Genomic DNA, 144,179 nt, shown 5'->3' on the forward strand with positions numbered 1-144,179 from the left:
TCAACATTTATATCGCAAAATCTTGATTAGGGCCAATTTGAAACTGTACCATAGATGTTGAATCAAGCTGTGAAATATTCTGGGCATTGTGATTCCCAGTTAAGCCAAAGTCACCTGGGATGTCTAAGAGGATGTATATATTTCACCATTGATTTGAGTAACGAAGGGTGAAACAATTGTTTTCAAAGAGCACTTACACTTATAAATAATTGTTACACAACTTGGTAATGACAGTTGCCAAGTAATTGGCAACTACCAGTGCTCTCCTAATGATTTTGTGTGGGTTTTACATATGCCCTGTGGAAGTAGCTACACTGGAAACCAGGCAGTCATCCGAATCCCGCCTTTAACCGATAAATAGGTTGACGCCAGTGCTTTTATTTGGACTAAGGAAAGACCTGGATATACGCAACAGTGCTTGCAAAACAGCAGTTACCACTGCCTGAGGCCACCGATGACGGGCGTCGCTTCCGCAGTCTCGGGGAGCCCGGAGAGCGTGCGAGGAAACGCAGCAGGCTCGCCCCATCGGCCTGCGCGGACATGTCGACGTACCACCAGCCTAGTGCCTCCCAGGCCGAGGCAGCGGCCCCGGCCATGTGCCTCCGCTTGGGTTGGGTACCTACCTGTTCGGGAGGCGTTAAGAACAACGGCATTCTTTAAAGGAAGAGGGTAAAAAAAAAGGCTGTTTGGCGCTGTTGTTACTTCCACTGTCAGAGCCTCGGCGGCGGCAGCCGTCGCGATCGGGGCCCTGCGCTGCCCTGCGGGCTGTAAAAACAGCGCGCAGCTGGCCGCCGCCGGCAGCCCAGCGCTCGCGCTGCCTCAGCTCCTGCCGCCGCCCCTAGTCACAGCCGCGGCGCCTCACCCAGCCCCGGGACCGGTGAGCGACCCGGCAGAGGTGAGCGGGCAGCGCCGCCTCCCCGACATGGTATCACCCGAAACCCGCATCCCGCTACGGCGTGGTATATCCCAGCGCGGGAGGCGCTTCCCCCGCCGCCCCCAGCCCCTCTCTTCTCTCACGGCGACCGCAGCCAGGGCGCGCCCGCCGCTCCCTCTCTTTGTGTGCGAGCGAGGGAGCGCGCGCGGGCGGGCCCGACACACAGCGCGGCCGAGGGCGCCGGTGCAGCGTGAGAGCAGGGCGGGCGGCGGTTTGCAGCGGCACCGCTGAGGGGCGGGCGGAAGGTGGAGTGAGGAGTGCGGGGCGGGAGTGAGGGAAGGAAGGAGGGCGGCTGGCGGCGGATAGTGATGGCGTGGTGTGCGCGGCCGCTGGGCGGCCGGCAGCGCTGAGGGGAAGGAGCTGGCGGGACCCCCGCCCCCAGGTAGGCTGGCTTGGAAAGTTTGGGGCGAGGTGCCGCGGCGGCCCCCGGCGCACAGGCGCCGCCACGGGGAAGCCCCAACTTGGGGCCGAAACTTGCTGCTTCCCCCTTCTGGGCAGCACGGGCCGCCAGGGCCCCTCCGCCCCGCTGAGCCGCGGGTCCGGCCCGGGCCCGGCCTCCCCCGGGCGGCAGGAAGGGCCGGGCGCTGCCCCCTCCCCCGCCTCCCGGCCCGGCTCGGCTCGGCTCGGCCCGGCCCGGCTCGGCCGTTGTCGGGAGCGGCGGGGGTGCCGCTTGCCGCCGCATCCCCCGCTGGAAGCGCCAGGTCGGTGCCCGGGCGGGCGGGAGTCGCCGGGTCCGCGCGTCCCGGCTGACACAATGGGCTTTATCCCGCCGGGAGCTCTCGGGCGGCGTTTCCCAGCCCGAGTTTCGTTCGGATTCGTGTCACACAACGGCCGGGCGCCGCGTTAATGCCAAGTGTCTGTCTCTCTGCAGATGGCTCTCCGGATACCGCGGTCCGCGCTGGGAATAATACCCGATGTGGCGATTTACGCGCTTTGATTTCCTTCTCCCCACGTATACTCCCCTGCGCTCCATTTCCATGCGGGCGGGGAGGGCGGCCCAGTGAAAAGCTGCTTTTCAGATCTTCTGCTCTGCCTGGTGTTGGAGGGTGGAAGCTTTGTGCCTGGGAGCCGGCCTTCCCATTCTTCTTGAGGAGTCGAGGGAGCTTTCTCTCTGACAATGATGAAAACCGAAGGCAAAGGGGAGAGGACTTTAAGAAGTGCTTCCCCACACCGAAATGCCTATAAATCTGATTTCCATGCTATCAAATGCTCTTTTGATGGCATAAACAATCCCGAAAACGCTTCCAACAAAACAGGCTTGCATCAGAAGCTGAGCACCTCTTCCAATGGAGGGGGAAATGACCCACACAGTCGAGGCAGAGCTGCCACTTATGGCAATAGGGTACACAAGATCAAAAGTATGTTTCTGCAAATGGGAGGCTCTTCTGCACCCTCTTGTGAAAGCAGTCCACCTGCTGAGACCAAATTAATCAGCCGGGCCACAGCAGCAGAGTATGGACCTTCTCCAGGTAGCCCATCTTTCCTCATTGTCCAAAAAAATAATCTTCTTAATACAAGTACCAGCCCCTGCATCAGCCCTGTGGATTCATTATCTGTGCCTTCTGCTGCCGACAAGGTTATCCGTAGCAATGATGAATCAGACCTGGACAAAGTTGCCCTGGCAGAAAAGTTTTCGGAGACTAGGAAGCTATTTGAGAGAAACATAAAACAGCGGAGCTCAGTGGACAGATATTCCCCCAGCAAATGTGAAAGAATTGAGGATAAGAAAAGGCGCAGTTCAGCTTCTGATTGCAGCAATGTGGTGGACCGCAGTTTTAATACAGAAGCAAGTCCTGCGGTTGCACTGGAGAAAGTTGAAAATCAAGGTAATGATGAGTTGAAGCAGCAGCTTCCCAATAGTGGTTCCAAATCCTCGTTCCTGAATGCAGGGCCCATTTCTAGGAGGCTGGAAAGCTTTCTGGGTGACAGCGATTCTGACGAATCCAAGGAAATTTCCAGAAATGCTAGTCTTCCGAATCAGGACCCTTTGAGAGATCACCACAGTTTGGATTCATCTGCTGTTGCTGAAGGATGTCAGGAGAAGGCTGTGCCCACCAAAGTGCCTGTGATCCTCAGAGGCGAGCTGAGCGAGGCACTTGGAAAAGACAAAAGAGAGCTACTGGTACTTGAGAGAAGCCTGTGGGGTATGGGCAGTGCATCTGCTCAGGAAGTTCAGCAGAGATCAGATGGTTTTCCCTCCAGGGTTTCCCCCATGGAGGGGACTTGCGCAGAGCTGGTTACACAAGATGAAACCTCAGGGCATGAAAAAGACGGTTTGGAGAAAGATCACGTTGTTCAAGAGGATCAGCTGCTCATATGTCAAGTACAGGAAGGGAAGAGGAGCAACTACTCCTTGGAAGTGGTAGAAGAGTTTACAGAAAGTATTGAGACCCATCAGGAAGAAGAAAGGGATGGGATGTCTGTGAGAGATGGTTCAGTTACACGAGTTCGAGATGTTCTAGAGCAGGAAGGCGGTACTGAAGAAGAGGAGCAAGTGTTGGAAAAGCAAAACGAGGACTTCAGTGCTTTTGGAATAGAGAATGTGGCTTTTGATGATGACAGGGACACCGAGCCAGAAAACCAAGGGCCTGAAGGCAGAGAAAGTTTGGAGGGAGAAGAGGAGGAGTGTATGTATGACAGTGAGTATGAGGAGTTTCCTGGACTTTCTGAAGAGGAAGATCCTCAGCCAGACCGAAAAGTCAAGTTCTCAACAGCTCCCATCAAGGTAAGTACATCTGAATTTTCTATATATTTTTTCTTCATTATTTTGCACTCAGAATGACCCAGGGAATACATTTTTTTTTGGTGTTCTTTTTGCAAAGCTCTAAAAACCCTTTAAAAGTTTATGGCTTTTATTCAAAACTAACTTACCTTGCTCAGAATATTCATGAATTAGTCACAAGTGATTTCTGAATCACAGCAGCTTCACAGGATACTCAGTGTAGAGAAACATGAGATTTTATTTGATGTTTTAAGGAATGCTAAGCTTTTAGGAATAGATACAAAAACATGACCTTTAATACGTGCCTTAATTTGATTAAAATTGAGGCATTGCATAGGAAGGATTTTGTCAGTTTTACTTTTTGTACAAAAATTTTAAAACCCAAACAAAACAGCAAAACCGCCATAGCAAACCTTCGGATTCAAGTTCAGACTTGTCAGAATTAACTGTGAGAAAATATCACATCTAGTTCCTGTTATTTAAGGTTGTGGAATTCTTTCTAATAATAACCATATATATGTTGTTTGGGTTTTTTTATCCTGCCTTGGTGAGCAAGCTTTAGGAGTGTTACCACTAGCATTTTGGAGTTAGGAAGTTGCAGAAATTACAAGGGCAAAGAAGTTACAAAAAGGGCAAGCCAGATAATGAGGAGTAGTGTAAGTTACACTGCTAACAAAAAGATTAGGTGTCTGATCTTCCCTCATCAAAAATACCTATAAAATAAGTCAGTCCACAACTCAAACCATATTTACCCATAGTCTTGTTGCAGACTTCAGTTATTCTAGTCCCTCTTGAAGTCTGGGAGGAGAATTGGGAGATGCGGAGCAGGATGGAATGGGAAACAGTCCAGGCTTTGTCAAGCTTAATTCTTCTATTATTACATGAATGAAAAATGTCATCTTTAATAAACAATTTTTACACTTTGTTCATATAGAGTCAGGGCTTGCTTTCAATGATCAGAGGGATGTAAAAATTCTGTTGACTCCTGTACTTCTTGCAGTGGAGAGCTGTGATTTCGCAGTTTACTAACACATGCCAGTGCTGTACCTCAGAAAATGGGTTGGGTGTGTCAAAATGAGAGTTTTGTTGCATGTGGGTTTTTTATAGTCTCTCCATAGACAGGCTGACTTTACATGGCTTTCTTATAGTTGATGCTGCTTTAGTGGTGACCTGGAGCACTGAAGGGGAGACTGCCACTGTTGGAAACTGCATAATGAGTCTGATGAGGGCTGTGGGAGAGCCTGAGGGGCATCAGTCCATTTCCCCTTGCAATTGTGCCCTGACTATCTGAGGAAAGTGCCATGTAGAGTCTACTGTAAGTGAATGTTCATTGACCCTGCTTGCTCTAGGCAGGGTTTTACTGGAAATTCTACTGAAGCAGTGGCTGTAACAGACTTTTCCTGCCTTCTCTGTTATGTCTATGTCAGATTTATTTGAAAGCACTAGCAGAAATCTCTGTGCCAACTGTGGTGGGAGTTCTTGTGTGGATAAAACTCAGGGTTTTTTTGGTAACTAGCACTGTCCAGTTATAGATGCTTTTCTGAAAGCCACAAGGACCAACCTGTACCAGATTATCAATTACACAACCCAGAGATGAATGGTTGGTAGCAACTGTTCCATTAAAAGTAACATAGTTTTCCATTAAAAATAACATGGTTCTTGCCATAGTGCCACACTTGGATTGGCAGAATACACTGTACTTTATAGCAGTACGGTCAGTGAACTTTCTTTTTAAGGCCCTAAAATCGAAGCTTGTGATACTTGCGTTCCTTTATCCCTTTTCAGTGAAACTTGACTGTTATCTTCCCTGTACTCAGTATAGGGATCTATTTCTGTATGTCATTTTCAATAGCTTTTTCCCCTTTGTTCCTCATAACTAAGTAATGATTTCTTTCCCCTTGTCTGCATTTTTGTTTCATATTTTCCAAGATTCTTAGTGGGAATGAGTCCTGGTATATGGTTTTCGGCTTTTGTACTCTGTAAAATAAAGAATTCTCCAACTTTTTTTTTTCTACTTCCTGCAAATGTTTTTTAGTAATGTATCTTTAATACCTCAGTAAATTTGTAGGAAATCCCACTTTCACCTCCCAAAAGAAAATCTCTCTTATTTGACTTTATGCATAGATTTTAGTTTATCTTCAATTCAAAGAGGGGAAAAAAAAAAAGAAAATCCTGAGTCGCAGCAAGAGATTGTTCCTGGTCCAAGATGTATTTTAGTAGCTTCTTTTTGTTTTCAGCATTATTTAGACTAAGAAGTTTGACTGAAATGTGAGTGCCATTACACACATTTGGAGCCACTAGAGGAGACAGTCTGTGATTTTATTCCTTTGACACTCCTGTGAGAGGCCAGGTTGGCCTTGGCATTCTTGCTGCTTTCCTTCTGCACCTCTCTAGTGATTATGAAGAAACCATCTCTGGCTTTTGCAGTTGCTGTTTAGCAGGTGTCTGATGGAGCTGGAGGACTCAAAACATTCAGAACATGTTTGAGCAAGAAAAAGCACATTCTCAGATCATCAGGGTTCTGCAGTGATGGAGCTCTGACCATTGTACTTGATACACCCAAAAAAGAAGTTGGATATGTATGTAGGCAATGGATATAACTTGCACACGGGCACCCTAAAAAAGAGTATTTATGCTGCAGCAACAAAGAGAACTTGATCGATATCTCTGTTTTGGAAGTTTCTAGTCAGTTGTAAAATTGTCAAGGCTTTTTGAGTGAAAGGAGACTGTGAAGGTCCCAGGGGACGTGTATGGTAGCTAACAATGTTAGCACTACTTCTGACCCATGCTAGAGATCCATAATTGTTGACATCTGTAGCAGGGTTTAAGAATATAATTTGATAATTTCAGGAAAGATGGGAGATAATTACACAACTACTCCATTGCTCCCTGTGCCTGTGAAAATAAGCATAGATGAGACTTCTTAACATAAAAATTTCAATTCTGTAGAAGCTGGTGATAAATTAGGTGTGGGAAGATTTCTTATTTATTGTGGGTGACCTGACTCTTAAGTCCTGCTGCTGTTTGATCTCTGTAGACCTTAAGGAACATTATGCCTTGGTTGCTTGTTTTTCCTACAGTAGTAAAGAGAACGATACTGCACAGTTATTAGCAGAACTTCACTGACTGGGATTGTGTTATGGTACATGAGCTATTTATAGTATCTTGTTGCCACATATGAAGCCAGTAAGGAATGTAAAGCACACTCAGCTGTCCAAGGTATTTGCAAAGGAACTGAATTTGTCTTTGTCTTGAAGTTTTCGGAATAAACTATGTAAACAATCACCATTACAGACAGTGCAAATAATAGTCAGGTAACTGTGCTATCATCCCTTTATATTTCATTCTGCTTTTGTAATGTAGAGATTAAACTTGCTTTCAGTTATATTGTTACCTTGGGAAGCTTTAATTAACATAAATGTAATGACTGAGTGCTGTTTGGCATTTGTAATTTTGAAACATTCCGTTGGGAAAGCAAATGCCTGTTTCCAAATTGACTTCTTGAGATGTTTTTACCTCTGACTGCGTCAAACTTTGTCCTGGAAACCTTTAATAGCACTGTGACTAACTCTTGCAATGATTTATGGTCCATAGAAACCCTGTAGCTCAGGTAAACTGAAAAGATAGTACAGGTGAAATTTGCTTCCATAATTCTTTTTAATTAGCAGTGCTATCCAGTTTATGTTACATGGGAGTGTCAATTCCCAGCTCTTTGTGAATAATACTTTAAGATCACTAAGTCAAGAGCACAGTTTAAAAAAAACCCAAAACAAGAAACCAAACCTTCATAAAGGCTTTACTTTTATATTTGTCACAGTTAAGCAGATGCTCAAGCTTACTTCTTAAATAAAGAAACTGAAAGCGGTTTCATAGCTTGTGTGTTATTCTAACTAGCCAAGTATCAGCTGCTTCTGGGAGAACATGGAAATCCTTCATAAAATTGCCATTTGTCTTGCATTGGAATAGAGCTGCTTTATGTATAGCTGGGGCACAAACAGTAATCTTGTCCAGGCTGGCATTCTCTTTAATGTTTTTGGTATAGAACTGCTTACTGTGGATGTTAATGAAGCAGTAAATGAAGATAACTTGAATTAGGTTTCCTGTATAACAGCATTATTTGTAAATGCTTACCACTTCTAGGAGATGCAGTTTTTCTGCATCAATGTGTAGTCTCCTGAACACTGTTAAAGTTGCAGAGTAGTGCTTCAGCTTAATACATCCTCTGATTTTTTAACTGTAACTTCTACGCTTATGACATCATACACAGGAAAAGATACAAAATACACTAAAACTAGTAGAAGATACCAAAACCCTGGAGTTTCTTCAGTAATTAGAGAATTGTTGACTGCATAAATGGTCAATTATTTGTTGGCCATTGGTCAAGCACTTTGGTAAAATACTTCTGTATTGTAAGGAACAAGTATGTGACATGGATGTAGGTTGTTCTAGAAAAACAGATTTGAATTGAAAGTAGATTTTAACAGAACTGATTTGTAGGTGAGAAGTGAGGTAATTTGCTTTTTTTTTTTGTCTTGACACAAATAGTGTATTTTCACTGTGCTTTGGGATCTTTTGCAATGAGAATTTGTGTGTTGCAACTCAGATTTTAATTGCTTTGAAGCTCTGTTTATCATTTGCATCAACATTACAACGTTTGTGACTTTACCTCAAAATTTTTCTTCGTATTTTTATCTCAAACTCTTCATGGTATTTTTCAGTGACTTTTCACAAAAAGTAACCCTGTTGTGTTCTGCTTGTGTCTAAGAGTGTGGCATTTCCTGGTGGCTAAACTTAACAGTAAGAAAAAAACATGGATATTAACTGGAGGAATATTCACATGTGTGTGAAAATTTTGTTAGTTGGGTTTTTTTTTTTGTTTTGTTTGTTTTGAGGGAAGATAATCGTTAAACTCTTACTTCAGTTAAGAAGTTATTTTTTTATTAAGCTGAAATGCATTTAATTCTGTGTGTAGATTTATCTGGCTTTAGAAAGTTCTATATCAAATATTTCTGATGTCTTTCTGCTTTGATTCCATGACCTTTGTTCATCTCCCCACAAAGAAGCACTTTCAACTGAAGCTTTCTTTGGAATATTTGTTTTTAATAATATGTTTTCCGTTTTGATATTTAGGAAATGTTTGATATGTAACATTCACAATAGTAGATTGATTTGGCATTTCAAGAATCTTTGGATGAGAGTCCAGGGTATAGGGCTGTAGAGCAGAAATCTAAACCAGAACAGGAAAAGCAAATATCTTTTTATATCTTGCCTCGCTGCTGGAGCAGATTAACTCTTTACATTAATATCTCAATGTATTTTTAACTGAATTATTCCCTGGATGTGGTTACACGACATCCTAGCTGCCCTATTTGATGTACTTGATGGTGCTACAAGAACTACAGACAAGCAAGAGAACACTGAGGTTATGGATGTCAGATGAAGTGGCAGTAAGCTTGACAGGTTATCGTCACCTGTTTGTCCTCACTCCTTTTTCAAACCCTCTAGCTTCTAAACTCCTAGCAGTTTCACCCAGATTTGACGGGAAGAGAGAGATGTTCTTAAAGTTATTTTAAAAACACTGCTTGGTTTGGGAAAAAATATCACTTGTATCAGAGTTGAAGATTGTGCCCTTGCTGATGGCAGGGCTGCAGCTTTAGTTTAAGTTACTTGGTTTTTTACTTAATGTTAGCTGGTGACTATACAAGTCCAGCCTGTGCTCTGTTTTGCTTTGAAGAATAGCTGTGGAGAAGAGGGAGGAAAGGTGGTGAACAGGAGGCAATTGGGGGTTTCATGGGAGATGTAGTCTGAAGAAATGCTGAGGAGTTGATGAAGGTCAGCAAAGAGAAGCAATTTTGCAGGAGACTAGTTCATTATCTCAGCAATTAAGCTCTGAAATACTCATCTTTTTGGTTAGGATTGCCATTATTAGCAGCTGAGAATACTTAACCTAGACCGATAAAGAATGAACAGGCAGTAGCTGAAACTTGTTTGTTGTTTACCTTTTGACGGAAAAAAACCATTATCCCTTGTCATGTAATTCTAACATAACAGAGGTGAACACTTGGGAGGACATCAGTAAAAAGTGTGCCTCTGTTATCTGACTAGACATTTTGTAATCTTGAGATCATGAAGGTGCAGTGTAGCAGTTTTTTGCAGGGTTCTTACATTTTTATTAATATTTTATTAATATATACATATATTAATATATACATATATACATTTTATATATACATTAATATACATTAATGAAGTATTATTCCAAAAGGAAACATGCAAATTCTTTACATGTATTTCTCAATCATTTACCACCATCACCTTCCAGTTTGTCTCCTTTTCATGATCCTCCTTTTCAGACCCACGGTATTGATCATTGCTAGTGACAGTATTACTAGAGATCAGTTAATTCAGGTATGGCAGGGTTATTTTGTTGTTGTTTCCTCTTCTGGCCTTTAGAAAACAGGTAGGCTATTTCTGTGTTCACTGTTATTCTTTTGAAGTTGCTTTTACCAGTTTTCTTGCTATTCGGATTTGGTCAAGTCAATCTTGACCAATTGTTTTGGTGAATAGTAAATTAACACATGTATCTAATTCTTCTTGATAATCGAGCTTAAACTGGTGGTAACAAGATACCTGTGAAGCTTGTGGGTGCTCATAACCGAATCACTTTCTGTATATACAAAGCCTTTCAGAAGCTAAGATTTTTTTGGGTGCCCCCCTTCATGTGGTATTGTAAGTAGTTTTTGCCTCTTCTGGTCATATCCTATTTGGAATTTTTCATTCCCTCTGTCAGTCAGAGAGCAATGCCACCTCATCTGAGATGGCGGTGGAGTACAACCATGTTACAGCAGAGCTCTGCTTCCACACAGGGAGAATGTGGATCATCTCTTAATGCCTGCTCTGAATGTTTGAAAAAGAAAAGAAATACGTCAATTCACTGAATCTTCATGGATGCTTTTCTCTGTCTTCAGTATTTCTTTTACTGGGATTTAAAAGCAAAATACCTGAGAGTGTTTCTCCTTCTGGACTAGTAGCATAACCGGACTGAAACAGTTATCATGTTGCTTTTCTTGCTAACTCCAGTGCCTTTGCTACTGCAGTGAAATGCAGAACTAGAGAATATATTTTACTGGGTTTATTGAGAATTAAGTGGAGAATAGTAATACTGGTAAAATCCTGGTTAATTTATGATGAAATTGTCTGTATGGTAGATCTGAAGCAAGGTTGTCTTTTTATAAACTGACATGGTTGGTGTTTTTGATTGTCACGCAGAGCTACAAGATAAGCGTGCAAGTGCATGCAACCTGCCTCTCCACCTGTTTGGTAACAGAATGTGCTACATCAAGTGTGATGGCTTATAATGTTAACCTGTTTAACAGTTACTAACCATTCTGAATACTCTTTGAAGAAGAGTCAAAGTGTGGGTTTGTTGTTTTTTGTTTGGTTTTATTTATTTATTTTTCTTTTAAAGCAAAATATTTCTGTTTGCTGGTTAAAGGATTTGATAGCATGAGTTGACTAAGATCAGATATAGTCACTTTCCACTTAAAATAGAACAAGTAGTGGTAATGAAATACTAACCATGTAGCTTTCAGAAACAGAGGGAAGAGTGGGTAGCAGCAATAAGATGTCTACTTTAACTGAAGAGGGAGATTGTAAAAGTGAACTGTAAAGTGTACATTATACTTCAGTGCTACTGTTTCAAAAGATAATTTGTATTTGCCTGGGCACTTCACACTTTGCCAGGCATATCAATGTGGAAAGATGAAACTGTTCACTAATAGATAATATTACCTGAGGCAACCACTTGTGTTTTGAATGCTTGGCTTTACTGAGTGTCAGTGAACTCTTACGTTAAAAGTAAGAAAAGCCTTTCAGAAGAAATATGAACCAACTGGTGTAGTCATTGCTAGGTGTGGCATGCAGGTGTCAGTTACTCTCAAGTGCCTCTCTCAGCTGTGAAGTGTTACTTTAACTGCCTGTGCAGGTGCTGTCACGCTTTCCAGCAAACACTGCTGTATGACTTGAGAGCATTAAAGAAATGTTGACAGTGCTTCCGTTCCAGTTAGCTGGGAGCCTTTCTGGGCAGTCACTGGCTTCTTCATACGTAAGTTTTATTACTTTGTAGTGTTCTGCTTTTGATCAGGCACCAGCTAATCTACCTGCTAGAAATTAATATGGGAGTGGAGGTCTTTGGGCTGTATTTTATGGCTCGGTAGCAATTTCATACAAACATGTGGTGAATTAGTGTTAACCCTCTAACAAGATTAACGTTCTGCTAAAAACTAACATAGTTCTGAAGCAGAGCTTTTTCTTTTTAAGTGCTGCTGAGGGTTTGAATTAAGTGAGGTCATTCCTGTTCTTCTGTGGTAATACTGTTTCTGTGATAGCAGTAAGATGATAAAATGCAGATTTGTAGTTGTGTATGATAACAGGAACTGAGTGGTAGGGTCTTTTAGTCAGTAGGCTGTGTTGGGATTTTGTGGGGGTTTTCTTGAGAGCTTACCTTAGTATTAGCCTCTTCATAGAAAGATACAAACTGAGTTTTGAATTCAAGAAGTTATGAATTTTCCTGGTATGAAAAATGCAGTTTGTTCTATCTCCAAATAAATATATTTACTGTGCAAGTACTAAGTACATATTTGAAAAATTCTGGTTATGTATCTTAGCAATTTAAGGGAAATAACCCTTAAAAATTCAGCCCTCTTTCAGAATTTTTTTTGATTGAAGTTATTTTTATTCATTCTGAAGAAAAGAGGTCTTGAATGTAAAGACTTTTATTCCCTCCCCCCCCCTTCTCCCCAGATAACAGGGTTTTCATCGCTTATTACCTTGACAGGATCCAGAAGTTATTAATGTTAGGTTAACCTTCTGGATATATAACCTCCTATATATATAGGCTTCTAACCAGAATATGTAACAAGTTAAAGGCTTGTAAAATTCACCTGGTCACCACAATAAATTTCATCTGGTTTCTCCCATGTTGAGACAATAACTTGTGTCTGCTAAAGCAACTTTTAAAAATATCACTTGCACACTAATAATTTATAATCTCTGGCTAGCAGTAGCTTCAAAATAGTAAGATTAGAATTTCTTTTGTCCCTAGTGCATTCGGTGACTAAACTCTGTCAGACACAGCACAGGGATGAACTGTGTTTAGCTTTCTCATCAGTCTTCCAGACTGTGTAACTTGTGTTATATATTATCCACATTTTAACTGTGTTTAGTGTTAGTTTTGCTACTTGGAAAGAGCAACTTGCTGTGCAGTTATTTTCTATATTAGGATCAACAATTTTACTGTTTCCGTCTTATAAAAGATGAATATCATGTTGTGTTTCCACAAGTACACAATAAAAATGTCTGTGTTTTGCCCTTCACTCTTTGGCCATAACTTTTTAGTGTGTTCTTGCTTTTCTTCTTGTTATTGAAGTGCTTGGCTTCTGGTTATGTATAAGCTTTTCCTCTATTTTTTGTAAATTCATGTTTTTCCTCAAAATTATTTTTCTGAAGATGAGAGGGGTGAGGGAGGGGGAATGTCTTACTGTTTTGAAGTGGGTATGTCTTGTCTTAATTGTGAGGTTATGTTTTGAGAATATTATCTAAACTTTCTCACACACTTGCCATCTGTTACCTTAAGAGGGAAGCCTGAATTCTTTCTCTTAGTGGATTAGTCAGAATTGATTTCAGATAGGTTTTTCTTTAAAAGCTATTGTGTATAAATATTAGTAATCATCATTTGCATATATCTATGTTTGTGCTGCTATTCTGTGAATAACAATTATAAACATCACTGGAATCTAAGCCACCACTAGTTTTAAATTCTGTGATCCTCTCCACACAGATGATCAATTCCTATAGTCAATTTTGTGTCAAAATGGGCTAATTCCATGAGACTCGCAAGTACAATGCTGTTATTTCCAGGTTGGAAAAATACTCAGTAATTCTTAGAAGTTCCAGAGATAGTCAGCCTAGGACTTGCAGCATATGTAGTGCTGTTACAGTGATGCAACTTTGCTTCCCTGACATTTCCAGCTCTTTAGAAAGGCTTGTGTAAGGAACTGATCATCCCTTTGCTAATGTAATTCTTCGGTAGATAGTGACTACTTGTATGATCTGCTTTGTGAGTTAGACCCCTGAGTTATAAAAAGTCAGGAAAATAAGCTGTCAGTGTCTCCAAAATGAACTGCTACCAATCTCCCCATTTTGCTCATTCAGCTTTTTGGTAGTTAGTGATCTTTCATATTTTAGTTATATTACTAATACTAGATCATGTGTGTGCTTACAAATAAGCAGACTTTATTTTTTTTTTAATGCCCCAGTATTTGATTTGTTCTCAAAAACTCAAATATTCTCATTAACAGATTAGCATTTGTCCACTCATTAACTTCTTTTTTTATTATTAGTTTAAAATTTGTCTTATAACTTGACTATGTTTTGATTTTTTGGTTTTGTTTTTTGGTGGGGGGGGGGGTTGTGGGGGTTTTTTGTTTGTTTTTTTTACTGGGTTGGAAAGGAACCAAGCTAGGCTGGTCTTGTTCCAAAGGGAGAATAGTGCCTCTTGAAATGCTTCTGCTCCATATCCTATTTACTGATTTGGGGGTGGGGAGAAAGATTAAATGTCTCTTTCTGTGTCCAGTTGTTGCCCAGTGGTGTCTGTATGATAGTCCAAAGGAGTTTATTACATTATGTACCTGTAAGCAAGACTTAGGAAGAACAACTTTTCACAAAGGTTCTTTTATTGGGGGAAGCATAAGGCTTCCAAGAGTGGGTTTCTTCCTTCCCTTTCAGCCAAGTGCATTTAATCTTGCGTATTTACTGGACTGCTATATGGCCATGCTATGTTTGTGGAGTAGCTGTTTTGCAGGATGTGGTGAAGAGTTTGTGAAACTGTCCTCCAGCTGTAGTCAGGAGGTGAAGCAGTGAGTTCCCCATGGGAAATACTGAGTTCTATTAGGTGCTTTTAGGTAGTCCGTTTCAATAACTGCTTTCCTGTGTCTGAGGTTACTGCCATGCAGAGCTAACACCATATACTAGCAGATGTGAATTCACTTGGACAACATTAATTACAGTTAATTGCCTGATTTACATAGTTGCAGTTACTTGTCTAGGTAGTTTTAGTGGGAAAATGCAAAAATTACAGAAACATAGTAAGCCAGTGTACATCAACTTCGTATTCTTGATCAGGGGTAGCTGCTGCAGTCCATAATTGTGTTTTAATCTTACAGTGATGTTGAGTAAAACACTCAGTGACTTAAGCAGATAAACCTTGATTTTCAGCTAAATTGGGGTTCTGTATTTTTTTCTTTTGTTCTTTTTCACTAGCTTATGACTTTAAATACAATTAATAAACATGCTGGTAAGTAAAATTCACCCTGTTACAAGTAACTTGTTCTTCCTTCCTAGATTTCTGTCTTAATTTGTGTTGTTTATCTTGTATTTTTAACGATTCAGAAATTCAGCTGGAGTGATTCCTAAAAATAGTGATATGTGTAACAAGGCATTTCCTTTTCCTGGGAAACTGCATGATTCCCTTGAAAAATCAGAAAACTGCATCTGTTTGAAGCACTGCAATTGGCAGATGGTGCAGGGGGAGGGAAGAAGAGAGGAAGGATTTGGGGGAATGTAGTTCTAGAAAAAAGAGTCACACTATATCAAAGAGGAGATTATTGATTTACTTGAGTGATTTTAATTTTTTTTTAACTATTTGGTGCATTTGCAACACACAAAGTATTTAATGTTTTGTTTTGAAATGTGAAACGTGACTTCTGTGCAAGTTGGAAACTGTCTTGACAGGAGCAGATTTATTAAAAATTTATGAAATTGATGATTGTTTAGAAAATTTGATCTTTAAAAATACCCCTTCAATTTCCTTACTGATTTTTTTCTGATTGTATCATGTTTGGAATGGGATGGGAAAGCACTAAAACCAGTTTTGTTACCTTTCTTAGGTTTTCAGTACTTACTCAAATGAAGACTATGATAGACGTAATGAAGAAGTTGACCCTGTGGCAGCCTCAGCTGAGTATGAACTTGAGAAAAGAGTGGAAAAAATGGAAGTGTTTCCTGTGGAAATTGAAAAAGGTGCAAATCAAACCTTGAACTTTTGCGAGAGATACTGTGTGCACAAAAGATAAAAACAATTTTCAACTCTGTTTTCTCTGAATTTAGGTCTTGGATTTTTGCATGTGTGTTCAGGCTTTCATTTGTGGCTAATTGCATAGAATTTAGTAAACATTAACTGGACAGGCATCTACCAAGTGCAAATTGTCATACTTAATTGAAGTTAGGAAGGCTACATTACTGAGTGACAGATCTGCACTGAATATATACAATTTATAGATCCTGCTTTCTCGTGAAGCTTTGAATCTAATAGGGAGTTGTAACTACAGAACAAAAAGGCTTTAAGTAGCACATAGATTGAAAACATGTCTTTTTTTTTAAGTAAATTTTCATATCTTTTGTGAGGATGGACTTGGAACATGTCGAAGCAGCTCACTGCTTCTTGTGTTATGTGGCTAATACTAGATTTTTTTAATCCCTTAGGTGACAGTGGTCTGGGCATCAGTATTATTGGAATGGGAGTTGGTGCTGATCAGGGACTGGAAAAACTAGGTATTTTTGTAAAAACAATAACAGATGGTGGCGCTGCTCAGAGAGATGGACGGTGAGTTTTAGATTGAATTGATTATGCTTTTTACAACTTTTTAACTGAGCACGGTTTTTTTCATTGGATATGCTAAATACTGTGAATGTAAGTATAAAAGCTGAGTGTAACTGAATAAATATTGCATTCCTGCTTTATGTCATAGGGTTTTTTTTAAACAGGAATATTTTTGCAAAATAAGCATAGACCTGCTTACAGCATATATAAGAACAAATTAGAATGTGCCCGTGTGCAAAAGTGCCACAAAATTACGTTGACCCTGCAAATCACCAATTGCTATGTAAATAGTAGAAAAAAATAGAAAGACAAATAGTGTGTTAATTTTAATTGGTGATCTGCACAGAAGCTGAGGATCAAGAGATTGTTTTTAAGCAGTTAATTTTTTGAGACTCATAATTCCTCATTATAAATACTAGTGAGTTTTCAGTGAAACTTGTCAAAAAATTGTTAAGCCAAAATATTTTTGTTGAACTGATAGCTAATAATTTATTTTGCAGAATTCAAGTAAATGATCAGATTGTTGAGGTTGATGGCATAAGTCTAGTAGGAGTGACTCAGTTCTTTGCAGCCACTGTACTAAAAAACACCAAAGGCACAGTGAGGTACGTATATTTTCTATGAAATATTACTTTGATTTTGTCATTTTGATTTTGTCATTTTTCATTAATGGAGAGTACAAAACTAATCTGAAAGTTTTACAAAGACATTGTTGAAGGCAACAGTAAGGCAAACTAATTTCTTACGCATATCTTGAGCTTTTTGCTGCAATAATTTATTTGTCTTCTGCAGGTTTCTCATTGGCAGAGAGAAGCCAGGAACTCAGAGTGAAGTAGCACGTCTCATTAGTGAGACCTTAGAGCAGGAGAGATGTCTGTATGAGCAGCACTATGCTCATGATGATACAGAGCAGGTAAAAAAAATAATCATGCATACCTACATATTTTTAAAAGTACATTAGCACTACATGGAATAACTTCAGAAAATGGAGTAGATGTTTTTTGAATCAAATGGCAGCAAAAAAACCAAAAAGATAAAACAAGTAATTTGTTAAAACCAGAAATTACAAACTTCATACATTATTATTACAAGGCACATGATTATCACTACTTGCTATCCTTCCAATTTATCAACAATCCAAAAGGTATTTTGAAGTATCAGCTGTATACGATTGCTTCATGTGTGGTTTACTCAGCTCTCTTTAGTGGAACATTGATGAAGCTGTTTGCAAGTCATCTTCAAAGCTTATCCTAGGTGTAAGAAACTAAAAAGGAATAGTAACGAGTTGAGAAAAATTTTGCAACTGATTGTATTTCCTATGTTTTTGTTATTGCTGCTACCATAATGCAAAGTGTGTGTGTTATGATTTTCCCATTTTGTCAGGATGATGACTATGATGATGATGACGATACATATGAGTCCCATTTACATGGAAAATCTGTAGAAGTTTTTGATCTTCCTGACAATGAAGATATTGGTTTACCACTGGATATGGATTCGGCACAGTCTCTTCTTAAATTTAAAGAGGTGTGGTGGCAATTTCTGAAATATTCTTGTGATGGATCAGGATGCATCTGAATCTTGTAAAATTTGGATATAATCTCCTATATGTCCCCCTCATTGTGCTTTTGGGCTTGTTTTCCCAACATTACCATAAATATCTGGTAAATGTCCCCTGAAATGTAGGTCTTCTGCAGTTTTCTGATCTCTGCTTCCTTGTGCATATTTATATTATCTTAAATGATCCTTTGATTTAAATGAAATTTAAAAAAGCCCTAGAAAACAAGCAGTAGAACCCAACATCACTTCCTTCCTTGTGATGTCTGAACATTGCATTATATAGGTATGATGCTTCTCTTAGTTCTCCTTTGGCTCATTGGACTTTTTATTTATTTGCTGCATAGTAGAATGGCTTTTACAGTTGGGGGGAGCATGGTGGGGTAGATATGCCCATTCTGAATGATCTTGAGTGATTGTTAGATGCCCTTCAGAAAGACAAGAAATATACATCTGATCTCTTACTGTAGTCCCTGGGGTCTGCACTTTATTCTGTAGATGTACATTTTTTTTTGGTTTGGAGGGTTTTTTCAGGTGATGCCTTCTGGGTTTTCTTTATGGTGTATTTTTTGGAGGTAATGAGTTTGTAAACCCAATAGGGCATTCCAGACTATGAATCCCAACTTAACGTAATTGGAAAATTGGGTTCCATTTTCCCAAGGTTTTTATAAATGGGCACATTTGCTTTATTCAGGTCTGCGGAATTTAGGTGGGGATGTAAGTGGTGTAGTCTTTGGCATTTAGGGGTCTGGGCTACTTCGGTAGGTGTAAGTCCCTGTCATTTCACTCTGGAGGGAAAAAATATACTGTAAAGAAACTTTTGTCAGATGCTATTGTGCATACAAGAGCTTATTTTAGTAAAGGATCAATATTTTGGAGACCTTAAGTCTGATCTCTTGATAAAGTTGATTATATTGAGGAAGTTGACATTTCAGGCTAATGATCACTAGAGAACATTTACAGTTTTCATAGGTTGGGAAGCATAGCAGCAGGCTACAGCACCTTTTCATAATTGCTATATTTACATGGGATACAGTTAAAATTCTCAGCTACAGTTGTTACTGTGCTGTTATTAACAATCTAAATGAAGGCTAGTCATGGATTCATTTGTTTGAATGTATGTTTGATGCACTGTTTTGTCACAAAACAAAACAACGCAACAACAAAAAGCCCCACAAACCAGAAGCACAAAAAACAGCCGAACAAAAACGGCCACCCCAGGGTTACAGATGGACTGGGAGATATAAGAATTAGCTAATAGTTGACAAAAAAAATGTTCTTTTGCACTTGCGCTGTTTTCTTAAGACATGTTAAGGATAATCTTTACATTTGGCTTAGGTGTAGTGTTTATTTTGAATAATCCTATAAAGATTTGTTGTGTAAAATACAAGGCTTAATTTTAGAACAAAGCCAGCATGTTTATTTGTAAGTGCTGATAAGTAAAAATAGTACTGGTAAAATTTTACTTGATTCTGTGTACTGGTTGTCATCATGAGCACATTGCTGCCTTTTCATTGTTTTGGCATATTAAAATATTATATTAACCTATCCACTTTTCTTATTGTCTATACGGCAATGTAAGATTTTTAGCTGTAGGTGGTCATTAATTGATTTTTGTAGCAAATAGAATATACCATGGAACTTTTTGGTTTTAATTTGAGTTCATCTTTTTAATGAAAGCTCATTATAGGTTCTGTAATTGACAATATGAGTTGACTTTCTTCCTCAAACCATTTTTATTGTAGCATAAGGAAATCATGGACAAATAATTGAAACTAGTATTTCAAATGCCATCTTGTGTGCGTCCATATGATTTGTTTGTTTGTTTTTCAGCTACAATTGAAACATGCAGTAACAATAGCTGAAGTGAATCAGCTGAAGGAGAGAGTAAGTTTTCAGAGAATGTTATTCTTGGGAGGGGGTAGAGGGTGTTGGTTGGTTTGGGTTTTCTTATTTCAACTTCCAAATTTTACCAAGAATAGGCTGAATGCAGAAGGCAGCAATCTGTTTAGGCCTCGGGCTCTATGTACTGTGTGTTATGCTAGACAGGCATTTCTAAACTGAAAAGCTGTGTTCAAATTAAAAGTAAAACCCAGCAACACCATGAAAAAAAAAACCACCAAAAATCACCCAACCTCAAGATTTCCCCTGTGCTATTATAAAATGAATGCTTCAGCATTACTGCTTAGAGTAGAACTGAATATAATGGAGTACTGTATGAAACAAGCTCCCAAACAAATACAAGAATGTTTCCAGTGCATAGAACTTGTCTTATTTAGTATAGACTTGGCACTTAACAGACAATGGTTCATGGCCAACTTTCTGTTACCAGAAAGTTACCTTGTTTCCCTTTTTTCCCTTCTCAAATTTCTGACCTGCTTTGGGGAGAGAGCCTTTTCCAGCTTTTTTTGGATTTTTTTTTTTTTTTCTTCCCCCTTTGTGAGGGTTGGTTCAACACTTCAGCTTTCTCTGGGAAAGGGTTTATTGTTCTTTTTTCTGCTTTTTCCACTGGTGGAGATCTGTGCCTTTTTCTGGAAATACTTGTTGGTGAGCTGATGCTTTTATTCCATTGCCCTTCAGTGGATGAGTTGCAGCACATGGCTGGGGTCAGGCAGCAAGTGGGGAGGGAACAGTGCTGCAGATTGTGATGATTTTGTATAATTTATAATATATATATATATTATAATATATAATAACTGTATCTGTTGGGGGTTTTCTTGCATTCTGCAGATGTTCAGAGCTCCAAGTGTAGAGAGGCAAGCAACCAAAACTTCTTTGTGTTCTTATGATAGTTCTGATTTTGGTTTCTGACAGTGCTCCTTGTCCTTGCAGTATTCTTAAAATTTGGCCCATCTGGATTATTAAAAAGCATTTAAAATGTTAGTGTTAGTACAACTCACTCTGCCATTTTTAATTCAAGGAATTCTTGGTCCTTTCAAGATCTCTGTTACACCAGCAGTGATCTTAACTGGCATCAAAAGCAGTTATTTCCTCTGTAAATGGTGTCCCCAAAGGAGGCGTGGACATACTAAGTGATACCCCGTCTGCTCACTCCAAGGCCTGGAGAACTTCACATGTTACCATTCCCTTATAATGTGGCTGCTATCAAGCTGAAGGGGCTCCGTCCCTTTCTTTTGTTATGGTAATGTTTGATGTGGAAGACCAATGTCTTGAAGAGTACCAGGGAAGATCAGCTGGCCTCATTAGTTTTGTTCAAAAAGCTGTTGGTAACAATGTAGTAGGACAAGGAGCTTGTCTTATACATTAAGATGCTGTATCTCTAGTTCCCAGGTAACCAAAATAGGCCTCTCCAGAGGCAGAAAGAGGTATTGAGGTCTTGAATAAGTCAATACAAGCTAACAATAAAGGTCTTATTAATTTTTTCTCTTTAAAAGGAAGCAATACTAATAAGGAAGCAGTAGAAAACTTGGGTTTGAGTTCTAAACTCACTTGGATTGGCAACGGTTGGAAGAGTTGATAAGAGTTCTTTAAAAGTTCAGTGTCTTGTTTTAATATTACTGATAAGTATTTCATGGTTATTAGCTATTCTCTACTTGAATGTGTATAAACAAGTGGTTTTAATTTCATCTTTTAGTTTAGGTTAATTCCTTAAGTATCAATTTTTTTCAGTTAAAAATTGTTGAAGCCGAAAAAAATGAATGGAAACTGAGTCGAGCCCAACTTCAGCAAAACTTAGATGAAAGCAAAGAGAAAATTAAAAAATTAGAGACCTACTGGTTAGAGGCACAGAGTTTATGCAAAACAGTAAATGAGCATCTTAAAGAAACTCAAGAACAATGTGATGCCCTTGAAAAGAAATACAGCAAGGCCAAGAAACTTCTCAAAGATTATCAACAAAAGTAAGTACCTCAATATCCCAGCTTCTGTTTCTTGCTTGTGTATTTTGTATATTATGGGGAAAATTGACAGCAATACCTGGGGTTAGGATTTGCTTAGCATACTTTCTTTGTATTTTGTCAGAGTTCAGGGAAGCAGTGGGCTATAGATGCTGAATTCTTACATACCTTAAGTCACCAGCTTCTGGAAAGGTTCTTCAAAAATTTTGCTGCCACTTTTGATTCTAAGCTTAGGAAAAATGATTTACTATTTCCATAACAATTTTTAAAAACAACTTAGTTGAGAAACTGTAATACATCTATACTTTTGGAAGAACTACTTGAAATCTAGTATGAGGTACTTGGCAATACCTTTTGCTGTTTGTGGAAAAACCCTCTAGTTTTAACGAACTTAAGTGCTCCAGATAGAGTAGACATCAAAGGATATATAATAAGAGCCAGATACATGTGTTTCAGTCTGAGTTAGGAGTTGTAGGGGGTGTAGAAGGAATTCTGAGAATTAAGGTTTTGGGGTTTGTACCTAGCCCATCAAAATGCAGCATGAAAACAGTATGTTTGGTCTGTTAACATGTTTGGGATTTTTAGTACGGGTAATATTGCTTATCCAGTATGCCTGTTGTCATACAGGTGTCAGTTCTACCTTTTTCCCTCTTAGCTAAACAGGAGCTAAACGCAAAATACTTGTAGAAGTATCTTGATAATACAGAACACAACCATTGATCTTGGTGGTTCGTATCTTAAGTATCTCCACTTGCTACTTACTTTTAAAGGTAGATTGCATTATCTTTAGCTCTGTAATCCACATTGGGAAATGTTACTTTTCCAAGTACTTTTTGGTGAGCTTTTTAAAGGTCTCCTTTCCCCTCTTCTCCCAAGCTTATCCACATGGAAGCTCAAAAGTACGTTAAAATGACTGCTCACAGGCTAGTTTCCATTTCCTTGCTGTATTGCAAATGCCCATTAGTCCTTTGACTGTCCCTTAAGCTTTTGCATTTTGTGTAGATGTTCTATGCTTATTTGCTGTGTTTGTATGTTATTCCATCTGACTTGCAGGAAAAAAGCAGCTTTTATTTTTGGTTTGTTCTTGCAATCATTGTTTCTTTTTTGTAAAGCCAGCCACTGCAATTTCTGAAGGATTAACCAAGTAAAAACTTGAAATTCAACTTATTCTCATATAAAGAAGTTTAGCATAGCTTTTGGAAGGAAAATACTATGTGTGCATGTATCTTTGTGGAAAAGAGATATATCTTTGTCTAAGATGTAATGATTGGAGTCATGCATATATTTCATGCTTTAAATGTGTATGCAACTTGCCACTTTTAAAGGTAGAGAGATGGTTGTAACTTTGTAGAAAAAGTGTTGCAACACATCCTTTTTCAGCCCAGAGTAAATTGTCATGTCACATATGTTTTCTTTTGAAGACAGTAAGAGCAAACAAATACATAGGTCATTTTATGACCGTACAAGATTAATGAATCCATTGTACTTTAGAGACTTGATTTTTTTCAATGATTACTTACAGTGGTTTTTAGTAAATGCAACTGTATGTATTTCTATGTATTTTTTTTACATTTCTGTATGTTACTGTTTCATACATATGTCTACATTTTTTTCACCAGAGAAACAGAATTTATGAAAAAAGAAGAGGATCATTCAAGGCTACTAGAAGAGAGAGACCAGAAATATGCAGAACAGCTGAGAGTATATCAAGAAAAAGTAAAGGAGTATTATATTTTGAAATAAACTTCTGCATTCTCAGAGAGTTGTATCTCACTTCTGAATTTTAATTCTTGCAGATTTCAGAGCTTGAAAGTAAATTAAAAGTATATGAGAGAATGCCATATATGTTTGGAGGAGGCAGTTTATTGGAAGATGTCTGTCAAAGTCCAGGTCAATATAATGAAGATTTGAAGACTAAAGAAGAAAATGAAAAAGAAACCGAATCAATAGAAGACAGACTAAATTCTTCCGATATGTTAATTTCTGGTATGTTATAGGATCTTTGATTTGCAATTAATAAAAATTAGTAGTTATATGTGTAGTAGTTGTTAGAAGAAGTTGTTTGCTATTTCCTACAGACTGGGTAAATGTTTGACCTGAACAAGTGTGGATATTTTTGTTTAGGTCCCCCAACATTTTCCATATTTGTAGTAATGTATTTCTTAAATGCTGTGGGAAAGAGGAGATAGGTGGAGAGAGTTCCATCTTTAATGATCCTCAGGTTCTCTGTTGTTGAAACTGATAGCATTAGTGGGACTAAACCACCGAGATTTGTCAGTTAAAATCCCACTGATTTTAAGATATGATTTACACCAAAACTTGCTGGTTTTTAATTTGTCTTGTAATTTTATGTCTAGAATGTTATAAAATATCCAATGGTGGTTTAAAGGAGGACATTTTTAAAAGATGTGGTAGATGCTTATGTACTTTAAAGAGCCTTAAAGAACAAGGACAGGAAAGTACATTTTGGGCACAAATTCTCACCTATTTGAGAGTAAAATTCCATTTTCAAGCCATAATACAATTATAGCCTGATCTGATGGATTTTTTTTCTTTTAATTGAAGAAATTGAATAGAAATATATTAAAAAAAAAATAAAATTGCTATCACAATGTTCAAATATTATAGTATTATATAAAATGGTATTTTCCCATAGTGAAATGGTAGCAATGATTAACAGGTAAAGTAATTGTGATTTAACTTCTGAATATTCTTCTGGCCAGTGGGTTGGAGAATTTGCTACCAGTTCTTTTGGACTTTTTTTTTAAAGTAATACATATTTGTTGCAGATTTTGATGCTTTTGTTGGGGATACTCCCAGATTAGACACCAGCGCACACAAAGCAAAAGCTCAGCTTGCTTTGAAAGTAAAACGCCAGCCACCTTCTCGATCAAAGCTGAAAGAATCACTTGGGGCTGGACAGCAGACTGCAGATCTGCAGGTACTGATATTGGTAGATAATTAAGCATTCAGGATCCTGAACGTATGTTCAGTTTTATCTGTATTTGCAATTTTAAGTGTTGTCCATGCTTCATTCAGACTGTGACCAAGCATCATATTTTTATGTTGTAAATGAAAAACCCTATTTGGGTTCATACCACATGTCATCTCTGGTATGTTCTTTCTGGCACAGTTGATTTGAAGTTAGCAAAGAAATACACAAGCTTGTTGTGTTCTCCTTCTACTTACTGAAAGATTTTGGTATAGTGACAGTGGTATGTTGTGAAATATGCTTATCATGTAATTCTCTCAGCTAAAACAAGTTAGTTAACAAATTTCTTCAAAAAGTAAGCACTCTGAAATTCTTCATTATTCTATAAATAATCATTTAAGCCCACAAAAAGTATACAAGTAAAATAGCATGTTTCTGGAAAGCAGGTTAATTAGGGTGTATGTAGTTAGTATATGAAATAGCCTGTCATAGAAGGAGAAGACTGAGCTACTTCACTTAGTCTAAAAAGTGGTTGCATTGAATTAGAATGGCCAAGATATACCAGAACATTTGTGGCTTGGCTGGGGAAAGATGGTTTGGGATGTGCAGAAAGGCCTGTGTATACAACTTAAAATTTTCTGAACTGAGTAAATTTGTGTGTAGTACAGCATATCCTTACATCTAGTGGAAGACCAGATAATAAATTATTATATGTTGTGTTTTTCATAAAATAACTTTTGTATTTGTTGAAGGATGAGGATTCGGAAGATGCTGTTCTCAACAGAGAACTTTCCCCTGTGTACCTAACCAAGACCTTAGAAACAAGTGAAAAATTAACTCTCCCACACCTGGATGACATAGATCGAAAGAGTGAAAAGCTTGAACGAACAGAAAGCACAGAAAGTCCTCTAGAGTCAAGTCCTTCTGCTTCAACACACTCTTCTCCAGTACACAAACCGAACAATGAAAATAGCACAACCACCACACGTTCACCCCCTCCTGAAGAGATGGCTCCAAATTCTCCTCAAGGGTATTCCAAGAATGTTAAGCAAAGAGAAGCAAAAGGGAAAGGCAAAGAAGCCAAGGGTAAAACTTAAGGGTTTATTATTATTTTAGTCTTTCAGGTTAAAGAGTATTATGGATTTTGGATAGAAGTTATTATTGAACAGTAAATTACTTTGAGGGAAAGTAATTGACTGCAGAACTAATTACCTGTTCTAAAACCAGTTCTTAACTCCTCAAGAAAGTTTAAAGTTATCAAAATGTATGAAAGTTCATTGTATTCTATTTTTACTTATTGAAAGTAAGTCGTAGTAGTAGTAGTATGTTCTGAAAATAAGCTTATCCTTTTAATTCCTCCATCTGCAACAAGTTCACTACCAAATTTCTACAAAAGCTCAACATTTCTGAAATAATTTACAGCACCAAGAATCTAAAAGATGCCTCCAAAATAAATGCTGTTTCAATAAAAATTATAGAAAGGAATAAGTCTAAATCAGTTTAGTAAAAGCTCAGACCTATAAATCTAGAAAGTCTAAATGGTTGCCTTGATATAAGCTAAAGGGGAGCTAAGTAATTGACTGTGGATAACCAGTAAAGGTCCTAAGGCATTTTTGCAGAACACTAGCCTCTTAAGTGGCAGTATATTGGAGAGTAAGTCTTGACTGATTTCCTGATTCCCAGTGTTGACTTTGTGCTTCCAGATGCTATACAGGTGTTTAAACAAGATACGGATTCTGAATATTATGGGAATTACTGCATTATTCATCTTGCCCTCTTAGGATATTTCTCACTAGGAAAAGGTTGAAGGTATTATAATCAGCTTAGTCACTACTAATCATCATTTGATTGAAATAGTTGGCTTTTTTTCTTAAGTATAATTGAAAAAGGGATCAGATAAAATGTTTTAAATGCTTGATATATCCTCTAGTCAGCTAGCACAATATATAAAAGCAGATTATATTTGCTGTCTTTTCTGTACTGCTCAGACAAAACCTTTCTTTTAATACCCTGAAAACAGGATTTGTTTTATACTCTCCTCATTCTATGTGTTTCTATAGTCTTAAACAGAACTAGTCTGTACCCTAGTTTCTGTTAGTAAAAAAAAAAAAAAAAAACCAAAACCCCCACAATTTACCAAAGCAGCTACTTCATATATAAGTGATTTTTTTCTTTCTTTTTCTACATTTTTTTTGGTGATGGATAAAGCATTGTAAACATATTCCTAAAACTGGCAGTCACTGGAAGAGCTAATTAATGCAGTACATCAAAGATGAGGATTAGTATTGAAAGCTTGCTCTCTGTAGGCAGAATGGCACTAAATGCTAGCTTGTTGCATTCTAACCATATTTAAATGTCTACCTATTATTTCATTGAAATAATCCTTTCTATTACCTTCCCATCCATTCATGTATCAGTCTGTACTTTAACCTATTGGACTGCATTTTAGAAATTACTCCTTTTCTTAGAATACTTGTTCTGGAGAGAGATGTGGAAACAAATGTCAGTGTTAAAATTAATTCTTCTGGTTTTGTATTTAAGCCGACAGAAAAAATAATCGGTTTAACTGGTAGTTATAATTTATTGGATGTTACCTGTTTAGAAGTAGTGGTTAACTAATTAGAGAAGGTTCTGATATTGATCAGAAACTACTGAGTTAAGAAAGGGGGGAGGGAAGGAAACCCCCCCTGACTGTCCAGCAGGTAAAATTCAAGATAACCATTTATGTGTTTCAGGAAAGGTGATGGGTGATGATAGTTGCCCTCAGTTTTGTGTAGTGAACATGATTTTTGTTCTTTCTGATCCTGGAAGGCATCTGTGTACATTACTTCATGTCAGTTGTCATCTTGAAGACAGAGCTTAAAAACCTACTTTGTCTCACAAAAAGCAGGCTTCATCTCTTTCATAGGCAGCTTAGTTATGCAGCAGTCTTGGAGGAGCTTCAAAGTCCCAATTATTTCTTCAGAATAGTCACGTTTTGTATACTGTTTCCAAGAAACTTGGTTTGTTAGGATCTGTCTGTTCTCCAGGTACTGGTTATCACGTTGTTTCGGCATGTTTTCTGGAGCTAGCACCTTGCATTCATAGCCCATGTTACAATTAGCTAGCTGGACTAGCTACTGAACCAGAAAAAAATTAAAAAGGAACATCTTATAATACTTGAAGAATAATAAAGGACAATTGAATGCTGTGTTTGCTCAGCTGTTCCTTTGAAACTGAGTTTCTTTAAAGCATCTTATTTATCCTGGTTATCTAGTTGGTGTGTTTTAAGGTTGACATTTTGCAAAAGAAAGAGGTACTTTTTCATAAACCTATCTTAAACTATGTTTTGGTTTAATTTACTGAAGCAAAATGCTGTGGTATGTTTTCTCTTTCTGTAAACAGTATAGAATTACTGTTTATCAAAAGCAGTATTTTTGATCAGTCATAAGCAACTGTTGCGTTGCCATTTTTCAGTGGTACAGCACAGCCAGAATGATGGGAAGATGCCCTGAGAACAACTTACATTGATATGGCTGTAGTATTGTCAGCTAGTATCTGCATGTGTGAATGTGAATTTAAGTTACTCATATTTTAGTATCTTACTTGCTTACAAGCATCATCAGAATTACTTGAAACTTGCAAATCTTTTTAGAATAACATTTTTATTTTTCACCCCACTATGAAAAGCAGAAGAAAAGAAGAATGAAGATAGGACAGTAGAAACAAATGAAGGAACATCATCAGGGAAGTCCAAAAGGAGATTTCCGGATTTTGGGTGAGATTTTGTTTGTGTTAATTTGGAAACAAATAGGTTTCAGTTGTTACTTTTGGAGAGTATCATGTTTTCCCTCAAAGAATTTCCTGAGATTCTTTGTTTTTTATCTGAATATGCAATAGCTCTTGGGCATTTTCAGTGTTTATTTTGATTATACGTGGTCCTTGAAAGTACTTGCATAATTCTGTCATGGTTCTTGAGTAAAAGACGAGTGACAGTACTTTTTTTAATTACATGCGTAATCTGCAAAATCATGCTTTGTATAACAACCTAAATGTGGCCTTTTGTAACAGCTGGAATCAATGTAGAAACTAGATTATTGATTAAAAAAAGGTTACACTGTGTAAATGTGAATGCTTTATGAAAATTGTGGGTTTTTTTTACTTCAGTGGACTACGTAAATCTGGAGGCAAGGGCAAGAAACACGAAAAAGAAAACCTAAGAGGTTCTCTGGATAGCAGGTAGTTGTTTTGTTTGTTTAATACGTACATGATGTATCCCTAAAGATTTTAACCTAAATATCTGTTTTAAAATTATCATGACTATTTGACTTTAAAGTTACATTCAAGTATAAAAGTGGTAGAAAATGACAATTAATAAGATGATAGGGAGGTGAGCTTCTAATCTCCTGAATAAAGAAAAATACATAGAATAGTATAGAGGAAACAATAAAACAGGGTTACGTTTTAAAGTGGCTCAAGATTAACACCTTGTGCCCTATCTTAAATATAAAAGTTGTATCTTGCTTAGGAAGATTAATGTTGAGTAAGTTAAATTAGCAAATTATTTGAAGTTGTTAAATTGTGTGAAATATCTGCAAAAACACTTAAATTTGTGTTGTTCAATAATTCTAATTATTTTGGATGGCAATTTAAAGGCAAGTATTGTTTTCTTTGTAATTATGAATTGTGCTATGAAAAGGATAAGAATTACCGGTGTGTGTTTCAAGTTTGTTGTTGTATTGTGTGTGGGTTATGTGTCTGGAGACAGGGTGAGGTGGTTTGTTGTTTAAACACAATTTAATCTACTTATTTCAGAGGTTCCCGAGAACTGTTGGATGACTCGGGCAACAATCTGTCTGCATCTGATTCAGATTCCCCTGTTCCTACTTGCATGCCTTTCTCTTGGTTTGGAGACAGCCACAAGGAGCCTCAGATTTCTAGTAGCAGCTCGCACTTTGCTCAGAGTGGGCAGGACAGTTGTGAACACGGTCAAGAGAAGAATAAGAGCAAGGTAAAGATGACTAATTTGTGCTTTGAATGTTTAAGCATTACATCTTGAAAAAGTAAAAATATCAGTCTTTAGTATGTGGAAGAAGCTTGCTGACTTAGTCCTTGACCACATCCCCTCTTCCAAATGGTGCTGCAGGAGGCTGAGGCTTCACAGCCCTCACAAGCAGAAACTGTGTGAGTGTTCCCATTCCCTCCTGTTCACTTGAAGCATCAGTGGAGGCTATTCAGGCTGAAATAGCATCTAGGGAACAGTCACAGGGTATGTTACTTCACTGGTTTATAATGCTAAAGGTAATGCTAGCTTTAGGACAGCATAATTTTAAAAGCCAAATCTTTTTCCCTGTGTGATACAGTCTAATACTTGGAGGAAGTGTACATAAATAGAGGTCAGCTTCCCAGGCAGTTTGCCAACCACCTCTTACCGTACTGATATGTAGGGGTGACGTGCCAAACAGGTGGATGGTTTTCATTAACAAATTTAGTATTGAAAGCCAAAAGATGTATCTTCTAGGAAATTGCTTCTGAGTAACGAATAGCCTTCTAATAATTTAAAGCCTTTTAACCAGGTCTTAAGAGGGAGACTACACACTTCAGTCTATAATCATAAAGTTACCATCTTCACAGTTTAAATTATTGGAAAGTAATGGCTGTAAAGAAGAAGTGTAGTGTGTGCTGTCTAAATAGTTTGTTAAAACCCATTTCAATGTAAGGCTGTTACTAACAATCTTACTAACCTACCTCCATTCTTGTTTCCTTTGGATTTTGTCAAATTCAAAATTATAGCTATTTGAGTAACCTTGAAAGCTATTTTTGAGTTTCACACTTTTCTGTTTTGTTTTTTTTTTTCACTTTGGTTGTCTAAAATACCCTTTCACTTTTTCCTTTTTCTCCATGCTGTTAAAGAGAAGTGAGTCACAAGTCTAGAAAAGAAACTCTCCAGGTTGTAGCTCATGAAGTCACTGACAATTTGCAAAGGCAGTTTCTTCAATTACGTTTTGTTTTCTTAGTGTGAATTTACAGTCCCTGTGACAGGAGTAAGCTATCTGCACACAAAGTTTATAAAGTGGTTTTAGAACCACTTACCATAGCACAGGAATTTAAGAAGAGTACAAATTTTTAATCTCTGAAGTACACTAACACTTTACAGAATACTGTCCACTATGTGTCAGTCTTACGTACTTACAGCTCCTGCCTTGTTTGCTTATGTTGAAGCGCGCAGTGGCCAAAAGATGTTTCTTGGGTAAATAACCCAAGGATCTTGGGAGTTCAAGATCCATGTTGAAGAGGGTATGCATACAAGTTGGTACAATTTTTGATTAAATGGGAGTGCATGACTGATGTCCTAATAGGCTATAGCAAAGTTACCAAGAGATGTTTTCTGTATAGATAAACATTCAGTGGTTTAGCTTTCAAAGTCTTTGGTTCAGGGGAGCCTATTCGTCCCCACTTCATTCATCCTTTGTATGATTCAAATGATTTTTTGAGCATAGTAGAAGTCCCACTTGCATTTCTACTATAAGCTTCCGTAATGTGCTTAAGCACCCCTTAATGATGCTTATATAGATGCTTTTCTTGGTAGTCAAAAAGGTATAGATCTTACCAGATTCGGTGCTCTTCCTTTCCATGTTGCCTTGAAATAATAGCCTTTTCTTCTCATCGTTGTATATTTAAGTTGATTATCACTTTAACCTTCCAGCTGGTGTCTTGCCTACTGTTTTATTTTTTGTTTCCATCTCATGCTCCAGTATGTAATTGCAGTTCACTGCTCTTTTCTTTAGTGCCAGTTGCAAACCAGCAGCTGGAAGAATATACAAGTCTTCAACTATCTTCCTGCTTTATAAAATGGTAGAAAGCTGACCCTGTTAAACAGCACATTCTCATACATTAATTAATCCTAAAATCATACTCAAGCTTTCTGAAGTCAGGCTGGTTTTACTTTGCAACATTTGGGGTCTTTTACAAAGACAGTAATGAGACAGTAGCTACTGCTTGGAATGATTAATCTTTGTAGATCTTAACCTGCAGTTGATCATTAAGTTTGCACTACAATAACAAGACTTTGGCAGGTAAACCTCACTATGAAAAGACATTAAAACTGCAAAAGAACTGTGCTTGACCACTCAACAGTGAGTCTTGTTACTAAAAGAAAATAACAGCAGACAAAATTATCTTCCCAGAAATTAAAGAAAGAATACTCCTTTTTGTTGACTTTAACTCCATAGTATTTATTGCTTTTATGTCTGTAGTATCCCATATGATCAGGTGAAAATGTGTCTTAAAGAGCAAGTGAAAGTAGAAGCCCTAACGTAAGAACTTTGTCATGTAAAAATCTCTAACTTTTGTACTGAGTCTTTTGCATTGTCTGTAATTTCTGTAGTTGAGTTTTAATTTTGACAGTGTAAGGAATTAAATTAAATTTAAAGTGGGTTCTGTTTCTGCAAGATTTGCCTTTTAAAATTATGATACCTAGAAGGTTTTTATTTTCTTAAAATGATACTGAAGTTAGTCTTAAACTTCTAATTTGGCAAACTAATGAATCAACTTCTTGTTCCTTGTGAAAGCTGGAAACACAAGAACTAAAATCTTGTGATCTGAGTTTTGCAGACTGTTCAGCCTTATGAGATTTCTAAATTACAGTTTGTAAATTAGGCCCTTTACGTAATCTGCTGCTTGATTTGGTCCCATTGATACAATGCAAACACATACATACCATTCGTATTTAGGTGTATGCAGTGTTTAATTTTAGCTGCAAGGAAGAACACTGGGGTGTAAACTGTTTATATCCTAGTACCTTAGGAAGCATACCTATAAAACCTCTTCTGTCTGAATTCTGTGCTCTTCCAGAATAAAAAAATCTATGCAACTGGCTTTTAATCCTTAAAAGGAAGCTACTACTTCTTTAAACCAAATAGGAGCAGGGGGAGGAGAAACCATTACAGCTGGTGCTGACATGCTTTATTTTTGGTTATGTTTTCTTCATATTTTTTTCTAAAGTCTCATTAAATATTTTTCTCTAATATCATCCTGTCTTTTTTATTCTTTTTTGTTGTTGTTGTTTGCTTGGTTATGTATTTTTTTGTACTGCTTTGTTTCTGAACTGCCCTTGATTGCTCTGCAAAGGTAGAAGGAGTGAACTGAGGGTAGCTAAAAGATAAGCTCCTAAATAGAGTTTCATCTTGGGATGAAATTAATTGGAGAATAGGTTGGTGGACAAAGTATTCTGTTGTTTCTGGTAATACCTTTTACGTCTAAAAAACTGAATAAGTACCTCAAATATAATGTAATTTATAAAATAATCTACATGGGTAATTAGAACTCCATTTTTCAGTTATGTACAGTACCACCCTATGAAAGGTAGCAGAAAAACTTAAGTTGTGCTTTGGGTTGTGGTTGTTAGGGTTTTTTTGTTTGTTGGTTTGTGGTGGATTTTTCCTTGGGTATTGTTTTGTTTTGTTACTTTGGGATTTTTTTTTGGTTTTATGGTTTTGGTTTGGTTTGTTTTTTTCTTGTTAAGACTGGAAATGTGTAGCAATAATTTAGGGGGAAAAGGGAGTGCAAAGATCAAGTATCCACCCTAAAGCCAAGACCAGAACAAAATTTAGAGTTGAGTTTAAACTGAAATCAAGTTTAAACAAGTTAAACATCAAGTTTAAATCAAGGACACAAATACAGAAGCACTCAATGAAAACAACTGCAAAAACATAGTTCTAAGTTCAGCAACTTATAGGAGCATCAGTTACTGAAGAAAAATGTCTGTAACATCAGTTTAATTTAGGATCTCAATTTATTTATGCATATACAGATATAGTATGGCATCCTTATAAAGTATAGTTACTTAATTAGATACGTAGAGAAAATTTTGGTAAATAATTGCTTACTGTTTGTAGACAGCACAGGGTAGTGCTGAGAAATAAATTTTAGAAAGGCAAAACTAGGAGGCATGATTTTGGCAGAGTTATTTTTTGCTCGCTGAAGAAAAATAATGTAGAGGTCAGGATCTGAGTTGGAAATAGAGGTAATCAAACTAGAAAATATTCTGTGAAACACGTACATTGGTATTCTTTAGGAGGATTTTCTTATCAAACTTGCTGTGAAGTTTTCAGGTGTAGCATCTGGGGGGTTTTTGTACTCTTCAGCTTCAGTCATAAGCTGCTCAGGTAATCTGCCTGAAGTTGTACATGTAGTGGCTGCTAAGTAAGTTTGAACCTAGTTTCTGCTGCTTTTAGATGCAAAGGCAGGCATACAGATCCAAAAGCTTCCTTTAAACACAGACTAAGTGTAATAACTAAATGTAGACAGTACATGCTATGAAGATTTTACGTTCTTTCAATATGATAGTTCTTACATTAGTCATATTTCTAACCTGAACTTTAATTTCTTAGGTTTTTTTTTAATATAATAGTAGTTTATTAAAAGAATATTTTTTTAATCTTTCATAAGAGCTCCATTTTGAAAATAATTTGTTCAGGGTGTCAAACTACATAATTTCTGTAGATTTACAGTGTTAAACCATTTTTTGTAAAGAAAGACATAGAAATAATTGCTGAATTTCTAAGACGTTCAGCTTTGTTGTAGTTTTTTTACACTATTTGGTACTTTAGCTATAAAGATTTTATATAGCTTGATACAGTCCATTTATTATAAAATTTCTTCTAAAGGTATTTTACATCTATGTGGTATTTTTTATATCAAGGTAATTTTCAGATCACATGATTCTGTGCCTCAAATGCAGCCACCTAAAAACTGAATCACAGAATAATCTGGATTGGACCTGTAAAGGTCTTCTAGTCCAGTGCCCCTGCAGCGAGCAGGGACATCTTCAACCAAATCGGGTTGCCAAGAGCCGCGTCCAGCTTGGCCTTGAATATTGCTGGGGTGGGGCATCTACCACCTCCATAGCAACCTGTTCCAGTGCTTCACCACCCTCATCAAAGCTGTTAAAATGAACAGCAGTACAAAATCTTAACTCAGTATTTAAAGTTTTGGAAAGCTTGTCCTTTGGCAAGCTCTGTATTCTCTGTTCAGGGACTAATTTGAACCCTGATCTGCAAGCTGCTGAAAGCTCCTTGCTGTTCCAAATCTCAGTGTATGTTAGGCAGAGACAGCCCATTCAATTTCACTGTTGACTGCAGTGGTTTGATAATGGGCCACTATGAAGTCTAAACCTAGCTCTTGTTTTCAGAAACTTTGGAATTTATGGGGGCACTTCTGTGCTGGGAATCTTAATGACAGTAAACAATTAGGACTGATCTTTATCTCACCAACAGAACAGCACCTTCTGAAGCACATAGTACTTGTGTAAGTTTGAGTGGAATACAAACTCAGTATGAATAATTCTAGCAAATAAGTCTTAAATTGCTTCTCCTTGAATGTGGTATGCCTGCTGAAAAAGTAACCACATGTGTTTCCTTGTGTATTAAATGGCATTTGGGGTTATGACCGATTCTCCGCACAAGGTGCTTTTATTGGGGATTTTGCTTTAAATCTTTTACTATGTTCTTGAATTCATTAATTTAACAAGAACAAGTCAGATGCTTGATATCATGAGTGCATTTCATATGTAATCTAAAGATAACTAAATTGTACTTCGGTTTATTTTCATTTTTTAACAAAAAAATACTAGAATGTCACCTTATGACTTGCTTTTCCAAAGAGTGAGTTAATAAAACGTTATTTCCACTTGTTTGCAGAGTAGAGTTGTCATAGATGACACATACCATAGCAAGCCAAGTTGTGAACTTTCAGGGTTAGTGACAGAGCCAAATCTGTCAGGTCGTTCACACACTTTAACCTTCTCTTCAAATGAGGTGAGTTTCAAAGTGTGTATATGTGTGTTGTTGATGTTGTTGTTCACACTACAGCATGTTTAATAGAAACAGATGTGTGTAATGTGACACTAGATGGCTGTTTCCATATTTGAATGTTGAAGAACACTGTAAAGAATCAGCAGTTGTTACTGAACTAAGGATACTGACTAGTATTAGCCTTTTGTATTCTGATCCTAGTTATAGCATAGCAGTTGGAATTAACTCTTTCTGATCAAATTGCAGTTTCTAATTTTAAATATAACACCTTTCTATTCCACTAATTTAAAGCAACTTCCTGGGTGAATGAAAACTGCAGTGTTTTTGACGCTGCCTTCACATCTGTGCAGGTTTGTTTTGCCAAATATCATCTATTTCACGTTTTGCCAAATTTCATCTATGTAAAACAAACAAAAGGAAAAAGAAAAAGGAAGATAAAAAGGCAGACTATAATGGTTCTGATATGTAAGTAGAAACTAGATACCTGAAAGTCAGTGGTCGTTACGCTGGAGAACTTGCTCCTTTGGCTACAGCTGAAACCTAAAGTCTACACTTTGGTAACGTTCTGAGATATTGTTTCATGCAATGTTTGACTCGTGCGCGTCATTATAGATTAAATCCATTATAGCCTAGGAGGAGTCATTAAAATCAGAACAGTCATCTTCCAGAAATGAGTTGGAGGGCTTGCCAAACCGATAGTGATAATGCTTGAAGAAAAAACTACATGGTGATTCATTAATATGGGGGTTTGTTATTTACTATCTTAAACCAGGCTTTGGTGAAAATCTTAAGGTATTCCAGGAATATGTAGGAAGTCAGAACAGTTTTACAATATTATAAATATGAAATCCTAACATAAAATCAGGTGTCAAAACTCATATAACTGGAGTACAGGTTTCAGTAGTGGATTAATATCTTGAAGATGTTTATCAGATGTGACTGTCATCGATATTAATTGGAGTTCCTCTGGTTTCATTAAATTTACCCCTGCAAGTATTCCTGTTGTTTCTTGAACGGAATGGCTCATGAATGGAACATGTGTTTCTAAAACTTTCAAGCAGTAGAAGTCATTAAGATTTTAACAGACCTAAATATCTTCTTGACTGTTGTTCTTTGATCAGCGTTACAACTTTCTGATTCTAAAATTCAAACAGAAGTTGTCTGTCATTAATTGTGCACATGTAAAGTGATGATTTAAGCCTTTTCTTGTTATAGATTAGTCAGATTCTAGTGTTATCTCTCATTCATGTTGCTTATGCATATGACAAGAGAAAGTTGTTTGTACCTTTTCAATAATTATATTGATTATCAGGGTGTTTTCTGAGGTTAATGATAAATATCTCTACGCTGGTTTCTCTTTTGGAAAGCAGTATATGTGCAGAGAAATAGTTCTGTTCTTGTGTTTTGTTGATTAGTAGTGCAATACATTGAGGTTTAGGAAAAAGTAAGTAAGCAATCATAGTAATCCTTAACTTAGTCTCTTCACAAGTAGAATTTTCTACTTGGTGCTTGTTTTTTGATGGATATTTATGAACCCATCCAGGGATCATGCTAGCCCACATAACCCCTGCTTTCAGAGGAGTGGCATTACAGCATTTTGCTCTAGAAATCCTGGAAAGAGACCTCCACTCACAGATGGTTAGCAGGCTAACTGGTTAACCCTCCTTTAATCTGTTAAATGGTGTGATGGCATTGGTGTGTTCTTGGGGTTTGTATTTTTATCTGCAGAGTCTTCAGTATTTCTGCATTTGCTTTCTGAGCCATCTGCGGTTTTATGCAGCAGCACATGGTTTTCTTATTCTTCCACATCTTACAAGTACTTTTAGTTCTGCTTTCTGAATTTGAAGCTGATCTTTTGTGTGTGTGTGTCTGTGTGTGTGTGTGGTGGCTTTTTGGGGGACTATAACTCTGATGTACAGCCAGCTTGGGACAGTCCTCCTGCCTCTGGAAGAATAGTAGGGGACTGGAAAAAAAATATGTAGATGTGTTATTTAATGATCAATAATTACTCATAAAATCAGTATTATTCAACTTACTCATCTACACTTTCCACTTTCCTATTCATATTCTAAAAAAAAAAAAAAATAACCAAACCCAAGTAGTTTCAGGTGTGAAGAATTCCAATTACACAGGATTAAATATCTTCTTGTTCAGTTCTGTGAGATGATGTCCAAGTCTTTCAACACCGATTCAGTTTTTTGGTGCAACTTCTTCTGGTTTTAGAGTTGTGTCTTTACCAATATGAAGTAGGAGTTTGTTAGCAACTGATAATGGTGAAAAGCATAGATTAGAATTAGTTGCTCATTCTGGAAGACTTCCATGACATGTCTATTAGCTGCTCTTATACTTGCTGCTTGGAAGAACTGGTGCAGAGAGCCCCCAGGATTCTGTTTGGAGATTGCATTCCCTTGGTGAAGTGAATGAATCTGGGCCTCTTTGACAAGAGTACACCTTCTTCAAATACTTACGCTCTGAAGCTACAGAAGCAAACTTGCTGCATGGCTAGCACAGATGAAATACAATTTGTGAGTTCCAACCAGAATACAACATTTAACATGTTTTCCAGTGTAAAGGAGATGTCTATAGAGAGATGTATGTACAGACACATGCCACCCCCACAAAGGGTAATAATAAATATACATATATGGCAATATATATTTTAGTATTTCTGGCTGCTGATAGACCAGCCACAACTCTGAGATACAAATCAAACTTATAATGTAAAAAGTGTCCCGTTTTTTCTGTATTATCCATGAACGCTTGCCTAGTATGAGACAAAAGTTACCAATCTCTATTTTCTATTACGGTATCAGATTGGGGAGTACTGTTATCTAAAATGTTTCAAAATAAACTGGCATTTTGAAATTCCTTTTAATAATCCTTGCAGTGACTCTTCTTTCTCTGTACTCATCTCTAGCTTGATAGCTTGCATAGAAAACTCACTGTGCCCCAGTTGTCTTCATACAGATGCTGTATAGAACACTTCAAGCAAAACCTTTCCTAAAGCCCTTTATGGCTATTTTATGAAAATTGCTGCTCTTCTTCTGCACATCAGGAAGGTGGATGTGTTCACACTTCTTATATGTACATAAGCATTTTAATGTGGATTAGGAGTTCATTTTTGAAGTAAATCTCCTGGCAGTCCCATCTTGCCTTAATGTGATTTATCTTGGAAATCAAATCAGATGTACCAGGAGCACTGTTGGAGCACATTCCAGCTGCTAGTGGCCATTGAGTGTGTGTGACCAGACTAGGGCTATTTGGAAGTGAAAAATCTGTCGAAATGCTTGCAGTACGTGTTTTAGGACATCAGCACAAACTCTTCTGCTCTACAAACTTGTTCGTACTTAACTGCACTGCCTCCTAATGTAACCGCTGTCTTTTTGTTTCACACACCGAGGAAAGCAAAACCATTTCTCATTACATGTAGTCCTCAGATACAGCAAAAATTTAAAATTGTTTTTGTTTCACCCGAGACACGTCTTCTATGTTGTGCTCTCAGATCCAGTTATTATCAGATCATGTGACAAGCCGAGGTATTGCTCTCTTTCACTTGCAATCACCAGAATTATTTTGTTATATTGAATCAACTCTTTCAAATTTTCCATCAAGGGAGTTGGATTTTGAGAGATCTCTCCCATTCAGAGCTGTAGTTGTTCATCTGAAACTTTACAAGGGTCATGTTCCAGATCCATCACTAGGAAGATGCTTATTTCTATGTTTTCTGTTTACAAATGACATGCATAAAGCTCACTTTAAAAAGTAGGCATACTTTCTGCTGTTATGCAAGTATCTTTGATAAATGGTGGAAGCTGCCTAGTGGAGCAGTCTGCAAGTCTAATGCAGCCTGTACTCAATCATGAGCTACTGAGAGATCATTTTGGATAGTTAATAAAACTTCAGGTAACTCTGATATTACTGATTTAAGTATCACACCTAGAATTTCTTCTGTACAGACACTGAGCTCTGTTTTATGTAGCTTTTCTTTTGTAATGAAGTCACAGAGTGCTTCAGGATGAACAGCAGTACCTTTTTCCCCTCAGAAGCCAGCTGAAATTGAAGCAGGGAGCTTCAAAAGCATCGTGCACTGGCAAAGTGTACTTTCAGTGGAAGGCTACAAGCTCTTATGTTTCTGAAATGGTCTTCTACTAGGCAGACCCTTTAAAATGTTGATGTGATGGCATTAGATGAAAGAATACACAGTCATCTATTTTTAGAAATTTACCAAATTTAGTAAAACTGTAGCTGGAACAGTCACCAGATTTACTAACTATTAGAGTTGCTTTTGTTCTGTATTTCCTTCACTTACCATTAATCAGCAACACAGTTGAAGTGTTACTTGATTCTCCTTGGTGCTGTGTAGGGCAGTATATAACATAAGGATTGAACTATCTTAACCAACTAACTGAGGAACCTTCTTCATTGTTGGAATGCATTAAATGTAAGCTTTGCTATATAATTTCTTAGAGAAAACCATTCGTATTCTTTAATTCTGACTTAAGTTTGTGTTGAATGTTGTGTCTTTTTGTTTATAGCATACTCCTAGGCAAACTGACTGTAAGCTGTGATCTCAAGAACTTAAGTACTTTTGGCACTAAAGTATGTTTAAGAGTGTGTTTTGTAACAACTCAATTGGCACCTGGAATTCAACATCAAGTAAAACATTGCTCACAGTGACTTTTCTCGATTCGTTAGGCATTAGATGATGAATTTACAACAACAGGAAAGCAAAATCAATGGCACAGTAGACCTATATCTGAATGGACCACCCAGCAAGTATGCCACTGGTTAATGGGAATGAACATGGAGCAGTATATTACAGAGTTCACAGCTATGAACGTAGATGGACAGCAGTTAATGCAGCTCGACAGTGAGAAGTTAAAGGTATGTAAATATCCCAGGATAGATCTTTAACTGTGTGACTTTCACTGTTTATTCAGACATATTTTTAACCTCAGAGAGTCTATTTTCCCATTTTCATGATTTTCTAAGGGCTAGAGTTTCGCTTTTTAAACACATGGAGACAATACAGTTAGCTGAGAACTTAGTAATTGATTGTACAGTTAAAGACAAGCCATTTTTAGTCTTTTTTTTTTTTTCAGAAAAATACGTACTATTTCTTCCTTGTTTGTATCTTGAGGAAATCAAAATAAGCGTAATTCCCCAAATGGGCCTGATACATCTATCTTCAGTCTTGGCATGAGGTCATATCAAAACAAGATCCAGCCATTCCAAACGCACAGAAATTCAGGATCCAGTTTTAGCAATATTGATTTTTCCACATCTGCTCCTCGGGAAGGCTAAAATCCTATCTGGTGACCTTTTAAATGTTTTTTTTTGTTTTAGTCCTGCTTAAAAAAAATATCTTGTAAATCTTTCTTTGAGCCTTTTCTTGCCGTTTTACCTCTGGAAAAGCTGCATGGTACGTATCCGCTTGCAGTGCTAGCAAACTTTCAGTTTTTCTTTCATGTTAGATTATCAGGCTGCATTTTGGACAGGAAGATGTGTGACTAAAATGAGGCTTATTGGTCTATGTATTCTGGCATAAGGCAAATTATTAATGATCCGTAGTAGGTTTTGAGTGTTTTAGGGAGGGGGGAAAGAAAGTGTCTAGCTTCAGTCTCCAAAATATACCTGCATTTTAGGATACATGTGCACACAATGTCCTGCGTTTCATTATTCCGTTGGACATATGAAATACCTGTTACTGGTCTACCAAATAACTGTCTGTGGGGAACTTTGTGTGTTGATGCTTAAAGCTTCGTTTACACGGAATGCCATTCAGCGTTCCATAGAGCATGATCGAGTGCTGTCTGCAACTTGGAATCGGGTACTGCCACCTGCTGATCAAAAATCAGTGTGTGCTGTTTACTTAGTGATACACTTTTTAATCATAAAGTCCTTAACATTAAAAATCAAAGAGTAGTTACTGAATATAAATTCCACTTGTATGAAAAGAGAAAAATATTTTGACACTACTACTTCTTGTGCTATTTGCTGGAAATTATCAGGTGTCTACATGTTTATAAAATGCAACAAGAAGCTGTTATTTCACAACTGAACAAGAGTAGGCCCTGGTTTCCTTACTTACTTTGAAACCCAGATGATCATTTACAATGCTCTTGAGGCTGTTATTTTTCAAATAAATGGGCTATCTAGCAGCAAAATGAGCAACACTTTCCTAAACTGTTCATATACACATATACTGTTGACAGCGCTGTTGGAAAAAATAATGATGAGGTATTTTTCTTTCTCCCCCTGCGCCCCCCCCCCCCCCCCAAAAGGCTTTGGGAGTTTCCAGTCAAAATGACCGATCAACAATAAAGAAAAAAATTAAGGATATTAGGAAAACACAAGAAAAACTGGAAAAGCAGAAGGAAAAGTTTCAAAAGAAGGAGAGAGAAGTTCGCAAGACCGGCAGAGTGGTAACCACTCTTGAATCAAGCTGCTAAAATGACCCTGGTTTATTTTAGTGCAGACTTGCTTCATCTTGAGCAGATTTGTATATAATTGTATAATTGAGGGAGGAGGGAAAGTGCAACAGTTTCACATGGTAGGTGGTTTTTTACTTTTTAATTATGGTCCCTCCCCATGACAACCCAATGAAATGAAATAATGTTCGCAGTATTTTTATTCCTAGTTGACTCTGCCTGTACTAATAGACAATAATTTAACTTTCTGCCTTAAGTAATATTTGTGCTTCTAAGACCTCAGATGCCCTTCTCATTGAAATTGTTTGTGGAAAGCAGAACGCTGTATTAAAAATCATTCCAGTATCAGTCAACCAGCATTTGATAGAGTTGAACCTGATAGAGGGACAGTAGAAAAATCCTGCCAACAAATTCAGTCTGTGACAGTCTGTTTTATCTGTTGCCACTAAAGATGTATAGTAAAAGTTAAGTTTAATAAAACAGTAAGGTCAAATTAATTTTAAAAGAAAGCATGTATTTCAAATTTATGGATTATTTTGTTTAAATTCTTGTATTTCTGGGATTTTCCTTCAAAGTTCACTGTAGTAGCATATTGGGTTTGAATTTTATTTGTTGCAACTTACTGAGAAATAAGAAAAGTAGTTTCACAAACTACATACACAAAACATACTATTAAGTTTTCTGTACACTCCCCATGTGGTGCTGGGACAAGGTTTAAACCTATAAATAAGATCTTTTTTAACCTATTTTTCCTAAATAATACATAGTTTTATAGATTTACACTATGAATGAGATCAATTTGCAATACATGTATTTCTCTTTTCTACCTGCTACAAGATTTTTTGCGGACCAAATTTATATATTTGCTAATTTTAAACTATACTGTTTTTCAGACTTAAAATACTGAGGGAAAAATTGTAGGGAAAATTATCACTGAAGCACTGGGTTTCTCCATTGTACTTAAATGTTCAGTTGTAGACTACAGTTTATTTCTCTTTAAAGGAGGATTTGATTCTCGGAATAGTTTAGAACATGAATTGGTGTTTTGTATATTTACATACTATTTTCTAGAGCTACTACAACAGCACTTCCTTAATTAGATTATTGCAGAAACATAGACTAGTTTAAATATCTGTTCCACCATAGAACAAAACTTGCATTATCTGTTTATGTGGACCAAGTTCTCCTTTAAATCTGTGGACTGTTTTTCATTTTAATTAAATGAATGAGCTTCACTGTTGGTGTTTCACAGTTGTGTTTCTTTTTTTTGTATAAATGTCTTCTGAAGTTCAGCAAAAGGACTGTGTGGAAATGCTTCTGCACACTGTGCATTTCCAAAATAAAGTTTGAAATCTTGGTAATTATTACTTTTAAGAAAAGGTTTAATTTTCAGTTTTGTTCGTTAACCAACAATTCTTTGGTCAAGATTTAACTTATCTACTTTGTTTCCAGTAGTTTTGAGTTTGTACTCCAAATTTACAGACCTTGAGCCAAAGAGGAATGCTGCCCTACCGATAAAAGAGAAGGGAATTAGAAGTATGGAATGATCAGCTGCTTAGGATCAAATACGTAAACCCACTCTTAAGTTTATTTCTCAGTTAAGTGCTTTCAGCTAAACAGAGAATATTGATAAAACTAGGTATTATAATATGGTTTTCCTTTAAACTAGTGATCTGATTGTTGCACCTGTGAAGAGTTTGTTTCTTGGGAAGGAGTCTAGTACAAATCATTGTTTCCAAGGTTGGCCTGTGTGCAGAGCTGTTGTAGTTAAATGGGGGTCATAGCAGGGATGGTAAACTCACCTGCCACCTGAGCATAAGACTGTCACAGACCACAGCATTTAACATCTGTCAGATGCTAAACAAGAAGGGTGGCTCCACTGAAGTAGCCTAGTACCAAGCCACAAAATCACCCAACTGAAAGATTAATTTTTAAAATAGTTTTAATGAATAAATGTAGTGATTCTTTCAAGAAAATTAACGCAAACCAAGATTAATTTCACAGTGCCAGACTGAGCTCATTTACATACAAAACTATTAATATCAGCATTTGGATAGCTGAGCTAGTATACCAGTTTTCTACAGTGATTCAACTTTAACCAGTGTGCTAGCAATGACTTCAGTACAGTAATGAAAATATTGAACACAAAAATTCTTACGAACACCTATTTAAATCAACAGTAATCAAAGATCAAACTTGTAAGTAGGGTTAAACATAGTAAAAAAACAAAATAGTATACATTTGTTTTCACCACAGTCATTTGGGTGGTGGGTGAGGAGATGGATACAAATATAATTACACAGCAAGTTGTTCTAATAATCAGAATTAATTGGTACCTAGTTGAGAGTACAAAAGAGGTTTTATTTTGATAATACCATCTGAAATACTTCAGTAGACTTCTAGAAAGTAAACTATTAGCTTTTCTTCTGAAATGCTTCTTTTATTTCTCAGGTATTATAGAAGTCAGTTCAATTAAGTTAGTTAATATATTAAAAAATTAGTGTAAATGCTAGAATGTTCAGTTTCAGAGTGAAGGTTCTAAAATCCCTTGCTGTAACTTTCAACTTCAGCAAAAGCAGTAGCTGCAAGTGTTCCCTCTTTTGTACAGGCTGCATTTTACAATATGAGGAATTTCTCAGATCCATCCATCTCACATCCATGTAGCCATGCACATGGAAAAGGCGTGCAAGTCACCACCTCACATCCTTGTAAAGAATTAAAATGGGGACCTCTTGAAGTGTGCACAAGCTTGAGTGGAGCAGGTAACTTTTTTAACTGTTCTGGTGGCAATTAATCCTCACTCAGTGTTAATTTAACTGTGTATACAGCCCATTCTGTAAATTACTCCTGTTAAAGTGACCTACATTACCTTGACCAGGGTGTAACACTGTTTTTATTGTCTGGTAGAAGTAGGCCAGGGAGGTGGCAGGTGATAATCTTCAGTCTGGCTCAACTATAACTAGAATAGCATGACTTCAATTTCTAACATGCCAGCTATTCCCTTCACTTGTGGTACCTTGCCTTCTGCTCTGCGCAGATAGGAAACTAGCAAAATTTAGGCTTACTGTTTCTTAGAGGGGTTATGCATGTCTGCTGCAGAAGAAAAATCACAGAACTACATGCCATGTATTAACTGAGAAAAGAATTAGTTCTCAGTGTCTTTAACTGCAGCAGCCCTCAAATGTTCAGGAATGACAGGGATCAAGATGCAACCTAAATGTGTACCATTTGAACAAAGCTGGCACAACAGGCATTGAAAGAAGTCGAATCCTTTATTAAAATAAAGACTTTGTACCTGAAATGTAATACTCATTCCCCCTCTATCTTCTGCAGTATGTTTTGATGGTTTGCTTTTGACTGATAAACACATCCTGCTTACCTTATTGATGTTATAGTGTGACTTCTAGTTACTACATAAATGAAGCCAGAAGCACATCACAGATACAAAGGTATTTTTGAAAACTGTTAACTCCACGTTTTCTTAAATACACCTGAGAAGGTAATTTCTATTGTCAGAGCAATAGAGATGCCCTATTAAGGGCAAATTTTAAAAACCTGTTTATTAAAATAGTTTCCATTTACAGCTGTAACCTGACATACCCAAATCTGAGATCTTACTAGGGCTAGAACACTGATACTGCATTTTGATACATACAGAAGTATAAGCAGAAGCAAGACAGCATATCTTTACACAAGTTATCGCCATTTGCTAATTCACAAGGATCATGACAAGGTAGGTTTTGTGCATGTATTAAATATTCACATTACAACCAAAGAAATATGACCAATACCCCATACCTGAGATACATTATACCAGCGGTAGCAGCTAGAACTGATTTATTTTCTTTAAATCTCCACAGACCTAAGTGTGATTTCTACAGCTGCAAAAGCCTCAATGTAGGCAAGGTGTGCAGGCAACATAACTAACTTTGCAAAATCAGGCTTCAGCATGCTTAAAGAATAGAAAAGTGCTATACAGCTGCAAAGGTACAGCAATGAGCTCCTCAGTACTTCTGACATAAGTTTTTCCATTAATCCGTAATACTGTATCATGGAAAAATGTTCTGATGAGATTTTTCAATCATTCTATTAAAAACATTTTGTAATTATATGAATTAATACACTTCTCACCAGATGTGGCATAGATTGCATTGATCCCTATAAAACCCAAAATTACTGCTTATCTACAAAATACAAAGTGGAACAAATTATCTGCGACCTTCTCACTTAAAATTTAAACGTATGTACAGGTCTGGGGGTTTTCTTGTGTTTTGGTTTGTTAGGGGGGTTTTTATTCCAGAAGCCAGTAATTACGTTAAACCTTCTGTTACTCCACTTAAAATTACTTCCACCTATCAAGTGTGGTTCAGCATCTTGGTGTGTAAACCAGGTCTTTTTAACTCCCTTTACAGACATAACTACTTCTTACGAACTGCTGAGGAAAAAGCTATATACTGCGAAAAGTGGTCATGTCCTTTGGCTCACTGCTTGGCACGCACCAATCATCCGCTTCATGGTTTGCTTTATAGTGTTTCCAGGCTGCTTTGTTATATACAGGGAGTCTTTCAATTGAGTCTGTTGATAAGGCCTGTAAGTAGAGAAGACTGTAGCTGACAATTCTTTTTAATCAAAGTTATGGTAACAGAACAAGGTGTTCCATTAACAGTTAGATTAGTGTTGCTGATAAATTTAAAATGGTACAGTGTTACATCATACCTTTATGTAAATAACTGCGTCTGTACCGTAGCCTTCTAAGGAATACAGTTTCAGGTCTCCTTGGAAATACTGTGCATACAGACGTGATATGGGTAAGCCATAACCAAATCCAGCCTGATCCAGGAGAAAAAGTGTATTGTCATTAACTGAATCAATCAGTGGTGTTTTCTGGTTTAATTTAATAGGTAAAGATACAAACTCAGCATGATGTTTGACAGTGACAGGCGTTCAAATATTAACTGTTATGGCCCCCAGAACTACTACTATACAGCCCAGAAACAGAACTATGCACTGGATGATTGTGATTATGAGAAAACTGTTACATTCCTTTGTCAGACAGGGCTGATAGGTAACAATTCTTATATTACAGTAGCTTTTTGAGAAGAGATTATACCGTTAGAGAAATCTGTACTGAATCTGCCTTAATGCCTTATTGAGCCGCTAATCTTAAGAACACTAAGTAGTTACATCAGATACATTTCATCGTCAGTATATATATAAAAAAGTTCCAAGAAGCATGTACTAAAATTCTATCAAGCCCTGCCTGCAGTAGCAGGGCATAGCCCTGAAATGTTAAGTGTCATTTTTTTAGTTTACAAAATTGTAGCGGTAATCTCTCAATGAACATACACAATGCTTCTCTGTAACGATCTAGTGAATTGCACAATCATCTAAATGTGGAATGCTATATATATTTAAAAAACACATTTTGAATGAAGCCATGTGAGAGAACAAATTTGGAAAAGCTGTTAAGAGCTTCTCACTGAGACCTACAGCTTTATTTCTTGTGCATCTATTAAGTTCACACAAGACCAAAGAAGATTGTTCATATGCCCTGTTATATCTGCCTACCTTCATCCTTGCTGCATGGGAGGATTGGGGAATACTACAACTCGCTACACAGTACAAATAAAACCAGAGTCTTGATCTGAAATCACTGATAATAACAACTTTTTCCTTTCATTCAGTAGCCACAAGAATTTAATCCTGTCCTTACTGCACTGCATGCAGCATTATTAAGTGTTCTGCTTGAGGCAGCTAATCTTTATATTTGTGGAAAAACAGAATCTTGAATGAGTTTAAATAATTTTTAATATTTTAGGATTTTATGCAATTTGCTAGTTGCTTTCAAAAAAATACTTGAATTAAGCTCTAATGTTGAAATGGTGATACTCGTATCTGTAAAATCAGTACTTCATAGCTTTGTCTAAATGGCTTCTCTTGTGACAATTTACCATACCTGAGATGACAAGGTATATAAGATTTGCATACCAAAGGTGTAGCTCGAGATGTCTCAACACGTGGACGTGGTGCTGTTGAATACATGTAGTTGAATAGTCTGTCAATTTTCCTCATAGGTACACCTCCACCACGATCACTCATCTGGAATAAGAAGGAATATGTAGTGTTACGTCTCTGAATACATTTTTGTATAAGACAGCTACTATCAAACAATGATCCAGAGAAAGTTCAGGTAAAACACAATATAAATTGTCCCTGTTAAATTATGGCATTCCTTAAATTCTCAGCTACAGCAATGACCAGAGATAGATGAATTGTTCCCTTTCATCCCTTATACAAACCATTTAAATAAAATACTACCATAAGAAGCACTCATAATCTCTTGGAAGCAGGAAAATTCTACTTAAATTGTGCATTGCTTTTATCTTGTTCATAATTCAATTTTGTCTGAAGTCAGAATCTATACCTTTTAGCAAATACCAGGTTCTGTGTATTTTTATCCTTATTTCTCAGGAATACAGCCTGTTCAATACAGGCCATTAAAACCTGTTACTGAAGGAGTAAGTCATAACAGTTGTTTTGCTGTGGTTTAGTTAGACCTATGAAAAAGCCCATGCTTGCAGTTGGTACAGAAAAAGAAGAAATTACTCTGCAAACTGTACTTCAGGGAGGTTTGATTTGCATGGAATAGATAATGTTTATGTCCCTTTTTTCAGTTGTTTCACACCTGTATAGCTCTGTCATTGTCAAATACAAAATGCTGGTATTACAATTTTAGAAAGATGCTCCTTTTTAGAACAATACTATTTTTAGTCATGCTCGCTTGTAAACAGCAAAGACAAAAGTATGACAAAAGTATAGAATTCTGTTACAGAGCCTTTAGTGTGACTGTACAACCACTTAATGAATTTCCTGCTCATGCAGTATGTGGAATTCCATAATGGTCTTGTTACTTACATACTACTACATCACACAGAATCTATTGTTGGAACCAGATCACCAGCTAGTTAATAATATGCTGTCTACGATGGAGAGTGGGGGAGGAGGAATAACCAAAATAACCTTCAAAATAATCAAAAAAGTGGGTACCTTCACAGTTAAATCCTCATTTCCCAATGTGACGTGTACGTGAATTGGAGGATAAATGCATCGATCAGCATTATGTTCCATGGTGGCTCTCATTGCATTCTGTAATTTTCAAGTATAACATAAATCCTGTTCTTTCCACTTACATATTCTCTTCAAACATCAATCTAAGAAAGTTATTTTTGTCACATGTTTCAGAATCGCGGCAAAAGTATGTGGTTTTACAATAGCTTTTTTAAGTATTTTTTGCTTATTCAGTATAGCATTTACGTGGTTTATTAGAATACACACACTTTTTTTTTTTAGAACATCTGAATATTTTAATGTACAGTTTTATTTATCAATTATTTATAATGCATAGTATGTGCAATACGACACAAATATCAAGAAAAGTCTAGGACTAAACTGGTTGAGGAAAGCTCTACAGGACCTGTTACACATTATATCAGACTTGAAGATGTCCCACAAACTGGGTATCTTATTTTGACTTGTATACAGACATTAATTAATAAAGCATCTTAAGATTTTTTTACAAAGCTGTCTACTCAGAAGATTCAGATGTATTCAATGGCTAGGCAAAGGAGGTGTATCTTCCAAAGCTGTTCATTTTCTGTGCAGTTACTGTTTGTCTAAATAGTACAATTTAGGTATTGTCCTGCAGACAAATAGAGACAGCTTTGCAAAAACACACTGCTATCTAGAATTGGTTCAAAAAGTCAAACAAATGCAATCTCAGTAAACAAAGATGTATAAAAGAATCATGTAATGGTAAGTACACAGACCTTGAAAAGTTCAAAAACCATGTGATAGAGATGTGATGGCACATACACCACTTGCATGGGCTGTCCTGGCGATTTAACTGGAGGAAAGAGAGACTAAGTAATTAAATAGCAAACTAGGTATCTTTTACTCATTTCCACAGTAATCCAAAATGTGTATTTATATTGTTGAGAGAATTTATCAGAGAAGGAAAATTTGAACAGAAGTCTTTGAAGAAGTTGTATGTTAATCAAAAGTCATCCTCAAGATTTTCAAATGTGCTTGCTGCCACAGAAACTAATCTTAAAACCCATCGTGGCATTACTGGTTAGGGCATATATTTGCTCTCAGTAACCTGTGAGAATGTTATGATGAAGATAGAGTCAGGCTCTTCAAGTGCTGGGAGGACAAGAAACAGTGTATGACATAACAGAGGTTCAGATTGGATACAGAGAAAATCCTTTTCACCAAGACAGTTAAGCATTGAAACTGGATAAAGCCCTCAGCAACCTGGTCTGACCTTATAGATGCCCCTGTTTCCAGCAAGTCATGCTAGAAACCTCCTGAGGTCCCTCGCAACCTGAATTATCTTATGATCTTATAAATGCACCAGATAATAATTACAGCACAGCCTATTCTTTGATTCATTTAGAAGTGGACAAAAAAATAAATGCTGTCTAGAAAACTGGTATAGTTTTCAAAGTTCTTTTTAAAGAATAAATTCTAGAAAATACATCATGAGAACATGTTCATTATATGAAAAATTAAGGAAAGGTTGCTGTCGTGGTTTAAACCGAGCCACACAGGTTGTTCGCTCACTGCCCCCCCCCCCCCCCACCTTTCTCCCTCTTTCTTTCCTTCCACCCCTGTTCCCAGAGGGATGGGGAGGAGAATCAAGAAAATGTAACTCCCACGGGTTGAGATAAGAACAGCCCAGTAACTAAGGTATAACACAAACCACTGCTGCTACCACCAATGATGATAATGATAAGAGAAAGTAACAAGAGAACACAATACCACCCACTGAACAAGTTCGACCCCCCGAAGAGAGCCCGTGTCCTTCCAGGTAACCCCCAGTTACCTCCCTGGGCATGACGTGCTGTGGTATGGAATACCTCTTTGGCTAGTTTGGGTCAGGTGTCCTGTCTCTGCTTCCTCCCAGCCTCCCCTCGTCCCTGGCAGAGCATGAGACTCACAAAGTCCTTGGTCAGAGTAAACATTACTGAGCAGCAACTAAAAACATCCGTGTTACCAGCTCTGTTCCCAGGCTGAAAGTTAAAACACGGCGCTGCACCAGCTACTAAGAAAAACTGCTACTGCTAAACCCAGGACAGTATCCACCCCTTATTCCATACCATTCATGTCATGCTCAGATCCCACATTTTCAATATACCATCTCTCTTACATATATATACATCCACCTACACACACAGAGAGATAAAAAATCATTTCTTAGTGCATGGACCAATCCCTATAATGCTGTCAAGTCCACTCAGTCCATCCCTTGTAACAGTCTTTCAGAAAATTCTGCTGGCTCTTAAGGTTCTTTCAGTTCAGCAAATTAATTATTTCTCACCACACTGTTAGTGACCAGTGCTTTATGAACATAAATGCTGAAGACTAGTTATGTCAAAAGATCTAGTACAGATTATGTACCCAGCAAAGATAAAGGGCAGGGGAAGTGGAAGATGCGAATCACACTTTAAAACATGTCTGGTTCCTGTCCTTAAGTTAACTGCTTCCCTCCATGCCTCCACCCCCAAATCCCATGCCTAACTTTTAAATAATGGTCTTCACTCTCAGCTGTGGGCAGGGAACATGCATTTGGCCTGGATCAGATTTAACTTGCCTTCGCAATTCACTGAGCAAAAGGTCACTCCTTTTATAAATGCTCAACTGTTTGTTCTGGCTTCCGAAGCACCTACACCATTAAATGACCCCTCAGTACAATTAGCTAGTGTGACTGACAGTTTCCTACAAATGTTTTTAGCATCATGCCCCAAAGACAAAGAGAGGTAAACCCTTTAACCTAGATACAAAATGACAGGTTTTGTACAGTAGGAAGAGAAAATCTGGGATGTGTACTCAAGGTCACACTTCCTTTGCCTTTAGCTGCATAGGCCAAGTTACTGGGATTGCAATTTGGCTTTCACAATTACTTGTAGGAGCAATTCTGATTGCTTGTTTTTGTAGGTCTGTTTGAACTTGGAATTTAGTATCTTTAAATGTACTCCAGTAAGCAACGTCAGAAAGGCTCTTTAGCATTCTGCAGGATTATGAGGACAATAGCTGACCTCTGAGTTCATAGCAACACAGATGTAAGCTTTCTGCAAGTCAGCCAATGTCCAAATATTTTTTACTATGACTCGAGTATACTACATCTAATTACAACTACAGGAACATGATAGCTGAATAAGCAAGAGAAATTAGAATGGAATGTTTAGTATAAATCTTAAAAAGTGTCACAAGAAATGTAAAGTGTGAGATACAATAGACAGTGTAGGGTAAAGACATGCAAGAAACATTAGGGAGGGAAGCAGGCTGCTAAAATCTGTTATATCAACAGCTGTAGTGTGAAAAATCTTTCTACTGATTTCAGTTTTTCCAATTAAAGGGAGGCACAGGGAAAGCCTTCTGCCAGATTTAAGAAATAAAAACCAAACAACTTATTTATGACAGCAGATATAGAGAACACATTAACTACATGAAAAGTGTAAGTAGAACATTTCACCACCAGCTACTTTAGAAGAAGCCATAACTATGTTCAAGAGAGTGCCTCATCCCATATCCACTTACCATTCAACTCTTCAAGGATGAGTTCTGGAGAGCTCATGTAATATAAATCACAAAGTATTTTGGCACTTTCATAGCCATCTATAATAAAAACACAGAAAGTTACATTTCCCCCTCCTTTAGTTTTCTCCCTTATAGTTTGCTAAAAAGAAAACCAAGACTTCAAAACACTGTGCGCTGTCAGGAACATTTTGTACTTTCTCACAAAAACTGAGCTTATAGGGAAAAGTGACAAAACTTGAAATGAAACTTCTGCTTCAGGCAGGCAAGAACTAAACAATATACAAATACCAAGATGTGTATTGGCTCTCAGTACAGACATCCATGTAAGTTTTCAGGATTCTTGTTCTTATCTGCTGACTTTACCTCTAATAACTTCAACAACATTGCAGCTAGGATCAATGCTTCCAATGTGTTTTGGATGAGCTGGATTATTTTTCCCACCAAACAGTAACGCTGCCAAAAAAAAAAAGGAAAATATTATTTAATACCCAATATAATTTTATAATTTTCATTTGTCTTCTGGTTTTCTAAATATAAATGTACAGGCGCTCTATAATTCCAATCTTCACCATACTTGAAAGCCTACTATTAGTATTTTAAGAACTGTATTAAGAATGAGTTTATAAATAATGAGGCAAATAGCGTACTTCTAAGAAGCACTTAAGTACGTATTAAGCACTTAAAAATTAAAGGAAAATATACTGACACAGCACAGGTTTCATTTCCCATCCTTGCTACAATGGCACTTACAATGTTGATTAAGGAGCATTCTAATTGAAATGCGACTCATGTAGAAACGGTCTAAAAAATACTGCACATTCTGTGAGGTCACTGGATCGATGCCAAAGCTTTCCTTGTACTCTATCGCTCCTTGAGCCATCGTAGGAATTACATCATTGTGCCGATTCCGGATTTTTATCACTGTATCTGTAAAACTAAAATGAATACACTGTTAGTATTCCACTTGCAAATGAATTTAATACTCTCGCAAACAGTATCTGCCTACAAAAATGAAGACTGATACGTACAGGATTATCATAGGTCTGCCTACAGCAGTATGAATACAGGTCAGTCTTTACAGCATATTTCAAGCAACTAGCGTTGAAACAATCAGTACTCAACAATTACTGATTATTTCTAAAATTATTATTTATTTATTATCTTGATTACTGCCAGAAAAAAACTGTGCCAACCATTTTCATGCAGATCATCCCATGCCTGTCAAATGACAGTTAACGGTCAGCCAGGGATGAACAAACCTACTCTACAGGTTAAAAGTGCCATAAATCAGTTCCACCATTACAAGTAAGGAACTGGCAAACATTCGGTGAAGTTTAACATATTCATAGCTTCTTCAGTGTAACAAAAAAAAAGCCCTGACCAGACTGACAGGGCACAGAAGTGCTTTGTTTCATACTTTAATGCACCCTCTTTTGGGGAAGAGGTGGTGACCTTTCTGCAGTTCTTTAGGATGGGAGATAGCTGAGATTTCTCTTAAGCTATTGTTTTCTTGTCAGTTCTTCTACATAACATTATCATCATAATGTGACAGCAAATCCTTACCTATGAACAGCCTCCAAATCTTCTGAGCTTTTATCCTTAAAGTCAAGGATCTCCTGAAGACTTTGGACATACCTTTAAATGAAAGAAAACGTGACAAAGACCAATTCTAATATGCCTCCCCAGATCCCCTGGGTTAGTAATTTATGCTCTTCCAAAGTTGCTTGTTTACAAATCATTGTATTTGGTGTATCCTGTTGCCCTATCCCCTGAGAATTCTGTTAGATCCCTTTTGAATCTATTCATGTTTTCTTCCGAAGTTCCAGAGCAATGAATTCAACAATTTCATTAGAATGCATAAGAGATCTTCCTTGTTTTAAACCCAGTAGGTGATCACTTATTTGCAGCCCCAGTGAGCCCCCTGTTAGAAAATCTTCCCAGCTGGTTTATGATTTAACTATTTCTGCCATCTCTTTCCTTAGATGTGTATTTTCCAAGCTGAAGAATTCTATTTGGTTTCTCCTCACGTAGAAATTGTTCCAACCCTCTGATTATGCCTCTTGGTCTTTTCTGTTCAGGACAGAGCGACTAAAACTGCATGTAATTCAGAGGAATAATGGGCTAACACAGTGGTACAATTATATTCCTCCCTATTTGCTACTTAGTTCCTAACACTATTTGCCTTCTTGCTCATCAACTGACACATTCAGAAAAATATCGCCAGTAGCACCAAAATGTCTTTTTCCATTGCAAGCAAGCAGACATACAGGGAGAGGAGGTTCCTCTCTGTGCTCCACTTTGCATTTGTCCATGTGGAATTCATTTCCCATTTGATCAATGTCATTTAGGATCATAAGAATTTAAGCATTCATGTTTCATTAAGAGCCTCCATCTTGATTGATAGCTCTTTTTATATTCAGTAATCTAATCAATCCCACTATTCACTGGCAGATTTTCTGTTCTCTTAACTTTGTCTTTCCAAATAGCCATGTGCCTTTAGCAGTTGCCAAGAAGTCTCTTTGTTTTCCTTCCATTTTACAGAAGTTTATGCTTACTTGCAAGTTCTTTACCTCAAAACAAATTCTACTTTTCAAAGGATGTCTTTTTTATTTTAATAGCCTCGTATTCCTTCTGTTGTTTTACATAGTTTGACTTTGGGAGCTTCCCATTGCTCTTTCTTTGTATTTGCTGCACCCTTACTCTCAAATTGCAATAACCTGTCCTTTAAATGGTTTCTACTACCTTCTGCAAGCATTTTGTGCTTTAGCCTGCTTCTGTTGGTTTCTTCAACCAGCTTCTACAATTTAGGTAAGTTCCTTATTAAACATTGTTCTGGTGAATTTTTGTTTTTACTGAATTCTCATACATGACTCTCTGCACTCCTTTTTAATTCCTTTGTGGGTCCTCTAGTTGCTCCTATGGTTTTTTCCAAGTCTGTAAATTTAATTCCTGATTTATGTCACATTGGGGTATTTACTCAGTCTAAATAGGTGATGTTCATGTAACAAGCATGTGAAATGTTCTTTCTCTAGAAGAGAACAAGTTCCTCCAACGTGTGCATACACCTAAGATCACCCTTAAAGGTATGATCTTCTTACCAGCTCTGTACTAGCTGAACTGAAGGTGTTCTCAGGAGGTTGTCTGGAAGCAGGCTTATTTCCTTCATTATGTTTGCCAGTCTCACAGGCAACTCTTGTCGCAGAAACATAAATGAAGTCTTTTCACAAGCATTTTCAGATCCTAAGACCAAAATAAATATATGACAACATCATAATAAAGTCAAGTACGTATGGTAGAGAACTACACAAACTCTTACTTTCTTGCATAAGAGGTCTGTGGTTTGGTTATAAAGTTGACTCGGCCAGCCTGGTAAGCCAGTATTTCTTTCACAGCAGCAGCCTATTTATATTTCAAAATGTAAATTCATATTGAAACCTACCAGCCCTGTTGTGGTAACAATATATAAATAGAAACTAGTGCAACAGTTGCAGACCCATACTATTCAACTTTCATACCGCTTTATCCATGTAAAGGGTTCATTTTATTTGCAGCAAACATTGACTGTAACAGTATGTCATTCTGAGCATGTCAGAGAGGTTCATGAAACCAGCACAGGAAACTGTGGGAACGGTGCTTGAGAAAGTATGGTCCGGACACCCTTCTCGATCACTGATCTTACTGAATTACCGTAACTCATATTGGAACACTTACAGACAATAAATTCTGTAATGTTTACCTCCTTTTCAGCTAGATCTGTTGTAGTTTAAATTCAGTCTTACAGGAACAGAAGACAGAGAAATGAATTCAAATATTGAGAGAAATGAATGAACAGCTACAGTGCTTAGTCATTATGACAGTAGATCTCCCATATATTTACGTCATAATTTTTTTACATTTTTAAAAGCTAAAAGCTGAATTACTGCATCTGTTGACAACTCACCTATCCTTTTGTAAGGACAGGTATGATCTGTGTGGGTGGCAGTTAAATGGGGATGGCAAGTAAATGTGGTTACTAAGATCAAGACCTAAATTTACTCCCACACTTGTTTTAAATAAGCAAGAAAGGAGGGTGCTGAGTGAGGAAGAGGCTAAGAAATGCTGTACTTTATTCTCAGACTTCTTTCTAGACTTCAGAGTATCATGTAAACAGCATCTGAACTTACTAACTTGTTCATCTGCTGCAGATAAGTACATACCTCAGGCTTGGTGTTTCACAACAGCTAACTCCTAAAAACTAACTCTGGTGTTTCTGCTCAGTTCACTTCTTCCATTTGTCAAGGGGGATTTGGGGATGAAGATTAAAGGAAGGGGCACTGAAAAGAGGAAGCTGGAGTGTCTTGAACAGGAGAAATCTTCACCAAATTGAAATGGAGAAGTTTAGTTTAATGCATGCAGACTCATATGTTACAAACTACACTGATGAGAGGATGTTGGTTAACTTAATAAAAAAGTGAACAGCTGACAAGAAGTTCCTCACAGTGACACCAATATTATGCATTGCCTACATATGACCTCTATCCAGAAATTTTTCATATTTCTCCCTAGTCAGACTGCATTTCAGGCCTGACTCTTCCTGGCCTGTCTCTTTTCTCAAGTAAAATTTCATGAACAAGTCAGACTGAAGGTGTTAGAAAGATCATCTTCAAATGCCTCATATACTCAGCAAATGATATTCCACAAATTAGTTTCTTATCCGGAGGCTGTATCTTTGCAATCTGGGGTCATATATGGAAGACAGCTTAGGGTATGCAAGACTTCTGTGAATGGGCAAATGACTTTGCTTCCGTGTGCAGCTACAGCCTGTCCGTATCCATCAAGGAATGGATGAGACTCCTACAGAAAATACTGTGCACTTACAACCCAAGATATGACTGACATGTATGATCCAGACCTAAATTTGCTGATGGAATATTTCATTTGCTGGATCAAAACCTGGAGGAAGTAGAAGCAGACTTTTCTTTTTTTAGCATTACCAGATTTTATGATTTCCTCTTTGACTATTCTCACTCCAGTGAAAGGAGCCAAAAAAATCTCAGATGAAAACACTATCAGATTGTAATGGCTACAGAATGTCTCAGAAACAGATACTGTTGAAAGTCTTGCACTCTCCTAATTTTTTGCCTTTAGTAATTTTTACTGTTATTAAAAGCAAAAGAGAAGAAAATTTCAAGATTGTATTTACCTTATGTTCAGGAATTCACAGAAAAAAAGTAGCCTAACTTCTGATATGGGGAAATACTGTGGCTTGAAAATAACACCTGTTTTAAGGTAAGCACTATTTTATTGGTATTTTAGTGGTAAAATAATGCAGGTCAAGGTGAACTCTTAATTGCACAATTCTTCACTCAAGAGTATGGTAGTAACAGAATATATGGTGAGGTTTCTGTACAAATCTGGAGTTCTAAATACTGGACACATTTTACTGCAGTGTATGAAACACTGAATAGATGGATGAAATTACTGTGGATAGTTAAGAGCAACTTTTCTTTGTAAGTCTTCCTACTTGTACAAAGTCCGGGGTTCTAGGATTAGCTCTCAGTTATGTTTTACTTACAAAAATGTAAAAAGCAATACAACTATTAACTAGTTAAATGTTTGTATACAACATTTATATAAACATATATGCACATGAGAGTGCCTTGGGTACAGAAACAGAATGTATTACAGTATGGCTCCATCCAGGGGCTTTGAAAAAGTGTCTCAGTGGGACTTACAAGACCTTTCTCTCTGTAGTCTGCTCTGAAGCAGAACAATTCTGGTGACCCATTTTGTTTCCAAGCCATCAGTCAAACCTGGGGGCATTACAAGTGGTTTTAGCAGGGAGTGTAAGAGTATCCTGTCTCTTACACTCAGTAAGAGACTGAGATTGCCAGTCCTCCAGCATGGGTCCTTCTTTCACACATCTTCTACAACAACAACGTTTGGGTAGGGTGTTTTTGTAGGGCACAGGCATGTGACTGGGGTCATGACTGCTTCAGCTCCGGCCAAGGTCAATGTTGTTGTGCTTGGTACACCTCACAAGGCTGCACGTTGCTAGTGTGCAAAAGGCTTAACACATCATAGAATGATTTCTGTTGGAAGGGACCTGAAAGCTCATCCAGCTCCAACCCCCTGCCACAGGCAGGGGCACCTTCCACCAAACCAGGTTGCTCCAAGCCCCATCCAACCCGGCCTTGAACACTGCCAGGGATGGGGCAGCCACAGCTTCTCTGGGCACCGTGTGCCAGGGCCTCATCGCCCTCACAGGGAACAATTTCTTCCCAGCGCCTCGTCTACAACCCCCCTGTCCGAGTCGCGCCCCAGCAGCACCAACGCTCGGAGCTGCCCCGCCCCCTCCCCAGCTCGGCAGGTCTTGCGATGCCAAACATGGGGGTTTCAGCTGAACCTCAGCCTAGCGCCGGCTCCAGCCCCCGGGTAAGGAGGCAGCTGGGCTCCCTTCGCCCGGAAGGAAACGGAGCGCTCCTCTGCGCGAAAGGACCGCACCAAGCAGCGGCAGCCACAGCAGCAGCGCGGCGGGAGGGGAGCCTCCCCCCCCGCCACCCCCGCACTCCTCAGAAGCACCTGCGGGCCGGACGGGCGGGGGTTCGGCCCGGTGCGGAGCGGATTGTTCCCGGTGCTCGGCCCGGGGAGGACTCACCGAAGTCAAGGAACTGCTTCATGGAGAGCGGCGACGGGGAAAAGCGTGAGTAGAAGTCCACCTGCTGCGGTATGCTGCCCGAGGAGGCCCCGCGCAGCAAGGCGCGCAGCAGCCTCATGGCGCGGTCTCGTCTCACCTCAGCCCGGCCCGGCCGCCATTTCCCGCCACGCTAGCTCCCCCGGCCCCTGCCCAGGCCGCGGCCTCCTCTGCCGCGCTACCGAGAGGAGGTGCCCGATAGACGTGGGTGTCTCCTCACGGCCCAGCCCCACGCAGCGGCGATGGGGCGGAGGGGAGGGCGGCTCCGAGGGAGCGGAGGGGAGGGGAGGGCGCCGGCAGCACCTCTGTCCACGCCGGCGGAGTAGCAGCCCCGGAGCGGCCGCTGTGTCTCGGCTCCGTGCGGGCAAGAGCCCAGCCTCGAGCAGGTGCGGTGGTGGTACGGAGCGGGCCGCTGCCGCCTTCCCCGCGTCGGGCTGCGGGGCGTTCACGGAGGGGGAAGCCGTGAGGGGACCGGAGGTAGCGGTTTCTCTAGCGGGGCCGAGCGGTGCCCTGTGTGTCTGCACCCCACTGTGGAAGCGCCGGCCGGGAGGCTGGCCCGCGCGGTAAACGGCGGGCTCGGGGACGGGGAACGAGCGAGGAGCTGCCGCTGCCCCTCGCCTTGGTCTGGGGCGGGCGGGGGGCGCCTTTGTGGCGGCGGGGAGCCGCGGGGCTGCGAGGGCAGGTTACGGAAACCCCAAAAGTAGCGGCTTGGTTCGCACCGCAGCCGGCCGGCGTGAGGGCAGCGCCTTACCTGCGGGGCTCCAGCAGTGGGTTAACTGCCGTGTGCGTGTCGGCTTGGCGGCGCGGTGGTTTGCGAAGGGGCGCTGTGGGCTCCGGGGTCCCTTCGGTGGGTTGCAGCGTGCGGGTGGTAGAAAGGAGGGGAGGGATAATGTGTCTCGGAAAAGAGAAGCAGAAAAATATAGGGGGGGAAATAGGGCTTCTGTCTGCACAGATATACTCCCGATCTGTCAGCTAGCGCAATACGTGGCTTTATTGGTTAAAGAGTACTTGAATCGTATGTCACACTATATCAATTGGCTGTTAAGATACTAATGCAGTATGTGAGGTACTAAACAGTGGTATTTAATAGTTTCTTGAGCTATTCAGGTAGAAATATCTAGAACATTAAAATAAAGGCAGTTAAGAGTGATTAAAAGCGTACTGCAGTGTAGATATTGAATCCTGTAATCGAAATCGTATACGATGCAGTACAATAGATCTGGTTCTATATAATTTGCTGCTTTTATTGTGGGTGCTTGTATTTGCCCCATAAGTTTATCATATGAAATCAACTCTTATATGTTGCTTGGTTTCCTTTAAATGTGTGTTGTAATGTGTTTTGTACCTGTGAGTTGTCCATGACCTGACAGTGAGGATAGATGGTATCCACTAGAGTGGGAACTGCTTGCTGTTTCTGGCACATTGATCTCTTCAGTCCTCTGTTGGCTTGCTTGGAGCCTCCCATTAGAGAGATGAAGATACCATAATGAATTCAGGTGTTGGGTTTGTTGTTCAGGGGCTGGGGTTTTTTTTACTGTTGCGTTGAACTACAGAACGTTGATCTAGTCTGCCTCCAGTGGCAGTGTGTCAAAGTGAAGCAGTATTTCAGGATTGGACTGCTTCATCTGGTCTGTAATGAGGCTGTGCCTTCATCTTGTGCCAAGAAATGAATGGCTTGTTCTGTTCTGGCTGGGGAATGGTGGCTAATGGGGTGACCAAACAGCTTATCTGTCTCTGCAAGTCTTCTACACAGTACAGGTTACTGACTGGCTTTGCTGTATTGCTCCTTGTAGGTCACCCCGGAAGCATCAACCAGTAACTTGAGTTTTATAGTTGAGACTCTACTTACAAATTGTTGTGCTTTAAAACCATTTCATAATGGCCCCTCAGTTGTGAACCAGCACTAGTTTAAAACAGTGCCTACAAGCAGTAAGTTGGGTATTTGTAAATTGTTGCAATTTCTTATGATGGCTCTGAGTTGGCTTCATCTTTTATGCCTGTATGTTACTGTCCTGATGCCTGATGTTTCGGCTTAACGGCATACCTTAAAAATTGGCCTACTGCCTGAAGTTATATTTAGATATCAGTCCCCAAGCAGAATATGTAGCAAGGGCTGTCAGAGGTTAAATAAAGCATCGCGTTTTCTAAGCCCATTCTCAATAATGTAAACAGTGAGCACTTTTCTCAGGGAAAATCATGCTGGGTGAGCAGTAACTGTGGACAAGGAATTGTGGATATTTATTTAAATTATGTGTTCAGAGCAGAACAAACCTCTGTTTACCTGAAGGCATTGTCTTGGTCTTGTTCACACCACTGACCAGACTGATCCATGTAAACTCTGATATGATCCAGTGTGACATGAGCTGGAGTTCTGATGTGCTAAAGTCTGTAAAATCTTACACAAGCAAAAAAGGAGAGATGCCTTATTTGTGTCATCTGGCATTTTTCTACTCACAGTCCTGCTTATTGGTGTTCCTGAAATTATATTTGGATCCGAAATTTAAGTGGGACAGAACAAATTAGACTGTAAGATAATTGAAAACATAGCAGTTAATTTGAATGTAAGCATTACACTTTTTAATTTTTTAATTGTTTTTGGTTTTCAGTGTAAGCTTTAATAAGGCAGTTGGAAGCACTCTTGCAGGGTATGCCAGACAGAGCTGTTAGTTTGTTAAGGCAATACTATAAATAGCCCCTTACTGGAAGGCACTGTTCTTGGTTGTTGCATGTACTGGTACTTATTTCTTTTCCTCCCTTCCCTCCAAAATGGGCACATCATAGATAAAGAAAAAACCTTAAGTTGACAGGTATAGATATCCATAGAATATCTTTTTTTCTCTTTCAGTGGTTTATGTCTTGCTATGGTGTCTGCACAGTCATCTGGTTGTCCTGTCTGTGTCTCTCTTCTGCTTGTGTACTTACTCTGCACAAAGGCTTGTCATTATTATTCTTAGGGGTTTGATATGCTAGAAGATTCTTAGGATTAGCTTGATGTGGCTTTGGTATCTTTTTTTAGAAGTAGAAATAAAAAGATACAAAAATGGCAGGCAAGTTGGTCAGAAACATGAAGGGGTTTCTGTGTGAGTTATCAAATTGTAGTAGATTCAAGAACATATGTATGGGGTCATCTATTTTTATTCAGTATATAAGTGAACTTTGGAGTTTGTGAATTCTTGCCATGTTCAACTTTGTGACTGAAGATCAGAAGGCAGTTGGAGAAATTTTATTATTATCATGGATGACTTCTTCCACAGGACAACTACACTACATAGCTACTGAAGTTGAGCACTAATATTCTGTGGGAACAGGAACAGCATGGTGTCACCATCATGCTGCTTAACTCTTGGCCGTCATCAGTCAGGATGCTGATTCAGGTGTGTCTGTGGACTAGTCCAGGATGGCGATTTTTATGCTGTTTCTCCCTGCTAAGCTTGGAATCAGCCGCAAGCTTGTCTTGTAAGCCATTGGCAATGATAACACTTCTCAGCTGTGTCAGCTGTTGGTCTCCTCCACTGCAAGAAACTAAGCAATACCCCACAAGCATTTCTTTTAATCCACTTAAAAGTTGTGCATTATTTCATACAGTCCTGGCAAAAGTATTTGACTTTTCTGTCCCTTTCTCCCCTATCCCCTGAAGACACTGAGAGGTGAGGAGGAAATAAGTAGTTAATGCTGTGTATCAGTGGTAAGATGGGCTATATGTTGTTCTGCAGTAGGTAAGCAGCAGCAAGGACACCTCAGAGCTAGAAAATTAAGGAGGAACAGGATCTAGCTTTGTGTGTGGAAAACACAAATGGCAGGCCCTGTACAGCAACAGCATCACACCCTGACTGGGGCTTTAAGGCAGATTTCTGTGGCAGTTTTTCAAGGTAAGCAGTTGCTGTGTTTTTCTCACCAGGATCATGGTTAGGACTCCAGCCAAGGCTATGAGGAGGTTATAAAAGGTGTATAGAATTAATTACAAATCCACAACCGGGGGGAGACAAATGGACGTTTAAAGATGACCAAGAACTGGCATAAAAACTGAAGCAACTGCTTATGCAGCAGCACTGCCCACATTCTTCTTGTCAACCAAGAGTGCATTGCTTGGCAAGTTGACATGTACATGTGCCTGTTCTGGCTTAGAGCACCACGAGGTTGTTTCATCACAGTTTGTTCTCCTGGGTTTTGCAAACTGGCTGCTGACACTGTCCTGTTGCCTACTCTGTGCTGGGAGAAGTTATTTCAGCTGGTTGTATCTAAGCAGCCTTCTGGTTCTGTGTAGTCTGTTCCTTTTAGTTAAGACACATTGCTGAAGAGACAGCATTGTAAGGTGGGTGTTTCAAGTGGGGATTGGTGTTCTAGTGCTGCTTCCAAAAGCTGCTCTTCACATTATGTGCTGATTCTTGGCTTTTGTGTCCAGGCACCCTGTTCTGTCTCCTCTTCCACATGTAACTTAACTTCTGCAGAGGCAATGACTGAAATGATGCTGTGATAGCCCTTGCTACTGAAAGCTTCTCTCATAAGGTATGGGTCCTGTGCTGTGACAATTAAATATATGTGAAGATATTGCAATTTACTAGGGTTCTATTTAGGCTATGTAGCGTGTTTATTTTATATATAGATTTATATATACACACACTACTACACACACACTAAATAAATTAAAATATAGTACATTTTATGTATGCATATATATATACAATGTGCATACAATTACCTATACAGTACTGTTCTACTGTGTATGTAGTATGTACTACATCTAGTACTATATAGCATATATAAAATCTAATATACTGTATTTGTGCTGTACTTCCTCTTAATGAGCTACTTAGCTGTTCTCCCAGCAAAGGCAAGCCAAGCATCCTCTGAGGGTTAGTGTCTTAAAAGTGGAGATAAAACACAGGCTTCCTCTGTTTTTCTTCATCTTTTTGGCTTTCCTGGTTTTGGTTTTTGGGGCCAGGGAGTGTCTTGGTTTTGGGGGGTGTTTTTGGTGGAGTTGAAGCTGTACCCTGCAATCATGTAAGTGGCTATGAGTATCAAACTTCCACTGCTAATTACAGGCAGGTATGTGAAGTCCTTGACTAATTTGGGGGGATGCATCCATCTTTCCTAGTTACAGAAACACTTGTCTGGCCAGGGAGCTTTTAGAAGACCACACACATTCTAAGTACCCTGGGCAGCAGAGGTGAAGTGTGGAGAGAGGTGAGAGGAGGGGGTAGCTCTGCCTTATGGGAGAGCAGACACTTGATGCTTTACCAGAGCCTGCTTTATCCTAATGCTGGTGTCGTGGTTTAAACCGAGCCACACAGCTCGTTCACTCACTCCCCGCACCTTTCCTCCCTCTTTCTTTCCTTCCCCCCCACCCACGTCCCCGCTCCCGGAGGGATGGGGAGGAGAATCGAGAGAATGTAACTCCCACGGCTTGAGATAAGAACAGCCCAGTAACTAAGGTATAACACAAACCACTGCTGCTACCACCAATGATGATAATGATAAGAGAAAGTAACAAGGGAAGAGAATACAATACCACTCACCAAACAAGTTCGATACCCCCCACACCACCCCCCCACCCCAAAGAGAGCCCATGCCCTTCCAGGTAACTCTCAGTTACCTCCCTAGGCATGACATGCTGTGGTATGGAATACCTCTGGCTAGCTTGGGTCAGGTGTCCTGTCTCTGCTTCCTCCCAGCCTCCCCTCGTCCCTGGCAGAGCATGAGACTCACAAAGTCCTTAGTCAGGGTAAACATTACTTAGCAACAACTAAAAACATCCGTGTTACCAGCTCTGTTCCCAGGCTGAAAGTCAAAACCCAGCGCTGCACCAGCTACTAAGAAGGAGAAAAACTGACTGCTACTGCTAAACCCAGGACAGCTGGGAACTACAGCAGCCAGCGGAGAGTCTGTGAGCAAGAGATTGCGTGTTATCTCCTGCAGCTGCCTTATCTGCCCTTTGCATGGGGGAGGACACCCACAGTCATGGCAATATTGAGCGTGAGACAATTCATTACAGCTTGCAGCTTCCACCTTATTCTTCTAGTGAACTTGGCTATGGCTACCTCAGATCATTATGGTAAGAAATCACTACTACCACACCAATGTTTAATAAAAAAAAAAATTTATTTCACACTTCTATACAAATATCCACAGGTAATTCTGAACGTAGCACTGCTACCTGGTACAAGAAAAGTTTGAGATAAATGTATACCAATGACAGGACTTACTTTTCAAGAATTTGCAGGTTAACACCGCTAAAATGTTCATGTTTGTAGGTGAGGGACACAATCTGCTTTTAAATCCAAGGCTACTTGTCAGGCTTAGCTCTGACTAGCCTGGCTTCTGATGCTGCTGAGCCTTTCAGCAAATAAGCTAGAATTGTAAAAGCACAAAAACCAGGTAACAGATAAATACACATGTAAGTGTTCATAATGTCACTACACACCGAGATTATCTAATGGAAGAAGAGTCTATTAAATTAATGCACTTTTTCTAATAACTTTTTAGGTGACCACACCTTAAATAAGGTATGTTCAAAGTTAGTAGTAAAGACACTTGACAGCTGCCCTCCTAGCAGGTTTTTACCCTATGAGGGGAAAAAGTACCAAGAGGGTTTTGCATAGTTGAAACTGCTAGCACTTAACATGCATACTTTTTGAGCAGAATTCTGTTTCGCATGGAATAAACAACTGTGAACTAGATTTTTGTTCTTAAATAGTACCAAAGCTTTAGAACATGGGTAAAAAAGTAAACTCTTTAAATAGTTTTAGCAGTTATGTTACAATAACTAGATTACTGATAAACACAACATTGTGGTTCTACTTTTATCAACATTCAGGTATTCAAGACAATTCAGTAGTCTCAACGTGGATCAGCTCAGATCCCGTTAGTTAAGGTAAGTTGGGCATGTAGAGCCTCCTTCAAGTGCTATGTGACAGCTGCAGTAGTCAATGCCTCGGCCAAACAGGAATTTCTTATGAAGCTGGAAGGCTGTTTCCAGAGAACCTCTCACTTGCAGTAAGTATAGAACTGTATCTAAACCCCTTTCTTCTGTTTGGTGTCCAAATTGTTCAAAGGTCTGAAGAAATATACAGATCATGTTACAAGACCTGATGATTCCTAGTACATAAAGTTACAAGTATGAGGAAAAAGCTCCCATACACATCACTGGAATAAATATTTACAATTTTAGAAAGCATTGGCACCTTCAGTGACTTACTAAAATGCAGTGATAGCCTCAGGTCTCATAAGCTGAAGTTCAAAAACACAGTGGACTTGAAAGTTCAGTTAAGTCTTTGGCCTAATAGTTAGTCAAAGACAATGATTTATAACAAAAAATAAATACAAAAATGACTAAAATTTGTATATACAAAAAGTACATCTAATACTCAAGCCTCTCTTAAAAAAAAACCCAAAACAAAAAAAAAAACCTCAAGCAAAAAAGAAACAAAACACAACAAAACAAACTTGTGTTTATTTGTTGTGACCAAGAGTCACACAATTTGAGCAAAATGACCTATTGCACATGTAATTTAAAGACGATGCTTTTTGTTAAGCCCTAACTACTGCAGTAGGCAAAGTTTAAAGTAGATTGGCAGGTCTTCAAAGTCTACTTGCCAAGATGTGTTAAGGCAACTGTGTGTTTATAATGGACTATGCATTGAGGGAAGGATGGAGAACTTATCTTGACCTTAACTGTCCATTCCTTGCACCCCTAGGAAGGAGATTAGGATCACATGAAGAGGTCTGCTGTAGTGGTTTTGCACATTTTGCAGGAAAAGACCCCAAATCAACACAGCATCTTCTGAAGTGGGAGTTAGATTTGAAGGGGGGAAAGAGGCAGTCTGGAAATTAAATAATGCAAGTAAAGTCTTTTGAAGCAATGTTAACTGTGCAAACAAAAGCCTCAATATAAGTAGTAATATCTACAATCAAATGGTGAATGTCAATAGTGTTCATAGGTCTAACTCCATCAATATTCCATTAATAAAACTTTTAACTTCTCTCTGAACTTTGTGATGAGAAGAATTTTTCTCTAAGAATAACTTTCATTTTCATTCCATTTTGTGAACCACTGTTTTGTCTCGAGCTCTTTGTATTTCCCATCTTTGTGTCGCTCTTCTTTTCGAATTCTTACAGCATGATACCGGGGGACACTGTCTTCGTACCTGGAACGCTGGAAGAACCCGCACTACAGCAGAGAAGAAAAAGAACAGATTAGATTAAAGTTGCTGCCAAAGTACTACAATTACAGAGATAAGTTCTGCACAGGTAAGAAAACTGAAAAATATGTAGACCAAAAATGTAGTATGTGTAGCTGTAAAAACATGAACCAGTGGGTGTATATTACTTGTGCAAGCAGCAGTTGAAGACAAATGACATGGTCTGACAATGTGGTAGTAATTTAATATCTTAGAAATACTCCCCCACTAGCTTCCTGCATTTGTTTTACCAGTCTTTTAAGTCTACTATAAAGCTTTCAGTCATAAAGAATGTAATGCTACATGAAGCCGTAGATACAGTTCAGGAAAGCTTGCTTCTCCTGAATCAAAGGTGGCATCGTCTTGTACAGTGGCATATTTTAAAGACAAACAAAGATTTCCAGGACCTTCAAGAAAAGTTGCATGAGGGCCTTGTTTTTCAAAGCACCATCTCAACTATAGTCACCTGAATTAACTACCCATACACAGTATTAGAACCTGGCTCTTGCTGAGTTTGCCACAGGATAAAAAAAAAAAGACGTAATTGGAAAGTTCTGTAATGTGCCATGACGCAAGTCTCCCTACATGAAACCTAGTGCAGTTTTTGTGCCCTGCAAGTTTTTATTCAAAGCCACTGTAAACACTGATTTTAAATATTGATGAATAGATTAAAATTAATTTTCAAAACAAAATGGAGTTATGCCCACAGAATTCCAAAGATGATGGTGGGTAGATACTGAACTTAACATGCTCATGGGTCACTGACATCAATCAAGGTTAAGAGACGTTGTGCCATCCAGCTGTCATTAGGTACTGCTAGAGGGAAAAATATTAAAGCGGTTTTGTTCACAGTATTTGTGGTGCTGGGGTTTTTCTTTTTGTCTGGTTGTTGGCTCGGTTTTTGTTGTGGGGTGTTGTGTTTTTTTTTGGTTGCTGTTTTGTTTTTAAAAAAATACTAGAATTTACATGGGACTGAATTTAAAAAAATTGCACCAAGACATGGACCAAATCTTTAGCTACTGCTTAGTTAAGAGTTCATTAAACATTTATGACATATTTTAGTTAATTATTCCTCCCCACTCCCTCATCCCAAGCATCACTTATTAATATAATGTACATGCATGTAATATCTCAAGTTGAATAAAGGTTGCTAGGAGCATAAATTATCATGCATCTAGTAGCTTCAGCAGAAGAAAGTGTGTTCCTAGAAAAGTATACCTTAGAACTGAAGAAAAACAGATGTTTCCGCAGCAATTCTCATTATGAAAACCCTTTTCTTTATAAGCAACATGTACCTATTAGCATGCATTAACGGTTAGTAAAGCAAGTTTATCTGTTGTCCACAGTCTTAGCTTTGCATCTTAACTCCGCAGTGTTGATTACCATCTCTCAAACTTAAAAAAAACTTATGTGTACTGCTAAAACATAAATTAAAAACAAGACTAAAAACCATTGCAAGAAATCAACATTTGCTAAAGAAATAAACAAGAAGCTTTTTAGACCAAGGTAAATGCCTGTGTGTGTTCACGTGCACCAAAAGTGAAAAATCTATCAACAGAATGAGCAAGCATGATAGTTTGAAATCCAAAAGTTAATAGAGCGTATGCAATGAAAGCTCCATAGTTAGCCACTGCAACAACCAGAGCATGTGCCACAGTTAAACATTAAAAAATACCATCAATTACCAATTACAGAAGTAGATCAATACTATGCATCAGAAGTAAGCCTCTCTTTATCAGATGGCTGAGCATGGATCTCAGCCTTGTGATATGTGGCATCGTAATGATCTTTCTTATTTCTCTTGAAGAAACCACACTACAAGGAAGCAAGGTATTTAGTCAATTTTTGTGGACTGGAAGAAGTCAAACCTATTAAGACTGACTTAAAATACCTCTGAACTGTCTTCCCATTATCCCTTTGCAGTCCTCCTCTCCCCACACCCTCCAGAAGAGGAAAAAAAAAAAAAATCACAAGGTCTCAGCAGTTTCTAGATCTGAGAACTTCCTGGACTAAACTCAATCTGTAGAATAACAGAGTAACCTGAGGTAAAAATAGACTGGTTCAGAAGCACTTAGTTAAATTGATAATGAGCTGTTGTTTGTGTTTGGTTGGTGGCTTTGTTTTTAAGAAAAGCTACTATACTTTATAGTAGCTATATAGGTCCACAGCTGGCAGTAAAGAACAGAAAGAAGTCTGTACTGAAATAAGTTTGTGGAGTACTGCACAGGAAATCAGAACTATCCTGTGATAAGTAATCTGTAGCAAATAGGAGCTCCTCAGCAAAGCTAATTGCTGCAGTTTCTCCAGAAGAAAGTAGGTGACAGATAGGAAAAAGAGGTGAAGAAAAATATCCTAAGTAACCTTGTGCTATCCTGTAACAGCACATACTAACTGCCGATGTCTTAAAAACTAAAAGGACAGCCCTGTTATACTTGGAACCACAACTGGTTGTAAAAATGCCAAAGGTAGTTAAAAAATAGATACTTAACTTTTTATTTTACAAATTGCCTTTTGTGATACTGTCAGTTCAATGGCATTTCTAATGCTACTGGGAACAAAGCCCTGCTAAAACATTTGTAGGTAGTTCACATGAAATTTTACACCTAACTGCAGAAGCTCCCATTAGCTGTATCCATCCACATCAAAGTAAATACAGGCTCTGATTCAAGTGTTGCACAGAGCTCAAAATACTTCATCTTGTGAGGATGTGGAAACTGAAAAATTTTGTAACAAGTCTTCCCATGTAACCAATTTTAATTCCAAATGTTGCAAAACTGAGACTCAAAGGCAGTGTATGGTTTGGGCAGTTTGCTCTATTTTGAGACCCAAATACGAACCATAATACTTAATAATTTGCTTAATTATTATGCTGTCTTGTCAGTTATAGATCAGGAAATATAAAATAACCAGATGAATAAGAACTCACCTTCCATAGTAAGAATACCAACAGTGCAAGCATCAATATGCCAGCAAAAATAGCCACTGCAATGATCCACCAAGGCACTCCTGTATAAAGGGCTACTGGTTTTGCAGGAAAGACAGTAACACGCACCTAAAGGAGAGAAATGCATCAAGATGGAAAGAGCATGTCAGAAGGGACCATGTTTAATGTACTGTTAGAGTTTATATAGTCTTATCTCTAACAAGATGCCTTCTCTCTCACCTACAGAATGTTTTTGAAGAAAAAGTTCCTGCTGGTGTTATTTAAATAAGGTAGTGAACTTATACAACCAAAAACAATTGATAATTCAAAACTTGGTTAAGAAGTTAAGCTCTTAGCTACTTTTAAAATGTGACGTTTTTCTGTTTTGTTTGGTTGTAGTTTTTTGGTGGGTTTTCTTTGGTTGGCTCAGTGGTGGTGGTTATATGCAATTTTGTTTGGTTTGGACTTTTTTCCCCCTCAACTTTTGATTTAAGCTGGAAACATCACAACCACAATGTATGGTTAGCATTAAATGTTGAACGTACCTGAGCAACTTCATTTGTGAGCTTAACATTCTTAGCTGCAGCAGGAACACTGACTGAAGCCCTAACAAGAATGTCCAGATAATTCATCTTGGAGTATTCCTGTTACAAAATAAAATACAGAAATCAGACACAGAACAGGAAGCAGCTGTGACCTTCCAGAAAGGGCATGTAAGGGGACTTACTTCTAAGAAAGTACTGTTCCACAGCCTGGAACGCAGCACTATAGATGCCTTGCTGTCTAAACCCTTCAGGGGACATTTTATGTCCACACAGCGTGCATTCACATTGCAGTCCTGCAATTACAAATTTCTATATGTAAATAAAAACATATCCTCACAAACTGTTTAAGCCCGAGATTAAAAATTGGATTATATGCAGCATATTTATACGCAGGAACCAAACTCTGTTTGCACTGACAGCAACTGGAAAATATAATGAAGATACAATTACCTGTTTATTTTAATATAGGTAACTATGCAGAAATTCTTTCCCATTTTTCTCTCATCAGCAAATAATGTAAATGGGGAATTTTAAAAGAACTGATACTTGGATTTAAGACAAAAGCAAAGAAGTACCTTCTTTCACCGTGGCAAACTCAGAAAAGCCCTCTTAGAAGTGCAGAGGGTGGTATTTGACAAGACTACATTGGAGCAATATGCTTACCAAGGTCTTGTATTTTCTTTCTGAGAATAAAGAAAGTGTTCTGCTGTCTGTAGTCTGCTTCTCTGCAACCTCACGTTTCCTTCTTGAGTTATGGGATTCCTAAAAGAAGGAAAAAGTTCTAGTAGTTTACCTATCATAGGCATCTCTTAATGCTGACCCCATACAACCAGAGAAACAAGTTCCGTGAGTATTCTCTCATTCCAAGATCAGCATGAGTGACACCATTATGTATCCCTACTTACCCACATTTACTACAAATAGTAGAGTCAGGACAACTACTAGAATTTGAGATTACCTACAGAGGTCAACTGATTACTTTCTTTGATAGGTCAAGGGTTTAGATTTATAAAGCTTTTGATGTTACTTCGATTTTTGTTCTACATAAAGAGTATTAATGTTACTATGCTAAAAGAGTAAGATTCTGCTGGAGTCAGTAGATGATTTAACTGTATATTAATTACACTTACAATGAAAGTTCATTAACTGATGAAGTGATCTGACCAGAATGGGCTTATGTGGCATGCAGTTTTAATGGTGGAAATTAGAACTCTTCCAAAATGATCTTAAGATTATATGGGGGGAAAAATCACACCTAGATATAGCACTTCAGTGTGCCTGACATTTGGTTGAGAAATTTTTTCTTATTTGTTGTAAATAAGGAAATTTAAATGCAAGCTGGCTTCTTCCTTGTTAATAAAAGCACATGGAATTCCCCTAGGCTGGGGGGGGGATGTTGACTGTTTATTGTGAATAGATTTCAATAATGCTGATGAAATTTGTGAAAGCAATCAGTGATTGTATCCTGTAAGAGCTTATGACAGTAGTGCGCATCGCAAAAACAGCCACCATGACGACAGATTATCAGTCCTTAAGCACATTATCCTCATTAGCTGAAGTCTCCTAATAAGCTAAACCCTTGATACATCGTTCATGTATTGTGCTTGTGAGCTGCTTAAGACAAACAAAAAACCTTTCTGGAGGCAAGTTCTGATGCCCTACTGCCACATGCTGCAGTGCTTTCATGTTTCAATAATTCACAAACAGAAGACATACAGGGTAACATACCAAAACACGCAGACTATTGATTTCACTTTCAGGTTGACAGGAGACTTTTTCCAGTCCTTTGGAATCTATTTTCATCAAATAAAGCAGCCACTTGCCATTACTAATTTCTTTCGGCCACTGGATGTCCAGGGAAGCGGTACCAAAGGTTTTCAGTGGTCTGCCCAAGTTAGTTACCTGTTAAAATAAACATTCTGTAAACTGTGAAATACTTCTTAAAGGGATTTTCTTCTTGATCAAAAGTGTGATTGATGGGCAAGTTTTAAGCATGCAGCTAACAAGAAATTTAAAAGCAGGTGAAACAGTCAAAAATAGCATAAAACTAGCATGTTTGGACAGCAAGTAAATAGAGTTGAAACATAAGGATTAAAATTCCCTAACATGAAATTTAAGGTGTTGATTTTTAGAAACCTATCTTCATGTGAAGCAACAACTCCAATTTAGAGTTAACAAATCATTCAGTTATGCAAGTGAGGTAAATTGCAAGTTTACAAGGAACTCTGACACAGAAAGATAACCAGCTGTTGCTCTCCTAAGTCTGGAAGTTGTTTCCCAACCTATTTTTTGCTTTCTTGGTATTACTGTTCATGATAGCACATTCTAAAACTTCTGCTTCTGCTAGCTGCTTCTACTTTAACATACACATAAAGATGCAGAAGAACATAAAGTAGTGACAGAGATGGATGTACAAAGTGGCTTGTGTTAATGATATAGGAAAAATCACTCTCTTGCTGATAAATGCTTTTTACAGAAAAAAAATTCCGTCTCTTACCATTCTCCTTGATTCATTAATTATGCAGAAGACAAAGAGTGAAACAGACCCATACATTCAGAGTGGCTCCCACAGTTCATCTTTTGCCTGCTCAGTCCTGCACGCAGCAAGTACACATACTGTCTGTAGGTATCAGCTAATGCCTGAGCACACTGCAGTTAGGGTTCTGGGTTTCAGTTTTGTTCCCTACCTGTGTGGGGATTTATGCTGTACAGCTGAATGTGCATGAATTGCTCTGGAAAAATCAAGCGAGCCTCAGGCCACTCACTCAAAAGACCATAACCCATCAAGGCCTAAAAAGAAGCTCTGGTCTGCAGTCAGACTGCATATTCTTCTTTGTGGGAAGTCAGGATTTTGGGATGAAAAAAGTGCATTTACATCCAGCAACTTTTTCAAGTATTCATATGCATAGAGAGATAAATTGTCGATTAATACCAGCTGTTGGCATTAATATAAATTACTTACTCTGAATTCATACTCTATGAGGTTTCCGATATTATCTTCAGATTTCATAGCACTCTCACCAACGATGTTACCTCCAAAATACACCTGAGAAGGCTTAGCAACTCTGTTCAGGTAGGGGTGGGGAAGGAGAATAAGCAGATTTTAATCAAGTCTCTGCAATACTGTCATCCCCAACCCCCCATTCAGTATGCTATCAACACATACCCAGTGAGTGATAAAAGCAATTCAAGAACCACTTTAGCACTAGCTGTAATCGGTGTTGAATTCACTTGAGTGCTTGTTCTACAATGAAAAGGAAACAATGCTGTTTATTTTACAGATTCGGCAGTATTCACATTACTACTGCTTTTGTGAATTTAGCAAATTACTTCAAATTGTTTACAACTGCATATAAAACACAGCATATGCACACAAAGAAAACTTACGTTTCCAACTTCAGATTGATGTCCAAGTCTGTTGTATCAACATTAACTTTAGTGGTACTTAAGATCAGATAAAAGGTTACCTAGACAAGAAGTAACAATACACCATCATGTTTTAGAGTTAAAAGGACAGATCCAAATCAAATCTCCAGTTATGACACACAAACTTTGGACAACTGCATCAGGAATCAGGTTTTGTAACTTGAGTAAAATAGGTGCAACTTACATTGGAGTTCCTTTTAAAAGGATTTCCAAGTTCACACTCTGCTTGAGAGCCATTTTGGTTAGCACCACATGTTAGCTGTTTTTCCTGATGAAACAAACATTAAAAGGTCAAAATATGCTGAAAATATTTAAAATTTGAGTAGCTTTTCTCTTAAAAATACTTACAGGATAAGCCCTCATCTCTCTGAATGCAGAATACGTCAGACTATCTGGAAAAGTTGCTATTAGTTTAGCTTCATACGCATCCTCACCATCTTTCTGTGGATTTTTTGCATCAGATGGATTGTTTGTCACTGTTATTTCCAGGGCAATATCCTTCTGATCTTTCAGAACAAGCACCGGCACACCATTTTCACTACAGACACAGAGTATACAGGGTTGTGCATCAGAAAGACAAATGTGTATGAAAGTTTGCTTCTTACTATGGTTTGCCCAAATACAATTCTCTCCATTAGGGAAGAACTGCAGTTAGACCATAAACACATGAATGGTCACAGGTGTTCTTCCCAGACTAGTATTTCGTCTCGGAAAGTTGCCAGGACACAACAGACCAATACACCCCCCTCAGGTGATCAAGAGGTTGTAGTATTTCTGAACCAGCACTTGCTCATGTGTAATAGTGGTGATTTTTCCCTCAGTAAGTTTACTGATATGCTTTTTCTTGTAAAATGTGTATAGTTTTGGCTTCTGAGTCAGGCTATGGCACTCACTGCTAGAGGTGACTGACTGTTGACAGTAAAGAAACATACTTCCTGTTTTCCAATTTCACTGGCCCTCCAGGGAGGAGGGATGCAGCAGCATGTCAGGTGTGTGTTACTGTGAAATCATTTTTCTGTTCACTTCTCTTTAACTGCTTGCCTTGGGCTACTAGACTATTGTGTATCATGTCATACAATCAAATTTCAACTCAGAAATAGTTAACGCTGTATGTATGTAATATATATTATACTATATATACTGATAGTATCACACACAAACTTCTGCAAGGCTGGTTTAGAATCATTTCTCCAAGGGTTAGAAACTTTTTTCTAACTCTTTAGCCCACACGTGCATAGTTGTGGTCACTTGTATCCATCTGAATGTACCACCATTGCTGCTTTTCTACAGCTCATCCCCAGTCCCCCACCTTCCTCACTCTGACAGACGAGTACAGCCGCACAGGGCTATCTTTGCCAGAGTAACAGAACAAAGCTGATCTAATGCCCAAAACCCTCTCCTAAAAGTTCTTTTAAGTACTTGTTAGTAATTTGAATTTTAGCACTGCATTAATCAAGGCTTACATTGGTAGGTAAGTAAACCTGTCTTCATTTCCTTCTCTAGAGCAAAACCGGTACTGAAGTTTCAGATTGCTGTGGCATTCATTGTCTTCTCCACATCCTTCTTTTAAGAACTCCACCTAAATAAAGCCAAAGGACTTTTACTGCATGTCATATGATAACAGCTTAAAACAAGATTCCTGATGTGCACTGCAGGAAGCATCAGAGACACATTCCTGGATAGAGTTAAGATTTTAACATGACTCTTGCCCATCAAGACCTTTTTTTTTTTGTGAGACATAGCCCTTGGTGCTGATAATTGAGAATTTTAAATGTGACCAAAAGGCAAAGTTAGATAATTCTAAGCATGAGGTACACTTCTAATAACGAGCAACATCCTTAAGTCTTCAGGGAGTGCTAAGGAAATGAGATATCCACTGCTGCAGAGCTCTAATGCCATTACAGCATCCTAACCATGGAAAAATTAGATGCTACATTACTTGTGATGTGGGACAAGCATTCACAGCAGGAGACGATGGATTTCCAGTTTCAGTCAAAAGTAAATTTCTTCCTAAACTTGTTGTGGAGAGGAAAAAAAAAACAACCCCAAACCAAACCAGCCTGGCCACTATACTATCTCCACTTCTATTGCAAAAGAAACACAGGATCTAGTTCACAACATTCTGTAACAAGTTACAAATACAGGATATAAGCCAGTAGTTACACATCCAGTGCCACCCCAGTTATTTCCTTTGGTCATAATTCAGCTTTCTACAGTTTTTAAAATTCAGTGATCCATCAAAGCGCAGATTTGTGGGAAAATGTGCTATCAAAGGCTTACTTTTGTGGTCTTTGTTTCAGATTCATTTGAATTTAGAATTGGTATCAGATCTGGAAGTGCTCTGTCTTTTCTTGTGGACGGTGAACTAGACTCCAAGCCAGCAATTTTAACAGTGACTGACACTGGAATGGGTCGTAGCTTATCTTTGATTTTGTCCTGTTGAAATATTTTAAACAGCATAGTTAGTGTACGGTGCAGAGAAGAAAAAGCAACACACGGGCTAGCTTTTGCTGTCAATTTTAGAACAAGCACTAAAGCTAAATCTTTCGTGCTACGTCTTCCACTGTTGAAACTATTCACTATATGGAAACCCAGCATTTTCTAAAAAGGCAGAAGAACACAAGGAGCCCAGCCCTACTGGCTGGCTGGTTTGGGTTTTTTGCCTGGCTTCCCAGTGATGATTTCTCTCACTGGTAAGAGTTCCTAGGAGTAACATGGTAACTCAGGCAAATGACATTCACACAACAGTAAAATAACACATTGGAACAGGCTGTCCAGGAAGATTGTGGCTGTCCCATTCCTGACAGCGTTCAAGGCCAGGTTGGATGGGGCTTTCAGCAACGTGGTCTAGTGGAAGGTGTCCCTGCCTGTGGCACAGGGGTAGAACTAGGTCATCTTTAAGGTCCCTTCCAACCCAAACCATTCTGTAATTCTACTGTGTTAAGTTCAAGCTGCTTAATTTGCTGTGGTCTAAAGCAGTGCCAGAGGCTGGCTCATTACTGCTGAGCCACAGGTAGAGATTTTGTTCAGCTCCTGAAACAGTGCCACCTTTAATGTCTGCTGTAGCAGCCAAGTCAGAGAGCACTTACTTACCAAGCTTTCTTGTCCTGCCCATTCATCCCCTCCAAAACACATGGGTTAAAGTTCTTTTCCTAGCTAGTGACACCATTAAATTCTGTAACAATTACTTCTGTTGGAAACAGCTCTCCAGTTTGGCATCTGTTCCCTCTCTGTTCCCTCAGTGGCCACAACTTTTATTCATGCTTTGTAAGAAAAGCAACAGGAAGAAGCAGCATGTATGCAGAGAACAGTAAGGTTCTACTTAATTATGGTTTGTTTTCTAGTTTTAAAGCTTTATACTGCATGTGGCTTTTAAGTTATATACAAAGGTACCATGAGGCTGAAAAAAAGAGCATGCTTTTGTTTTTAGTGGGTCTAAGTGAAATAAAATGCCTTACCTGCAGTACAAGCTTGGTTGTCACACACTCTCTTGAGTTCTGTCCCCTCAGGGTTGTGTTTGCAGTGAACTGATCAGACAGGTGGTCTTTAAACCGCACCCTGGACGGCAGGCCTAACTGCCTCCTCTCATTTTCTGCTTCAAATGTGTATGTGATCTCTAGATGAAGAAATAAAGTAAGTCACTGTAAAAAGAACCCTTGCCTTGTTAAAAAGAACTTTAATTTCACCAAGTATGACCTTACAATGTTATTCTGGGAGACTGTTCCAGCCAGTGCTGGGCTTCACAAACCGTTCTCGGCTATTTTGTCCCTCTCCAGTGCAGGGCCAGGTACCCTGTCCACGTACCTAAAGGAAACTTTTACACCAAAACCTTTTATTCCCAAAGTACTCCATTACTTCACCAGCATGCAGAGCTGGCTGGAGGAGCTGTAATTGCTGCTGTGGAGCCAGTAGAGGGCTGAGATACAAAACTTTGTGAATACTCTGACTTGGCTGTCCTTGGTTTCTGTTTTGTTCCAAAAGGCACCTAAGCAGCCAGCAGGGTTTTGAAGGTCAAGACACACTGTTGATTTCAGTACTGAAAGCAAAAGTGTGAGTATAGCTTTCTAATTGTATGCCGAAGCATGTTTTGGCAGATCTGAACTCTCTACATCTTCTGATCATCCTAAATATTGACCAAGCCAGTTTAATGTTGAAAGGATGGCAACAGCACTGAGCATCCCAGGCCCCAGGAGTGTGCAAACGAGCACATGTGAGCAGCCTCTAAGAGCTGGAAGCACTTGACCTGTTGAAGGACCAGGACCTTATTCAGGCACGTCCTATGGATTTGACAAGTAACTGGGAAACTCAAGACCACACAGGAGGAAAAGGAGGTTTGGGCTTAAAATTCTTATTTCCTCTCAAAATCCTACACAGTTTTCCCAGATGTAGTAACAGTGGCATTTTAACAAGAAAAAACAGGAGACATGAGCAACTAATGCTTTACATTTCTAACTACATTTATGGCACAGTCTTCCAGGCTCCTATTAATACAAAGATCTTTTTATTTCCATTACCAATTTCCACAAAACCATTTTCATCAATACAGAACACTGTTTTATATGGTAAATCTCCAATGAGAAATAATGCTTACTAATGATTTATAAGATGGGCTTTTAAAACTGCTTTCTAAAGCAGCACTAACCTAGAAAAGCAACATGGTGCTGGTCTGTATGGCAGCCTCTTGCTCACTGGCAGCTACATTATCTAGAAAGCTTCAGCTCAGTCTGTCGTGAACTTTGTAACACACCAGCATGACTCTAAATACACACGGTGTGGTAGCTGACTGACCTGAGTACGGAGTCACATTTTACATCTGACAGTCACAGTCTGAGGGTAGTCCCTGTAATTTGAGTGCTGTTCTTCCACTACAAGCTCCAAATAAGAAAACCCACAACAAAACACAAAGCACGTGACAGACAAACACATCAGAAACATTTGTCTTCAAAACTTACTTATTCGTGGATTTAAATCACTGGGGTTTGCAGTATACTGAAAGCAGGCTTTCACATCCATCCTGTAAAAAGAGCCAAGAAATTAACAGGCTGAAAAGTTTTAACAGTCCATTGACTGATATTATCAGTTTTATGACTCTGGTTTTCATGCTACAACAGTAATTTGCTGCTTACTAAACAGAACTGCAAAGCAAGAAAAAAGGGCTAATAAGCAATTAGAAGAAATATTTTCTGGCATTTGCTCTTTTATCTGTACTGAGAGCTGTTCAAGGTAAGACACTGGTGTTAAAAATCTTTAGTGGCAAAGTGACATTCATTTTCAGAAATGGACATTATGAACAGAACAATTCCACACCTTGTGCTTAGCAAAGTGGTCATAGCAAATTTCAGGAGGTCACAATGATCACATGTAGGTATAATTTGCTTAACCTGCATGAATGTCACAGCCCTCCACTTTAACATCATCACAACAGAAAACCCAAGACACCAAGGCTTCTGATACACTTGTTTGTGGTTTTTTTAATTTACCATATTTCACTGGGGTCCTCAGGATTCTTTTTCTTCAGATCAATTCGGTCAGGCTGTACCGTAATGCTTTTTTTAATGCTTATCACAGGCCGAGATCTTTATTTAGGGGAAAAATGGGGAATCAAAAGAGGGGGTAAAACAAGAAGGAGAAGTTTCTGTTAAGATCAGTGCAGTCATTCATGTGAATCCCAGACACCCTCCATGCCTGCACAGATTTGCAACAGGCACCCCAGGAAACAGGATTTTGCTTTGATAATGGTTAGAAACCAAGCTACTTAAAAGTTTAAGCAAAGTGAGTCACAAAACACAACACAATCGTAATTAAATGCCTGCCCGGGAAGCAAGGCATGTTAACGTGTCGCTGTGCTTGTCATTTTACACATGTATAAAACCCAGAAAATTCACAGTGATGGTTCCCACCCCAATGGTAATTCAGCCCGTGTGAACTACTGTAGGTACTGAAGCTCATTGAGATTAATGTTCACAACAGCTTTAATGTGGAGCCTGGATGGCTGTGGGAAAAGATGTTTTCATTTCCTGACTCCTCTGCATGTAGGCTGTAACCATAATTCAGCCTGACAACTTTTCCTTTCTCTTCCTTTTTGGAAGGGACAAGCAAAGACAGTTCTCATGAGCAAACGAATGAGCTGATCCCATCAAAGCATCTAAGAGCTGTTTAAAATGGCCAATAAGACACCTCCTCCTCTTTTAGCAAATTTCTTTTAAGCAGGCCACCACTGTTGGCCCCACAGAGGTTTTCATTCTCATCTCTGTGAAAGTTTTCATACTGCCCGTATCAGCAAATTATTAAAGCTCCTTTTGAGTAAGCAGAACACTTAATAATCTAAGCGACCTCCCTTCCACCTACTCTGTTCTCTTCCACAAGCAACAGGAGTGCCTTTTGTTGGCTGCTGGTTCAGTGTATTTATGAACGTTCCAATTAGGTACACAGATACTATACACCTTAGAGATGGGACTGTCAAAAGAAATTGTAGGAAAAGTGGTCTGTCTGAAAGGTAGAGTTGTTTTGGGGTTTCTGTTCCTCCTCCTTTGGGAGCTGACAGCAGCCACCAAAGACCTGAAGCTGACGCGGCTATTACAGCTCTGATTAAGAGACAGTCTTCTTCCTGCTCATTACTAGTGATTCACAGTACATTAAACTGGAAAAAAGGCAGAGGTCTGCAAAAGACCATGACCTCATCCCTAGTTAAGGCAAATGCCACCAAAATCCAAAAGTATCCTGTCTCCAGGGCTGCCTCAAAGCTGTTTCATGGATCCAGTGCAACATGAGGAAGGCCATATGCCTCGCTACTTTCAGATCCTCAGCTACGAAAGAGGGGTTTGGTTTGGTTTTGTTCTGTCTTCAATAAAGCAAGATTAGATCTGTAACAGCAGCAAACAAAAGCTCTAGCAAACATATCCATTAACTTCTCCTTCTTAAGGCAAAAGAATTATTTATCACCCTTAATTCCATCAAAGGACATCAGCATCCAAGTAAGTTATCACTGGGCAACGCTAAGGTACAGATATACTACACACATCAGCACTCCACAGTAACTGTCCACATTCACCCTCTTACCCTGTATTGATTGTAAAGATTCTCAACGGGAAGAAAGGTCTAAAATAACAAACCAATTTATGGATATTTTTCCCTCCAGAATTTCCAACTTCTAGAAGGAAAAATTCACTGCAGGCCAAACAGCTTTGTGTTACTTCTCAGCAGTCTGGTTTTTAAGAAAACTAAACCTAAAACCTTGGTTCTGTATACAACACCAGTTCTGTATTATTCTGTATATAATACCAGTTCTGTATATAATACCTGAACACAGAAACAGAATCTGAAAGGGAACCAACAGCAATATCGGGGTAGGAGTTTTTGTCCAGGTCCATGTTTCCAGCAATAGAGTAACCAAAAAAATTGGTGCCTGTTTTTTCACCATCAAGAATCTAAAGATCAAACAGATTGAGGGAATTCAGACATTTAAAAGCTCTAAAAGTGAAATAAGCAACAAGTGAACATCATTGACTCATGGCCAAGAGAAAAAAAATGAGATACAAGGAAATGGGATCTCTGTGTTCAGGTAAATAAACTGAAGTGCCAAGGTTTGCTTTTCTTCCAAGAACTTACTGTGCAGTAGCAGCAAGCACCAGAAATTACTGGCTCACACAGAAATGTAACCTAGCTTATCTTTATTTATAGCATTTATGCAGTAAGGCACTTGAAACTGAAAAATTATCTAGAAAATATTCTTATGGGATTCTAGGAAGCGTAATCAAGTTCCATTCTCACCTTGAAAACTGAACACAGCAGTCCTCAAGTAAGTAAGAAAAAGGCATAAACATTTCTTCTTAAAAAGGAAAGTGAAGGAGCAGTAGTGCAAGAGGAAATGAACATACCAATTATTTTAAAATCCAAAAATTTCTTTCAAAAAACCCAGACTGACCCATCTACATCCTTTGTGTATATGTTATTGCTGCCAAAGGACTGCCCAGGAAGCAAAAATGTGTACTGAAATCAAGCATTCCTAAACTTTCTGGTCAGTAATGCAAGAGCCCTGTGACTTTTCTGCATGTCCCCCACCCCAGTGGAAAGGGAGAAAGTCCTGACATTCATTTTGGGCAAGACTAATTCTGTATAGTAACAGTTATTTCATTACCTGTGCTGGTTTTGTGTTTATTCCATTCCTGGATCCATGATAAATGTATACTTTGCCAAAACCATCATAGGGAGCCCCTATTGCAATATCTGTTGAAAAGAATTGGTGACATCTAAAATCATTCTTGCTCTTTCTGCAGCCTGCAATCATGCTGAAGGTACATACAGGGTGGTCCAAGTCTGGCATTATCAAGAAAGTGCCACACATTTGTACGGCAGTTGTGTTTCACTCACCTGGATATCCGTCCTGATTAATGTCCCCAACATTTTCAACTGCAAGACCAAACATGGAGTCGGTGGTTCCATTTAAGCGAATGGGCTTTACTCGGTCCCATTTGCCTTGCTGGTTAATGTAGATGTAGGCAGCACCACCGATATCTCCACTTCTGTCAAAATACTGTGGGGCTCCAATAACAATGTCCTGCCACCTTAGAATTAAAGGAAAAAAGGAAGGGATGCTTTTACAGAAGGACTGCGAAAAATGGCTGATCAACTGATGGGACCATGGTCTCAAGGTCAGCTGGCAAAAGAGCTGCTGAACAAGGGCTGAAAAGTACATTGAGCTGGTTGAGCAACAACAGCTCCGATACTACAAACTGCTCATGTTCCCTTTGTGACATACAAGGATCTTCTAGGGCCTTCATCAGGTATGGGATTTGTTTTTTCCTTCTCTGTTTTCACTAATTGTTTAAATAAAACTCTTTTCTGTAATTAGAAATGTAGACTGTATCCTGACCAGTTCTCTGAGGTGCCCACCATTTCCTCCAGCAAAACATGGAAGATGGGATATGTCATTCCTTGTATTTCTAATGTGGAAAATCAAAGCAGAAATAAACCAGATTGCCATCCTTCATTATAGGAGTTACCAAGGCCATACCCATCATTGTTGAGATCCACAACAGCAACATCATAGCCAAAAGAAGAGGCCAGCCCTTCTCCTTCAAACATGTGCTCGAGTGACAGCGCTCTCTGGTTTTTCTCTTTTTTCAATAGAACAACTGCTCCACTGTGGTTGGCTCTTGGGGCACCGGACACAAAAGTCATCTCATCTTGGGAGACAATTCCTTTACCAGAGTCCAAAGAGAAACCTTTAACAGAGAAAGAAATAAAATATGAATAAACAAACTGACAGCTTGTACCGCTGACAGGGAAAATAAATTCTCCTACTATATTAAAGTGGTATATTGAATCATGGAAGTTTTGCCTAAAACAGAGTACAATGTACTGGGAACTCTCCATTTCTATTTGGACTGGTGGATCCATTTTTACAAGTCTACACTCCTCCACACATAACATCTAAGTATTTCCTCCACAAAACATATTATTGCATTGCTCACTCGGATTTACTTTTCACAGACACCAAATACAAGATAATTTTTAACCATACCATCTTAGAACTTGAACACCAGCCTTACCACTTGAATATAGCACATATGGTTCACCTCTGGCAAAATTGTTCTAATCGCTAAGTACAAGTCAGTATTGTTCTGTTGCAAACATGCACAACGTACCACACAAGCACAGTATCTCACATGAAGGATGTACACAGTATTTGAGAATCAGCTTACACGGTAATGGTGAAATGGGCAATTTTGATGTAAGCAGCCCTAAAGGACACATTCAAATGATTTAGTTCTACATCTTCTTTATAGAATACTCTTTTTAATGTATCAAAACTGATAAAAGAGTTAAAAGAACACACTGCATATGCCAACATACTCAGTAAAAGCCAAAGTAGTAAGTGATGCGCACTGCAAGGAAGGAAGACACCAGCCAGCAGATAGAAATCTCCCTTCTGAAACACTTCACCACTACCATGAAAATTCTCAATTACAGCAGTTCACAATGAGGCAGTTTCAGAAGAATTCAGGGAGTCCCATCTGGGGGAGGGATGAGAGGTTTGGAGAAATGCATGACAAATCAATGTTTCTCTGAAGCCATGTTATTTTGCAAGCTCCTCTTCATCTGAATCCCAATGTTTACATGCTTTACTTGCAATGTATTTGAGATGAGGAGGGGATGGAGGAGAAAGGATCATGTCACAGGTCTGGAGATTATGTCTGACCAGATGCTGCCACTTCAGGTGGTCACAAACCTAAATAGCTATTCATCATTACATCCACTGAGTTGTCCACCTGTGTGCCGGGAGGCAGTGTTTTGTATACAAACTGATCTGGGTGAGTATCAGATACAGCTGTCAAAAACAGAAGACCTGTACACACAAGTGAAAGATTGAAGAGAAAAAAAAAGCAGTTAAGCAAAGCAGCTATCACTGCATTTATTTACTGTCTGAACAGAAGGAGCAGCAATGCCAGCGCACAGCAGGCTTGCCTGGAAGTGGGTTTGGTTGTGACACATCAAAGGCAGCATTTACATGTAGGAGATAAATACATTTGTTAGGAAACTACAAGAAGTCCGTATTGCTCTGTTCACAGCAAAGGACACCTCCACAGCACTCCTCACTGCACCAGTTCCTGTTTCACCAGCAGAGGCTGACAGTTTCTCTTTCTAACATAAGCTCTTATGAGTTTCATTTTTTACACCCAGTAATTACTGCTGATACTTAATGGAAGTTTATGTTCTGTGTATTCTAAGAGCTACATAGCTCTAAGCTGGCTCTTCTCCTGACTTGCTTCTGCTTTTTGGATGAGCGATGCCCTTCTACTGTTCGGTTTCCCCCTCACACAGAAATTCCATTTTCAAGTTGCCAAAACTGTTCTTGTTGCAAATGCCAAAAGCGGTGGGTCAGAACACCACGGAAACCTGCACCAGAACAGAAAGGTCCTTCACACTCGAGACCTTTCCAAAAACACAGTGCAGCCTTTTCTCTGCACCAAAGTACCTCACTGGTGTACAGTCACATCCACTGGCCTAAGGGCATATTTCTGCTTTCATGCATGCACGAAGTGCAAGAGGCTCATGTCCTGCAACACACACACACTTTAAATACAAACAGTACACTATACGGTGTTATAAAGACTTGTAAGCAGGCCACTGGATATTTAAAAACTCGAAGAATAAAAACATTGCACTCACTTACCAGGAGGGAGACACTGCTGTCTTGACACTTATACCCAGAAACGCGTATTTTTATTAACCTCTGATACCACATGGCAAAGACCTTGTGACTCAGGGCTACAGATCCATACACTGTACTTAACCATCAGAGCGGTTGTAATCCCTCCCTGAGAATCTGTAGGTCCTACCACAGCTCTTAAACCTCTCATTACATTAGCAGCTCTTCTAGGTACCTCAGCAGAATAACACCTTACACTTAAAACTGGCCCAGGAGCATAGAGGGAGATGTGAATTAGCCGAAACAGTTAACACACTACAGGGTCCGCGAATGAAGCATTTTCAGCTCCCATTTCATATCATCACACCAGGCTGGGATCGCAAATGAACACTTATGCCTAAAGAGATTCACCATATGGACTTAATCCTACCTAAGTAACTGTTAGCTGGAACAGGAACTAGATTCTTATCTTGGCGGCTCTCATCACCAACTTCGTAAGGCCCATCATCAAAGATACCCAGATCATAAAATGTCTGATTCTTTTGCTCTGCACGAACCACCCCTGGGGAGATGAAATGATAAAATAAAAGCAAATGAATGGTAAAGGAGAAAAATAACAGATAAATGGTTCCCAAATAACATTAATTACAATGAATGAGGTAGTGACGGCTGTTTAAATGGGACAAAATGCACTGGGTGACAAGTGTTTTCAAAAGGCAATGAATTTCTGTGGTCTATCAGTGTGCCACTCAGGCTACTCTCCAGAGAGGCCATGCAGTACCTGGAAAACATGGGACACTAAGGAAATTCTCAGCAAACATATGGCACCAACATGGTCAGGAACCACCCCCATCCCACAGTTCTTAACCTCATAAAGTCTCTCTTAAAAGGGAGGTAAATACACAGGAATTAAAGAAATAATTAAAAATGACTGTTCAGCCATGAGAATCACTGGTGGTGTATTCAGAAAACATTATTTATGGGGAAAAGAGCTATTGGCTGATAGAATACGTGCTCCTCTTTTATCAGGGGCATATTTAACATTTTGGCAAGCACAAACATGTTTTCCGTGATACATAAGAGTACTCCTATGACTGACAGTCTGTCATAGCACTGCTCTGCAATTGAAGCCACGCAGCATGTGAACTCAATATGCTGTTTCAGCTTGGTCAGGTTTTGTTGACAGATACGGGGGAAGATTAAGTTTTCACTAAAGTACACCTTGTGCCAGAGCTTAACTCAAAGATTTTGCACGGTTCACAGAGCAGGTGCAGGTGCACGAGGGAAAAATGTAATGGTTCAAGGATCAGATGTTCTAAAGAGGGAAATATTTACAGCTGCTGGTCTAATGAAGTGTGACGGGAAAAATCACTTTCGGAGCTGGCCATTTCGATGCTTCTCAATATAAACTAACAGAAAAACTATGGTTATTTTCCCCCTTCAGTTCTGGATTATCTCCTAGATGATAGAAAGTACTTGGCTCTTAATCAGACAGATTATCCAAGGATTTAGATATGAATACATGTAGTATGGCTCCATTCAGTTATCTTCCTGCAATCCTCCAGTATCTACTTTGGGAAGTCCTATTTTCTACAGACGTCACAAAGAACAAAATGGAGAATACTGCAGGATAAATATATTCAAAGGAATAGCAGCAGATACTTGTGATACAGAAGCATACACTTTGTGAAAACAGGATAAAATAATTAGATTCCTGTTATCCCCTCCCCTCACAAAAAAAAAGAAAACTGAGGGTGCAACCCTTGTGAGCAAGGAAATGGGAAGGACAGGCAGAAAGGAAGCCAGCTCGTACCTTTCCAATTGTAAGTGCCTGGGGCACCAAACACAATATAATGATAGTCTCTAGTAAAAGTAGCAGCAACACCTTGCTGGCAGGAACCAAACTTCTCATGGCCTCTTAAACGACCATCACAAAAACTCCATACTCCATTATCCATATCATCCTTAATAGTGAGATCCTGGCTCAGCACATAGCACCTTCCAATGATATCCCGGGTTTCCTGCACTGTGTTTACATACTGTCTCTTCTCATAGCGATGTGCACATGTCTGCAAGACAGAAGAAATAACAAGTGATGCTTTCTGTATGTTTGTATGTGAGTCATCAAAAGAAGGCTGGACTCCTTTAGCAATACTTCATGCTAGCAGTGCTGCAAGTCATCTTGTAGACACATCCATGTTGCAGTGCAGAGAGCTCACTGTTCCCGATGGGCAATGTATGGGAAAAGTTGGGCATCTATGGATACAAGCCAGAACAACCAGCTTCATGGATAAGTAAGGCCACATGGTTAAATCCCTCTTCTCTGTGGGACCTCAGAGGTTTAGCCCTAAAGCATTCCCTGATACCTAATACCTCTCCTTCAAGAAGTGAGGAGGGAACCACTATCTCTCATAAGGGAAGAAGTGTCCGTTTCCCCATAGCTGGCAGAGTTAAATGACGTACATGCTTGTGCAGAACATGAGAAGCTGGTTCAATTAACATCTACCTGAGACTACCTAGAACACACCCCTGCCAGGAAAGTGCCCTAAAGCAGAGGCTGAAAGCTCTTCCAATGAAAGGGAGGGAAGTTGTTCCTATTTCCTGTGTTGGCTGTTCCACTTACAGAATAACTGTCACTGGGACAGAGCAGCAGCACTGAGTACGACTTGTTCCTTAACCTTTTAGACTATTCACCTGGGAAGATAATACTAATCAAATATTTAACACAGAGGATGAATAGCCCTGGGTTAAGTGGTGTAAACCCCAAACCATTGTAAGAAGAGATGGAACAATCTAACTCCTTTGTCAGCCGTGTTTTTTCAGAACCAGATGCAGTAGGTGTGTGAAAAGCAGAAGCAAACCAGGTTTCTCAGCTGATGCACTTTTCTTCCATTTCCTATTAAGGCTTAAATATTAAGTAAGTGTCCTGGTGCTCCATTCTCGGAGCACTGCAGTACTGCCCTGCTGCACAGTGACCTTCAGGCTGCCCACACCTCATCTAGTAAGCCTATTTCCCACTTATCACTTCCAAAGGCGGCATTAGTTGATGATTAATTATTCAATGAGCAGGAGACTGTCTGCTCTCCTCTCTCTTTGGGTTCTGAAGCAGACTGAGGCAAGTTATTTCTGCCTCTATCATTAAAGGACTCCAGATTCACACCCTGAAGTGGTTTGCCTCCAGTTTGGGAAGCAAATATCTTGCAGATATTAACTTGCAAGAACATAATTAGATGAGGAAGAGGAAGCCTCACTGCACACCATGTCATGATGCAGCCAGTATCCTACAGCAGCAGGAGAGGTTTATTTAACTGAGAATGAGTTAAGAAAGTAACATTCTCTGGTAACTCCTGAAAGCTTTTTCTCTCTGTATTGTATAAAATCTCTCTGTAATGTCTAAAATAAAGACCAGTGAGTGGTCTTACTGCAGTGCAATGGACTTACTAATTCACAGGAGCAACTCGAGTTCCTGGTGAAAGTTAAACTGAGGCTGACAGGCAGATGACATCCTGCTACTTTTACAACCTCATCACACTATTTCTCCCTATTTCTGTAGCCAGTGGCATTTAAAAGAAACAAGGTACCTATCACAAAAATCAGACCACAAGTGGACACCCTGAAGATGCATTGCCCACCCTAGGCTGTTCCAAGGTTACAAAGAAAGGCTAACTCACACTTACAAAATAACTTAAAGCTTTTACAACCTCAAGCCTCTTACTGTGCTAGGGAGACACACAAGTCCTTCCTTAGAAGAAACTGCAGGAGTAAACATAGGGAAGCTGCCTTTCAGAAAGCTGTACAGGAAAACAGCCTATTCACAACATTTACTGAAGACTAAGAATGGTTTTTTAAGTTAGACCTTCGGACTTACCACCACATTTCCTCCCGGCCCCTGACTTTGAACAGTTACACCCATCCACTGGTCTTCTTTACTCTCCATCTTCGGATCAGCTGCAGAATGTCATAACACAGCGTGAGATATTAACAGCTAAATACTTTTATTTTCCTTTTTGTTTCTTGTAACAGTCCCTGTCGTGACAGGCCTTTCATACAGTACATGGGACAGCCTGCAGGTGGCAGTGTCCGTGCGTTTTATCACAGACAACATCCAGTTTTGTTAAACATTTATCATAGAGTCATAGAATAGTTAGGGCTGGAAAGGACCTCAAGATCATCTAGTTCCAACCCCCCTGCCATGGGCACGGACACCTCACACTAAACCATCCCACACAAGGCTTCATCCAGCCTGGCCTTGAACACCGCCAGGGATGGAGCACTCACAACCTCCCTGGGCTACCCATTCCAGTGCCTCACCACCCTAACAGGAAAGAATTTCCTCCTTAGATCCAATCTAAACTTCCCCTGTTTCAGTTTTAACCCGTTACCCCTTGTCCTGTCACTACAGTCCCTAATGAAGAGTCCCTCCCCAGCATCCCTATAGGCCCCCTTCAGGTACTGGAAGGCTGCTATGAGGTCCCCACGCAGCCTTCTCTTCTCCAGGCTGAACAGCCCCAACTTCCTCAGCCTGTCTTCATACGGGAGGTGCTCCAGTCCCCTGATCATCCTCGTGGCCCTCCTCTGGACTTGTTCCAGCAGTTCCATGTCCTTTTTATGTTGAGGACACCAGAACTGCACACAATACTCCAGGTGAGGTCTCACAAGAGCAGAGTAGAGGGGCAGGATCACCTCCTTCGACCTGCTGGTCACGCTCCTTTTGATGCAGCCCAGGATACGGTTGGCTTTCTGGGCTGCGAGCGCACACTGCCGGCTCATGTTCATTTTCTCATCGACCAGCACCCCCAAGTCCTTCTCCTTCTAGCATATCACTTCATGCCACATCAATTTATGAAAGAGAAAGAACATCCAAATCTACCCAGAATTAAGCACCTCATGCTACTATCTTAGCAATCAAGCTACAACTTATTCTGATCCAAAAAATCTTACGTATAAATCCATCAAAACAACTGATGCCTTTGGAAAGGACCACACCAGGTAAGAGGAATTAAACAACTGTTTCAATCTAAAAGTGCTGAAGAACTTACTCTCCTCATCAAATATGACACGAGTGCATCGTGCATTTGGAGATGTGATGTCACAGCTGTACAACCCTCCGGTTCTGTTGGCCTGTTGGGCTGGAAAGGCCTTTTCCCGAGGAGCTCCAACCAGCAATCTGCAGGGAAAGAGAAAGAACTTCAATGGATCTGCTAGAGGGAATATTCTTTTCACCAGGTTACCAGAGGTTTGACATGCAAACATGTGAAGATGGACCAAAAGCCACATCACAGCACAGTTCCTTAAACAAAAATAAGGAGGCCTGTAAAGCAGTAACAGTTGTGTGATGACTGGACCTGCAAAGCAGTGGCTGTGTTGTTACTGCTGCTGTTACTGTGACAGTGTTCACCGGGAGCAGTTGATAAAAACTGTATAAAAGTAGTTGTGTGAAAACCATCCTCCTGTCAGGTTGTCCGGTGGGGTCTTCTGCCTTTATAGTACCTGCTGGTAAGGGGGGAAAAGTATTGTTACCTAAATGACCACAGCCCCCAACACAGTGAATACAACTGCTTTCAGGCCATCTTCTAATTTTACACCAGTCCTGTGCCACTGTTTGGCTGAATTTACAGGCACTTTAGTATCATCATGCAAAGCAAGATCCCTCCCGGCCCAAGCAAGTGTTCACTGAACTGGCTCTGTACACACATGCACTCCCCCTCTTCACTCCTTTAGCCAGACACTCCATTTTGAAGCTGAAAATGTACTTCAACGAACACCTCATCAAGAACAGGCCGTTCCCACAAAGGACTTATTTCTCCTATAAAAAGGCCACTCTAACAAGCCCTCCTTAGACACTGTTTCTGGTAATCAAAGGGGAAGGTTCTCATTTTAAAAACTGAATAAAGCAGATTGTTTTCCTGCATCCCCAGGAGCATCATTCCCCAGGAGCATCATCACAACATCACCAGTAGACGTATTTACTTGAAAAATACGGGGTTTCAGCCAAAATAAAAAATCTTACATTGCCTATGTTTTTTTGAAGTGACACACACAAAGCACAGCTGCCCCTCAAGCAGATAACTGAAATGAATAACAACCAGCATGCAACAGTACGTGAAGAAACAAGAAACATCACACTCAGCTGAAAAAACAAGGATGAGAACAGGATGTGGATAGGTGCAACACAGCAGGCATGATGGATGGATGGATGGACCAGACTCCACGTGCTTCCTGTCCTTGGTACAAAACATCTGACAGAAGAGATGCCCAACATTACCCTGTCAAAGAGAGACAATCTGGGACTGTAGTTGGATCCACAAGGCTCAAAAATGAACTCTGACCCTCTTTAAGCTTCAGCCATAGCTCTGCTTGAGAGAAAAGCTTTTCTGCATGCTTCATAACACAGTGCTGTCCCTCAGACTGCTTTTCTTACTAAGCACATGACTCACTTTTATCCATATCCAACAGTTAAGACTGAATCAGTTATGATCAATGCATAATTTATTAAGAAAACGATGTTGTTCTTCAGTGTCAATAATAAGACACAAAATTCAGCTGATGTATTATGAGAAAACACTTCTTTTTATAAGCAGAAAGTTACATCAGCCAAGTGTGCACCACTTTCATCGAAATAAATGCTCCCACAATCCGTAATTTGCCCTTGTGAAGGTAAACCCCTGGATGCTGAAACCTTCGGGTAAAACACTCAGTTTTGCCTGGTACACACATAAAACCAGGGCACACCATGTGGGTGCGTTCTGGTTTAAAGCGTTCCTTTCTTTTCCCCCTACATACGCCTGGCATCATTTTCAGAGGTTTCTTCAGAAACGAAGCAGTCATCACAGGAGTTTGTAACCCAAACAACAGCCATGCTTTCAGAAAGGCCATTTAATAACTCCATTTCTAATTTCGGCAACAGTGCATCTAACTGTAATATCCTACAGTGACTCTTTCACAAAGCATCACTTTCTGAGCTAGTCCTGATGTGGGAATAGATACATTTTTTTCTCAGTTCTGTTATGCCCCAGGGAAAGACAGATGAGATTTGTGTGTATATATATATATACATTTTTTTTTTTTTTTTTACATTAACAACCATAAATTTAAGAAAGCAGAGGCACTGATTTCCCAACTTATAAAGATTTTTATTATTTCTACCTTTTCTGTCAAAGCTTGGTGGTAAAAATCATTTCTTGAATTTCACTTACAGAAATCGGATCAGATACCTTTGTTTCAACACTGTTAACACAACTAAGGCTTCTGGAATTGAAACACTTAATCTGGTTTAAATCCACCCATCTGCATACTACTGACAGCAGTGGTGCCAGATCAACTGAAATATGACCTTCTATAATATACCGCGATTTTGATGGCAATTCAGCCAGAGGGGACACCTACAGAAACATCAGGGCAGAAACAGTGCAGCCAACAGAAGACAGAGTGGAAAGAAGGGCCACCTGCCATAAGATGCCCCAAACGTTCTATGGCACCTCAAACAGGCACCTAGTGAGATCAATAAATGAAAAATGCTTCTTTAAAGAGGCTTCTTTCAAGAAGTGTCAATCCAACATGACCTCAAAGGAAACAGGCATCCTTACATCCCTCCCAGTGCTCATGCCCCCTGACCATATCTTGCATAAGTTATTTTCTACTGTAAATGAAGTATTTCAAAGCAGATTTGGTTTAAACCCTCCAGACTTCAAAGACTTGTGTCAGGTTGGATGAAGCCTTGGGTGCGATGGTTTAGTGTGAGGTGTCCCTGCCCATGGCAGGGGGGTTGGAACTGGATGATCTTAAGCTCCTTTCCAACCCAAACTATTCTATGATTCTATGACCCATTAAAAAGTGGCGTAACTCCTCTGTACTTTTTCACTACTTGCCTGCCCTACAGACCACAGCAGAGAAGATTAAAGTTTTGCTTCCAGGTTCTGCAAGGCAAGTTAAAGACGATGAGGATTATAAATGTTTATGAGGATCATCAACATTACTAGAGACTTAAGCCTGTGCCTCTAGTCTCTGGCTGAATAAATTAAGCGAAACATGCTATGCGTGTCAAGCACATTGTGACTTGTGACCAACAGAGCTGCTGCTCTCACTACCCACTGTTCAAGAAGTACGTCTGAAAAAAATCAGAATTCTATTATAGAAGCCGAATTACTTCATTTAAAATGAAAGTGTGCACCTAACTAAGGAAGTATGACACAGACCATGCACCAGGGTGAATTTCAGCATGACTGCCGCAGTCCGAATGAATCAGCCTGTACACTGAGCTGTGCGACGTGCTCAACAGAGTCCTTCCATACTGAGGACACATTCCAGTCATTACTGTACAGCTACTTACTTGGCTGCATTTTAATAGAAGAATTTCAATCAAGTTGGAGCTCATTATGCCAAAAGCGGGTCAGGTTTTTCTGCATGTTCCACTTTAGCTTTCACAGTGGCAAGCAAAACCTCGTTCTGCAAAAGGAAGGAGGTCGGGGGGTGGGGAGGAGAAGGAGATGCTCCCCTGGCTATCGCTATCTCCTTGTATCGGCAGATGAAACACTGACATAAAACCTAAGAACTTCCTCTGCAAACAACAACTGACAAAAGCAAATTGTTCATTTCGCTCCACCCATGATCACAGCATGACTCATTTTATTCACTAGGCCTTCTTCCTGAAGGTGTGCAAGGGCTACAGCCACTACTGTCAATGCAGGTCTGAATGCCCAAGTCAGGCTCCAGAATCTATATTTAGATACCAAAATAAGGCCCCAGTGTCAAGACTGCAGAGTCAGAGATTAAATCCCAGAGACTCCAACATATGGACATTTTACTGACCTTCTATCCCATGGCAGGTTTGCCTTATTACTGTGCAGAAAAACAGAAGCTCAGCCATACAGCATAGAATCATAGAATAGTTAGGGTTGGAAAGGACCTCTAGTTCCGACCCCCCTGCCGTGGGCAGGGACACCTCACACTAAACCATCCCACACAAGGCTTCATCCAACCTGGCCTTGAGCACTGCCAGGGATGGAGCACTCACAACCTCCCTGGGCAACCCATTCCAGTGCCTCACCACCCTAACAGGAAAGAATTTCCTCCTTATATCCAATCTAAACTTCCCCTGTTTAAGTTTTAACCCATTACCCCTTGTCCTGTCACTACAGTCCCTGATGAAGAGGCCCTCCCCAGCATCCCTATAGGCCCCCTTCAGGTACTGGAAGCCTGCTATGAGGTCTCCACGCAGCCTTCTCTTCTCCAGGCTGAACAGCCACAACTTCCTCAGCCTGTCTTCATACGGGAGGAGCTCCAGTCCCCTGATCATCCTCGTGGCCCTCCTCTGGACTTGTAATACAACATACAGAACACAAACATGCCTGAGCATCTGTTCCTGATGGAGCCTTAGCTATTCACGATACATGATGATTTAGTATCAAATGTTTCACATGAGCTAAATGTGAGACAAAAAAATATTGCTGTTCCTCATGTACAAACCAGATGTTTTGTGCTACTTGAATCCTGATTTCCCCATTCATCTTGCTTAAATATGTACTATAAATTGACAAGGTTTTCTCTGAACCAATCAGCCTGCACAGGTGTTACATTGACTTCTGTTAATAGTGCATTATGTTACATTTCTGTAGATTACAAGAAGTGTTTATCAAGTTATAATGTTGGAAAAAACCCATCAGAATTCTCTCATAGCCTGGCACAAAACCCCAATGCTCTTTGGCTCCAGTTATATCCCATAACTGAAACATGCGCCTTCCAATTTCAAACTACAATTCCAATTTCAAACAAATGCATCAGTCCTGTTGGTCTGTTGGTTAAGAGTTAGATAAATTATTGCTTTCTCTTAACTATTTCTTGGAGATACATGATAATGACTGATGTCCCACTGACAATTATAAGCATCTGTTGGCTTCCAGGGACAGATTTACTCCCTTACAACCCCAGATTCATGGCCAAACCTGAGATAATCCTATAGGATCAGAGCTCCAGGATTGCCATGTATTGACAATTTAACTAAATGACCACAGTGAGACGCAATTTTGGCTCAGGTGGACAGTGCCTGCATTGCACAGATGCAGGTGATCCCAGCTACACCACTGCGGTATTACACCACCCCCGACCAAAACAGCTGAGACAACAAAAACTCCATTTCATCAGTTATGATGAACACCACTCAAGCCCCAGAAAAGGCATTAAGACGTCTTACTGACTTCATCTAGAGCTGGACCAGCCCTGTGGATAACTGCATGCAGAAAACACTCTATAAACCCACACATTTCCAAGAAGTGGAAGGAGGTGGGAACTCACTGCCCAGTCAGGCAGGAATCAGGCCTCAGTTTGTTGACTGCTGTTGACCAGTATTCAGTAAGACCAGGTGGGTGAACATCAAGAAGGCTCTAAGTTAATATAATCAAAAGTAGCCCTAAAGAGTTACTGAAATCCAAAGCAAAATACAACAGAAATGGCTTCCCGTTTTTTGCAGAATATTAAGCAGGGGGGTGCAGGTTTTAAAACCCTCCCTGCTTTCCATGGTAATTCTTGAGAAGTTCAGTAGGTGGCTGTGCCTCCTTCTCAGCTAATGGAAACAACAGGGAGCTCACAGCTATCTGAACTCCCTCCAACACCGCTCACGAAACTACCCTGGTTGCTTCCAAGAGGAATGTTGCAGTTAAGATGGGAAAACCATATCAAAAGAAACCCAGAAAGCCTCCAAGCTCCTGGAAGTATTCCCCCACTCTGCAGTGAAATTCTTTTTCTCGCTTCCATCCTGGAACTGTCTACAGCAACACAGGATTTTCACAACATACTTCAGAGAAGAAAACAGCAGCAGCCGTTCATTACAGTTCCATTTTGGAATAAACACTTACTCAAGAGAAACCAAGTCAGAGGAGGGAGAGGACCTTCAACATTTTCTGAAAGCAAATCCTGTTCATCAAAGTAAGAGGCTTCCATTGAGTAAATTACATTCCGATTTAAACAAGTGCAAAAAATACCACAGTCTGCACTGAGCTCATGCCATCTCCCAAAGCTTCCTTCATTCCTTAAATTCTTTCCTTTTCCATGGTATCTTTTACCCCAAACAAGGCACATCTTTGCCATCCTTTAACAGCAACACACCAACAGTGCCAGCTCTGAGCTTTAACAGACTGGAGTAGAAATCACTGGAAGTGTTTCCTGGGTAACAAACCATTAGCCATTTCCATGTACAGGCAGAACAAAACAGTCAGTGGTGTAAGTAATTCCCGATTTTGCAACCTTCATTGAGCACAAGTGTCCAGTTTAAAGCTGCTGTTCTCAGATAACAGTGCTGCCACTGCAGACTTGGCACTTCACTGTGTTTTCAGACAGACTATACACACCAGGGAGTGTGAAAATCTGGAAAGTGATGAAGCTAAGTGCTATGAAACATCTTTCTGACTAGACAGATAAACCGCTGCATCCTTTTCCTCTCACACTCCCGGTACTGGCTTGCAAAGAGTTTCACTGGATTGAACAAAATGAAGAAATTAGAGTAACTACCACTGGTGCACATTTAGAATAAGTTTTACTACTAAATCACCAGGCACAGTCACTGGTTGACTATCAAATGTTTACAGCAAGCAGGCAGAGAGCCCTGATCTCAGCATGGACATCTAGAGCCCTCCTCGGAGCTCTAATTTCAGTCCTCTGCACTGGTTTGGTCTCAACAGGTTTTAAACCTGATGAGCAGGGAAGATGGGAGCATCTTTACCCCCACAATACTTGAACATAGCTAAGCTGGTCAATGGGACAGTCATTGTGTTTGAATACTGGTGGCACCACCTCTGCTTTGTGCCCAAATCTGGCTTCTTAAACAGAAACAAGTCACAGGACAGGAGCACCACGGACTAATGAGCAAAGAAAGGCTGTCCCTCCACGCACTTGAGCTGCTGTCGGGAACTGGAGCTGGACCACAGGACTCTGCTTCTCCAAAACAACCCTCTCCCAGCCAAATCCAGCTGGTAACTGTGTCAGAAGGGAACTTGTTTGTGATGCTTTCTACAGAGATGCCCATCACTACCAGCCTGTTGTTAGCAGCTATTTTGAGTGACTGATGATTCTCCTAATCTGCTACTCCGCAGTTGTATTTTCCAACTACCAGTGCAAAGCCATGGCCAAGTACACCATTAATCTCTGTCGCCTAAAGGCTTGGCAGTTGAAGGACAGATTTTATCTTATTCATTCAGCCTTTTTGGGAAGTGGATTATGAGAGAGGCTGGGAAAAAAAAAAAAGCCAAAAGCAGCACAAGCAGTAGGGCAAGCTACTACAAAGTAAAACTGGAATGACAGATACCTGTTGTTCTAGAAAGGCCACGTACTGACTTTGAGAAAGTCACATGTAAAAACAAACCCTTTCCCATCACAGTCTAGAGCCCAGCCTGTACGGATTTGAAATAGGTTTTGCAGATCTCATTTTCATTGGTACAAAGCATTTTTCCTACAAGAAACAGTACAGTCTGCTCCAAACTCATGTTTCAGAATGAAGTTTTCCATTTCAGGCACCACTCTCTGGCTTTAACCATGAGATTCTTCACTCATTTTTCACACTGCCAAATAGCAAGTGAAACCTGTATAACATCTATCATTTTAATTTGTGCCTTCCAAGCTATACGCTGCTCGCTTCGGACGTAAAAGAAAGACCCGAGCATGAAGAAATAACGTTAAAAGGATTTTCAGTCACATTTTCTACCACAGCAACGCCTGTTACTGCATGAAATCCTTTCAGGATTTAACACGGGGCTTAACTGGAGAAGTGACAAATGCACCATTTCAAGAAACAAACTTGGGAGCTGAGGCCCTTGCACTTCCAGCCCAGCCCCTGCCCACAGCACCTTGTCTGCACTGGGCTCACTGAAACCACATGAGTCCCACCAGTCATTTAGGCACAACCCAGCTACTCTCCGCTGAAGGTTAAAGCGCAGGTCCCAGCAGCAGCAGGACAAGTGAGGCAGGGTGGCTGCAACAAAGCAGGGGTGACCCAACAGTCTCAGCTGCCTGCAAGCACAGAAAGAGTGAATTGCCCATCCCCACTGCTGTGAGTTAGTGCTGTGACTGGTGTTCTGTGGACATGCTCACTCTAAGGCTCAAGTAAGCAAGTGCATGACAGAAGTCAGGAATAGGAGTCAGTCTCCTGCACCTGGGCTGCTGGCCATTCACGCCATAGAAAACCTCTGAATTCAAATTTAAGCTTCTTCACATCTGCAGGGCTTGTCTTTGTACCCCACTACACATGCCGTCTCCATCTGATGTTCATGAAAAACAGAAGGAGTATCACCTCCCTACTAGGTACATGCTTTAGAGAACAAACAGAAGTAATCAAAATACGGGAACAGTTGCTCAGACTTCCCCCTCCCACCCACCCCACCCCCCCCCCCCAAAATGCAGCAATCTGGAAGCACAGTGCTCCCAGTCAGTATTTGAAGGCACTACTTGTTAGAAAGGTAACAACCCTAACAGGCATATATACTGTTCATCAACATGCCAAAAGCCATTTTAGAAAAACTTACAGCAGTTTTAATTCAGCACAAAACATATTTGCGCTGAAATGTCATTCCTCTCTTTCCTTCACTGAATGAAGAACATCAGTTTCATTTATGACCATAATTAAACCATTAAAAGGCATGAAAAAGGTATAGTAAGAGGGACAGGCATTTCACAGTAGAATCAATGGGCAATACCATATGCTACAGCAACTAATCCCACAGCCCTGCAGTATTCAAAGAGCGACTGCTCCCCAAACTAACCCAAGCCATTGTTTCTTCACCCATATATCAAATTTATGAGACTCTTGCTCCTTTTCTAGACTTAACACATTCTCTCTCCGAATTGTAGGGGGAGAAACTAGACAGGAAGAAACCTCCCACATTAAGAAATGGTAAACTGCGACTTCAGCGGACTCACCATCTGAACAAGAGAAGTTCATCACATTCAGCTGAGACTGAATGTACCAGTCAGAGCCCCATTGGGAAGCTCACCCACACCACACCAACACCGGCACTCCAAGATAAACTATGCACTCCCAGCTGCCAGCATAAGCCCATGGCACCACAGAGAGGCACCCTGCGGGAGCAGGCTAAAGAACTCCACGTGTAGGAAAGGTATGGACCTTCTTGATACCTAATCCCTAGTGAATGTTTCAGAGAACATGTACACGAACAGCCAGCAAACACACACCTCGACAGCCGAGTCACTTGCACAGTCCAGATCGTTCTTTTAGTCTGAAAACCGTGTCCTGGTTTTGGCTGGGATAGTTTTTTTTATTTCTTGGTAGCTGATGCAGTGCTGTTCTGCATTTAGTCTGAGAAAAACGTTGATAACACACTGATGTTTTAGTTGTTGCTAAGTAGCGCTTATCAAAAGTCAAGGAGTTTCCCACTTCCCATGTTCTGCCAGTGAGGAGAGGCACAAGAAGCTGGGAGGGAGCAGACACAGGACACCTAACCTGAACTAGCCAAAGGGATATTCAATACCACAGCATGTCATGCACAGTATGTCCTTTCCATTACAATTATTACTATTGTTGTGAATATTATATTTTACTCTCCCCCCCCACCAATGACTAAAAACTGTTCATATCTCAACCCATGGATTTTCCCTTTCTCCAATCTCCCCATCCCACTCAGGCAGGGTGGGGGTGAGCAAGCATGGTACTTAGCCGCCAACCATGGCTGAACCACGACAAACCATATAGCCCTGCTTAAACACCAGGATTCACAGTCTGAGTAAACGTTTCCTTGAGCCATGAACTTAATGGCAAAAGCAGATGTGTTACTGTGTATACTTACTAACACATAGCCCCTCACTCCTTCAAAGTAACTGAAAACACATTCAAATCACTTGAAAAAACATCCCTCCAATGAGGTATTTTAGTAGGAGAACCAAGTCATACAAATGCCCATGCAGCTGGGACGTTTCAGGAGCCTTTATGTTTCACGCAGCTACTGAACCAGTGATGAAACAGACCAACAGAAATAAAGCATATATTCACAATAAACATCTCCATACACACACTCGTGGAAGAAGCAGCACTTGTATTTTTCTATGGAGTAGGAATACACAAACTGAGAATTTCAACCCGTTTGCAAAACCTAACAACAACATTTTTCTGTTTGGAAAATAACTTCTACTTGAGACTATGCCAAGAAACCCACTGCATTCTCTTCCACTATACACTGCTCCCCCTCCACATGCACACATGCTTCACACGTCATTTTTTTCCATCTTTCACCACTCCCAACATTCTCACTTGAGCAGAACATGGAATTATTTGTTTCCAAGTATTTTTAACACCCTCCGTTCCTGTAGGCTGAAAGCCGTGCGAACAGTATTGCAGCTATTACTAGGGCTGGATTTAATCTGGTAACTGAAGTATTCTTCCACTACATGCATGAATACAGCTTGACTGGGAGCACAGAAGAAACCTACCTCTTCAGCAGTGTTCTGAGGGCCACCCTATGTAATTACCGAACACTGATGTACCAGAAAGGTGAGTTGAGTGGATGAAAAGCTTACAGAGATTGTGCTGGATTTGTAGCAGCAGCTACAGGGGTTGGCTATACAACAAGAAAAAAAATATGCCAGATTGATTTTAGCATCTTTGGCCAAGAAAACAATGTGACTTTTCACCTAAGGTTTGTTTCACACTGAACAAAGATGGATAATTAACTATGAGCTCTGATCTCTCTTCAGAGGCTCAGCTACACATCACTCCGGTCTAAGAGCCACCAGATTTAACCACTATGCAGCTTTGTCAGCATCTATGACAAAGCGCAAGGATAACCAACCTTTTGTCATTCCCGTGCAAGGGTAATGTGAAAAGAGCTATGAGAAAAGAAGGACGCAGAAAATTCACCTGCACACAACAATAATGTTCCTGCCATCAGCAACAGCTGGTTGCCACTTTTGAGCACTTCCAGGGTAAACATGAATTTCCCTCAGACCTTTGACCCGCACATGTGCTGCTGAGCAAACAACCTCGGGCACTACAGGGGTGAGTTGCTCTCAGCATATCTGCAATCCTGGTTTCCTTTGGTTTTTAAGGATACATTTTATAGACCTGCTTTTGATGGAGTTTTAAAAATGGAGCTGAAACAGGCAGGAGCTAAGTCCATTTAGCTTCACTTGAAAAAATTGCTGTCATCTTCCCTAGAAAGGAAACACCACTCTGGCTCTATAAGGTCTGCCATTCCTCCTTTCAGCTCCTTGAAAGTGGGAAACAAACACAAAGAATACAGCTGAAAAGTTACTAGAAGCTTGCTAGCTGACAGAGAAACTCGGCGCAGGATGCATACACGTACCTGGAAGGGTACTTTTTTACGCTGTAAACAGCATCTAGACAGGGAGCATCCCATGAACCCCTCTTGCTTTTGTTCTTGATAGTGTAGACCTTCAAACACAGTCAAAACATCCTCACATAAATTAGTACTCAATGTTTTCCAGACCATTCTATATAGTTCTTTCTTCAGGTATTTGTGTGCCTCTTACTGTACCTACCCTTGCTGAATACCACTATGAGGTGTTAATTTTCCAGCTAATGTTTCACAGTAGAGACCATCTGCCCATTCAATAGTAGAGATTTTTGCTTGGTTTTAAATACCCACTTGCCCAACAGCCTGATCTCTGTCTTGTCCATTCTGCAGAATATGTCCCCAAAATGTGGCCATTTTTCCAATCCTGGCTAAACAATTTATCCAGCCCCAGGCTGGCTTTGAAGCATTTAAACTACAACTGATTTTAAACAGCATTTCCTCTGAAATGAATTAGGTATCTCCTGTGACAACTTAACAGATTGCATGCCTTACAAAACTGACAGCTGCTCTGGCACACACGGAAAGGGTTTTGGGTAGACTTTATCAGAGGCAAAAACAGCCCATGCTGACTATTGAACAGTTTACTGCTGTAACATGCCAGGCAATCCAGTATACTAATTGGGGAAATGTTCTGGTTTATTTTGTGGAGAATCCAGACAGCAACAAATTAGATCAGTAAACCATTCTTCCCTGCTTGATATCCTTTAAAGAAAAACATTTACGAGAAGCCAACCCACCTGTCCTGCTTCTGGGTTTTTCTTTGTTATTTACAAATTAACATTAGCAGCATTAGTAACATATATTACACAGAAAATTGCACTCATCTTAGCAAGCACCGTAATAGTGATTTGCGCTCCTTTTCTTTCCTGTTTTACAGTTAAAGAGCTAGCATCGCTATACGTGATCTTGAGATTTCCGTATGAGCCTACACAACTGCAAAGTATTTATTAGAGGGCAGTCAAAAGACTTCTCAGAAACGTAAATAAAAATGTTTAATTAAATAAAAACACTTAATTTGACAGTCCTATTATGAAGATTTACGTCTTGAACAGTTACTGATAGGATTGATCAAACAGTCCAGCCACAGACTGACAGGGTTAGCCAGCATTTCTGAAGAAGATACAACACAGACTATTTCCTGCCTCTGTAAAAGCCATTTTTCTACTAGACTGCAACAATAAAAAGAAGGGAGGGGTTAATTAGGACTCTCCACATGGAGACAAGGCAGTACATGAAACTCCACATCTGGATGAAGACAGATTCATATTTGATGGTGGCACTGCCTTAGGGTTTATTCTTAAAGTATATGTCATCTTAAAGAGCCTTATTCATCATCAAGGTAATCAGTACAAGAGTGAAACTGATACAGAAATTGTAGCACATCTTCCAATAATAACTCTGACACAGCTGTGCCTCCATGACCAACACTGCCAACATATCTCACCTCTGTGCACAGCTGCCTAAAAGCTCTGCTGCTCTCAAGACCTCAGAAAATGCGGAAAATTAGAACAGAAACCAAAAGAAAATTATGCCCTCAAATAGAAGTGCTAAATTTTAAGATCCCAGCTCATAGATAATGTAATGATACAGTGCTTGCTTTAATGTCCCTGTTGCTCTGTCCCTCTGTTCCAAATCTTGCTGCTTTGGAACAAAGCAGCACACACAAAGCAGGCCTTGAGTTGTGCATACTTCATACTTCAGATGATTGAACTGTTCATGCTACACCCCTGCATTTTGATCAATATTCTCTCTGACTCACTCACTTTCTACCCTTCTGTAGCTGATGTGGTCGCATTTCAAGTCTGAACAGCACCGTAAATTTGCTTGTGTCAGTCAGTCCATAAGATCATAGAATCATAGAACAATTAGGGTTGGAAAGGACCTCAAGATCATCTAGTTCCAACCCCCCTGCCATGGGCAGGGACACCTCACACTAAACCATCCCACCCAAGGCTTCATCCAACCTGGCCTTGAACACTGCCAGGGATGGAGCTGCAAGCAGCTGTCTGCGAGCTGAGGCTTTCAGGATGCCAGTGCCACAGAGAGCCTTGCTCACTCAGCTCCAGCCCACACAGCTGAGAACTGAGGCAGAATACATAGACAGCAAACACTCTGCAGTCTGCACTCCACGCACCTCACATTGCATCAAAGGTACTACATAAAGAAATGCTTCTCCAGCTCACTCCCACCTCAGGTTCTGTACGTAATGGTCTATGCTCTTCAAACACAATTTAGGCCATCCAACTTACAAATGTAGCTCTCAAACTGAAATATATGTCAGAGTAGGATGGTATAGGATGACTTCTCCCCCCCAGTATTTAGAGCAAACCCTGTTAATGACTGCAAGTGCTTTTCACAATGGAGTACACAATGGATAGTTTCATTGAAGGCTTTACATCAGACATGCACACAGACACATCTACTTTACCCATCTGTTTGTGTCTACATCAGCTTGGTTTGAAAAGCAAGAGAATAGTTGCTGGTCTTTCCACACATGATTTCTGCCCAGTCTTCGGGCATCATTAAGCAGAACTGTCAGGACCCACAGCCCCTGCTAAAAAACACAACTTGTCAAGAGGAATGCTTTTCCTTTGTCCTTAACTCATATTTGTGCAGTACATTAGTTTTCATTCACTTTAGTAAGACAAAAAGCCTTTCTCCTTCCTGAGATCAAGGTCTGTTCTCTGCACTGTGCTACTTTGTTCCGGTTGCACTTTTTTAACCCTACTAGTCTTAGAGGATGCAAGATTTAGTTTCTCCCTTTCCAAGATATTTCTAATACTTTGGCCACAGTAGAGCTCACTGGCCTAGCATATGCTGTGTTCATCAGGGTTGATTTATATCCTAATATGATGTAATAGGAACTACCTGGTATAAATTCTATCCTTTTAGAAAGGGGTGACTACAAAAGACTTGAACTAGAGAAACTCGAAGCAATTTTGGTTAACTGAGCTATCACTTAACATTCTAATGCTCTTTGAACAGCCTGGCAGGTCTGCATTTTACACAGAGTAGCAGTTTACAGAACACCCTTGTCTTTCCAAATGCACAGCCTGAAGAGGAATTTGTGCCTCCACAAATTCCCATTCACATCTAATGAGACATTTAAAAATAAGAAAGAAAGCCTAAGCCAAAATGCTTCTAAAGCTGTCATCGTCTCCACCTGTAAATATTGTGCTCTAGTAACCCCACCAAAGACATGGTACCTCTTACATTAGAAACTGATACATCAATCAGGCTCAGCATAAGTAAAAATAAAAAGCTACGAAACCAAGGAGTTGTATCAGGTACAAGCATCTTCCAGTAAGAGCAGAACAATTTTATGAGCTGTAATTGAAGCTGACAGCCTAGGCTGTTACTCAAAGCTGTAGCCTGCACATCAGGCTATTTACCACCACTGCAGACAGAAGGCATACGATACAGTCCTTATTCATGAAGGGTCCCACTAGGCACAGCAATGAATTTTGTTAATTCTCAACACCAGCATGAGAAAAATAACACATCTTCCACAGGGTTATTTAAGATTCTTCATACTTACAGGTAACTTTAGAAAAACCAAAACCTTACCTGAAAAGCACATGACCTCTTTCAGAGCAAGTTTCTCACGGGGATGGAGGACTGGGATAAGAGGCTTCCCACATCATGTGGGAAGGCCAGCTTTACGCTATGAACGTCTGTCACACCAGTTAACATGGCAGTGAAGTTGAACCTGTGAACTCACACAGCCAACAGAGGACTGTACCATATCATATCTTTCCTGACACAGCCTTTTCAGAGCCACCTGGACTAAACTGGCCTGTCAGAAGCACATTTTTGCCATATGACCTGTGATTTCACATGCCTTGCTTGCAGACTCTGCTCCTTTCTCTACACTGACGGAAGTGGTTACACTAGAGTTAACTTCCTGGTGTGTATCAGCCCAGTGCTCCGTTTCTTGCCTTGGTAGAGCTCTGCAGGACTAAGTGCACAATTCTTTCCTGTTCCTTTGAGGAAAACGACAACAACATTGACCTCTTCCTTTTCCACCTGCAAAAATGGGAGTCAGACAGTGACATATGGGAGCTCCCCATTTTTTGGGCACCTCACTTGCAAACGTGCCAGCTTTGTCTCTGCCCACAGCACAACGCAAACAGCACTGGGAAAAAGCTTGCCTTCTGCAGTTTGACTCCACCTACAGAAATTCCACATTCTTCCCCCTTATGCGATGTAGATTTAATCTTCCCATTTCTCTCACCCAGGATGTTAGTATGATGTATCCTCTCCTTTTCAAAATTCTTTCTACTTCCCACTACAGGGAAACTTTTGAACTACTCCTCCCTCCTTCCCAGCTTAATTTGATTCTAACCTTTGCCACAGGACATCGATCTCAAACACAGACTCCTTAACTACCTGAAGCTTGAATTACACTACACCACCTCTGCAAGCAGAAATTGTCATTTTCCATTACAGACCACCATAATCCATCTCTTTTGTTGCTTGAGCAAAGTGTCTGTGAGCACAAGACCTCGGGCAACACAGAAGCTCGATACCACTAAGGATGCACTGCGGCAGTACAGCAATGTCAGCAGTCCTGCTGACCTAAGGCAACTTTGTTATGTATTGATATAACAGCTCCCAGCAGACACATGCAGTATCAGCAAAATCTGTCACAAGCAAAAGTTACAGTAAGATACTGCAATTTTTAGAACTTTATGGCTGCTAATGGGCAGTGCAGTCTTGACATAAAGTGCCTATCCACGACTTTCAACCATACAGCTTTTCAGCTGATGATTAGATCTTTAATGTTGATTACTACAATTTCATCCTTTTCGCCTTAAATACCAAGAAGCCTACATGAATTCAGCTCCATACTTACACTGAAAATAGTATGAGAATTACTTGCCAGTAACAGTTAAACACCAACTGGGGCTTGTGTTCTAATTCAAGATTAGAGTGAATTACAACTAAAAAGAACTGGAACGGACATGTTGGACATCTTACTTGGAGTAGGTATACATGCATATAATTTATATAGATATTATATACTATAAAACTATACATGTAACTACACTCATTATATATAAAGGAATAGCTAGTAATAATATCTTTATTATAATCATAATGTATTTATAATATCTAGTAGCTAATATGTATATAGGGAGCACAGTCCCCATTTACAAATCTAGCTACACTCACATTCTCAATCACAGGACTACTTAAGCTTTAACCACATGACTCATACAGCTACACTGTCACAGAGCCTAAGGCCCCTCCAAGTTACAAATCTTTTTGCAGTTTGCCAACAAAACAGGCTGCCATCCCCTCACAGAACCAGAACTCCTCTTATTTCTGTCATACTGACAGATTAAAGGCAGAGCAATCTTACCCAGGGCAGTAAGCCCAGCTCTCTTAGAGCTCCATTAGGCTTTTCTACTACCTGATTTACTGTGCTTGACAGTGAACCAGAACTGTACACAGAAATTCAGGCAAGCTGCACTTAATACTGCCAACGTTAATGCTCCCCTGATGCACATGAAGATTGTGCTCGGCTGTCTTTCACACCCACATGCCTTTAGCAGTCCACTTTCAGTCACTGTGAATTAATAGTTCTCCTCTCCAACTGACAAACATTCCAACTTTTCTCACATGAAGACACTCACAAAGAAAAACAAAATCCTGTTACTAATCCATAGCCTTACACTTGGCACCAGTTGAACAGTCATCTACCCATACAGTACCCATAGGGAATTAAGTACCCATAGGAGTTAAGTAATTTGTTGCTAGCAAACACGTGGCATTAGTAGTTAATGCTAATAAATGAAAAGATTGTCATTCAAAGCTAATATACAATCCACAGTATCCTGTGACTAAGGGAAAAGGTAATCCAAAGCAAATACCATGTTTAAACTAAGGCTATTCCAGCTGTACCTTTATTTGTCACACTTCCTAGGCATTCTCCACCCTCGTTTTTAGAGAGGATTTTTGTAATGCTTAACACTGAATTATCCAGTGTAAGGAAGAGGAAACCATTTCACTTAAAAACCACTTAAGTGAGACACAAGAAAAATTATACATCATTTAGTTTGCTTTACCAAGCCTTGCTCTAAGCCACAGACTAAAACAGCCCTTGAGTAGAATTCATGTCTTTCACCTTCTCTCATTTGCTCATTTTCCCCAAGGACTGACTGATCTTGCACATGCCTGCTGTAACATGCTGGAGAGGTACAGGGGCACTCAGGTTGGCAGGGTTTTCGGAATGGGGGTTGCTGCCAGATGAGCACCCAAGTATAATTTTTCATTAAGTTCAATGATGAAATGGGGCTTGTGTGCTTTTGGCAACTACTTAACAGTGCTCACACTCAGACTGTAACTGAGCCTTTAAGTTAGCATCCATTCAAGAAGAATGGGTAAAACAAATACTTCTGTCTAACTAAGAGATAGCTGTACATAAATCCACTTTGGCAGTACAGATATGACATGACCTCAATTCCCATAACTTTTCACTGTCACCAGTATCTGGACAGCAGACATTGTTCCACTTACAAAGAGTCAAGCTATTCAGAAACTGCACATGGTTTCCATGGAACAGGCCACACAGATCATTTGGTATTAGTTCAGTGTCACTCATTTTTATCTAATATAAATAGGCAGCCTAATATGGGAAGTTCACTTCGAGTTTCCCCTTCAAAACCCCTGTCTGTTTCATGAGACAGAACTTACACAAAATGAGCCAAACACACCTCTGTCCCTATGAAAGATAGTTTCAGTTCAGCATGGTTAACGTCTTGTGCTCTTACAGCCATACACTACTACTCTTACAGATGGAAAAACGATGCTCAAAGTGACTATAACACGCCTGTGTGACGCAAATGGTTTCATTCCAAGGGCACTACCCACCAGCTACCCAGGGTAACACTCAAATTCTTTATGCTAAAACTCATGAATACATTTTAAAAACGGTCAAGACACCAGAACTGCACAACACCATAAAGCACAGTTTCTCTAGTCTGGTTCTGTGTCTGATAGAGACACTTGCTTCTCATGAAAGCCTGGATTCAGAAAGCCACGTCAAAGCAGATAGCATCTGGCTCTGCTCTGTCCCCAGATCTGGATTGCCTGAGGAAGCGTTTGCTATACATACAATACAGAACTTTCACAGTAGTCATCTCTGAAGCATTTCAGCCAAATATTTCAGACTAGCCTGAATACTGTGACCGCACTTGTGTTTCTACTGACTTCTCCTAATTGGCTGTCTGCGTACTCTGACACACTCATTCTACCAGCATGACAGTACAGTGGGAAACTAACAAGCTTCGGGCACTGCTTTCTTCGAACTGAGACCAATGTAAGAGTAATCTCATCAAGAATTAAGGTAAAGGCTTCTGAGGTTCTGAAAAGAACCTCACAGATTTCTATTTCATTCTTCAGGATACCGTGAGCCATTTAGTCTACTAGATGGAAGAATGAATGCGGGCATTTGAGATTTATACTGCTTTACACGCTGTAATTTTGATGAAACCAACAGAAGGCGAGTGTTAGCAAAAAGGGGCTACAGGACTTTTTAAGTTTACCAGCTAACTGTATAAAGGATACAACTTCTTTCCAGCTTCCTTCTCCCATTAACACTGTATGAATTATGGGCTTGTCTTCCCTTTAATTAAAAATAAACATTTGGGGAAGACACATCTATTTGATAACAATGCCTGAGACAAGCACACTTCCATCTAGTGCTACGGGGTAGGTGGGGCAGGGCAATGCCCTCATATGGTCACGAAGAGGCAAGGACCCTGAAGAGATACAAAGGCGCCGTGCTTTCCGAATTTCCCAAAAGCAGCTCCTGGTTTCCACCCATGTGCCACCAACACCGATTTGTATTTCCCGTCTTCCTTTACCACCTCGCACCTGCACCCCGGGCGGGTTCCGTCTTGAACAGCAGCCCCAGCGCTACCCGAGCGGGGGTACGCACACGGAGAACAAACCCGAGAGCCTGGACAGGCACCCTCAGCCCCGGAGCACGGGCGGCGCAGGTCAGCGCTGCCGCGGGAGCCCGCCCCATGCTCCAGCCTCCCCGTGCTCCCCCCGGGGGGACCCACGCAGGACACCGCTGCCGCGGCTGGGCCGGGAAGTTTCCCCGCGGGGCTGTTGCTCTCTCCCCCCTCCTCCGCCCAGGCCCCCCGCAGGCCACCGAGGAGGGCGGGGCGGCACCTCGCTCCCCGGCACGTCCCCCCCGCTCCGCCCGCCGCACGCTGCCTCCGGGCGGCCTGCGGGGCCGCAGCAGCCCGCGGGCCGCGGCAGGTGCCGCCCGCCCCTCCGAGCCCCCCTTTCCCCGGCTCCGATTCCCTCCCCGCCGCCAGCGGGACCCCGGGGGGGGCTGTCGGCCGCAGCCCGCAGGAGCTCCCCGGCGGCGGGAGGGAGGGAGGGAGGAGGGTCCCCGCGGGCGGCCCGGGACGGGGCCAGGCGCGGCGCGGCAGTACTTACAGCCGTTTCTCCTGCGGCTGCAGCTGCCGGTGCATGGCCAGGGAAAAGCCGAAGAGGCTGCCCGGCTCCCCGCGCCGGCTGATCACGCCGTCCGTGTCCAGGTTGAAGGCGCCGGCCAGCGCCGGCAGGAGGGGCAGGTACAGGAGGAGCGCGGCCGCCATCTGCTCTCGCCGGCCGCAGGAACCTGCTGCCGAGCGCCGCCGCTCCCCGCGCTGAGGGCGCCCGCTCTGCCGCGACGGAGCCCAGCCCAGCCCAGCCCGGCCCGCCCCAGCCCAGCCCAGCCCCACTCCGCCCTCCGCGGGCTGCCCGGCCCCCGCCCGGCGCACAGTGCCCCGGGGCTGGCCCCCGGCCCCTGCGCGCCCGGCCGCGGGGCGCTCTGTGTTCGGGTCCGAAAACAAAGCGGGGCCGGGGGCCGGGCACGGGCGCAGGTGAGGGCTGGGCCGTAGCCCGAGGGGAAAAAGGGCAGAGATCCCCCCACGGGGCACGGTAAGAGCTGGCAGCTGTCTGCGTACTGATACAGCGTACTGTCTGGGTGATGCGGCCGGCGTGACCCCCTGTATACCCCAAACAACACAGCCGTGAGAAAAAAAGAAGAAAAACCCCAAACCAGTGCATATGTATCTCTGTTTTCCGGACTTTTCAAGACAGCACATGAGGGCAGAAGTCCCAAGACTACATGAGCCTCTCCAGCATTTCCTATCTCTGAACACATCTGAGAATTCCTTACCCCTACCTTTTAATGGTTTCAAAACAACATGTGGGTTTGGAGCCCAGATCTTTTTATCTCATGCCTATTGCACCCGTAACTCCAGAAGGGTATTTGCTAGCATACCTTAGCTCACTTCATCCACCCAAGAGAGAGGGTTTGGTCTGTTTTTTAACAGAATCTTGGTTTAGTGCTTTGGTTTAGGGAAGAAGATTCAAGCCTTTAAAACCTCACAAGTGCCAAGCAGCATGACATTATCATTGTTCTTTTCTATTGACATCCAGAACATGAAGAGAGAAGCTTCTTTTCTCACTCAGGAGATTCCAGAGAAAGTGAGAAAAGAGCAATTGAGACAGAGCACTCAAATATGTTGGTACTCCAAATAACTCCTTCTGGAACAATACTCTGCTCCCATGGAGTTAATCCAGGCTCCTTTTTCCTGAGTAATTATTCTAGGATAACTCCGTGTATAGACAAGTCACTGGCTCAAGTCCAAACACAACACCCTTGATCAAAAGGGAGGAGAAAACACATCAAATGTGCATCTAATGTGGAAACAAAACATTTTGTTAAATTAGGCTCCCAGATACTTACTGCTAATGGAGTCCTTCCCTGCTTGCTGTTCATGCCCAACTCATTCAAGGTCTTAATCCAGTGTTCAGTCACTTCACAGTCATTGCCACAGCAGAAAACCCTACTGGCATAAACACCATACTCCGGTTTCACTAAAGGACCCACAAGAGGGAAGAGTCCCAGACTAATTACCAACAGGCATACTACAAGCCGTGTATTTCACGGTAATTAGTAAAGATTTGAAAACAGGTCTTTGAAAATAGCATTGAGGTTTGTACTGAAAAATCTTAGCAGTTTGCCCTTTGGGACCATTGAAACTTGCATGCTTGTAATACTCTTATAGTAACGACAGTTACTTTTTAAGTAATGCTTGTACTCGATAGCTTGTGTAAGGAGTCACGGAAATACTTTCATTCACAGCCATCTGAATGATACTGGCATGTTAGGTTCATCTGACTTCTCCCTCTCCCTCCCTCTAACCTGTGTTGCCTGGAGGGCACATTGTACCTGTTTATTGTTACCCACAGAGGTTGCTGAGGGGAGACGAGAGTTTTCTCATCTCCAGATGCAGTAACAAGCATTCCAAGACATAGTTATATTAAAACCTGTCCCAGGTGACACAGCAGGAACAACAAGAATAGACCATATACAGGGTAGAGCAGAACCGCACACAAACAGCTCAGAGTTACCTTGGATGATCTGTCATCATTTTGTGCTATTTCCATTTGCTCTAGATGAGGAGAGGAAAAAAAAAGTTAAAAAAAAATAAAACCAAAAAAAAGTCAGTTTCCTTCCTTTGCTCTTCCTCCAAAACAAACATGCTGGGGGTTATCTACAACTAACATGTACTTTGGGAATTCCTCTTTTGTACTACCCCTATATAAAGGGGGACCAAGATTAAGTATGATGACCAATTAAACGTGAACGCTCTGCTATGTATAACAACAGGGCAATTCCAAGTAAGGCGATGGCCAGATCAAAGCTGTCTCTCTTTTTTGGAACAAAGGCTCTGCTATTGCTGAGTTTTCAAGCTGCCTGCTTATTAATGGTGTGTTGATGCTCAGCCAAAGGGCTACAAGGTGTTTGCCTGCTGTGTCTACATCTCGAGCAAGCCTTTCTGCCAGCAGTACTTTCCTCCTCCGTACAACTGTGTAGTTCATTACAAAGGAAAAGAAAATAAATTCTGGAAAAAAGAAGAGGTGGGATGGAAAAGCTAGAGCTTGGCAAGACATTTTAGGCTTTCCCTAGAAGGAAGGCAAGGCACAGTGCTTTACATTGCTGAACTTTTATCATTTATATGAACAAAACATACTACGCGAAGAAATACACAACTTGTGGATGCTCAGCTGTGCAGCTCTAATGCAGCACATCAAATGGTCCCAAAATGCCAAAATATGTAAACATCCCCTTCCCATTTCATTAAAAAAAATAATAAAAAAAAAAAGCTTGATGTTATAATTGATGTAATTCCAAATGAAAAAAATAATACAGGCCAAAACCGCTTGGTTCACCATGCAAGTTCTAAAGCTACAGAGGTGTTTCGGTTCAGAAACATAAACTAGTTTTAAAGTGTTAGTCACCTGGATCAACCTTCTGGACTGTTCCTCGTCAACACAATACACATACCATTTTTAGAACTGCATGTTCTCCAAATTATTTATATTTATTGAATGGATGCATCTCAACAGCTACAATAAACAGCTGAACTTCTGTGCAGCCAGTGCTGTCAGACTATTTTTGCCAATATATCCTCTGAATGCTCCTGGCTCTCTGTTAACAATGCTACTAGGACTAGCAGAACAGCAGCACAGAAGATAAAGGCTTTTACGGTGGTAAGGGAGACAAACTACTCATCACCATGTAAGGAAAACGTTTTGCTCTGAACAATCTAGAAGCCAGTGTGTTAAAATAGTTATATTTACACACTTGGTATTCTGAATTATACAGAACTGACACTCAGTGTATTTGTACAGCTGAATGAAGAATGTCGCCATTTCTCTCTCTACTATCTTTTCAGAAAGACGACTAAGATGCAGTTCTTACTTGTGGCTATATTTGAATCAGATTAACTGCAGTTCCAGAGGAAGATGTTGCTATCTTAACACTTCTGGTTTTCTCCTGGATGTCTAAAACAACTACCAACATCATTCTGCCATTCTTTACTGGCTCGCAAAGTAAAAATACCTTACCTCTGTTGACAAATTGGTTAGAATTTGACATGACATTCCAGATGTAACGTCTTTAAATCTGAGCTTTTAACATTGAGTATAACGGCTTTAACTTAATGTTTCTATATAATATATGAAGTATTACACAAATAAAAAATAAGAGTTGAAGGAAATATTTCAATCCAGACTCAGAATTTTGGTGAAGACTGCAAGCAGCGTTACAGAGCAGCTCTTAGTCTTTTACATAGAGAGAGTATTTTTCCAGCCAAGTTGACAGGTACGTTCCTTAGGTAGTTTCAGAATGATCAGCCTGAAGGCTTTGGAGAGTAAACATCTCTGTAAACATACTTGGAGGCACTTTATGAGCGTAGCTAGGCAAAGATCAGAGAAATGCCGGTGACAAATGGGAACTAAACACCCATATTTTGGATTGCTGTGGAAGGAATTAAGGATGTTCCTTCAAAATTACTGATTCCTAAGGCATAAAATTGCAGTCATCTTTAACATGTGCCTGTATTCCAATTCCCTAGTTACATATACCACTACGCAAGATTCCTCCTCAGTAAGGGCAGCCTCAACTTAAACATCATTATACACATTACAGGCGCCTTTGCAGCCCCATTTTGTGGCACTCTCAGCCAGACATATGTATCTTCAAATCTCTTATATCACCATGGGTGAAACTTGTTGCACTGACAGCATCCCAGACCCATCTATACCGTGCATAGTCCTTGATCTGCAACGCCATCCTGCACGTGAAACCTTGCTTGCCTTGTACCATTGTTCACCAGGGCAGAGACATAGCCCGACATAACCCAACACCCCATGCAAACTTCTGTGCAATTTGAGCCACCTCTCCCTCAATGTCTGTCGATATGGGCATCTTTCAGACAATTTGGGCCAAAGCAGCCAACCATTGCTCATAGACAAGCAGCAGAGATTAAAAAAGCAAGCAAGGTATTACTTGGGGAGGTGCTGGCAGGGAGCAGGGCAGGAAGAGAGGAGGTTTACAAGCAAGACATTCACAGGATCCCCCTGGAAATTCTCTCCAGGAACTGAAGAGGCAAAGTGAACCTTCATGGGATAACATTTTAACTCCATCAAGAGCCAAAAATAATCACTGACCAAGACAAAACACTTTTGTTCTCCTGGCTCACACAGACTCTGGCTAAAGAGCCTTTGGCCATCACCCAAAGCACAACTCCACACAACCTTGATAGCACTTACCTCCAAGCATTACACCGGGTGCTGAACACACAGGACCTAGCCCTGAGACAGTCTGCAAAACACAAGACCAGGAATTACAGTCACTTGAGGAATCTGGTCACTACCTAGCTTATCCTAACACCACAGCATGGCATAGCAGAGACCCCCAACTCCCCTTGCAGCAGATTAGTGGAAGCAGCTGTTTGGTCGTTACCAGCATTGTTACACCTGCTCCCCCCATCAGGTCCTGCATCAGACCCAGCTGTTTCACTTCCATGGAGGAGATAAAGCCCAATCACTCTGCACAGGAGTGTTCAGTGACTGACAAGAACCATGCAGAGAAATTGGACTTTTTGTTTGATTTTTAATAGATTTAAGTTTTTCTGTAGTCACTATCTGTGACAATTTAGCAGTTTTGATACTACAGCCACCTCATTCACATGTCAACTAAACCATGTCTGCCACTGATTCAACAGGACCTGTGTTCAAGACATGTTTAAACGTGGCTTTCAGGCCACTGCAGACAGAGCTAGCAGAGGCTGCTTCTATGGTTAAGTTCTAAAGTTAGCAGCCGCAGAAAGATTCTTCCTCTGTGTTCTTCACTTTTAGCTTGTTAATAGAAGGCTTTTTAAAATAAAAATAACAAAGGAATTCACTTTTCTCTTTAGATTAACACAAGAACAAATTGGATGAGGTAGAACTGAGCACAGTCTTCTTTTTACTTCACTTGGATCACCAGTTAAAAATAGCTATTTTCTGGACAATATATTGTTTTAATTAATCTTAGTCTTTTAAATCAATCCATAATGAACAAATCCAATCCTATGTAATAGTAAGTCTCACTTGCTGGCGTGCTCACTAACAATGCTGAAAATATTAATTACGCAAAGACTGTAAAAAAAGAACCCTAAGTAAAGTCTGTAAAAGCCCAGTCCACCCAGGATCTGAATGAAAATCAGGTTGTTCTCTCTCCTTGCTCTGCCTGGATGTGAATAGCATCCTGAACTGTAGTTCTCATAAGCTCCCTGCTGAGCAGTGCAACCTTTAGTTTCTGGAGCTCCGTAAGTTATTAGATAGAGACAAAGGATTCTTCTACCTTCATGCCAATCTACTTGTACTGCTATTTTACATGCAAAACCTGTCAGATATTTTCTTATTTAGTCCCACAAATTACAAAAATCAACAAATTAAGAAAACCTGTTATCCAAAGATATTTTTTTTTATACCATTTCTTTAGCCAACCACTATCCATTTACATCCAAAGGAGAAAGACTGAGGGTTGCCGGCATATGCACTATTTTCCAGTTAACTGCTTCTGTTTAATTATTAAACAACTACATTACGTTTAACGGGAAGATTTTTTTTCCAATTCCAGACTAAGCCTGCTCACTCATGAGTTAATCAGGAACAATTTCATGTTTAAACAAGCACTACAGAAGTATTCATACAAAAGAAAATACATTAGTTCTCTGCAATTCCAGTTTTATTCAATGAAAAGATTCATTGCGTGATGCAGCCATGACCAGGCAGGCTTAGTGGGTGAATTGCAAATCTAATCAGTTTGGCAAACGGCTTTATGGAAGCTGCTGTGTTGGCTTTGCTGACTTCAAGATATTTGTTCTTTAGTTCATTTGTTGCAAACAACTAAAATCAGGGGCAAGGAAGGAAAGGCTATTCATTAATTATGGAAGTGCAAATTTTTGCATGATACTAGCAATGTTTCAAATGTACTTTTAAATTTTCTATTCACCATGTATTCATTTTTCTCACCGTTTTTCCCCCATATTTCTATACATCTAAATTTCAAGTGCCCTTCCTAGAAAAGGCAAAATAACTTGTGCCTTGTAGGCAATCAGGATTTAAGGCGCTGAATTTTAAATAATTATTCCAATAACATAATAAATTGGTAAAAGATTTATGGCACAGACAAATTTCCACATGCTGTAACTACTCTAATGTTTCTTTCCAGACCATCATCTACTTGGTCATTCTCTTCAGCTTAATTCTGTCAGGAGAAATTGTCTAAGAGTTCTAAAAATCAGGTTTTGATCTTTCCTATAGTATTCACATTTAAACAAGCCCAGCCTTATTTTATGTGATAAGAGGAACTATCCTAAAACACACATTCTAACAATTACATGTGTTTTCTTCAGCTGCAACCAACAGTCCTTGTATATGTGTGCTGGAGTTCTCTGCCGTGTTTATTTACATGTATCTCACACCAGCAGTCTCGAAGAGAAGACCCAAACCCTATCCAAGCTCATATCTCTACATCTAGGAACATGAACAAGTGAGGAAAGTAAGATGACGCAGCCAGGGAGAGGTGTTCTCAGTTTTCACTAGGGCTGTACCTTTCTTGCATGGCACACATATATTGCTTTTTTCACTTGTGGGTGTGTGGTTTTAGTACATACCAAACGGTATGTTTTCCAGCACACAAGCAAGTGAACTTCTGTGAATTTCTGACCACACTGAGGGATATGCATGCATCAGTTGCTATTACTCAGCTTTTCCTAAAGTCAGTCAGGATCTCCAAGGCTCAAGGTCCACGTTTAAGCAATTCAGCAACCTAAGTGGCAGTTAGATCAAGGCATGTTTATTTGCTTCTTGAGTGCAAATAAAGGTACGTTGATCCATTTTACTGTGGATCTGTTCTTAACATTAATCAAATAAAATGCAGTTGTTCTACAATAATGATGTGTTTTCCATGCAGAACATAGAGGACTATCTCAAGGCATTTTCATTCTTCCCCTGTGAGGTATGGCAGTGCTATAATCTGCATTTCCAAGCAGAAAAGACTGATGGCCTACTTCAGGGCTAAAGAGTGCCCCAGTATCACAGAGGAAAGCTGCAGCAGAACCAGCCAGATCTGGTTTTCTCCCTCCTCCTCCGCCTTGTTATAAAAGCCCCATCTAAATCTGAAAATTCGCAAGCTGGGTTCTGCACAGCTATCAGCTGCTGAGCTGGGACACCAGAACATATGCATATTTGGCTGACAGTTCCCATGCTGTGAGTAACACGCTACGTTAGCAAAAAACATGCTTCATTGTTGGTAAGCACTAATGTCCCTCATGATGCTTCCTGACTCTCCATCTCTGGGAATTTTTGCAGTACAGTGTGGGCTGCAGCTGTACTTATCAGAGAATAAGTGTTCAGTGTCAAAAAATTCCTGCTGTTCCACCTCATGATTTTCACATAAGCTTTAAAGACTCCAGGAGTTCTTTCTATTCCACTCCAACCTTCAACATGCCAGTTTTCAAGCCCTTTACTGTCACCCCTGGAGCCCGCTGCCCATTGTTAGGAAGAAGGAACTGATTTTGCCTGTTATTTGTGGGAATACAACTACGAGATCTGCCAGGTGTGCCACAGCTACAAAAGAAATCTGAGCAGAGGAGTGTTCTGCAGACAATAAACAACAATCAACAGATGTTACAAGCACTTGCTGACCAACTGCACATGGCAGTGGGATCAGGTCATGGTACAAGCCTGTGTCTGTCAGCAGTGACTGCAAGCCCTTTGGATCCTGTGTTCCTGAGGCTGCACACCAAGTTTATTTCAGCCTCTGGATGCCAAAATGACAGCTGCTTTGAGAAGGAAAAATTGGGGTATCAATCTTATGGGGAAAGTTTACATCACTCAATAATCTGTTTCATGTCAGAAAAAGAAGCTATCCATAACCATTAACCATGTTCCGATTCAGAAGCACAACTATGGATAAAGCACAGGAATTACTATTAAAGTCAATTAAGAAGACTTCCCTAGATGTGTAGGTAACAGACTGGCCCTATCTAGAAGGCAAAATGTTGTGGTGAAGTAGGAACAAAAAAAATATTCTAGTGTAGATAATAAAATTGGAAGTACATTTGAAATAATAGTCTTACAGCATCATGTAGTCTTAATAGCAAATTGCCACATTGCTTAGCAGCAGCTCTACTTCTTGATAGATTTGTTATACATGCTTAGTATTGCTGGGTGCATAGCCTTATTCCACTTTTCGTTGTGATTTACTTCATTTTGAACAGGAGCTTTTTGCTGAAGTTTGAAAGGCAATGCTGCATAGTTTCAGTGTATTTATTGTGTTATTTGCAATTCTTCCTTCATGTACATAATCATAAGGTGATCTGCTACTTTCAGCTACAGTGTCCTGCTCCCTATCTACATGTAGTCTGTTGCTATTTGAGGTACAAAGGAGAAAAGAAAGCCGCATGCCACAGTCCACTGGGAGAGTTATTTTAACACACACTTGATTTGTAAAGTAGCCGAGTTCTTTCATCTTTTGCAGATAACATTACACAATGTATTGAAATAACTCAGGTACCTAAAACCAGTCCAACCGCTGCAATAAATATATATATATATCTTCAGAGATGCTACGGTGAGCCCCAATTCCTGTACCTCAGTCTAGGTCATGAAGGTATGTTAAGTATCTCCACCCAACAGCAGACCTGCCCTCTGTGAATCCCTCAGAAGTTTTCTCTTGCTTTGCTGGCCACAGGTGTCTTTCCCTAAGGTGCATGGAAACTCACTGTCAGCTGAATGTTGCTGGTGTACCCCAGCCAGCGTGGGACTGTGATCTGCAGAGAAACAGCAGCTCTGACAATGCTGCCGCATTTCCTAATATTTTTCTTTATCCAACACTTCCTCATCCTTCCTGGAATGCCTGAATGATTTTTATTCCTGCAGAACGTGCACGCCTTGGCCTTGCATAGAGTCACACTGTAATGCTCGCAACAGGGCACTTGCAAGGGCAATACTTGCAAACACTATAAAAGCCAGAAGTCCAAACATTGTGACTCAGAGCTCCAAAATGTAACCAGACTGGGCTATGTCAGTGGCTTTATGGAATAGTTGCTGGAGAGCTGTTTGCTGTCATATCATCATAATAATATAGTGATATAATAACAGCAAGGCAGTGGAGCAGAAACACCTGAAGACTGGGAGCATTATTTTGTCAGACCAGCATAAACTGAGAGTTGTATCAACAGGACATAAAACTGAATGTGAACACATTCAAAAGAAATAACATCTCTAGTAAGACTCTCCTGCAGAACAAGCACAACACTCCTTTGAATCTGATTTCTTCCTAATAATTTTTAATAGCGATAGAAGAAGAACTTTTTGCAATGACGCTTTGGAAGGGGAGAACAAACACAAAATTCAAACCAACCAATTCAGTCTAACAAACAGCCTCCTGGACAAAACACTTTAAGATAACCATATGTGTAAACTTTTACTTTAAAGGCACCCTGAGTCAGGAAAAAAAAGTAAAAATGAAAATATCCAAGTATCAAACCTCTTTATTATTCTCAACTCTCAAGACTTTCGGTTCTCAGTTCAGGGCATGTTTTACTCTGGTTAGCATGAGGTTAATACTTAGCCAGATCTTTCTTTCCTTTTTTAATATTATTAGTAAGTCAACAGCAGCTTTTAGTATCTTGCAAGACAAGTTTCAACAAAGCTGCAGTATGATTTTTAATGTGATTAATAAATCAAGACTAGAACATGTGCCCACACACATCCTCCACAATCAATTCACATGAGGAGGAAGATGTTGGCAATCTGTGTTACACCATTCTTTATTTTTATCCCAAAGATCAAGATCCATTGAGAAAGAGGGGGCATGGCCTGTGAAGAAAGTAAGAAAAGATTTCTTGATTAACCCCCAAAAGAGAGAGACTGCATTACCTTTACCACAAATCACCCTCTGCAGGGATTTTCCCAGTGTGGAGGCGTTCAGGAGGTAGCCACAGCTGGGAAGGTCTCATTAATAGCAGCACAGCTTCATTGGCAACACAGTGCCAGAGGTGCAATGGGAGGAGGCACCATGATGTTTTAGGGATTCACAGGTAGACTGTTGGCTTTCTCCAAAACCCTGAAATCTGTGAAGTTCAAAGTTGGAGCTGTGATTTACTGAAGGGACAGGTTAAGAGTCCAATACTGAGGAAAAGTTTCAATAGGAATCTGGCAGAGTTCAGCCACTGCAACTCCTCTCCTTTTCCAACAATTTAATTATAACTTAGAATTTTAATCTTATGAAATAACAGACATACTGACTCAGAAAGAAGTTCAGTTTCCTCAATATCCTGCATAACAGCTGCCAGTAGTAATCACCTGAAAGAGTACTCCTTCTCTTACTCTTTCCTACTGGTACACTGCAGGTTACAGAATTGTCTGCCCATGGTTTCAGTCAGACCTCTGTGTTTACTGACAGTTTCTAATTTATATAATTTAATTTATATTCATAATTATGTTGTTGGCCTCTACAGCACCTGTGGAAACAAGATATGCAATGAAACTGTGCACTGTGTGAAAAGGGATTTTCTGCTTCAAACTTGCCTGCCCAATAACTTCACTGTGTGACCATGGCATTATATGATCATAAGTGGATGAACATTCCTGAGTCATCTTATTTATGATTTCATAAACTTCTATCATGCCCCACTCCAATCATCTCTTTTCACACAGAAGACTCCTTGTTCAATTCATATCTCAAATAGAATCATTATATGGTTCCTAAACACTTTGGGCATTCTCTGTACTTCCATCATTTCACTATATGCCTTTTGAGACAGAATTGTCAGAACACCACACAACAGTCAAGATGCAGCAAAGACATACATCAGTAGTATAATTATACTCACTTTTTCCACATCGTATTCCATTCCTAATTTTCTAATTCCCATTTTGATTGCTACTAAACACTGAAATGACAGAGAACTTGTCCTAGTAAGACCAAGATCCTGAATGGAACAAATTAACTGAATCCATTTTTTAGCTCAAGCATATTGCTTTGTACGCTAGACCTTAGCCTTGCTATTTTATTTCTCAGTCATTTGTATAGCAAAGCCTTTCTTTAGAGCCAGCTTTAGTTTTGACCCACAGATAATTTTATATAGGCAGCAGACACTGCCTCCCTAACACTCACATCCCTTCTTAGGTCTTTAGATATGGCAGACAGCATACACCCCCTGGGATCTCTCTCTGAAAAATTTGTATTCCTCCCATTTTCTTCCTTTCCTTGAGCCAGCTCAGTCTACAAAAGGATCCTCTCTTTATTGCATACCAGTTTAAGTTCTCAGGGGCAAAAAGCAACTTGAAAAATCCAAGGAGGTTGTGACAACTGACTCTTCCTTTTATCTACAGGCTTGCTGCCTCCTGAAAGAATTTCAAGAGGCATGTTGGCCCTTTGCAATCTACATGTTTTCCATGTGTCCACTAATACTGTTCTCATTACAATTCCTATCGTGTCCCTGGCTTAAAAGTCAGACTAGTTTCTATGATTCTCCCAAGCACCCTATTTCAAACTGTTCTCAGACATGCTCCCCTTTATTCCTCTGGTACCATGACGATAAATGACAGTCAAAACTTCATTGTGGGGGAGTTTAGCAATTTCATACATTCACTCCTTCAAATCTCAAGAACAGTAAATCCGTATAAATACTGAATCAACTGATGATGCACCAAGCAAACAGGATGAACACAGAGAGAGAGAACCTTTACTTTCATGTTCATAAGTATGCGCTATGTGCTGTTGGAACATGTGTAACTGCCAAACCAGAGCCTAAGAACATCAGTCTGCTATCTGTTCCTTATCCCCAGTCTTATCAAGCTGTGACCTCAGGAACTGAAGCAGAGTCATCATGAGCCCAGAAGCCAAGTCTGCCCTTCAGAGGGTTACAAATATCTCTTCCTTCCCTCACACCCCAAATTTCCATAAATAATGCCAAATGCACCTTCTCCTTTGAAGCAGACTGCTGGTAGCAACTGCATCATTGTTACAACTCAACCGGCAGCATCAAACTCCTATTAGAAAGCAGGAATCCATGAAAATGTCTTTCATTTTCCTGGGATCCTGCTCATCTTCCAACAATGACATCAGTAAAAAGGAGTCAATTTTCAAGCAACGCCAGTTTTCTGAATTCTCCATAGTTTCCGTAGCTCAGTTCTACCGCCTTCTCATCTGTTTCATGATGAGAACTTGGGCTACCCCTGTGCATTTACTTGGTTTTGTCTTGTTTGTGTAGCACCTCAGAAGAAAAGCACTTCTAAAATACTTCATGAAAAGACGTGTCTCTTGTGTTAAAGAAGCTGCATGACTACAGTAAGCCAACACCTAAATATTTGTGTGCCTTGTCTCCACATGCCTTCATTAGAGAGACATAACCTCGGGTGTTATTTGTATGAATGCACATTCAGAGCTATAAAATTCTTGGCAGTTCCATATTATCATACTTATGAACTGTGTAGATGACTGCAGACTGCTGGTTGAGCAATAGCCTTCCAATGGATCAGCCTCTGTCACCACAACAGAAGGGGGTTCTCAGCACAGACTGTTAATCTCTACATAAGTAGACAGGCTCTATGCTGCTTCTCAGACTAGGCAGGTATTTCCCATGCACCAGAATGGATGGTACTTAACCACTGAAGTTCCGCTGTCTTCTTCTCTAGTCAAGATGCTTCTCATTCTACTCCATAATATCCAATACAGCATCGTCATAATCCATAACATTCAGAAACTGCATCCAACAGAATGAAGCTCTACTTTGAGCACCACAGTTCTACTTACTGGCAGCTTACTGCTTTTCCACATGCTGCATATTTGACCCTTTTAAACTTTATAACATTCAAAAATACATCAAGCAGAATGGGCATTCATTGTTTAGAGGTATAAAAAATAACTTTATTTTTAAATATGTAGCTCAGAAATTTAGCTTTTAACTGTAGAAAAACTGAATATTTTCCCCACAAACTACTAGTGGAAATAAACGTGCGTCTAAACAGAGAAGATGCTTATGCTAATGAGAAATAGCAAAAAAAGATGAGCTGGGACAGAGGCAACAGAAAGTACTTGTACAAACTTCTCTGGTTTTGTTACTATTGCCTGAAAATAATTTATTTTCCTGAAAATTGCAGTTTTCTAGAGCTTCAAAAAAGAAAAAATATCCTTTCTTTCTTTAATGGGAAAATACAACCACCTTGTTTTTCTAAAAGCTGATTCAAGATCTGCATTTGCTGAAGTCAGAAAAGGCACATTTGGAAAGAACCACTGGCAGTGACAGCACTATGGTTATATGTTTTTTGATCAGCAGCTAAATTTCCCTCCTTGTCTCTCCCTGCCTCCTTTCCTTTTCCTCCTCTATAAAGCAGTAACTGGTATGATTCTTGCTGTAGAACTTAATGTCTTGACTACTTTATTTTTTCTACTCATTCATATTATTCAGATTGAATAATGAGGGAACAGTTGGGAAGAGAAGTGAACAATTTAGTGATCAGGGGGGTTGGAACTAGATGATCTTAAGGTCCTTTCCAACCCTAACTATTCTATGATTCTATGATTTAAGGCTTACCCTTGAAGAAGCACATATGCTAACTTTATTACATGAGTATTTCCAATAATTGTGAAGGAAGTAATCACTGGAATATAATTAGGCATATGAATAAATACATGGAAAACAGAGGGCCTAATCAGCTGCTAAATATAGGAATTTACTCACTTTCTTATTTAAAACAATTATGTTTCGAATGATATCTGCAGAGCTCTCAGACAAGGCCTGTGGATGCATGACAATGCCTGACTTCTGGACAACAGCCCAAAATACAATTTTCAGAAAAACAGTGTGACAAGCTGAATGATGTGGATGCAAATTCAGCTCCTGCCCAGCATCTGTTCTAGCTTTTGAGTGGGACACACATTAACACAGAAAACATACGGTTGCATCTCCTCTCCACCACCCCCCCCCGCCACTTTCCTAAAACACAAGTATCTGGTGGGAAACCATGGAGAGCATGTCACCACATGTGGACTCCTCAGCCAGCACAACACTGCCACTCTGTTGTCCGCTTTCGTGGTTCTTGTGTAACTGCTGCTCTGCAACTGTGGCACACTGTGATGAGCAGGAAACCAGGAATTAGGGCTTTAAAGCCTTTTACAGTTGGGACTTCAGTTTATGCCACTATCTTTCTTTCACCCACGTACATATGTATAGTTATCTTTATTTTCTTAATATCCCTCATTACTTTTTAGACACAAGTGAAGCTCAGAATGACCTCTTCTGACCAAAGCAGCACACAGGCTCTTTTTCTGAGAAGAAGAATGCAGGACCCATATATGCTTATCCCCTCAGGCCCCGGTTCTCCACTGCCCAGTTGCACCTGCAGATATTTATGTTTCTGAAAATGTAGTGTAGAAGTTTATTATGGTGACTGTCATTGCAAACATTACAATGAAACACCCTCAAATGTTAACCTAGTGATGGCACAGTATTTTAGGATTTAAAAAGCTTCCTATACATATCCATTATGGAACAAATCCTTGATCAGAATTCAATTCGTCCTTCTGCCTGTCTAAGTTGATCCTACTTGCTTCTGTTGTCTGAGTGTTCTTGGTTTGTTGTTTCCTACCTTTTCTATCCTGGATGCACAGAAATACTGTGAACACCTTGAATGCTACTGTAAAATAGCAACCTTTTCAGAAATTACATCTCATCCTTGCTCTTAGTCTGAGGGGCCGTGATTTCACCTGCAGCTGGAATGACAGCTGTAACAAATGAAGAATTCTGCAAGGCAGAAATTAGAACAAAGTTTTTAAGTGTCCTAAAACTGAATCGCAAAGTATAAAGTGGCACACTACTTTGATTGCTATGAGTTAGGGCTATATATGATTTCAGCTTTATATGAGCAAGAGAAATAAGAAATTAGGTTCTTTTATCAGGTTTAGAAGCATTCAATTGTAATGAATAATTCCTTAAAAGTTATTTTTTAACTGATAACAGTGTCTTTTTCTAACATATGTTAAAGCTTTATCTTGAAAGCCATTGGTTGTGATCAGTCTGCACATGAGCAATTCCTGCAACTTGTTAAGTTTGTGTTTGTTTCTGTTTCTGCCTTTTAGGCTGTAACAGTCCAAATGTAAAACACTCCTGGGGGTCTTGCAAGTTGTTTCTGAAACAGAATGTTTAAAATTATGTGAAGTTTTTCATCAGAGGTTTGGAAGTCAAAAACTGACCCTTAGACTGAAGCTTTCTATTTCCTTGAGTTAGCTTTCCATCAAAGGCATGATTTCTCACCTGGAATCCATCCTTGAATCCACCGTGAAGGGTCAACCTGTTACACAGTTACTTAAAACAAGCTCTAACAACCTCTTAAAAATACAAAATTACTGAAATAATCAGAATGTTAATTCAAACTTATTTTAGCCTGTATGACTCAGATCAATATATGACCATTATTTAGCAATGACAAAAATAAGTCTAGTGATAAGCTATGATCAAATTTTAGTCACACCAGATCAACTTCAGTCTGATGCTTGCATATTTCAATGACAAACTGTGGTGGACATTTACCTACACAAATATGTCTCCCCTGCCCACTGCAGGATTGTGCTGGGATATCCAGGTTAGGTCAAGAGCAGTGAATGTGTCCATGCAGCATTCTCACTAGCCCAAATACTGTAGAACACCCTCCCCCTCAGCAGGGGTAGTGAGATAGAGACTAGAGGGGAACTAAGATAGTTGTACCCAGTGCCCAGCCTAGCACCTCTGATGCAAATGTACCATAACATTCATTAAACACTGCGACACTTCAACTAGGAGATACAGCAGGTAGAAGCTTCTGGGTCACCTTCTTGGTGATGCTGGTGGAACCACAGAGGCCATCCCCCTCTTCTCCAGCCTTCTTCCAGCAAAGACTGCAACACACTGAGAAAGATTTTTTTGCTTCCCCAAATAACGTGTCCTATCATGAGCCACAGGCACAGAACTTAGTCAAAAGAGAAACACAGCCCATTTTATTTCCTAGCAAGCAGCAGTAGTCTCTTTTTTCTGATGCATTTGACTTACAGTGCTTTGTTTATGGCCATATTAAAAGTTACAGACAGTTTTGCTTCCACAGTCCTGTCCTTTCTGGAAGGATATGTTTTCTTTTGTATCTTGGCCTCCTTCCCTCTTCACTATTCTGATAACTCAGCTTTTTTAGGTGGTAGTTGCAAGTACTTGGCAAGTTTAAACACCTTTATGTATAACCTAATACTGCTTTCATCTTCTGTTTAACCCTGGACAGGTCTACACAAAAGGATAAAACCAAGGACCCAATTTCAGGGTGATACACACAGCTCTGGTTCTACAATATTTCTGTCTTGTGAGGCTAGCTTTTAGGCACTTCTGTAAGCTTTGAATTTCGTATGCAGAGCAGAAATGAATGAACTGTCGTGATGCGTCTCATTTCTAAGCCACATCATGTAATCCATGAGAAGAACGAATAGAAAGAAAGATTTGTTTCAGTATTATTATGAGCTCACCTCTCTCCTTAAAAGAAATAGTGGCAGGTTTTGAATGAAAATGTGTGAGGAATGTGCAGTACTCTTGTGATGGATATGGCATCTCAGTGATCTAATTTAGAAAGAAACTGAGTAAATGAAATGTAGAGAAGAGCAAACCTAAAGGAAATTTCACTGAAGCACAATTTGAAAAGGAGAGCTCTACAGTTTACTTGGAAAAGAAATCAATTACGGCACAATTTTCAAACCACTTTCCCTGTAATTTTCAGTTCGAATGAGAAGTTGCTATGCTACAGTATTGTCTGAGAACACACCTATTCTGTGCTAGAAAAGTGAGGAAAAGTAAACTGAAATTAGTCACTGGAGTTTGTCACAGCCCTCAGATCTCAGCAATACATACCAGGAGGTGCCCATGATCCCAGACCCAAAACCCTTTTCATGATTTTCAACAGAACACTTCAGATTTATGTTTAATCACTTATTTCCTGCAGTTCCTGAGGTTGAATGGGATGATTTCTTATCTGGCCTCAACAATGGTATGGAGTACACAAAAGATTTGGCTGGAAGCATACGACAAAGATCATCGCTAGCAAAGAAGCAGGACTATGCCATTCCTGAGATAGTACACAGGGACTTTGTTACTGAATGGCTCATGTAGCATAATGAAAAGGCTTTTTAAAATTGTCCTTAGGACATATAGAGAAACTCTGGAGTATTTATTTTAATCTTATTCTGCATTCTAATTTCAGCAATATCCAAAGGGCAGGCCGAGATCCCCTGCTCACAGCACAAGGACTTCCCAGGAAGTTTTAGGTATTTGCTGGCTCAAAATTTTGTTTAAATTATACATCCCCCCACCCTGAGCTAATTTTAATGTACTGGAGCTAATTTCCGTTCTGTTTATTCTTAGACTCTGAATATTTAAAACACTGAAAACCGTAAATGCAAGTTAAACAAAACATGTCAACAGCCCACCAGTCAGTCTATGAACAACATGCAGGGACCACCTCAGACCTTCTCTGGATAAGTATGCTTGAAAAAGGAACACTCTCCAGACTTGGCTAAGAAAGCCTGTGAAATAAACAGGATGGGTGAAAACACAAGTTATGACACCCACTCAGTGGAGAAGAGAGAGGGGAGATAACTTGCAGCCCCTCCTCCTTCCTGCACTTCTTAGTCAGCATCCATTTACAGCCATCACCCCGTAATTGCAGGCAGTGGGAGGTTCCTACACTGTCTTTTTCTCAGAGGACAACAGGGTTTTCAGTTGTTTTCAACCTCCTACTTACAGCCCCAACCAATCCATGCCCCATCTCACATGGGAAACCTCTTTCCCACAGATGCTCTCCATCCTCCCACACAAACACCCCTTCCCAAAGGGGACCACCAGCTCTTGCTTTTCCCGTCTTTCACTTTTGTGGTTACTGAGGGTTTTTTCCACTTTTTTCACTAGTGTAATTGAAGATTTCCTCCTTATCTGGGCTTCTCCGGGGTGGCAGACAGGCTGAGGACCTTCTACAGCTGCTTGACACCTCTTGCCCCTGAGCAGGCTAGACCATGCAGGGAGGAGAGCAGGTACAGAAGTCCCCTTGGATAACTGTGCTCCTGAGGTAGCACCACACTTCTCTCAGGACTCACCCCAGCACCATGTACCACCTTGTGCCTTTGGGTGAGGGTGCCCAATGCATGCCTTCCCTCCCAAACAAGAGTAATGTGTGTGAAAAACAAAATGCCTGGTGCTCTGCTCTAGTGCAGCACAAGACATGGGGCACCTCCAGGGCTGTCAGCACTGTGGCTGTTCACCACAGAGCCCTGAGTACTGGAAGGCAGGAGGAGGGCAGGACAGGAACGGGTTCATCATGGTCTGCAAAGTGGGGGGGGAGAGGGGGGGAGCAGGGGATAAGGGAAAAGGACAGCAGTGCAGACAAGACTGAATAGCCTTGATGCCCGAAAAATCAAAGCCAATTAAGAGCTGCTGTTTCTCAGCTCTCCCTCCCCATTGCTGGGGCCCTGCCTGTGGCAGTGTCTTCTGAGCAGAGGAACCGCTCCTCTCTGACACATACACCCCCAGCTACACCAGCTGGGAAGGGGAAACCTTCAGGATTCGGTCGCTACAGTCACGACCCCACACCTGCCACACCAACAGCTGGGAAAAGCATGCAGGCAATCCCTGCCGGCCCTGGGATGCGCAGGCAAACTGCGCTGCACAGCACCAGCCAACTATTAATAAATACAGCAGTCAAGCCAAATACCTCTGCTTCAGCTTCTTTAAAAGCCCGCACTCGGCCTCCAAATCTGTCTATTTCTGGCTGCCCATCCAACCCCCAGTTTCAGTACCAGGGCTCCCCCATCCAGGTATACAATTCCTGCTGATTTAGCCATGTTACAGCCACAGCAAGACGTGGGATTAAGTGGTGTGAGGATTTAACAAAGTGAATTTTGTTGCCGTTCAAACCGTCATGTAACACGTGAAAGGAATTGCACTTGTACAGCAGTCCCTTACCCACTAACACACCCCTTAGGTTTTTTGCATCTCTGTCCTCCAGTCCTACTCAATAAGTACAACTTCATATTTGATACTTGCTGATCCCCCTTTCTGCTTTATGAAGTCCCTGACCTGTTGACTTACAAAGCACAAGACAACAGACCTCCTCCCTGAGTTTGCATGGACCACCTCCAAGGTCAGGAAAGGTTTGCTGGACATAGCAGTCAGGCTGCAATAACATGCACATAACAACAAACACCATATTAGATATGCACTAAACATGCAGCTAAGGCACAGATCCTTGTAAACCAACAGAAATATAACCAAGCCCCTCAACATCCTAAGGATTTGGGAGAAAAGGCTCTATTGTTGCAAAACAGAAAACCACCACTCTGGAAACCAAGGACATTTCCATGTTTTCTGCAGCATAAGCAGAGTTTCAAGTCTCCTCGTGAAACTGAAAAAAAAAAATCTTTATTATTTTGCCATTTTCTTAGATATGTTGGTGACTGGATTACATGAAATATCCCACATATTATGTCCTGGTATCAGATAGGAATTTCGTAAAGCCCCAGTGCCTTTATAAAAGTCCACTGCCACATGGAGGTAAACTTTTGCAAACCAAACACAATGGTATTACTGGCATGTAGAGGAATCATCATTCCACCTGACACAAGAGAAACTCTTTAAAAGCTTTACAGGGTGAACAATCAGTCTTTGTAGTTGTTTTACTCTTCAGTGGTTTGGCGTAGCCTGGTTTCAAGTGCCCAAAAACTCTACAGGGGAAACAGTTGTTTCCTGCATACCAAAATGCTTTGTCATTTACCCCAAAAAAACGGCCTGAAATAGTTGCTAACATTTGTTTTCCTCTCTAAATAAAGATGTAAAGATGAAAAAAAGTTGGTCTATCTTCTCCATCCTCTTATTCACCTCTGACACAGATTAATCCACTTCCCAGCACTGCCCTGGACAGCAGAAGGGGACATGTCTTGAATTTCCAGTTCATATTCCAACTGTGAGGAGACTCCCTCCTCCCCACACTGCGTTTAGCAGGATATGTTTATGGGTCCTCCCAGGAGAGCCGCAGAGCCTCTTTAAGGAGAGGCTTAGGCCACAAGGACACAAATGCCACTGGCAGGAAGCTTGTGATGCAGGGACCCTGTTGTGGGATCTCCAATGCAGTATCAAGGGATGACACAATGCGGACATTCAAGAAATGGCCCAGAGAGGTGAGTCAGCTGGTCTGTTCTCAGAAACCATTGATCTCCCAGTATGGGGCATTAGCAGATAGGACTGGTTTTGTAGAGATCAAGGACATGACGGAAAATATCAGTATAAGTTTTCCTTCATTCCCAAAGGCATCTTCTGCATAACCTATCCTCACAGAGGTGAGAGAGGCTGCCTCCCCCCATGGCAGTCCTACACGTTACTGCGTCTTTATTTTGTCCTTGATACTGGTTTTCACTGTGATACTAGGTGTGCTCACCCCTTCACTCACCCTTGCTACTACCATGTGGCTTGAGGGAAAATCCTGAAGAAAAAGCAGCAGAAATGGAATAACCAGGTACCTACTGATGTCATGAAACATCATGAAGCCCCTCGGTGCAGGTCTTCCACAGAACTGAGATTTCACCTGAAGTGTTCTGCTTTTTATTCCTCTGCTCTCTCTCGTCTCACTGTATGCAATGCTTACCAAGCTGCATCCATCCGTCATGCTATAATAAAATGAAGAGCCACAGCATCTGACCAGCAGGCAGCCACTTGGCCATGCAAGCATGCAAATCCCTTGGCAGTTTGGATTCAAGCACACAGCTTTCATAGCACAGAAAGGAATTGTAATAGTTCTATAAATTGAGATTTTCCAGCAGCTACCAGGAATTGCTGCCTGGCACGTTGGAACAAGGATAAAGACAGCAGCACTTCTTGTGATAGCCGCATACAGCACCATTACGGAGGCTAGGATGACTTCAGCACACTAATACTGGTAATGAGCTTGCGGCAGTGCAGTCACACACGGATGAGCATTCAATTACTCACCCCATGGTTAACACGCAGTGAAAGCAAAGACTATAACCATGCAGGCCTCTATGACTTTCATTTCATAATGCACCATTAAATCTCCATCAAATAATGAGAGCTTTGTCCCAAGGGCTGGGGCTGAGGAGCGGGTGGCCCCTCTCCTTTTGCAGAGCCCACAGAAACCCAGATCAGGCCCTTACCAATGGATGGGGAGCACCACCACCTGCTCCAGGCAGGACCTAAAGCGGTGACTTCAGGAGGAAAGTATTCCTACTCCATCTCCTGCCCCAGATAATCTCCCTGCCTTGTGAGCCAGATGCAGTTACTGTAGCTCAGCAGCCTCTGAAATAACAAAATATCTCTTGAAGTCCTGAATTATTATTATTATTACTTTAGAACCTAGTTTGAGACATTGGGATTTTTGTCCCTCAGATATGTAACATTAAGTGTAGTTGGCAGGGGATACCTTTTGTAATGGAACAAAAGTTATTTGTAGTACTCTTGCCACAACCTGTGAAGCTCCATTTAAAAATCAGTTCAAGGAGACTCATAGTTAAACATATCATCAGCAACAGCTCCACTTCCTTGTGAAGATGAATCGTTAGAAAAAATGGTATTTTCAAGGATCCTTATGTGTCTAAATAGGCAGATAAGTTCTTGGGAGATTTTCTTTGGGACTGAAATAGGGAAAGAGCTTAATTACCACTGAAAACAAGCTAAACTTAAAATCAAAGTTAGATGCCCAAATACTCAGGTAGTTTGTAAAATGTACTTTTTATCTGTCTGCCTATTTAAGCACTTGTACATACTGAATATATAGTAACAGTGTAGAGATAGTATAATATACCTGTGGGTTCTATTCTTAAATAAGTGAATTCTTACTGTAGCACAATCATGACTCTGTCCTCACCAAAATGAAGATTAATACCAGAAGTTCAAATACTACTAAGAAATCATATTTAAAAAAGTATATTGAAAAGAATATTTTCACTGCTTGAAGAATAGATTCTTGAAAACAAAACAAAAACCAACCACCAAATAATCTGCAGATAGTTCTTCTAGATCAATTCTTCTTTAGAGTTGGGTGCAAGCCATCCTTTAAGATTCTCTAAGCTTTGCCATTGAAAGTATCTGGGGAGCTAGCAGAACTATGGCACTCCCAATACACTTGACTCCTGGCCTTAACTTCTGCGCCTAAACTGTGCACTAAAGTACAAAGTGGAAAGAGTTTCTATTTGGTAACTGCAGGTAGGCTGCCCCTGCCCTGCTGTAGAAATGAACCCAGGCACAACCCAGAACTGTGGTTATTTGGAACGAAACTCTGTCCTTCAGGGCTGTTGCTATTTATAATGCAGGAAAATGCAGATGTTTATACCAACCCCTGTTTACAACCTTTACAACCAACCATTTCAGCATAGTGTTTGAAAGGGGCAAAGAGGGACATGGCAGAACAAACACAGCGTTTCCATCTTCTTGTCTCAGTCACTTCTGCACCTCCCAAGTTTTCCATGAAGAGTTTACTGCCAGCTCTGCGCAGCTCAGTCCCAGGAACTATGGGAGGCAAGTGTGAGTAGAGGCTTACACTTTGACTCATTAGGGCATCATCTGCATGGGAAAAGGTTTTCTAGTGGGACACACACAATACAGTGACACACAGACCCTGCTTTCTTTTCGTTTCACTTAAACCCCTTCCCAGATGACAGAAGCTAAATTGATCCTTCTGAAGCTGGGATGCAAGTGCTGACATGCAAGCTCATGTTAAGAGAAGAGTGAAGTCTGGACTGTATTGAGGAAAGGATGTGGATCAGCTGACCTGGGCGCTGCCATGCAGAATCTGCCCACGAGCGCACGGGTTTTAGAAACAAGCGATGTAGACCATAAACACAAAATACTGCAACATTTCTAGAGAGCAACTACATTGAACTCCAGGTCTCCAACTGAATCTGGGTACCCTTTTAGAAGCAGGATCTCAGTTGTCTTAGCAATGGAGACAGCGTTGTGGTTACTACTATTACTATAAACAAACAATCATACAAACAAAAATCTTCAGCTACACAATTAAAATGAGCTGCTCAGGTTTTCCTGGGCTTCTGACTGAGACAATCCCCACATCTGCAATATCATATGGAAAACCAAAAACAAATGTAAAAGGCACACCAGGAGTCATAAGCATGACAATCCGAATCAACAGCTCCCCTCCCCCCTCCAAGTTTCAGCATGAAAAAGGAAAAAAAGGAATTAGACATTTGCATAAATACACTTTGTGTTTGCTGATGAACCTTTCAAAGCTTTGCAGATATTTTTAAGTAATAATATTGTCACAATGGTTGTAGAACAAATTTGCGACTAAACAGATAAAAAACCCTACATGCCTGCAAAGGACCCAGCAGCAACCATTTAGGGAATGGATTCCTTGGAACTGAGCATTCATAATCCAGTGCCTACTGTGCATTCACTCCCTTGAATGGCTATGGTAATTAGGTTGTCTCATGTTATTGTGACCTACAATCTATCTATGGGGACACTGCAGGGGAGCTCTGGGTCCTAAATCTACTAATTTCACATTTAGAAAGATCCAGGCATGACAACAATGCTGAATTGATATGCAGAACATTCAGATAATTTTAAACACTTGAATCATTGTCCTCAGATGTAAAAAGATCAGGGCTTCCTTCAAGCACGCATTGTGCAAATTCACTGGGTGTGTCACGTTACACTGAAAGGATGTTTGCTGAAATGCAACTGGGCCATGGAAGCAGTACTTGATTAAGTGGAAAATAAGGAGCCTTGGGCACAATGATCTTTATAAACCATGCACAAAATTTAAACAGATTTATAGGAAACTTTTCTGGTCGTTTTCCCTATGCTGATAGAAAATAAGGTAAGAAACCAGAGTATATGGCTAGTTACAATCGCCATAGGAAAGTTTGCTCAATCATGTACCTTCTGGCTTTAGCAATATAGTATTGCTTGATCCAATCCTAATAAACAGTCCAGACAAAGATACAGTCTACTAATACTGTTATGTTAAATAGCTCCTCAGTGCCCTAGTATTTGCAGTCCTGGATGACTTAATAATATAGTCTTACTCTACTCATACATTATAGCTGAATAGGTAATCATATGAAAACTTTGCACACAGGTTTCCAGCTTAGGGCAGAGCATCAACATAGATCAGAAAAACAACCTACAGTCTAATTCTGTGTGAGAGATTTTGGGGATCTTCTTACCATCTCCTTCATTAAAATCTAACCAAAGTGCCATTTTTAGAGTCAGATCATTACAAGCAAATCATTCCATGTGAATGTCTGGACATTGATAGACAAGCTCCAGAGAGCCTTGCAGCAGCTGCTTCTTAGGATGGACATTGCTGACCTACCTTCCCAGCCCTTCACAGGCAGCTTCAGGCAGCGCAGCAGCCTAGGGACTAGAGAAGGGATGCAGAAGTACACATTACCGTTCTGCCCTGACAGAGAATGGAAGGAAAAAGGAGGGCAGACACCTAGGGAGAGGAATGTCAAACTGTCTCAGCAAGATATACCAGATCTTCCAGAGCCCTTATTAATGCAATAAATTAATTTTTGTGAGGGTTAAAAAATATTCAAATCACTGCCACAAATGAATGCTTAAAATTACATCCTATGAGTTAGATTGAATACAAAGTATGCACAGGTTCACCACTGAGAAAACTGAATGTATATATCTTTTTAATTGAATCTAGCCATATAAAATGATCCTGTTAAGTAGATTAGAAATCTTATGTACTGGGCCCCCATGTGGTTTGCCTTTAATATCTGCGCATTCAATTACTGGTTTTGAAAAACAGAAATTACTCATTGCAACCCTAATGCTGTATTTATTTAGGATTTAGGGCTATTTTAAGATTAGACCAGACTTAATTGTACCAAACTATCAGCAATGTTGGAGTCGGACTCCTGAAACTCATTATCATATATCTGCCTGGTATCTGCATTCTGCAAATCTGTGAAGAATTAAAAGAGAATACTTCTTCTTGCTGCTGCTGGAATAAAATTAGAGGATGTCTAGGGGGCCCGAAAATCAGTTTTATCCAGGTGCTCCAGTAAAGTACTTATTTTTGATGGAAAAAAGTTAAAACATGAAAACTGTTCTAATAAAAAAGAGGGAAAAATCTCAGTTATGTCTCCCTACATAATTCACAGGGGAAAATTAACCATAATAGCAAGAAGGCATTGCAAGAGTCCACATTGTGAACAAGGAGCTCACATCAACTGGTGCACAAAACATGTATTAGGAAGAGGTTCCTCATCAGTCATGCCTATCTTTTTCCTTGCAAGAGATTCACTAACATCTTGACTATATCTGCAGAAGGAAGGGCTGCACTTCTAGTGCTTAAGGCAGCTCTGCAGAGATCAACCAGACTCTGCCCATGCCAAGGGCAGAGAACAACCCCCTCCTCCCACCATGCAACACAGTCCTTGAGATTCATCAGCAGTTCCTTCACAATAGCAGTGCTCATCTGACCTTTTGCATGACAAAGAGGCAACTTTAAAAGACTAAAGGAAAAGTGGTCAAAGGACCTTCAGATTTCTATGACGCTATTTTTTGCATTTATGCTTTACACAAATTACATCTATCTGCTCTCTTTCTTAATCACTCATTGTTAATTTCCTTTGCTTGACAAATAGCTAAATAAACATATGTATGGGCACCTACTAACATACTTCCAGCCTGCCTCTTCCTCATTCACATTGCAATTCTTAGGGAGATTCCAATCACAGGTTTTGGAAAAGCCTTCAAAAGCATCATGTTAAATCTCTTGCAGAAATGCTAGCCTTGACCTTGTTCTAGGTGAAAGGTACTGCAGAAGTTCAGCACAGTCGCAAGTGGTTCCAGCTCTGGAGCTTTGCAGATTATGTCATTTGTCTAATGAAGCTGAAGTGTTACTTTAATTTGTCAAAAGAGATTAAAGAACAAGGACAGCAGCTGCAAGGACAGGAAAAGATACAATTCCTAGGAAAACATTTGCTTTTATCAATCAGTAAAACAGCGCTGAAAATCCGTGCTATATTTGTCATGGGTGGGGAAAAAAAGAGTAAGAAGATAGTTACTAAGAGTCTGGTTTTGTTTCCAACGTGTACAAAATGACCATTACTTTTAAAATCAGTGTTTTGCATAGATAAGAGCTGGAAATTAGAAACAGTTGCCATAGTTTTCAATGCAAGGCAAAATATATGCTTTCATAATACAGAATAAAACCATTTTTCTGCGGAATTGCATAGTGTCCTTGCGCTTCAGTTCTATAAAAGAAACAAGTAGGCATTTTCTCTTTTACAGCATAGAGACAGCACTATGCTTAGTACCTTAAAAATAACAAAAGGCATATAATATATCCTTTTGTCCCCTAATACACAATGCCAAGGAATGTCTCAGTTGAACTACACAAATATGGCATTTTCCAGAAAATTTCTGTAATACAGATCAAAGATGCAAATGTTTCTGCTTTTATTCAGTTTGAAAAAGGAAAAGAAATAAATCTACTTCAAAGTGTTAACTTCTACCTTACACAGAGCAGATGCCACGGTGCAGGGACTTCACTACAAGGTGGTTGTTATCAAGAAAGAAGTATCCTAAAAATGTAGAGGTCTCAAATGGTTTGTTTTGATTTTGAAATAGTCAATCTGTCTGAAATCCTAGGCAGACACTGAGTGGAGCTGAAAAACACCTTGCCTTTAGGATTTATCTTTTATGCAAAAGAAATATTTATTGTGGAATAGTTCTGTAAGGTATACATGAGTCATTTTTAACCACAGTATTTCCCAGATAAACACAACTGCTGTGTTTATAATGAAAATTAATTCAGTTATGTAGATTGCTCACTTCATAAAACATCTGACAGAAGGGAAGAGGTATTTGACAAGCCCTAACTGGTACTTTTTCTCTAATCTTTCAGGTACTCTTTGCTTGTGAAAGGAAAAGCAATGAGAAGTATATGTAGAAAAAGAGTTTGGAAACAAAATCCTTTCCCCAAAAAGTTGGGCACAGTTGCAGGGATCACTGGGGGAAATGAGGTAGAGAAAACCTGCTTACTCCTGTGATCAAATCACCGTGTAGCTAAGACTGGGCACGGTGGTGCTTACTTTCATATAAATGACAAACTAATCTTACCCTTGTTTGACAAATTCTTTTTGACACAACAGAGGGTCAAATCACACAGGTGTTCATTTCCAGGTGCTTTTCATATATTGTCATTACCTAATTATCATTCACCTTATTCAGTGAGGCTCTAGGAGTTGAAGCCCAGCACTCCCATTCTTCCGAGCTCTCTTTAAAACATACCCTGTACTTTCTAAGCACAAAGAACAGAATCACTCATCTCTGAGAGAATTATATCTTGCCAACTGAGCCTCTCTGTACTCAAAAAGAGCACAATGCAGAAACAAGGAAAAGAAACACAATTTGGAATGTGTTCCTATAGTCACTACACTCTCAAAATTAACTGTATTTTTAAGAAGTTTGGAGGAAAAGTGTGTAGCTACAATGTCAAGACAAAGAATGGAGCTGCTGCTAATGACCTTGACTGTCTCTTACTGCTTAGTAAGCTAATTATATTAAACAAAACCAGAGCAGAGGAAATTAGAAGGCACACTGATGTTTCTATTCCTTCCAAATCAAAACAGTAGCCAGGATGATGTAGGAAAACCTCTTTAGGATAAAATACACTGAGAAAACTACTGTATATAACATTCAAACAAATGTTCTACATATATTTGGGGTTTTTTTAATGGCCACATGCCTACTGTGGCTGTGCCTTCACACGTTACATACGCTCCATAAAGCAGAAACCCACCTTTCGTGTCAGACCCTAAAGAATATTATAGCTAAAAAGCAGTTGAAGTGAAGAACAGAAATTACCCTGGAGTCCAGCATGTCTGATAATCTTGGAACAGGGAATAACACTCTTCTGCAACACACAATCTTTTAGATGAGTTTTCAGGAAGTCTTTTGGAAAGAGGGATTTTTCTCACGCTGTATCACACTGGTTAGAAATAATGGTTTCTGGTAAAAAGTTATTTGCAAGTTAATATCCCAAAACTGTGACTTCTGAAGCCTTGCAAGTATTACGCAAACTGCTGAAACAGTCCTGGGTTTACAAGTACGCCTAAACTGGCAGCTGACACAGCTACTGCTAAACGTTCCCCCAGGGGATAGTGGGGCTCCTGTAAAGCTGGATAGTGTAGCATGTATAGACAGAGCATGCCTACCCATCCCTGCTTGCATCCTGGTCCTGTGCTGTGAGCATGAAACCACTCTTCTAACAGGAAGAAAAAACCCAACAACCCCCTCATGGTATTCTAAAGTCTGATGTAAAAGCTGGAAGATAATCTAGAGAAGACATTACTTTTAAACTAGGAAATATTAAGTTATAAAAGTGTAATCCTTTCGGGATGCAGTAAAAACAGGTGGCCTTTTCAGCCACCAGCTTTGTGGCATGATCCCAAACTACTAATCCCAGTTCTTTACTGTGCCTCCAGATAAATCTGCATCCTGATGGGGTAAGTACCCTAAAGACCCAGACTGTACAGCGTGCAGTGTCCTGACCAGAGATCCTTATGCATTCAGGGCTATGCCTGCCTGCCACAGCTAATACAATATCATGCTCAATAATTTAATTACACAAAGACCAGGAAACTCAGAGAGTGAGAGCTCCCATTCTCATGCATAGCACTTATCTCAGACACAAATTGAGCATCACGCCGGCTATACGTGCACAAGGAGATTTATTGCTGCAAACCTGTGTATCTGAACATAGCACTAACACAACAGCACTCTGTGCTGAACACACAAACTGCCAGGTATGCAAAACACAACAGAAATATCTCAATTTCTTGACACAAGCAGAAGAGCAGAGAACAGCGTTTCAGCTGCTGTAAATTGCCTTTAGCAGAAGCAACAGGCCAGCTGGAACCTTGTCCGTGCTTCCAGTTTGCCACACTATGAGACACCCTGTGTCCCATTCCAGGTCTGCTGGACTCTGCAACTGCTTCATGCACTCAAATGAACTCAGGGCAGCTTGATGAGCAAGCTGTGCAGTACAAAAACTATGTGCAAGTTTGCCAAAACCAGTGACCCATATTTAAGAGTAAGTAAAAGATCTCAGGGGAAAAGATCTCAGGGGGAAGCATGGAATCAAACTTTTTATAATTGTAAGAGATTGATTCTTTCTAATAAATATAGCCCCTGCCAAGTGCTGCACTGCAAGCAGCTGCCATGTAGTAGAAACAACAGTGCAAATGGAGCAGGGACAACACAGATGGGCACACCTGGTTTGCAGGTGTTTTGTTTCATGGTGCTAGTGAAACAGCACTTCAACAAGCAGTTGAAGTTGAAACCATCTTCTGCTGAAACGCTGCTGCACTAGCTGCTTTGTGAAATGCTGCCCTCCTCCCTTCCCCCATTCCCACAAGCCTTTCTCAGCTCATGAGGACTCTGTTTGCAATGCTACACAAAAGGATTAGTTGTTCCAACTTTTCTCTTTTCCTATTTCCAAACAGCCTCAATCAAGTCTCTCTTGACTGACCTCAACATTTTACTGGAGAGTCCCCCAGCTTTCTTCCCCCAAAAAAGTAAATAAGCAATGTACATCAGTACGGAATCAAATCAGAATAGTGGAAATGCATATTAGTTTTACATGCTGCTCCTGTAGTACTGCATCTCTGAATGGAACAACTATTTTCTGCACTCTAACCTCAAGACCCAGCAACAGGATAATGTGCATTGTGAGCTATGAAACAACAGGTTTTAACCCCGTTACTCTTCTCCTAGATTTACCACTGATATACTGTGATCTCAATCAAAGCATTCAGTTTGTACCTCAGCTTTCTTAACTGTAAACCAGGTATAATACATGCTAAAGCATCTTAAAATACCCTAAAAGCTTCAAAATTGAAAGAGACTTTGAAAAGACTGGCTCTAAGTACCAACTGTTATTTTCATAGGATGCAGACTGCACTGTTAAGGGGAAAGATATCTTGGCTGTGTAATCACATTTAGGACAGTAGCTCGTATGTGCTAAAGTAGTTTCAAAGGAAATGTCACATTTTTAAACTTCATGTGCCACAACCATATTTAATAGAAAGTTTGTAGAAGTCTTTTGGTGCCATGAGTCTTTGTCATAGAAGCATTTGATTTTGTACATGGTTATTAATGGCTCTGCAAGAGCTGTCAGGATATATCACATCAAAAATACATGCACTAAAAAAAAGGAGTGGTTGGCCAAAGAGGGTTTGGTACTTTAGAGACTTTAGAACCTATTCCGTTAATAACACATATTTGTGCACTTGGCCTTTGTGGCTTAGCTTCATCATATTGCAATATTGCCTATTCTCTCCAAAATTCTTTTGATGTGGCACTTCAAGAGCAGATCCACAGACAACACCACTAAGTGCTGAGGGGCGGCCAGATAAGAGAGGCCCAGGTGCCAGGAGCCCTGTCAAGCCCCAAAGCTACTGTGACATCCAGCAATACAGGGATTTACTCACAGCATGTCAATGTCTAGACTAATGTTTTGTGTACAGCCTGATTCAGTAGCAAGTTGAAAGCGTGAAATCATGCAGCATCCCAGGCTGAGGAAAACTGTTAACTGATCACAGGGTTTTCCACTGTGAGGTTGTCTGAGATACTAGCAAAAGACATCCGAGAAGTGTTCACTGACCCATGCAGTTCCCACAGATGAGGCCACATGCTAAGGTGTTTGCATCCCAGGAACCAGCATAGCTTAGTAACTGCTCTTTATCAACACTTATCAGGGCAAGATCTTTCTCCATGACTTTTTAATATCTGGGTTTAATTCTGCACAGCCCTAGTCGAGAAAAAAAAAATAAAGATATATCCTTTAATGTGCTCTATGTGTTTTCTGTAAAACGCCAAGAAACACAGGATCTTAAGTGACAAACAACTGTCTTGGTGAATAATTAAATCATCCTCTACTTCCACCAACTGAAAAACCTCTGTGTGACTGCTTCTGTAAAATAGAAAGCTCTGTTTTACAAAAGGATTTAGGTTCGACAGTCCTTCAGTAGAAGGTTATACTTCAAACAGAAGAAAAACTCAAAACTAAACAAACCACCCAGCAGTTACAGAGAAGAACAAGATTTCTGCCCTCTGAAGCGATCCAAGAATTACTAGGTACAGCATCATTATGTAATGAGTTTTATGTAGAACTGTGATCCTATTAATTGCATCAACTGCAAAGACTGTCAACACACTGTTCCAAAATATTTCAAAGCAAATTAAGGTGTTGGTAGATCACATTCAACTTGCCATTGTCACATACACACATGCCTTGAAGTTAGAAACCCAAAACCAAGGAGCTCCACAAGAAAAGCAGTTTGCGTAAGAAGGCTAAATGAAGAACGCTTAAGTAACGGCAATGTTCTGAAATAGCAGAAGCACAAATAGCAAAAGACTAATATGGTTGGCTCTAAGTAGAACACAAAACTGTTGAAATCTGTCTAAAGCAGCAAAAGGCAGATGGATTTCTGAGGGAGGAACAGAAAGCACGTGTTTCTGTTGACCAGCTTCAAACTAAAGGTGGCGTACATTTTTCTAAGCTATTTGACTCTACAGGACTCTGTGGTATCGAACCTACTGAAAAGCCATCCTGTCATGTTACAGTATTGGTTTTCTGTCCTGCGCTGTATGTTGGCACATACCATTAGCAAGAATTCACAGCAACATCAAACCAGAACCACAGTTTTGTTGAAGATGCACTGTTTCAAGAAGCAAGAAGAGGTTTAGTTGTGTGCAGATCTTCCATGTCATGTGTTCCAGGTCGTAATATCAAAAGAGGGAGAGAAAGATCGTCAAGCACTGATCTCTCCTTGGTGGTACTCTCAAACAAGAGGCAACATCTTAATGCTCCTGAAAGTCAAGCAAGATTTTTATCACTGATACCAACCAAGTCTTGGTTTCTTACAACTGGTGGTATCTTCTGTGTCCCGCAAAGAAAACAAAACAATTATACGCCTGGTCCTTGCTATATAAAAAGCTGGTTTATACCACTCTAGCAGTGTATACTTCATGCTCATTTACAATGCCACAATCCTGTAATAGTGCATCACCAGAAGAAGAATCAGACCTAAAAGAACATATTTTTCCAAGAGAGATAAATTTTGATGAAATTAAAATCTCCTACTCTCCTGCATTAAAGGATTTCAGCTATGCAGCTTTCAGAGGCAGCCCTCACTTCTTCGTATGGTAACAAGCTTCTCCTTTTCAGCTAGCTATGGGTTTTCCTTTCTCATAGTTATCAAATGGTTGTCTCAATGTTAATTGCCAGCCTCAGATCATCCACAGTCTGTTGAAATGCAGGTGTGTTTTGCTGAGTTTGTTTTAAAGCTAACAACCTTTCTAGTACAACATCTACTTCCCTAAAGCACTAAGGCTGGTGAAAGAAACATCTTTTCCAAGGTGGCTTGTAGAAGAAAGAAGTAGGTAACATTCAGCTTAGGAAGAACACCACAGACTATCCAAACTAGTCTAAATCTATGAGAGGGTCTGGATCCTCAGCTTTGTGGAGCTTTGTGACTGTTCTCAATTATCTGAGTGCTCAGATAATAAAGTCAAACAGCAACAACAGCAAAAACAGTTCTCAAAGTTCAACTAAGTTAATAAAACTTCCCTCAAGGCTACGGTGTTTTGCCTCTGCCCCTGCCAGTCCTTGGAGAAAAATGAGGGGTGAGAAGGCAGTGTGAAAGAATTTCAGAAGAACTTCAGTCCAAATTTCAGTTCAAGGATTTAGGTCACTGTTTGCCACTCTCTCAACTGTTCTTTGATTTTAAAACCTTAGACATTTTAAAATAAGGCCATAAGGCCACTTATCACTTATGTCTACTGAAAAAAATGGGAGTAGCTTGTTCTGCAGTTTGTGAAACAGGCTGTGCTGTGAGCAAAGTGCTGCACATCCTGCTATTTATGTCAAGGTTATGCTGAATGCCAACATCAAACACATTACTTGGCCCATGTTTAGTTGAATATTATTTCCCAGTGTGGTACTGAAAGTTTAGTAACAGCGTTAGTGGAACAGGGCAAAGGAGAGCCTTAACAGAAGCACTGTACTGTCACCAATTGATGAAATCTGACCTTTTTCCTACGGTATCAATTAAAGATAATGTATTTTCAATAAAACTGACAAAGCAGCTGCATTGGCCTAGAGGACCAGATCCAGGACAATAATTTCTGGTTTTGTTTGCCTCTCCCCACCCATGCCTTTATTCCTGCATTTGGAGGGGACAGTAGACAGGAATGGTGAGAAAATTTGTTGCTATCTTCCCACCTGGCTTGGTTTCCAGCTTCACTGATGAGAAAATGCCAGCTTTTTGATGTTCATGTAAACATCCAAATAACTTCTAACTCCGAGTGAAATTTCAAGTGACAAAACATCTGCAAAATGCAATTTCAGAAAAAGAAATTGAGTTTATATCCAAAGCAAGTCCTGGCCCTGCTGAGCCAACGAGTGGCTGCTGAAGAGACTTAGGGATAGAGCTCCATGTGAGATGAAGCTTGGTAATCAGCCACGCTAGAAGATTACTCAGCTGAGCAGTGAGTCATCTAAGCAGGAA

At 40.1% G+C, this 144,179-nt stretch overlaps 3 protein-coding genes and 1 long non-coding RNA gene across 15 annotated transcripts; 2 read left to right on the forward strand and 2 right to left on the reverse strand.

Annotated features, from left to right (window-relative positions):
* Positions 1 to 1,027: 1,027 nt before the first annotated feature.
* On the forward strand, positions 1,028 to 43,119 carry LOC136009911 (neurabin-1-like). 6 transcript variants are annotated; one of them, XM_065670365.1, is made up of 19 exons: positions 1,028 to 1,124; positions 1,806 to 3,659; positions 15,602 to 15,734; positions 16,197 to 16,317; positions 16,815 to 16,919; positions 17,107 to 17,227; positions 17,698 to 17,841; positions 19,705 to 19,758; positions 21,502 to 21,731; positions 23,348 to 23,444; positions 23,525 to 23,714; positions 24,518 to 24,669; positions 25,413 to 25,746; positions 28,330 to 28,417; positions 28,807 to 28,878; positions 29,455 to 29,650; positions 35,340 to 35,456; positions 40,149 to 40,337; positions 41,738 to 43,119. In XM_065670365.1, the coding sequence occupies exons 2-19, from the start codon at positions 2,052 to 2,054 to the stop codon at positions 41,903 to 41,905; spliced, it is 4,119 nt and encodes a 1,372-aa protein (XP_065526437.1). In that variant the 5' UTR covers positions 1,028 to 1,124; positions 1,806 to 2,051; the 3' UTR covers positions 41,906 to 43,119. The 6 variants fall into 6 exon arrangements, with proteins under 6 accessions (XP_065526437.1, XP_065526435.1, XP_065526438.1 ...); XM_065670363.1 differs by lacking the exon at positions 1,028 to 1,124 and adding an exon at positions 1,203 to 1,316; XM_065670366.1 differs by lacking the exon at positions 1,028 to 1,124 and adding an exon at positions 1,203 to 1,316 and having other exon boundaries at positions 28,333 to 28,417.
* Positions 43,120 to 43,808: 689 nt separating this feature from the next.
* On the reverse strand, positions 43,809 to 59,400 carry PDK1 (pyruvate dehydrogenase kinase 1). Its single transcript, XM_065670374.1, has 11 exons — positions 59,121 to 59,400; positions 55,582 to 55,723; positions 54,047 to 54,118; positions 53,234 to 53,418; positions 52,847 to 52,936; positions 52,484 to 52,561; positions 49,711 to 49,787; positions 48,932 to 49,030; positions 47,873 to 47,983; positions 46,601 to 46,714; positions 43,809 to 46,472 (listed from the first exon to the last, which is right to left on the reverse strand). The coding sequence occupies exons 1-11, from the start codon at positions 59,236 to 59,238 to the stop codon at positions 46,332 to 46,334; spliced, it is 1,227 nt and encodes a 408-aa protein (XP_065526446.1). The 5' UTR covers positions 59,239 to 59,400; the 3' UTR covers positions 43,809 to 46,331.
* A 52-nt stretch (positions 59,401 to 59,452) lies between these two features.
* On the forward strand, positions 59,453 to 83,489 carry LOC136009914 (uncharacterized). Of its 4 annotated transcripts, XR_010610697.1 has the most exons (7): positions 59,453 to 59,542; positions 63,559 to 63,662; positions 64,922 to 65,208; positions 65,971 to 67,403; positions 70,503 to 70,546; positions 75,731 to 77,537; positions 82,504 to 83,489. It is a non-coding gene; the product is annotated as an uncharacterized LOC136009914 (long non-coding RNA). The 4 variants fall into 4 exon arrangements; XR_010610696.1 differs by lacking the exon at positions 70,503 to 70,546; XR_010610698.1 differs by lacking the exons at positions 70,503 to 70,546; positions 75,731 to 77,537.
* ITGA6 (integrin subunit alpha 6) lies at positions 65,237 to 114,909 on the reverse strand. Of its 4 annotated transcripts, none has more exons than XM_065670371.1 (26): positions 114,821 to 114,909; positions 112,115 to 112,155; positions 90,419 to 90,546; positions 89,248 to 89,327; positions 87,193 to 87,448; positions 85,810 to 85,941; positions 83,241 to 83,451; positions 82,598 to 82,791; positions 82,365 to 82,453; positions 81,527 to 81,654; positions 79,708 to 79,803; positions 79,180 to 79,241; positions 77,686 to 77,843; positions 76,508 to 76,663; positions 75,691 to 75,806; positions 74,576 to 74,765; positions 74,412 to 74,495; positions 74,189 to 74,268; positions 73,968 to 74,045; positions 73,764 to 73,866; positions 72,530 to 72,703; positions 71,465 to 71,563; positions 70,984 to 71,094; positions 70,802 to 70,900; positions 70,260 to 70,385; positions 65,237 to 67,323 (listed from the first exon to the last, which is right to left on the reverse strand). In XM_065670371.1, the coding sequence occupies exons 2-26, from the start codon at positions 112,132 to 112,134 to the stop codon at positions 67,168 to 67,170; spliced, it is 3,126 nt and encodes a 1,041-aa protein (XP_065526443.1). In that variant the 5' UTR covers positions 112,135 to 112,155; positions 114,821 to 114,909; the 3' UTR covers positions 65,237 to 67,167. The 4 variants fall into 4 exon arrangements, with proteins under 4 accessions (XP_065526443.1, XP_065526445.1, XP_065526441.1 ...); XM_065670370.1 differs by lacking the exons at positions 112,115 to 112,155; positions 114,821 to 114,909 and adding exons at positions 69,019 to 69,148; positions 110,147 to 110,391 and having other exon boundaries at positions 67,236 to 67,323; XM_065670373.1 differs by lacking the exon at positions 112,115 to 112,155 and having other exon boundaries at positions 114,821 to 114,838.
* Positions 114,910 to 144,179: the final 29,270 nt, after the last annotated feature.

The sequence above is a fragment of the Lathamus discolor genome, chromosome 3 (assembly GCF_037157495.1).
Source record: "Lathamus discolor isolate bLatDis1 chromosome 3, bLatDis1.hap1, whole genome shotgun sequence".
NCBI classification, from domain to species: domain Eukaryota; kingdom Metazoa; phylum Chordata; class Aves; order Psittaciformes; family Psittacidae; genus Lathamus; species Lathamus discolor.

Excerpts from the sequence above, each read along its gene's own strand:
- ITGA6 (XM_065670369.1), bottom strand. The coding sequence starts at position 110,307 with ATGGCGGCCGCGCTCCTCCTGTACCTGCCCCTCCTGCCGGCGCTGGCC. Across the intron at positions 82,454-82,597 it reads TAATCAGGACGGATATCCAG|ATATTGCAATAGGGGCTCCC; the intron begins GTGAGTGAAACA and ends TCTTTTCAACAG. Across the intron at positions 72,704-73,763 it reads TCATAGAGTATGAATTCAGA|GTAACTAACTTGGGCAGACC; the intron begins GTAAGTAATTTA and ends TTATTTTAACAG.
- LOC136009911 (XM_065670365.1), top strand. The coding sequence starts at position 2,052 with ATGATGAAAACCGAAGGCAAAGGGGAGAGGACTTTAAGAAGTGCTTCC. Across the intron at positions 3,660-15,601 it reads TCTCAACAGCTCCCATCAAG|GTTTTCAGTACTTACTCAAA; the intron begins GTAAGTACATCT and ends TACCTTTCTTAG. Across the intron at positions 21,732-23,347 it reads CTCAAAGATTATCAACAAAA|AGAAACAGAATTTATGAAAA; the intron begins GTAAGTACCTCA and ends TTTTTTCACCAG.
- PDK1 (XM_065670374.1), bottom strand. The coding sequence starts at position 59,238 with ATGAGGCTGCTGCGCGCCTTGCTGCGCGGGGCCTCCTCGGGCAGCATA. Across the intron at positions 52,937-53,233 it reads AATGCTCCTTAATCAACATT|CGTTACTGTTTGGTGGGAAA; the intron begins GTAAGTGCCATT and ends TTTTTTTGGCAG. Across the intron at positions 49,788-52,483 it reads CATCCTTGAAGAGTTGAATG|TTAAATCGCCAGGACAGCCC; the intron begins GTAAGTGGATAT and ends TCTTTCCTCCAG.